The sequence below is a fragment of the Anastrepha obliqua genome, chromosome 4 (assembly GCF_027943255.1).
Source record: "Anastrepha obliqua isolate idAnaObli1 chromosome 4, idAnaObli1_1.0, whole genome shotgun sequence".
Taxonomy (NCBI): domain Eukaryota; kingdom Metazoa; phylum Arthropoda; class Insecta; order Diptera; family Tephritidae; genus Anastrepha; species Anastrepha obliqua.
Window position 1 is genome coordinate 123,231,872 of NC_072895.1, and position 144,179 is coordinate 123,376,050.

At 37.1% G+C, this 144,179-nt stretch overlaps 5 protein-coding genes across 5 annotated transcripts; 1 reads left to right on the forward strand and 4 right to left on the reverse strand.

Moving 5' to 3' along the window:
- The first annotated feature begins 20,378 nt into the window (after positions 1 to 20,378).
- On the forward strand, positions 20,379 to 85,562 carry LOC129245445 (metabotropic glutamate receptor 2). The gene is made up of 17 exons (XM_054883614.1): positions 20,379 to 20,716; positions 29,220 to 29,362; positions 37,157 to 37,327; positions 38,323 to 38,467; positions 58,364 to 58,506; positions 63,929 to 64,037; positions 64,236 to 64,404; positions 64,624 to 64,730; positions 66,766 to 66,915; positions 68,555 to 68,688; positions 69,980 to 70,170; positions 70,635 to 70,769; positions 71,821 to 71,983; positions 72,419 to 72,632; positions 73,269 to 73,420; positions 84,550 to 84,733; positions 85,065 to 85,562. The coding sequence occupies exons 1-17, from the start codon at positions 20,431 to 20,433 to the stop codon at positions 85,541 to 85,543; spliced, it is 3,075 nt and encodes a 1,024-aa protein (XP_054739589.1). The 5' UTR covers positions 20,379 to 20,430; the 3' UTR covers positions 85,544 to 85,562.
- Positions 85,563 to 88,621: 3,059 nt separating this feature from the next.
- On the reverse strand, positions 88,622 to 91,062 carry LOC129245446 (maltase A1-like). The gene is made up of 7 exons (XM_054883615.1): positions 90,527 to 91,062; positions 89,819 to 90,397; positions 89,656 to 89,763; positions 89,447 to 89,594; positions 89,168 to 89,366; positions 88,956 to 89,102; positions 88,622 to 88,865 (listed from the first exon to the last, which is right to left on the reverse strand). Exons 1-7 carry the CDS (start codon positions 90,899 to 90,901, stop codon positions 88,793 to 88,795), a joined length of 1,629 nt encoding a protein of 542 aa, XP_054739590.1. The 5' UTR covers positions 90,902 to 91,062; the 3' UTR covers positions 88,622 to 88,792.
- Positions 91,063 to 105,824: 14,762 nt separating this feature from the next.
- On the reverse strand, positions 105,825 to 108,585 carry LOC129245937 (maltase A3). The gene is made up of 6 exons (XM_054884386.1): positions 108,009 to 108,585; positions 107,220 to 107,813; positions 107,054 to 107,161; positions 106,545 to 106,888; positions 106,329 to 106,469; positions 105,825 to 106,264 (listed from the first exon to the last, which is right to left on the reverse strand). The coding sequence occupies exons 1-6, from the start codon at positions 108,534 to 108,536 to the stop codon at positions 106,198 to 106,200; spliced, it is 1,782 nt and encodes a 593-aa protein (XP_054740361.1). The 5' UTR covers positions 108,537 to 108,585; the 3' UTR covers positions 105,825 to 106,197.
- A 1,826-nt stretch (positions 108,586 to 110,411) lies between these two features.
- Positions 110,412 to 114,001, reverse strand: LOC129244716 (maltase A3-like). Its single transcript, XM_054882511.1, has 6 exons — positions 113,576 to 114,001; positions 112,119 to 112,579; positions 111,576 to 112,028; positions 111,062 to 111,513; positions 110,847 to 110,990; positions 110,412 to 110,733 (listed from the first exon to the last, which is right to left on the reverse strand). The coding sequence occupies exons 1-6, from the start codon at positions 113,811 to 113,813 to the stop codon at positions 110,607 to 110,609; spliced, it is 1,875 nt and encodes a 624-aa protein (XP_054738486.1). The 5' UTR covers positions 113,814 to 114,001; the 3' UTR covers positions 110,412 to 110,606.
- An 11,954-nt stretch (positions 114,002 to 125,955) lies between these two features.
- On the reverse strand, positions 125,956 to 127,967 carry LOC129245109 (maltase A2-like). The gene is made up of 6 exons (XM_054883099.1): positions 127,467 to 127,967; positions 127,040 to 127,389; positions 126,668 to 126,974; positions 126,290 to 126,603; positions 126,106 to 126,234; positions 125,956 to 126,040 (listed from the first exon to the last, which is right to left on the reverse strand). Exons 1-6 carry the CDS (start codon positions 127,965 to 127,967, stop codon positions 125,968 to 125,970), a joined length of 1,674 nt encoding a protein of 557 aa, XP_054739074.1. The 3' UTR covers positions 125,956 to 125,967.
- Between the last annotated feature and the right edge of the window lie 16,212 nt (positions 127,968 to 144,179).

Sequence of the window (144,179 nt, forward strand, 5' to 3'; positions counted from 1 at the left end):
GACCGAGTCAAAAAGTCACTACGGTTGAAAGGAAGTAATGGAAAAATCGAGACAGTTCTGATGGGTATAACGAAAGAAGTTTCAAAAATATTTCGAGAGCTGGATCAAACGCTGGCATAAGTGCGTTACAAATAAACTTGAATTTTCTGAATATATTGCGGAAACTTTTTTATCAAGCTGGTACTTCTTTGTTCCTCAAACTTAACTATAGACTTCTAGCGTTTCAATCACCAATGTAATTGGGTGATTTGTAAGAGAGACATAATTTGCACATGTTTAAATACATATATATGTATTTAAATACCCTCCCTAATCAAGTAAGTTAGAAGTGATTACCATGCGATTGGTCCGAAATTGGGGCTCACTGTAGTCAAGAAACTTCAAATGACTAGTAAGCAATGGCAAATCTCCGAGTGTATTTCTGCCATGAAAAAGTTCCTCATAATAAGCCATCGTCCTTTCGGAGTCGACATAAAACTGCAGGTCTCCCCATATACACGTGCACTATAGCTGGTATCTAAAAGTTTAATTCAAAGGCAAATTTTAACAGCTTTTGAAAATTATGCAGTTAGTAACTATTAAAAAGTTTGAAGTACATATAGTTTTCAAGGAAAAAAATCCTATACTTGCAAAAAGATATTTGTTTATAAAATTGCCACATTTTCTTTTAAAAGGTTAGATGGATTGTTTTCTCATATCTGATCTTTGAAAACTAAGAAAAAAATCAGAAATATTCATCTATATATATAAAAAGAAGTTACATTTCCTTGGTAATCTTATAACTCAAGAACGGGCTCACCTATCCAAACCAAATTTTTAGGCTTTGTTTGGACTATTCAATAAATGGTTTTTGTTTTAAAATTTTAAGAATCGGATACCAGGGTCTCGAGAAATAGGCCAAAACGTGAACCCGGGTAAGCCTAGGATGTGTTTGTACAATATGGGTAGCAAATGGAAGCTGTTAATGATTTCTATAGTATAGAGTATTTTTCATACCGTTCCGTGACTAGGGTCTCGAGATATAATCCAAAACGTAGACCCGGGTAACCCTAGGATGTGTTTGTACAATATGGGTAGCAAATGGAAGCTGTTAATGATTGCTATAGTATAGAGTATTTTTAATGCCCCTCCGTAACTAGGGTCTCGAGATATAGACCAAAACGTGGACCTGGATAACCTTAGGATGTGTTTGAACCACATGAGTATCCATTTCGGCAAAAATGTAAAGCACTTATGGATTTAATTGTGAAATTATATATATTTGGGGAGGTGCGTTGCCATATGTACTCCATCGAATGGCAGAAAAGGGGATTGCCGCACGCACATATACTAATTTGTCTGGTACATAAAATAACTCCGGATCAAATCGATAGCCTTATATCAGCTGAAATTCCTAACCACACTGCTGATCCTGAGTTATTCCAAGTTGTCGTTAAAAACATGATACATGGACCGTGCGGTGAACTAAATGTGAATTCACCATGTATGATTGATGAATGGTTCGCTATATTAGTAGCAATGAAGCTGTCTGGAGGATTATGTCGTTTCCAATGCACGAAAGACATCCTGCAGTTGTTCACTTGGCTGTGCATCTTGAGAATGGTCAACGTGTTTATTTTAATATAGCAAATTTGTTGGAAAGAGCAGCGCAACCCCCAGCAACTACGTTAACAGGTTTTTTCAAATTATGCGAAACTGATACATTTGCGATAACTTTGTTATATTCTGAAGTGCCTCAGTATTACACATGGAATGTGTCTTCGAAAAAATTTCAAAGACGTAAACAAGGAACACCAGTTCATGGACATCCTGGCATTTTCCAAACAGATGCAATTGGCAGAATATATACACTACATCCAACAATGTTGAGTGTTTTTATTTGAGATTGTTATTAGTTAACGTGAATGGCCCAAAATCATTTCAAGAATTGAGAACAGTCAACGGTCATTTGTGTGAAACATACCGTGAAGCATGCCAACTTTTGCGTTTGTTGGGGGATGATGCACATTGGGATTCAACACTTCATGATGCATCTATTTCGGCTCATCCTCAATAAATACGAATCCTGTTTGCCTTTATATTGTCAACATGTATGCCATCAAATCCACTTGAATTATGAAACAAATATAAACATAATATTGCAGAAGATATTTTAATTGGTATGCGTCATCATGCAAGAAATCCTGATTTGTTGATAACTTTGGAAATGTACAACGAAGCTTTGATAATAATTGAAGATATATGTCTACGGATTGCAAATAAAACATTAGTACAATTGGGTATGACCGCACCAAATCGTGACGTGCATGATCTGTTTGATCGTGAATTGCAACGTGAGCAGGAATTCAATTCTAATGATTTGCGTTTATTTGTACAATCGAATATAACCAAAACGAATATTCAGCAAAAACATGTATATGACACAATCATGCAAGCCATTTCCAATAATGCAGGTGGGTTATATTTCTTGGATGCACCTGGTGGTACAGGCAAAATGTTCGTTATATCACTGATTTTAGACACTATTCGATCGGAACAGAAAATTGCATTGGCACTTTTGCATCTTCGGGAATTGCTGCTACATTATAAGAAGGTGGTCGGACAGTACACTCTGCATTAAAATTGGCATTGAATGCACAGGTGATTGAAACTCCAATTTGCAAAAGTTCTGCGATTAACGTCAATTATTTTATGGGATGAGTGTACAATGGCGAATAAAAAATTACTAGAAGCATTTAATCGAACAATGCAAGATTTACGTGGTAACCAACAGCTTTTTGGTGGTGGTTTGATATTACTGTCAGGGGATTTTCGACAAACATTGCCTGTCATTCCTCGGTCAACTCCTGCTGATGAAATAAATGCCTGTTTGAAGTCATCAGTTCTTTAGAGATATGTACAAAAATTGACACTGAACATTAATATGCGTATTCACCTATAAAATGATCCAGCTGCCCATGAGTTTTCAAAACAATTGTTACAAATTGGTGATGGCAAAATACAAATCGACAGAACCAACGGATTGATTACTGTACCGAACAATTTTTGTACAATTACGAAATCGATAGATGAATTGATTGAATGTGTTTTTCCAAATATTCTTCAGAATTACCGAAATCATGATTGGTTGAGAGAATGCGCCATTTTAGCACCGACGAACATTCATATCAATGCCATTAATTTTCAAATTCAAGCAAAACTACTAGGTGTAGTCACGACATATAAATCAATTGACAGTGCTATGAATCAAGATGAGGCAATGAATTATCCAACTGAATTTTTAAATTCATTAGAACCGGCTGGTATGCCACCGCATTGCTTGAATCTGAAAGTGGGTTCTTTGATTATATTATTGCGAAATATTAATTCACCAAAACTGTGTAATGGCACCAGATTGGCAGTGAAAAATTTATTGTCAAATTTGATTGAAGCTACGATCTTAACTGGTAAATCAAAAGGAGAAGTTTGGTTAATACCGCGTATCCCTATGATTCCAACTGATATGCCATTGAATTCAAACGATTACAATATCCTGTGCGTTTATCATTTGCGATGTCCATCAACAAAGCTCAAGGGCAAACACTTAACGTTTGTGGTGTGAATTTGGAGGAATCATGTTTTTCACATGACTAACTTTATGTTGCCTGTTCCAGAGTCGGGACCCCCAGCCGTTTATTTATTCATGCTCAAAATGGAAAAACAAAAAATATTGTTTATCCAAATGTTTTGGATTAAATTTTAAAATAGCTAGCAAATAATTAAATATATATTCTTTTTTATAAATGAGTTTGATTTAATATTTCACTTTATACGTAGCGAAGTACGTACCGGGCCGCTAGTTTTTTAATAAAATACTTTTTCGAATATCAGCATTTGTACAAAACTGGATCTTAATAGTTCATGGCACGTGTCACGTGTCATGGGAAAATACAATAAAAGAAATCCTGTCTCATATTTTTACCCAAACCGGGCTAAGTTTGAGGATAAACTAACTAGCTAACTGGAATAATCCATACATATGTACGATAAAGTTATATACGAGTATGTGTGAAAGTATGTATTAAAAAAATCGGAAAATATTAAGTCCCACAAGATCTGAAAACCAAAAGTGAACTCAATGCAAAAAGCGTCGAGTAATTTTGTGGACCAAACTCTATACTAATATCATTGAAATGTATGGCCAAAGTATGCTGTATGCGTAAGTCAAATAAAGGTTGCAGAGAGCACTGTATCAGGTGCGAGTAACAAATTCCAAATAGAAGAATGCTCGCGTTGAACAATGAAAGTAAGGGCCAATCAGACAGCAGCAATAGACAGTGAGTGGCACTGAGTGCTACTAAGCATTAACAATAAAATAGATACCTACGTATAAGAGCTGAATTCTACCTACATTCACACACATACTGACGCACCATAGCAAAGCAAACAAATAAATAATAACACTAACAGAGTAGAAGACAGCAAGTTTCAAGGAAGCGAAACAGTTGCAAGCGTAGTCGGGATACAGTTGGTAATAAAGTAAGGAGGCCAAGAAAAAAACTGCCTACATAAAACAATAAAGTATGCGAAATAGAACACGAGTGCCGAATGTAAACAATGATGAAACATCACAATGTGAAACAGTAATCGTAAATTACAAAACAATAGCTTTAGTTGTAGAAGGTGCGCCAGCTGGTGACTACAACGAACGCGAAAACTATTTCTTAGTATGTGTTTTGTGCATGAAGTTGGTAAAAGTAAGAGTGGCGCGGAAGATTTTATACCTATGAGTGTACTTGTACACGATTTACAATGCATGCAGCTGATCCTACTTGCGCTAAACTACTATACTACCAGTTTGTTTTGCAGCAAAAGTGATTCGCCTTGTATCTGTTGTGAATGCCAACAACTTTTATTTTTGCCATGGAAATGTGCTACGAAATATTAGTTGTTAGCCACTTTATCAACTCCAAAACCGTAAATATACCAGTCAGCCTCTGCATCAGCTTAGCACTAGTTATCGAACTGGTTCATAATAGGCAAATAAATTCTAGTCCAATTCGTGCCTACGTTTACCAGTTTGGGATCAGTTAAAAATGTAAATAAATGTGGATAAAAAAGCGTTTATTTATTTATATTTTGCATACTATTTTACCGGCTATGGGTTACAGTATTACACAATTGTTTCTTATCTCTAAATTTTTTGTTAACTTAAACAGATTTTATTTACAAAAATTGCTTATTTATTCTTATTTTTTGTTTTTCAAGTAAAACCTACTAAATATTTATAACCTTAATAAGAATAATACCAACAATCGTAATACATGTACGAATAGTTTGCCTACATCTCTAACTGGGCATTTCGCAACTGGTCCAATTCTAACCATGCTCAAACTAGTATGACTTCTTCCATTAAATTCCATTTCATGGACTAAAATGATGGCTGAGTAGTTTGGATTTTCACTCCGCCTACATATATCCACATTCACATGCATACATGCCCCAAAACAGAGAGGAGGGCGAGTTGGCAGCCAGCAATGTGAAATGTCTTTGAGCGTGCACAACAGCAACAGCAATAAAAAATTAGCTTATGTGAAATCCTATATATCAAATTTCCTGTGGTTTACTTTATACCTTTATTGTGTTGCTCATACTTCTCCTTCCCACATCTTTTTCCATAATCATTCATATGTTGATTTCTGTTTCCGTTTTCCTTTTTTGTTGATTTTAACCACCGACCAAGTGTGTAAATATTCAATTAGTGTTGTTTGTTTTAGGTGTAGGAAAACACTTGTTTTCATAAATACATACAAATGCGTACGTGCGATCACGTACCCACATATACATACATATATTTACATACTTCGCCACATGCTAGGGATGCAAATCCGTTTGTACATGCATACGTGCCTCACAGCCCACAAATCCTTCAGCACTTGTCTGCTCGACTAAAGCCACTTGTGGTTTCATTTTATTTTAGTTACCCTCAACGATGTTTGCGCACTTGTTTGCGATGCTTACGGCAAAAGAAAATGAAAGTAACTAAAGCAATACGATTGTGTGGAATGAAAATGTTATTTAAAAAAAAATAAAAATTAAAATACGTAGCTGTCGGTAAAGCATATGGCGCCTTCACCTTTTCTAGGTAGCCACTTCTTTACCTCAATGTCTAGCTTGTGAAAAGCATTTGTAGAAATTTTTATTTTTTTGGTTTTTGCGGCTACTCTACCTGAAGAGGATAAGCGACTTGAACATTCAGTAATACGTAAAATATCAGCTCACTTGTTGCATTATGCTGAGCATCCGCTATTTGGGCGTTTAACAATGTTTAAGTCTATTTCAAGTGTCATACGGGAATTTGTATTTATTTTTAGATGGAGGTTTTTAGTAAGTTTTTACTATTGTGACACTAAAATAAATACCTCAAAAGAAATTGATGAGGAATTAATTGGTATCTCTCCTATGGATGAGAGTAAGCACTTTACTCATCCTTTATATTCTTGTTTCATTTGTAATGCTGTAGCATACGCACCGATGGGGATGCAAGCCGCCAATAAGGAAGGGTACGTTTGTGTCCATCTAAGTACTACTACTCCATGTGTTACGTATACGCCAAGTGGCACATTAAATTTAATATTATGATACTTACCCTTTCCTGGTGAGCATATGGGGTCGCACATTAGTATTCTGTTGAGTGATAAATGCCAACAATTCTTCAAAAGGAGAAAACTCTAATTCAGTGCTAATATTATTAATGACTGCACATATGGAGCAGTACACATATGCACTTACATGTATATAGGTATATGTATTTAGGTACTCCTTAATGAACTCAACTCTCTTAAAATACCCTTTTAATGCACTATTTCTCGCATTTCGTCAGCTAAATGCAATCTGGTCATTTGAAATCTGGTTTGAAATGAGCTAAATTATATATTTTATGATTTCTAAATAAAAATTGATTAACATGAATATGTATTTATTAGAGGTGCATATTGACGTGAAAAAATGAGTAGAATTAGTAATTTTTTTAGGACAGTAATTTCATTTATTTTATAAAGCTAACACTACGAACTCATTAAAATAATAGAAGATATGAATTAATTTAAATATTTTAAACTTATTTCACCAAATTTTTAAGAAAAGATACTATACATAAAGAATATAAATTTTGTACGAAGTTGTAGCCCATATTTGTGCAACCACTCTTTCCAATAAGGGATAGTAAATCCTCAGCATTTATTTGCAACACAACTGTAGTGTTACTTGTTACTTATGGGTATAGCAACCGGCCATTACACATTTCCTAAGTAGGTATCTGCGTGCGGCTTGCCAATCTGAATGTTCAGTCTATAGACGCTGCACACTGATTTCATGGAAACTAGTGCTGTCAGTTATCTGCCATTCTCTGGAAACCTTCATTTGGCTTAGACTGAGTTATTTCTGTAAATTGCAGCAGGCTACTAAAAGCAAAAAGAACGCACAGAGAAATAGAAGTGTATTTTATAAATAAAACGATATTCATAGAGATTACTGATTACAGATAGAAATTGTCTGCCCTCAGTAAATAAACACAATGACTATGAAAAATGTTCATTTTATCGATAATGGCATGGGAACATATCTTTCCCAAAGTATGGAAATTCGCTTTTTATTGTTTTTCAAACTATAAAACCCGGTCATACTTCGCTGCGGCTCAACACATTAGAAAAAAGCTACTTCTTCAGTTTACTGGCCAAAAACATACGCGGAAAAACGGCTTTTGTACATGCATACAAGTGTGGCTAAAAAAAGGAAATAAATAAATTAATGCCGCGGCTCCGCAATGTATAGGGCATCCTAGTGAATCACTTTTGAACGACATCCATTGAAATTTAGAGCAACTCTTTGCGCGTCTTCGAAAAAAAAGAGCAAATGATACTGGTGTGAGTGCAATTTACACTAAACAATGACTTTTTTGGAGTGTGAAGGCACCTGGTGAGTCTTCGTCGTCCTAAATCTGGTAAATTTGCTAATTTTGATAATGAATTTGGGAGCTACAGCATTTCTTGTAATCATATATATAATAATTCTGCAGTCAATGTCGATACTGGTTAAATACGTATGCTCGCAAAATTTAACCAATATGGCTGCTATCCGCTGTCAAAGCACCAGCTCTCTTATAGAAAAGCCCACAGCCACTTCGACCTTTACGCACTCTCTTTCCCATTCGTCATAGAGTATAACACATACTTATATAGGTATGTATATAGTTCGCACGCATACAAAATTTGGCTACCGTTTCCTCTCCTCATTGCTCCCCAAACACATTCTGCGCTCCACTGTTTCCTCCTGCACTTACATATAGTAGATGTGTACATATGTTTTGCCGCTGTTCATACATGTCACATCACTTGTTTCTCATTTGTATTGTCACATCTGCGTTTTTCTGCTTTTCTTATGCCGTCACCTTTCGTTGGTATATTATTATTCAACACCTTTATTTAAAATATCTCACAATATTTGTTTTGTTTTCTCCTCTACTCCATAAGTGAGTATTCATATGCTCCATTTTTACTATGGTGGTGAAAAAATAAATAAATAAACCATTTGCGCGCTGGTGTACGACGATTGACGTGTGAGGGCGGATAAACAAATTTTTTCCTTTTGAGTGACAGCTGCCGGTTCAGCTCGAATGGACTAATTTGTAATTTTTATGTGCGTAAGTTGTGTATTGTATACAAAATATGAATTGAAAGCGAAAAAGTAATTTCTTAAGCACAAACATTTACAAACACACATTAGCGATTCGGCTCAGATTATATAGCAGGGGCGGTGAGTCGTCAAAAATAATAAAAGGGAATTAGAGTGACATCTGCATTAACTTTTGCGGGTGTTAGAGCAGAAACCTTTTATATAAACGTTTTTTTTATTTTTCCCACGAAGCAAATAAGACTGGGATGTATTTGTCTGTCTGCTGTTACATTTGCAGTTCAGCCTATTTGCACCATTGCTGGCATGGGATGAGTGCTCACGTGGTTTAGTAATTTTATTTCCCTAGTTATTTGTGCTATTTAATCAATCAATTTTTAACGACACAAATAGTCGTATATAACACCAGCACATAAGATATAGTGACCGCCGTAGCCGAACTACCATTGGATATGATTGGCTTGAAATAAATAAAAGTAGCAGATAGGAAAATAGTTTATGTTTTAAATTTTGACAGTTTTATTTTCTTTTTGTTTTTGGTTTTTATGGACTCCAAGTTATGGATATGGGCATGCAAATGAACCAGTATTGAAAAAGGCTCCGTTTAAAATTAGAATTAGGAATTTTTTTCACGCAAATAAAATGACTGCCTATAGGCATGATAATGAAAATGTTTGATGTAAAAGAAAATGACACTAGTATCGGATGCAAAAAAATCTTGCTTTCGCAGCATCCTTGCACTTATTTCTTAGCAGTACCTGCAGAGGTAGAAGATTAAATATTATCAACCTTATGCATTTTATCATCAGCACAGCCGTAACTAGTCATTGTTAGGTTATTCACTCTATACCGCTGTACACTTCCGCTTCCTTCAATAAATGTTAACACAATGAGCAAATCAAAATTCACTATTAAAGCGAATCTCTTTCTCCTTGCGGCCTACCCAAGCGGGGATCCACTTGGACAAAAAGTCAAATTCGTCCATTGTACTGCTATACAGATGAAATACAGAAGCAGAACCCCGAATAGGTGGTAAAAGGAAAAAGGGACTTTGGGTTGGGATGCTGATCTCAGTCACAAATTTTGGACGAACTAGTAATTGTGTAGTGTACGGCTCAATTTAGTTTATTAAGTACTAACAGCGAAGATCCCTTAAGATATATTTTTATGATGCACAAAATTATATCGAAATTTTCAAATGACTATAAACTTACTTGAGAAAATGTCACTACAGATTTTACACAGAATAGATTTTTTACATCGAATGTTCCTATAACCTTGCGTATTTTAAAAGCACTTAAAGCAAAAAAAGATACATGAAATTAAATTTTTAACTAGATTTCAGCACAAGTGTTAAGATAAGCATTTAATGTTTATTGGTTTAACTAAAAATTGTATCATCAACTAATCCATTAACTATAGCCTTCTCAAAGATTCTTAAAAATATAAATTCTCCAGGAACTCAACACTTGCAGTGAACATTCTTCCATTTCAACTATAGTTACTAGCCAAGCTTCATCGAAAACACACACACCAGACTAAGAAAAAATAACATCAAGTAAGACTTCTTCTGGCTTCTTTGCATTCAAGCAAATAAAATATGTATGTATAAGTATGCGTTTGTCTGTCGGTCGAACGACAACTTTTTGCTCGATATTTTTCAGTTGCTTTTTCGATTCTGTGAGGTAGCAGTCGCTGCAATATTACGAGTAGATTCAAATATACGTACATATCTATACATATGTCATACATTCATGCATACATATAAAGACATGTTGTAAGCACGCAAGTGTCATATGTACATACATACACATGCATTGCAAAGCACTGCTCGAAAAACTTTTGTAACATTTCCATTTCTATTAGCATTTCAAGCCAAGCAACTCGGAAGTGTCAAGAAAACTTGATAAAAAACTAAAAATTTGTAGTGAAACTTTCTTTCGGTTGTATGCCTCTTCGCGCTTTATCTATGTTTTTCTGAACGAAACTGTTTGTAAAGTGGTTTTTCTGTTTTCCAGTTGAAGAACTTTCTCATGCATTTTTTGCAGTTTTTTGTAGCCCTTTTGCGTCACTAAATGCGCTTTGCAGTTCACTTTGTTTTAGGCAACCCTGCGTTGTTTCGTGTAGAAAAATGGGGTATAAAATAAATGGAATCTATTATTTGTCAACTCACTCGCGGCCAATTTATAACAACAGTACATTTCTAGCATTCTTGCACAGCTTTTCCGTGTAACATTTATAATTTCAAGCTAAATAAGAGAAGTGTTGGTTAACAGATTTTCAAATGTAAAACTAACACGTTGTTTCTGACAATTTGAAGCTCCCTATGAAAGAGGAAATAAAAATATATTACATATTTTAAGGAAAACTATTATTTTACTTGTTCCCAGGTACTTGTACAAAATCGGACCCAAATGGAGTTCTGAACAAATAGCCAAGAACAAGCAAACCATGCACCAAAACATGTATTTACCGACAGATAGATGAAGAAAAGAATAAGAAGTGATGTATATCTTAAAAGAACTTAGGAACCATTTGCTAATTTAGTTTCTCGATACTTGCACGCCCTTTGTATGCAGATCTTGTCTGAGAAGACTCCTACTGAAATTTTGCAAGGAGTTATTTCTTAAACCATCGAACAAAACGAGTTTAAAAAGCTTTCATTTTGAGAGAGTTAAAATGTTTTACAAAAATATTCCTCGTGAAATTCTACTACAATATGCACTGTTGCACTGTGCAAGAGTCAAGTATTGACATAATATCACTTGTCTATTCTAACGCGCTTTAACTACAGCCCCACATCGTATTTAAATGGACAGCTCTGGTTGAAACTATAATTGTAGCAAAGCGCACCTTCAAAACGAAGTTCACTCAATTTAGCGGGGCTAACAGAAAGTGGTGTGTTAACTAACAGTGGTAGCTATACTAGCAATCTAAATATTTTTTCCATCAAATAATTCCGGCGCAACCAAAACCGTTACTTTTCATACAAACTCGAGTATGTAACTAAAATTTGTAGAATTAGTAACACTTTGAATTGAAGCAAAGAACAATTCCGAGTCGATAAAGGCTAAGGCTGTACTGGTTTATTTAAAAAAAGAGAGAGAGGTACTACATTCGAAATTAAATTCACCCCAACAGGTGAGAGTCGCTAGTCTTTAGGGCATGTGCAGTGTACCGGCTGTACCAGTCCTGATGTTTTATTTTTACATGCCACCATTTTTATTTTTTGGAAAAAAAAATTCACAAATATAGAAGAATGTTTTTGAAAAACTTTAATACCACAATATCAAATAATGCTTAAAATATTTGGGGACACCACAGTTTGACGGATTGGAAGACACCTCAGCAGTGGGTTGGAAATGTCTCCTTAAATTCGCAACAGAAAACTCCATTCAGTATTGCTTTGGACCAAACCGCCTTATGCCTGACTGAAAGTCAAACAGTTCAACCTAACCTACCTGACAGTATCAAAAGCAATGAAAAAGAAATATCGCAAACAGTTTCATCCCAAATCTCAAATTCCTCCATGCACAGGTGTTTCTAGCTTTCAAAAAATATTTACAATTGACATTAGATATGGTTCCCTTTACCAAATGCCTTAATTCCGAAATGCCTTTCCTTACCGCGATACCGAGCAGCTGCAAAGCAATTACAAATAGACAATCCGCTAACTTGCGCTACACTTCATTAGTTTTGTGGTGTTGTCGGAGCCTTCGTGCGAATCCAAGAGGAATTCCATCAAACTTTCTAATTCTTTCTTTCACAATATTTGCTTAACGGTAAACTTAAATTAGTCGCAGTTCGCTGTAATCGAAGGTAAACCGCGAAGTTTACGTGATAACAAGCCTTCGTGGGTTTACTCATTATGCTGTTTTTGTTGTTGTTGTTAATGCTTTTTGTGTTGTCATTTTCGCACGCGCCGAATGAAAGTTAAACTAATCAGCGCTGCATTAGCTATACAATAATTCACGCAGTCTCATCTGAAAAAAAAATGTTCACGTGCTGCTCTGCTCTAGCCACTCAACCCCTTTTGCCTTCACTTCAGCTTTTGCAATTACGTAAATTATTTGCGTTTATCTTTTCAACTCAATCTCATGATAGGTCATTAAATAAATAACTGCACAACCCATCATGCCTTTGCCTCTGCTACTGCTTTTCATTATTCTTTTGTTTCTAACCTTTAACTTTCACATGTTCGGGAGATGTCTGCGTGGGTGAAATGCTTGTAGTAATCTACTTTCATTAGAACTTTCTTACTAAGCATGTAAAAGGTGTGTTTATATCTATCCCAGCAAACATATCCAAATCCCTCAGAACTTATGACCCCGTAAAGAGGCCTACGTAGATATGCAAGAAACATGAGACTCGTATGTGAAGCGTACATGACTCATCATATATGTTATGAGGCAAATTATGAGCCGTAAAGCACCCTCAAACATGAAGAGTTTTTTTTTTTTTTTTTGGTATTTTGGAGATAAGTTTTCGATACAAAATATTGTGAAATCCCAAGAAATTTTCAAAGGGTAGGTACAGATTTAAAAAATATTTCCTACAAAGTGTCTAACAGGAGACCAATAAAAGTCGTATAAGAGTCCAACAAGTACTGCTGAAGTCAAAAAAGAGTCACGTGCGTATATAAAATAAGTCGGAGACAACGTTTTACCTCCGGTGGCTATTCGTTGCAAAGAATTCAAGGCATCAAGTACTCGCAGTGCGAAAAGTTTATTTCAAAAAAGACACATTAAACACAAGCAATACATGGTTTTGACTTAGAACTTCAAATCAAATTAAAAGGGATCACTTCTTTACAGTCATGATGCACACTGCGTTGCTGCCATAACTAAAATTACATCAATATTGGAGAAGCTCTCTTGCCATATAATCATCATCATCGGGCAGCCTTATAGCTTGGGGCGAGCTTGAGCTTCGTTCACGATTTGTTTCGATGTATCTCAATCCACGGTAACAGTTCTCCAGTTTCTAACACCCAGTGTCCTCAGGTTCATTCGACTTAGACGTCCTCGTACTTTAGACTCTACAGATCTCCATTTTGAATACTTCGTAAAAAATTACAAATCCTGAAATTTTTGGCATTTAACCCCGGGATTTTGTACATCCTTAGTAAATGCCTTATCCGTGCTAAAACTCTTCAATGTACATTTACGACTCCAAATGTCTGCTGGGTTATGTTGTGTATTTGCCTCAAACTTTTTGGCATACAATTTATCATTTACTTGCTCTTGGTATATTATATTATTATCTCTTTCAACGGTACTTTGTGGACGTTAGCTATTCGACACCTTCATTAAGCTTTTCATTTTAGCGGCAAGTGTGAATAGACTGCGAAAACTCCAGCAAAGATGCTTAGTTTTGCGGACTAATGATTAAAATTTTACGTTTTCTTCGGTAAAATAATAAAATATCGTACCTCAACACATTGGCCCGTTTTCATTATTTAATGTTCTTTGCTGTTTTTGAAGTTTGAAGTTTGTAGAAAATCGAATTTATTTTTTATAATTTTTCCTCCAACGGTATTGCGTACTCTCGTCATATAAAAAATGCCCGAAATGTTTCCTTTAATGTAGAGAAAAATTACCGTAAGTTTTAAACCACCCCAAACCTGCTCTTTATTAAAGTTCTAAAACCTAAGGGGCTATAAAACTGTAACCCCATTTTTTTTTTAATTCGATTTTAAAATTGTTTATGAGAAATTTTTTTCGAGTTTTTGTTATTATTGTATTTTACAATATCTCGAGCTTCAATTAATATAGCTTTTGTTATAGAGTGAACTATATTTTTATAAAAAAAAATTATTTGAATTAAGAAATAAATAAATGTTGAAAAGTTGTCAAAATGTTGACAAATTTTCTTCGTGGGCTGTTTACTTTTATGGTTGAATTATGACTAAAAAATGGTGTGCATGAAAAATTGTCGCAATTTAGCTATAAGCCCATTTGCCCACTGCATGCCCCATTTTATAAATACTAAAGTTTAAATTTACAGCTCTCAATTTTTCACATGGAAAACAAGTTTATTGAGCTATTCTTGTATACTTATAAAGTAGATTTCGTTAAGCCACCAGAAAACAAAAGTTAGGTTAGGTTAGCCTGCTTGGCAATACGCCACGCATAGACCTTTTGGTCCCTAGCGATACCAAATGGAAACCGACCTCTATGAATATCGAAAATATACATCATTTAGGATGTCAGCGCTTTAGGCGAATCTAAGCAGAGCTGGGAAATCCGCTTCTGAGACGTCCTCCAGACCCTCAAACAATGGGGCTCTCAGGCATTTTAAACGCGTTTTTAATAATGCCGGACAGACGCGCTGAAGGTGTTCTAAAGTTTCCTCAACATCCTCTCTGCATTTCCTGCATTTGTCCGTGTTAGCAATCCCTATCTTGTACGCATGTGCAGCCAACAGATTATGACCTGTTAACATACTTATGACAGTTCTGCAGTCCTTTCGCGAGAGTGTAAGTACGAATTGAGTCAGTTTTTTGTTGTTAGTTCTACACATAACTTTTGCTGTTTTGCATGTGGTCAGATTAGTCCACCTAGCTTCCATTCGCTTTGTCGATTTCATTGTATATTGTATTTAGCGGTTTTTGTATGTCGTTCTCTTGTTCAAAAGGTAGTCTAACAGCACTTTTTGCTATCTCATCCGCTATTTCGTTCCCCATAATGCCTTTGTGACCAGGTACCCAATAGATGTGCAGCCTACTGTTTGCGGCTAGCCTTTCTATGGCCTCCCTGCTCCGTCGAACAATTTTGGACTTAATACAATATGAGCTTATTGCTTTTTTGCTGCTTTACTGTCCACGTATATATTAATTGTTCAGTTCTTTCTTGTTCTTGTGTAAGCTAGCTCCGCGGCTTTCCCCACAGTATAAACTTCCGCTTGGAAAATACTTCTGTAATCCGGCAGCTTGATAGGCTGCCTTATCCCTAGTTTTTAGCAGTAAATGCCCGTTTCCACTCCGCCTAAAGTTTAGAGCCATCGGTACAGGTGTGGAAAGTACTATGGCCAGGCTTCATGCCTTTGTGCCATCCCTCCAGAAAACATAAGCCTAATACAAATTTTAAAAATTACCGCACATAAACTACTTAAACAGCAACTCTAATATGCGCATAATTTACTTGCTAAATGAATATGCTTTTAAAAATGTTCCCACTTATTTCTGGGTATGCATTTTTTTGTTTGTTGCCGATATATTTATTGTATCCATCTTTCATCGCTTAATGCATTTGACCACTCTGTCTCCGTTTTTGTAGGGATGAGTTTGAGGGCGTTTTTATTTTCACTGAACTAAGCAAGTACTAATTTGTTTTGTTGACAAATTGCTTCGTGTGATATAATATTCTGCCAGATTGCCCACATTGCGCCATCGAAAAATTCTCGTTATACTATTTTCATGGGTTTTTATCTTCAGAGATTATTGTTATTTATTTTTTCCTTACGAAGTGCCGTAAATTGCCTACCCGTCTGATATATTGTTGCATTATTATGGACACAGTAATATAATATGACAAATTGTTGTAGACAAATATTATATTCCGTTTATTTTTCGTTGTGAAGACGAAGATAGCAAGAGGTTTGACTAGTCACTTCGCCCTTTGTAGCAATCATCTCAATTTGTATTATTATCCACCGTTCAGCCTTGTTAAAGCACTTAACTACTAGAGTACTGTTGGCATAACCTTAGGAATGATTTTCTCACCGAATGACAACTTTTTTAGTGACGTGGGTGAGAAAATATATTTTTGATCTAACAAAGGAACAGTTGGCGGTAGTGAGTGATTTATAGTCTGTGAGTTGTCTATAGAATAGACCAAGGCTGATTATTTGTACATTAGGATTGCCAAAAAAATTGTTTCTTGATGATACGCCATAAGTTTGCTCTATGGCCAAAAAATTCGAAGTTATTTTTTTATTTATTTTTATTTTATGTTTACCAATGTCACTAACGTTTTGAAAATTGCCACTGAATTCCCATATAGATAGTAGTCGAGTCCGTCTTCGCAACGGGCTCATCATTATAGGCCACTGATTTAATTCATATGTTGCATTAAAAAGTGGTGATATTGACTGCAGATGATTTGTTTGACGAATGGTTTGATGATTGAATTATTTTTTATCTCACTGGGGTTCACTTTCAGGACGATGTAATAACTGTGAAGGGATATTAAAAATTTGTTAAATTCTTTCAAGAGCCCGTGGCTTGGTCCACGGCTAAAATGGAGTATTTAATGTATTTAACACTCAACCATTATTCGCACTTATTCCATAAACGATTTTGGAAAGTTTAAATTTAATTTTTATTATTACCTGAGTGCTCATTTTTCGGCATTAATACAGGTTGATCGCTTTCATGAGGACCTATTTTAGAAAGTGATTATCGTCTAATGAACAGTAGATGTACCTACTTTAAATTATAAAGCAATTCTAAAACTCTTTGAATTAAAAACTAATTGGCAACCCCACACTAAACTTACATTAAAATTTGAATGAGAACAGTAATATTTCCTCAATCATAATTCATGTAACACTCACATCCTGATACTTAATTCTTCTATGCTACTAGCTTGGGTTAGGTAGTGATGGTTGTCCAGAGAGTGGGCCCACTTGGACGAAAATTTTGGTTCATCCTTTGTGATACCATTGCAAGAGGGGGAAAAAGAGGTGTAGGAAAAGGACGATAGGACGAAAGGGAAAGGGGTAGGGAGGGTTGAGTGGACTATGAACGGTGACTGGTCTGCGGTTGTGTTAACCTCTTTATGCTGCTGATGAAGTTCACCAGATCCAAATTATCTTTATATCGAGGAATTCTGATGCAACCAAGAGAGAGAGAGACCAGGCATTCCCTGATCAGTTTCGAATGCACCATAACAGAGCCTAGAGCCACCATATTACGCTAGTAAGTAGCCAGTCAGCTGCTTCTTTAATTGCGGCCACATCTGCTTGGAACACACTGCAGTGATCAGGTAGCCTGAATTCGAGTTTGATGGGGAGCTCTTTGAAGAAAACTCCTCCTCCAATCGTACCATCCAACTTCGAGCCATCCATGAACAGGTTAACCAGGCCCTGTCCCCAAGTGCTGCCCACGGTCCACTCCTCCCTTCATGGAATATGGGTGGAGAAAGTTCCGCTTGGACTAAGCGAAGGATGAACTCAAAGTTTCAGAGGTCTTTTAAGAACCTGGTTGGGTATATAATACTTATTGATCATAACCTCTTCACAGTTTTTGTATAGTTTCGAAAGTTGTCTTATTGAGCTTAATTGGATATTTGACCATATTTTCACCTTCAAACAGTCATGCATACATTTACTTGAATATCGTGCTGCAGTTCAGGTGAAAAAAGTCCAAGTCAACCGTAGTGGCAGTAAAGCAAAAACAACAAACACCAATATATTTTGTGTCCATTTTTGGCACCTAGAATGTTAAAGCCTAAAAACACAGATTTACAATTTAGGGTTATATAAATAAAATTTTATAATTTAGAGACTAAATAATTAGAAAAAAATAACAAATCATAAAAAATCCCTTAATAAAAAGAAACCGTGCTAATTTGTGATACTCAGAAATTATATTAAAGCGTTCAAATATTTAGAGAAATGTGCCAAAGACAGAAACTGGAATATATTAAGCATTCGCGACCAAAAATCAAAAACACTCCACAATAATACATAAAAGAAGCGCGAATTGAGAGTAAATTTAATGTTAATTGCACTTTCGATTATTGTAAAACTTAAGTGAAATTATTTAATAAATATAGCAGAGAATTTCCTTATCAACCACTACACACACATATCATCAGTTTCCATGGAGGCAAATACAATGCATTCTCCGCGACTACCGCGACACAAGCCAAGTACTGTTTCGTATACCGAAATAGAAACCAAAACGTTACGCAAGGAACATATCAAATTAAGTTGAATTTTCCAACACAACAACAAACACACCGAAGACATATCCCAATCAAATGAATTTGCTCTGCTAAACAACCCAAAGGCAGACCAACTAATTTCGCCACACATCAAATGAAAGCCAAAACCAAAACAGAAACATCGCAGGCACTGACAATGAAAATGACACCAAAATGCAAACCATTGTTGTACAGAATTTGGCTTCTCCTCTTTGCTGTTTTCGCCATGCTGTCGAGTAGTCACATCAATTACTCTTTAGCTGTAGTAACAGTGCAACTGAGTGGCCAGCAACAAAATATTGTTCAAAATATTGCACCAGCTGCAGGAGATGTGGCTGAGTTAATGAGACATGCAAAAGCAAACGATGGAAATGAGTTTAATGAGCAAGTCGTGGGCGATATCAATGAACAATGGGGGGCGGCAACAGAAGGAGAGTCGGAAATGCGTTGGAAGGCCGCAACAGCAAGACATTTCGAGATTGGAAATTATGCTGGCACGAAGATGAAAACACGAAAAGTGAAAACAGAGTCTATGCCCAAGGAAATTGTCAAAAGCACAGAAGTGCAGCGGGAAGAGAAGGGAGAAATTCCAATTAAAATTAAAAAAGTATATGAACAAAGTGCGACTGATTACTTGGATGAACGCGGCAATAAATGGCTAGCAGGGTCTCTGAAAATTGGCAGGACTCCTAAATATGCGGAGGAAGAGCAAAACGAGTCACATCTTTACAAACAACACAAAGCTCCGCATCATTTACGCCGGCAGCAAACTGAAAAACGCTCGCTGCATAACTCGCGACAGCATGAGCCCCGAAAACATCAGCATACGCACCTGCAGCGGCATCGTAATAGAGTGAAACATTTAAGGCAACAATTGAAAAGACAACAACACCAACACAAACAACATCGTAAAAATACAAAAAATTTAAGAAATATTTATACCGCAATGGATCTGCAATACTCGCGACCGCAACAACAGCGTTATGAATACAACCTCCAACAACAACAAGACGATGCCTCAAAAGCACCTAAACTCCTGCAGCAAATGGCACAATATCTTGGACAACCTGATGAAATGGAAATGAATAACACAAAGCGCGTTGCGAGTAGATTTCCTGCTTCACAGCTTGCTGCGCTCGATTGGCTCTATCCAAATGATGAACCCAGCAATGCCGATATGCCACTGTTGCATGCTGGTATTGTGAGCAAGCAATGGAATGAAATCGTAGCCAATTCATGGACAACGAATGATGAAGGCAGTGTGGGCCTTGCGCCTCCAAGTATGCAGCTCAATAATTACACCACCCAGGCTATGGCAACGATTCAACTCGCACAGACAGCAGAGCCAGCAGAGCTAACACAGGAAATAGACAGCTCTGCAGCAAACCAACTGCAAAAGACACTGGCAGAGCAACAGGCAAATCAACAACAACGTCAACATCATCATCACAAACATGCGGAATCACTAAGTAACCGGCTCAAGCAAAGAGCAACCACAGCAGCATCCTCCGAACTTAACACCCGATCGGTCACTGTGCTGCCCCTTGCGGCATCCGGTGCCGATGTACCGTTAATACCCACGTACGCTACACATAACTACGCTGATTCCCATAGGGGGCAAAGCTATGTAACCGACCTGGAGTTGCATGCAGCTCCGCGTTCGGGTCGCAATCGTGGCCGTCACGTTACATTGTCCACACCTCTACTGCCGCACAGCACATTACACAATACCTTCCTCATGGGCGGGACAGGTGCCGGTGGAGGTGGTGGCAAAGTATTTCGTTCGCTGCCCGATACCGAAGATTTCAATTATGAACAACATCTACACCGCATGTTGGCAGCACAACCGCAAAGGCATTGGCCAGTCAAACGTGAAGCTATAGTCGAAGGCGATGTGATACTTGGCGGTCTAATGATGGTGCACTCACGCGAGGACACCATTATGTGCGGACCCATAATGCCCCAGGGTGGCATACAGGCATTGGAGGCAATGCTTTATACCATCGATCGTATAAATGAGGCAAGCTTGTTGCCGAATATAACCTTAGGCGCGCACATTTTGGACGATTGTGACAAGGACTCGTATGGACTGGAGATGGCGGTGGACTTTATAAAAGGTAAGTTAATGATTTTTAAATAGTTTTATGGAAATATTTGCATTTTTGCATTGAAGAAGTAATTTAAAGTTAGAATTGACAATGAGAATATACTATTTTTTATTTATATAAATATAATTGCCCCTGAAATAACAGTATAGCTGTCTGCTAGTCCGCATTGAATTGATGCTTAACGACCCCACATCGTCGGCATTTTCGATGCGTTTAACTTTTTTAGGAGTAGGAAAGGCGCAAGCTGAGTTTTATAAGTTTGATGTAGCGTAAATTTATAAAATTAAAAAAAATAACTAAATAAAAAATTTAGTGCTACTAAAATAAATTTAATTTACAAAAAATAAGTATGTATTTACTGCTAATTTTTAATTAAAAGTCTGAGACTGCGCTTGACTAAATTCCTAATTTATTATTGTCTCTTTTTCGCCAGCTTCACAAAACAAGCACTTTTTAAGTGAAATTTTTTATATTATAAAATTCCGTCGAAAATTTGCCGCTTTTAAATTGCCTTTTTTGTTCAATAAGCTGCATATGGCGTTGTAAACTGATGTTGTTTTTATTCGCAGTTATGTCACTGATTTATTAAATTGCCGTATTCTTATCTGCTCTTACGGCCATGTCAATGAAATTCAGCGAATTGGAAAATTATATTATGTATTGAAGTGTATATGTCTATTGAATTACTTGTCTGCTGCCGGAGAGGTGGTGGTGCTGCAAACAAGAGACTAAGAAAATAAATTCCCTACATTAAATACAAATTGCCTGGTTGGAAAAACTTGAGTTCCAATCGCTCATTTTGCTTATTAAAAAGTTTGTATATTTGTGCAATCTGTGGAAACGCTCATCCTCCACAATGACATCTGTAGAAGCTGCGTTAATGGAATAAAACCAGAATCTGTAAATAATCTCCCCAGTTTTGACGACTCCAAATATATTTTTATACAGGACTAAGAAACTGTTTCCATGTTATATCAGGGGATTAGGTGTATACTTTGTTTAATCTTTATTTCCAATTTATTAAAATGTCAGTCGGAGATATGGAGAAAAAATGCGAGCCCAGATTAAAAGCGGTTGAGCTGAGTTCCCCGATGTTTTTCCAATACTTTACATTTTTCCACAAAACAAATTTTGTCAACGCTTCTTAACCTTTTTATCAAAGTTAACAGCTGTTGTTTTTGGCATTCAATAGCAAATGTCCGACTATATGTCTGCCAAAAACTTAAAAACACCTTAAAAAACCATCTGTCGTTCGTAGGCTGCATAAAACTATAAGTCAATCCATTTGTGGAAAACATCACAACGCACAACACATATCGGAAAAGTAGCTCGACCAAACACCAAATAAAGGGTGTAAGCGCCAATTAATTTAATAAAAATTGCTTCTTTTACCCTCTGCACAAAAAAATTCATACATCACGGTAGTCAAAACCTCCCTAATGTGAGCATAAACCAGCTGTTACCTGAAAGGAGATGTTAGGCGCTCTAAGACAGCGCTGCTGTAGCTTAAATTTTTAAATGTGTAATATCTACAGCCAAACGTTATATTCTTATTTTATTGAATATGAAAAATATATCAATATAAAAAATTATTATAAATTTAAAATTTTATGTGCCTCTCTACATCATTAATTAAAAAATAAACTTTAACTAATTCCACCCTTGAAGCCCACTGGAAACTTTACTAATTCTTCTCATGCTATTATTATTGTAAAAGCATACAAAATTCCATATACTTTTTTGAGGAATACTGCTGATGTGGGAAAGGGTCGCAACCTCTCCGCTTTACAATGCAGCAAATCACTGCAATTTGTAGCTCTCCTATTGGTTGAGCAAATATTTGATAGCTAAAGTGTCTGCATATTTAGTTTCTTTACGGTGATTCCACAAAATATGAAATCGAATATTTCTGCGAACATCATGCGAATATGTATAGTAGGTGTAGGCAAATGTATGTATGTTATGTGAAATATTTATAGAAATATGATGCCAGGACATGCTTATAAATATGTGCCGGTATGTGTAGCACATGACATGGCAAATAACTGATAACATCCACAGCATTTCATAAGCATCCATACATATTTGCCCACAAGCACATCAACAAAGAAATAAGGTGCGCATACATAAACGAAAAAGTGTGTGTGTGTATTTGAATGTATGTTTGTGAATTTATGCTATACTCATTGGCATTTCGCCATGATTGAGCTTATTTTATTATTGGCCTAACTAATAAGTGATGACAAGTCTGCGCACTTATTCAACACAACTGATCACCCACGCGCTTTTCTCTGCACGGGCTGCCGTTGCTGCTATGTTGTCTTCTACGAAAACGTATAAAGTTCGTTGGTGAAAGCTGAATCGCTGAATTCATTTATCGCCTTAGTTTATTGGCAACGAGAGTGAGAAATTGTCTCTATTGCGTTTTGTGTACATCGACTACGCAGTGGCCGTACAAGTTACTACTTTTTGTTTTTGTTACGCATAAACGGACGGTTTGTATGTAGTTTGCATGTTTCAGCCGCCTATATAGCATTTTCTCTATATTACAAATAAATTCCATTTTCAATATTTAAGTACACATGTCTCAACATACTCCAACAATGGAGGTGGCTTGTAATCATAGGCAATAGCCGTAGCATAAGCAGCAATATGCCCAAATGGAAATCGACAGCCAATTTAGCGATTTTCGAGTTCTAAGTACAAAAATGTAAATACAAAATTTCAAATTTTCACAATTTTTGTTCGTTTTGTATCCTTTTTTGCATATAACGAGAAAATGCATAGCAGCGTCAGGAAAAAAATTATCAAAAATTAACTAAAATTTTGATCCTTTTCAAACTTGCACTTCATGGCGCTAAAATTCAATGGGCTATCTAAGTTTTCGCTCTAAATTCTGAATGAAAAATTTGAAGTCTTGATGGAAATCTGTCGAATATTTATAAATCTTCTACAAAGGTCAAAATTTTGCTTTAAATGATATTTTTGTGGAATTAAAAATAAAAATAAAAAAAATATCGCGTGTACTTCTGCTAGGAGCTCCTCATATTTTTGGTGTGCCTCTCATGTTGTTATGAAATTAGCTAACTAAAGGGTTTTCCAATAAGACGTGTTATTTGGATATTCAAAGAAAAATTCAATTTTTTAACATAAATTATTGGATGTTTATTTCATTATAAAGAGGAAGGTATGCCGTGGTGTGGAAAATAACATCAGGCAAATGACCACCACGACCCCGCTTACAGGACAATATCCTTTTCATGAAATTTTCCACAACCGAATTGCAAAGTGGCTGCCGTATGTCCTCGAATTCCATCATTGAGGCCTTAAATCGACCGTGGGCTGTTGGCGTAGACCTTCTATTTCACGTGGCCCCAAAGAAAAAGTCACAAGGTGTTAAGTTACAAGATCTCGGTGGTCAATTGTGATGACCTCTTCGAGAGATAACACGGTCCGGAAACTTTTCTCGCAAAAGATCAATGGTTTCGTTACTTGTTTGGTACGTAGCACCATTGGAAAACCCTTTATTTATACAAGATTTATGTAAATTAAGTAAAAGCAAGGGAAGAAGAGTCATCACTGATCAAAATGTTCCGGTAGTTTGTTTGATGCTTGTAGGAAGTGCAAACTGAAATCTGCCTCTTCTTCACCTCAATAACATCTACAGAAATCGCTATGCAGTGGGCCATATCTACCTGTCTTATGATCTGTAGTTCTGTGCCTAGTTAATATTCCTGTAATGCATTTATTTTTGAACGTCTTAGTAAATTTCATCAAATCAGTAAGTGAATAGTGTACGCTGCAGGTGTCCACATTAGTTGACTTTCCGTTAGGAGCTGAAGTAATCTTCTCCTCAAGTTGTAAAAGTAGGAATTGAAGATTATCCTTAATGTCTTTTCATAATTTCAATTTAGTTTCAAAAGCTAGGAAGAAGAAAAATTGGTTGGATAATAACAGACAATTTACTTCTAGAAAGTTTCAGGTTTTCCTACTTTTTCTTCTCCATTGGGTCACAGCACCACGTCTTCTAGGTGGTAAGTTTTCCAGCTGACTATGTGTGTGCGCTTATCTCGTGTGCCTTGCTTCGAACAAAGTTATCACTGTACGCTTGCGTGTGTAGATAAAATAGCAAACCCATTATTCATTTCTGCATCCTTCCGCTGCTGTGCGTTTCTGCGGTCAACGTTTTCCCAAATGCCATACCCTAGTTTAAACTAAATATTTATTACACTGTGTATATAAGTGCAAGTGTGCGTGTGCAGTTATTGCGATTACTGTTGAGTTGCGTCTATGTACAGCAAATTGCTGAACTAGCTGATCCTTGCTGTGGGACCTTGTATAGTTAATTTACTTTTTATTGGCAACTGGGAGTTCGCTAGCTCACTCAGTGGCTTCTCTACCCATTTATTTCTGCAAAAGCACTGCTTTTGTTACGATTTTCATTTTTTTACCTAACTTCAGTTAACATAACCTGTAGCGTGTAGATTATTATTGTGGAGGTAAGTTGTTGTGGCCAAAACTCAAACTTTGTTTCATTAACTTAATTTTTTGTGTAAATTGTTTTACTAAGTTTTCTCGTTAGCTTTTTATTTTGTTATGTTTTCTTTTTGCATTGTGAGTTCCTGTTTCTTTGCGTTTATTTTTTTCTTTGCTTTTCTATTTTTTTATATCTCTTTACTTTTATTTATATCTATTTTTTCCATTTAATGTGAAATTAAGTTCGCCTAATGACCTCTGCACAATCACTGATACGCCATTTCAAACACATAAAAATGGGAGAGCAAATCAAGATTACACGAAAAAGGCAATCACGACAAGAATGAAGTAGCAAAGTTGGAGAAACAGTCCGCAAATAAGAAAAAGTTGCACTTTTATGTGTACTTAACCACTTAGAATATTTGAACACTCACGAGGTGGCCTACGTAATTCATAGCTTATCTTATTTACTTATTTTTCGTTACTTCGTTTTGGTTTTTAAAATTGCGGAAGAATTTAAATTTTTTCCCGAAATACCGAAATTATTTCATATGAGTTCAAGTGTTGGAAATATTTGTAATAAAAGCTTATTGCAAGAAATTGTTCCAAGTAATAGATTTTTTCTATACAACGCGCGTAAAAGTTTTGGTGTGCAACGTTGCGAATTCGAGAAAACGTGCTATCACTGGAAAAGTGATATTTTCGCCAGCTTGTCTTATTGAGCCATGGTGAAAAGACTTCAGATCAGACCAGACCAGTAACCGGCTCACAGCATATTTGCTGACGTCACCGGGGTCATGACAGTGTTTTGGTTACGAAAAACCTAACACACTGTCGGTGATATACGAAAAAAATTGAAACAATCTGCGCCTATGTTGCTTGGTTGCCGTCTAAATAATGGCAAATATTTTTATAAGGAGCTTTTTCATGGCAGAAATACACTCAGAGGTTTGCCATTGCCTGCCGAGGAGCGACCGCTATAGAAAAAACTTTTTCTTAATTTTGATGTTTCACCGAGATTCGAACCTACGTTCTCTCTTGATTCCGAAGGATAATCACGCTCCACCAATTCGGCTACGACGACCTGGTAATCTATTTTATCTTCTTATTCACTCCGCTAAGGAGCATATAGTTGCGACATGACTCTTCCATCGTACACGGTTCTGGGCTGTTGTTTTTGCACCGTCCCATGTGACCCCCTTCGGCAGCTGCGAGTTCGTGCAACATCGACCTACTTCAAGTAATCTTTGGCCGACCGCGGCCGCTGGTTCTTTGCGGGTTCCAATCCATTGCCATTCTCGTAATGCCATCTGATGGTATTCTGAGCGTGTGACCTATCCATCGCCACTTATTGCATTTGATTTGCCATAGTAAGGGTTCCTCAATCGTTTATCTCCACAGCGCGTCGTGTAACATAGCTCATTTTATTTATTTTCATTTTACTTTTACATATATACATATAGTCGTTGTTTTAGACATAAGATCCAGGAAAAATTTAATTTTCGTTTATTGTGAAAACCAGCTGAAGGCCTAGTACTTTTCAGCCTTATCAACCGCAAGCAAGTTTTTTTTTGTTTTTGACGTGATAACGTCTTATAATTCGATGAAGCCGGCTGCATGCTCCAAAAAATGCGTCGCTATCTTGCTCATGCGTCGTTACCTTGCTTGAACTTCAAGCGAGAGCGCGGAACGAACGACAAAGAGCAAAATCGGCTCCCGCATTCGGCAACATTCGACATCTGGCTCTCTCCTACTTGAGTGAGCATATATATGTATGTGTATACGCATATGTATGTATGTAAATTCACATATTTGTATTTGTATATGCCTTCTTCCTGTGTGCATGGTAAGGAACCATTTCTCTGTTGAGAATAGGACGACGATAGGAAAAGTAGGAAATGAAAGGGGGTGTTTCGAGTGTAGTGTGTCTTGAAAAAGTCAAATCGATGTTGTCTGATGAACGTCTGATGCACAATTGAAATTGAACATATCTTTCATGAATTTGATAAATGTTTCGTAATTTTTCACGTTTGATTAAATGTAACTTAATCAATTCCATTGCCATTCCATTTACCTCCTTCTCTATATCCATACAAAATATCTACCAAACAAATAAAATTAAAATTTTCAATTTCAATTCGACAAAAGTAAATGTCGCTGCTTTTTTACTGAAACTGAAACTAATAAAAAGCTGAAGTCTATTTACGGTGCACTTTATTAAACATCCATTGGCTACGTAAAGCGGTCGGCAGACCTGTATTTCCGCCGCGAAAAAAGCTCTTCATAAAAAGCCACCTCCTGTTTAGGCAGCGTATAACTGTAAGTCCCTTCCTTTGTTGAACACATCAAGACATATACTGACGAGACGCGATGGATGTAGGTGCAAATGTATGCAAAATATCAAACTAAAAAACATATTTCTCCACGTCCGGCAGGTATTTACAACTATATAAAATTGATTTTATGCGAGCACGACGTGCTCGTTATTACAGATGCAGGCACCAATATGTCAGAAATAAAAGTTTTGAAATACACAGCCCAAAGGCCACACAATATTCATGTTTCTCAGAAAGAGAATTTCACTGTAGACTTGAGAAACTATTCCCAATTTTCTAGAAATGCATTTCTTGCAGACTTTTTAAGCTATGCTACTCGTATACCAACCGCTAACTGATACAGCAAAATATATAAACACATATTTGTGCATCTATAAGTGTTTGGTATACACTTTCGCATAAAGATGAAGGGTACAGTCGACCATGGGAGGTCAGGCAAACAAATCTTCCTGCAATGCGAACACTATCAGCAAGTATAAGTACTAGATATGTGTAGGTGTGTGGCTATTGCTTTGAATAGATGAAAGAATACTCGTAAATGCATGACTTGTGACAATGGCAATGAATATTTCAACAATGGTCTGCGGTAGAAAGTAGAAACAGAAGCAAAAGCACAGTCGAGCAAGAATGTCATGCCAGTCCAATGAAATCTAGAGTGGCATTTTCAAACAAAATGTGTATTTTAGAGCAAAAATAGTCAAGCAATTTGAAGCTTGCAAGTAAAACTAGGTATGCATAACGGTATATTTTTCTTTCAAAATTACTCCATTTCACAACACACAGGTAAAGTAGCTGTACTGCTATGCATGGCATATTTTTGCTAACTTTTAGAAAATAATTTGAGTTGTTTTTAGTTAAAATACCTTGAATCTTTGTAGCATACTTTAGGGCGTATGCAAAACATCTGCTGAACTGAAACGGCAGGTTGGAATGGAAATTAATTATAACCATGTGGGGCAAGTATTTAGCAAATGTGGCTGATAGATGAAAGACTTTCTTGTTTTTTCTTTTTTAGCCAAAAAAATACTAATGGGAAATCAGTGCTGGTGCATATAAACGAATTTCTATTAGCAACATAATAAAAAAACAGGTCCTCAAACTCCATCTCCCACACACACTCACAAGAGATGTGGGCGCACACACACATGCAAGTATATCTATTATGTTTGCTATCACTGCAGATGTCAGCCAAGCCTGTGGTATATTAAAAAAAATCCACAGCATCGGGGAGTACTTTTAATTACATTTGAGGTTTCACACAAACAATTTGCTCGACACAATGTGCCTCTCATGCATACTTCTGCGCATCTGTGTAATGGAAAACTAAGCACTTTAGCTACAACAAAATAAGCCTGCTCGTATGGAAGTAGTTTTTTAAGTAATTTATGTGCATTCACACATACATAGATATGTGCAAATAAGGGTTTCTTTTCTGGACGGAGGGGGCAAGCCCAGTTCAAGGCCGTCTCATCTTAGTCTACTGAACGCTGCTCTGGAAGTACCTCCGTAAGAAATTAAAAAAAAAAAAACACTCGTGTGCAAACTAATTTGGGCAGCTGCAACTCTTCCACTCGTATGCATTTTCGACTAAGGCTTATTTGACATTTTCTAATTCTCTGCTGTAGGTAGTCACTTCGTATTTTAAGACTGTAGTATATTATTCGAAATTTCATTTTCGTGTTCTTGTTTTCTAATTACAGGATCCATTAGCAACATTGACGATGCGGAATATCATTGCAACAAAACGCAAGTACGGAAAGTTATATCGGGGGTGGTGGGAGCTGCCTCATCGGTCACGTCCATACAAGTGGCGAATTTGTTGCGTCTTTTTCGAATACCACAGGTGAGTAGATGCAGAAAAGCTTTGTAAAGTAAATTAAAGCATCAATAATAGTTAACTTTGGTTGCATATAAATAAAAAGAATAGGTTGCATAGAAATACGGCCTTAGTAAAAGTTGCAATCAAAAGACAAGTAGTTTCTAAAAGCATCTACAGAGCCCAGTCGGAACGTTTCGGTACTTCAAATTGATTGTTTTTTATTGTTTAGGCAAAGGGCTTTACTTCCACGCCACATTATAATGTGATAGCTATCCAATTCATATGAACGGTCTGTGGAATCAACAGGTTCGACTCATTTTGAACTGAAAGACTTCATCATCGTCATTATTTAGCGTTACAACACGGGATGGGTTTTAGCCTCCCTCCAGGCCTCTCTGTCCCTTGCTAGGTATTTCCAGTTGGTTACTTCGAGCATTCCATTAGTTATGGGTGACCTTCACATGTCGCTGTCATAGATTTGTGCTGCATTATTAGTTTTTGAGCACGCGTCCCTTCCATTTTTAGAACACGTTCAAACCACCTTTGCTTTTGCAGCTATCGTTGGTTCGTATTATGCAATCGTTTAGCCTGGAGCCATATATCTTTCTCTCAAAGACTCTGAAAGGGGTTCTTAAAGGGGTAGTGCATGCATAAAACATGAAGCTTTCAACTTCACACATCCTCTTCTAGAAAAATGGATTGGATATTCTAGAATCAGAAAATCTAAACTAATTCGCTAATTCATCATGCATATGATCCAATAGACAGAATTCATGAAGAAAAAAAGGTAAAAAAGAATTTAGTGCTTCTTGTATTTTTATGAAAACTTACAATTTAAGTTGTTTATGAAATACAGAGCATTTATCGTTAAAAAACAACGAGCTCTATCTATATACGTACAGGGCAGCGTTCGGTCTGAAATCGAGGCCAAAAAACCCAGAAATACATCAAAATATTAAGACCAATTCAGATAAAAGAGCTCAAATGAGCTTGACTGGCACTGCTGATCATCTTTTGGAAGCTTTTAAACAGACATTTACCTAATTTTTTTATTGGAATATTATACATTTTTAAATATAATACATTTCATTCAATTTTACTTAGTTGCCACTATCAAGTAATATACATATTTTTATTAATTAGAATGCGACAGTATTACCGGAAATACATAAATATACCGGATAACAGCTCACAGATATTTTCATCATATTCATGCACCATCAACCATAAAACTGGCAGCATCATGTGCCAGCAGCTACTTCTTCACAACTTCTTCCTTTTTCCCCGCCTTCCTTTCTTGTCAAGTCTGCAAATGCTTTAGGGAAATTAAAAAGTAGATTTGGCACTTGGAAGCACGAATATTTTAATTTTCGTTATGAGCAGCTGTCCATTTCTTATGATTGAAAACACGACACAACATTACAAGGAGTCCCCAAACCACAATAGGAATAAAATGTTTCAGATAAATAAATCAGAATTGTTTCCCCAAGTGGCAAGTTGACAAACAAAGCAAAACAATTAAAAAATAAAACTAAGAATGAGCAGCGAAATATTTGAAAGCGGTGAATAAGTAGCGAGAATTTGTTAAAACTTTGTGCAGCAGGGAACCACTACGAGCCACCAAAAACAACTTCAACACGATAAACTGATCGCATAAGAGAAATAAAAAATATGCGCTAAGTCATAAATATGCAATAAAGAATGAAGCCACAATACATGCATATGCATGTATGTATGTCAATGTCTACACTTTCAGTACCATTTTTTCACACCAGCTGCCCGACACACATTTCAGTGCATTGTATGCAGCTAAATTTTTCATTAATATCATATAAATACAATCCTTAGTGCCCTACATACATATACTCGTATACACACATACATACTTGGCCCTACATACTTACACTGTCTACCAGCCACCACCGCAGTATGAAGACGCTGTGGGATATAATAAAACTTTTGAATTTATTGCTCTCACATTGAGCGTAGCAAAATCTGATAAAAATGCTTACAATTGCATTAGTAACACACCCACACCAGCCCACACATACAAGTGCACATGCAGCACAAATGTTAACTGTCGTCAACATTGCTGTTACTGCTACTCGCTTTGTACTCTGTAGGTGGACTAGAGCTTGGAAGATGAGCTCTCATTTTTGAAGGCATAGTCTAACCCAGGTTTTGTTGGTTTTACTTCTGTGTATGTATGTGCGTTGACTAAATACGTGATATTTTAAGTGCTCTATGCGTTTTTTAATAATGTAGAAACCAGTGTCACTTGAATGCCTGAGGAAAACAGGTTTCTTTCGTTGTCACAAACTGCAATTTCTTGCGGTGACAGGTTATTCATTCAATTCTTGTAATCGCATTTATTACGAGTCTTTCCTGGCAAGAAAACAACTGATAATTGACTAGTCAGCAGTCAGTGGGAGTGTTCCTTTCTGTAGACATGATTGATTCCGCCAAGCACAACGTGCAAAAAATGACAATTTTATTTTCACTTTTATTTTTATCTTCATTTTTCTTTTTATTTCTGCACCATATGCTGAACTATTAGACTAATGCCAGATATGAGTCTTCTAATTTTTGGGAATGAGCAGAACGCAATTCGAGCTAAGTGGAAAAGAACTAACACAAATTTGTTTAGTAAACTTTTGACAAAACAAAAAATTAATGAATTAAGTTTTAAGTGCCTTAATGCATTTTAAGTTTTACTGCCGATAGTCATCAGCGAGACAAGAAAATGCAAAGCCAGTAAGAAAGAGCCGTCTCGAAATTCGGTTTACTATTTTTTACGAATTTAAGCTCATTTTCCAGCCTTTAAAATGAATTAATAACTTCCATATATAATATAGAGAAACGAAATTCTTTGGAAACGCCTACTAGATGGGATATTTTTCTGAGGAAGACATAATTGTGAAGGTCTCCCAAAACCTATGATCCGATACCGATTAGAAAAAGAGAAATGATAGCTAATGAATGAATTCGAAATGCCAAAGTAGTGTCGCCAATATTACGGATTATTTTAACGGAAAACTCGAACTGACACTCACAAAGAGCGGCGTGTGTGTTTTATATAATACGTTTATCTTGCCGATGCATTCGTTTCTTCGCACCCAGCTATACCTCTGTGTCCTGGGACCCAAATTAGCCGAATACGATGATACGTTCCTATTAGATTCAGTTTCTCGATACACTCAAGGGCCAGAGAGGGCCAGCTCACAGCGTGACAGAGCCTTGAGTATCGCTTGACTGTTGCGCTCATTCGCTCAATTTTTTATAAATATATTATAAAGACGCTTTTCTGCTTCAAAAAAGCTGCTGAATAGTATTAGTAATCGAATAAAATTCCAGATTAAATTCACTACTGTATAAACACTAATAAGTGGGCCCCTATTGCTGCAAGGTAGCTATTTTTTCAACTGGCAAATAGGATAGGCTAATTTCCAATTCTAATTTCTAATTAGCATAGCCTAGAAAGAACTATACTTTTGAATAAGTTCACTATTTGCTGCTGTTTGAGGGGGAAAATAAATATACTTTATATTACATAGCTTTTAGTATTAAAGTTAGATTCAGAAAGTGCTTGTATTAAACACTGAATTCTCTTCTCCTCTAACTCAATAACCCTAGTTGACCACAGATACCTACAAGCATTTCAAGAGTCACGTAATTTATTTAACATCACGCTGACATCTCAACCATTTGTATGAGCTGAAATATTTTTATTTCTATCGCTCGAGAGAGCAAAGCTTGCTAGTGGCGCATGCAAGCGTTAATCTCTCACATAGCCGCCTTCTGTCAAGTTGAAACCATTTGTTTTTTCGATGTTTGTGTAAGCAGAATACACTTTATTTGCTTGTGGGAAAGATTGTAGATATGTAGTTGTTAGAGTGGCCCAAAACAAACAAAAAATGGTTGCTCTTGATTTCACAAATGATATTCTACGCTTTACTTAAAAACAAACTACAAACGAGCTTCTTTTTTAAGTACCCTGAAAATTTACGTATTAACATTTTTCAAATTAATTTTGGCGGTTTTTAAATTCCCTATGAAATAAAGATAAAGTATTTTTTCCCTCAAAAAAACATACATTTTTGGACATTTGTGAAGGTAAACGAAAAGTGCAGATTGAATGTTACCGACTTATAAACATTTTATATAAAATTTACGATTTTTCTCACGAGAATTTAGTGGTAATTTTCAAAGCTGACGTGTAAATTGTGAATCATCTTTTTTTTTAATAAATTTATTAGCTATGGTACTTCTAAAAATGTACATACGTTCACAACATGGCTGCCACGTTTTGCTGCCTCATTACAATTTGTGAATTTGAAACGTGACTTCGCTTTTTTCATCCTTCCTGTTTCACTCCTCTTGAGAGCATAGGGTCTCTATGAGGTTTTTCAATCTGACCCGGTTTCAGGCAGCTATTTTGCAGTGGTGCGGAGTATTAATCTTCTCCAAGAGTTTTTTGGGCGATCTCGATTTCTACTTCCTTGCGGGTTCCATTCTAGCACCACCCTTGTTATGCTGTCAGTTGGCTTTCTTAATGAGTGGCCTATCTATGCCAATTTCCTTCTATTAATTTTGGATAAATCCCTCGATTACCCTTAGTAGCAACTTTTAGGGATAATCAGAATAACATCAAAATAGTATTTTTTCTTGTTACTGTAAACGAAAAAAAAACTTCTATGAGAATAAGATCTTAACAGGAGCGATAACTATTAACCAATTAAATTGAGCATTATTCCTAAAAGTCCTCCTGCCGAACGAGCATTTGCGGAAAATTATACTCAATGCTTATGCATTCTCACCATTAGCTTCTCTGCTTCCCCTACTATTTCTAAGCTCTCTAAGCTCCATCGCAATATTTAATTAACTCAGCGGCTAACGGCTCAATGGCATTATATTGTTAGCCGTTAAACGCGTGCACTTTATTAAAAGTCGTCCGCAAATGCTTAACGATCACAGCTGCATACTTACATGCCATACATACATAGAGTGTATTATTTATTTATAAGTATTAAATACTTTGCATTCGAACAATAAACTTCAATTATGACTTAATTGAATGCTTTTCGCGTGACTGCCACCGCAACGAAAAGAGCAAAAGTTGTGACAGAAAATCAATAGCAGTGCAGCAAAGCAAAACAACAAAAACAAACACATAATAAGAAAAATCAATTAAAGTAATTGTGGAATGTATGTATGAATATACACTCTTTGTTTAACCAGCGAAACTCGCGCTCACAATCAGTGTCACAGTTTTCTCGTAGCACATTGATGTTATCACGTAGTGTGTGTGAGAGGATGTTGGCAGTTAAAGCAATCACAAAAATTGTACACTCGATTAAGCAGCCGCTGTGAATGGAGTAGCGGCCAAAGTGTTGGCATTGAATTCCGGTAGGTGCTCCCTGAAATAATGATTATTAGAATTTTTACAGCAACACGAAATGTCGATTAGTAGTCAGCAGGGTTTAATCTGAATAGAAAACATACTTTAAAGCCAAACACAAAATAAGGGAGCACTTAATCACTTAATTTGAAGAAAATTATTAGAATATCCAGAATTTAGCGAACTTTATTGTATTTGACATGGGCCCTCATCGTGTAATGCCTCCAGTTCTGTGACCTCAAACCTATTCGTTTGCTTGTCTATCACACCTGAATCTTTACCTTAAGTCAGTAAATATATACCTACTTAGTATTTGTTGTCGCCTAAAACACTTAAAGCAGCATAAGTCTTCAGAAACTTTTGCTAGCCTTCACTCAAATTTTTTTATAATATTTGTTTTTTTATTTAAATAGTAAAATAAAATTTCCCGCAAGGCCAAGATTCTCTTCAATTTGATATCTGAACCTTGAACATCGTGAATTGAAGTCAAGACGCACGGCATCCAGGTCTACACAATAGGCAAAAAAACTGCAATACTTCAAATGTGGTCAATTAGGTCTATGTGTACTCTTAATAAAAGAAGAAGAAGAATGCACTATTAACACACCAAGGTAAAGGAACTTTTCGTACCGTGAAGCCTCTAATAAAATGTTTGTAGTTAATATTCATGAAAACTCCGCAAAGTAAGAAGAACAAACGGCATTACGAAGTGCCTTTTCGACGAGCTGTGCACACAACCGGCCTTTAATTGGACCTTTAAAGAAATATATGTCTGGCTTGAATGAGCATATACTTCGTTATAGTATTATAAAAACACCAGATAATCAGGCCGATAGCGCATCGACAAGTGACCTTACTACTGTAAAGTAACTATTTCATATAAATACATAAATAAATTTTTGATTTTTTCATTAGCGGCGTCCCGCATTTTCTCCATTTACCAAATGAGGCAAACAATTATCAAGAATTTAAACCAAAAATATTAATTTCAAATTAAATTAAAAGAGCTATAAAACTGCATTCCCGGAAAATGCTGCATAAAAAATGAGGAAATTTTATGGGAATTGGACGAATTTTTAAAAATGTTACTCACAGTTTGCATTTTTTGATTTTATAAAAAAATAAAAAATAAAAAAAAAAAATATTCAAATACATTTCCAAAAAAATGTAGTCAAAACATATGAATATGAATATGGCCTTATCACTCACTTTCTATCATAAGACAGCTTAGATACCTATATATAATGCAAGGTGGGGCATAATTAATCAGCCTTTTTTTAATAACTTTTTTACTAAATAAAAAAAATTAATTAGAGTAATGGAAATCTTCATTCTGACCTTTACGCGCATCATTTCTTATCTGTTTGCTACTGCAGCTGCCTATTTCACAAGTGTCAAATATGATTGACGTACGACGCCATTTACAAAAATTAAATAAATCTTCCGATAGGGTGACTAATTTTGGGACACCTTGTAGTCTGTGAAGATTAAAATTAAAGTAAAATTAAATTTTACATTGTTATAAGTAAATTAAGTAAATATTGATATTTATGTGGTAAATTCAATTTGAAGTTCAAATAGACTACTGATTCACTAATAAAAAAGTGTACAAAAATATGTTATCTTAATTTGAATTAAAACACAGTGTAAGGAAAATCACACTTTTCTCACTTTTGAATAGCAATAATGGTTTCACGCATATAATCACCAGAGAAGTTAAAGGAACAAAATTTCATTGCACTGTATCACCAACTTTCGACTAACACTAACTGATTTCCAGATGAGTAATAGTTGTTGGCTCGTAGTCATACATCAATCGCATCAAAAAATTCCCACAAAGAATATTCCAAAGGAAGTCGAATTACATGAGCTTAGAGACTAGTGTTCAAGTCTATTTCCATTATAATATTTGCAGCTTTTACAGAACAATAATCAAAAACCACTTTGATACCGCAGTATGGCATGTGATACGATTTTGCTGAAACCAAAAGCTTTCCATAACCTAATCCCGTCCTTTTGCAAAAAAAGCATATTTGCCTTAGTACAAAATGGACCGTAGGGGACTCTCACAGCTAACTTGAAGCATGAATTGGACTAAATAGGATATTTTTTATAAAAAAAGAGACACCTCTACTATACATTGCTGCAGTTGAGTCAAAGTTACTTATTTCCTTAACCAATGAGTGACATAAATGAGGGTCCGTTGCCCGTCGGTAATCACAAGCTGAAAACTTTTCTAACTCAACAGTAATTGTAGAATTAAGACTATATATAAGACTTTATGGCCGAATTTCTTCCTGTTGGGAAAAGGGTCTTACAAACGCACTGCATATAACTCTAACCTATCACCTAGCCAAAATCGAATTACTTCCACAATGATCTACAGCAATACTCTATTAATCACTTTTTCTTACCATCAGGTTTCGTTCTTCTCCACTAGTCCCGAGCTAAGCAACAAACAACGCTTCGAGTATTTTTCACGCACCATACCCTCAGACCACTATCAAGTCAAGGCAATGGTAGAGATTGTGAAGCGCATGGGCTGGAGTTATGTCTCCATCATTTACGAGGAGAGCAACTATGGCATTAAGGTAAGTGATTAATGAGCGAAAAAAGTCTATATATTATATAAAATATGTATTTACCGAAAATAAACAAACCAAGACTCAAGCAGTAACGCAATAAAAACAGAAACGCTTAGTGGTGGTGGCGTATACTTACCATGAGAACCTACAAACGCACAATTTTCAAAGTTTGTTAATTGCAATGGCTTATTTTATAAGTAACAAACATATTTGACGACTTTTAATTTCCGCCTTCGATAGAGTAAACTTTGCACATTTGGCATTCGTCATTTAGAATTTCATCAAAGTAAGTAATACAACGTCAAAGCGTTTTTCGCACGCAATGAGGTTTATTTCACTGTTTGCAAATGGAAACAGTGTTAACACCAGCCAAAAAGATTTTATTGCAAGTTCTTCCAAACTTTGCCTCTGTTGCATTAATTAAATCCGATAAGACAAGAGGTGACATGAACGCAACTGAAATGAAAATTGCAACACCCAGTTGCATTTTTACTGCGGCAAACTGGTTGGCGCGCTTATCCATTTCACTGGCCTAAGTTCGGTGTTGTATACCTAAAATAAATTCCCACTCTAAAAATTACTTGTATGGCTTTTTGCCTAACTCTTCCAAAGTAAACTATGTTGCGTTATACTCAAGTTGTTTTCGCAAATAGTAGCTACACCACTACAGCTGCCGCCCCTTTGCACTCACCTCCACTGAGAGTTATAACAACTGTTTGAGTATTCCTTGGGCAGGTTGTGACAAATTTTAATGAGTATTTTACTGTTTACACTGCACTTTTTCGCTTTACGTATGCCATGTGCCTTTTGTTACTGCCAGTAAGCGACAAAAGTTTTAAGAGTTAATCATAAAATCATCGTACGCCTGCACCTGCAATTTAGCATTTATATTTTGTGCCTGTGAACGACTGCATATTTTTATGCAATGCAGGCATAACTTTATATCGCAAATGCATTTTTTACTTTAAAGTTCTACTTACTACTCCATTTTCCCAATGCAGGCTTTCGAGGAGCTGGAAGAGCTATTGGCACGACATAACATTTGCATAGCTGTTAAGGAGAAACTTGTCAAGGACTCTGGTGTTGCTGAAGAGATCGCCTATGACAATATCGTTCAAAAGTTGCTAACAAAGCCACGTGCACGAGGTAGGTAACTGTAGCTATTTGCTAAAGTGGCTTGGCAAGAAAGTATGCAGGTGTCACTACTCTTACATACAAATGTAGGTTAAGCTGAATTTTTAATTCAGTAAGTGAAAAATACATTTAACTCAAAGGTAGAAAATTAAAAAAGTGCTTGAAGGGTCATATGTATGTGCCTATTGTGGCAAAACACGTCTAGTATAACCATCTTGGTTAAGGTGCTCTTCGTCTAGATGCTCTACCATATAATAGCTTTAATTGGGCAAAAGGGAGGAAGGAAATATTGCCAAAGTATATACCAGCGTCTTTCAAAACAAGCGCCTAGATATTTTTTAAAATAAATATGAAAAAATTTAGATATTTCCAGGTTTCACTATTTTTATTCAAAATACGGCTCTTAATAATAATATGAGAAAAATTACATCATTTTATGCCCACCAAAAGCCAATATTCATGTTAAATTCGCCAAACAGTTGATTCACGATTGCCTTATTGTTGAAAATGTCGGGATATGAATTGTCGACTCATTCGAACGATTATTTCCACCAAAAACATTACGAGTTTTCCCATCTGTTGTTCTTAAAGATCGGCCATTTTCACGATAAGTCTCAATAACTTACACGCATTGCTCCATCGCCTAAAATTGTACCTGGATACCTGACACTTTTGAAAGACGACGTAAAACAAAGTTCAGACTAGGAATTATTCACTTTTGACATCTAGACGACACTTTACTTTTGAATGGCCATTTCTAAGAGTTCAGAACTTAAATTTCTTTTGTTCAAGATTTTTCTGAGGTTTAAGTTAATCCATTGCCGGCTAAAGGAAAAGCGAAAACAAGTTTTCTGTAGAAGATAAAAACTAAAAAGGATGAAATTATTTTATTTTTTTACGTTTTTTGTAAAAATTATTAATTTTTTTTGTTTATGCCAATGGTTTTGCTTTGAATTTTAAGTGAAGCAATTATTGGTTTCATATAAAACGCGTTATCTCGTATGAAAATAGCAATTCTGATTTTATTTGTAAACATAAGCCCAAATAGATCCGTAGTGCCTGCTTACAAGTAGAAGCTTGAGAAAAAAACTGTAGGACTGTATTTCGACAGAAGATCTAAATAAAAAAAAGAGTTCCCATTTTACGAAAACATACAAATTATTTCAACAGAGTTTTCCGAACTTTCTGATAAAAAGTTAAAAAAAAAATTTTAATTTTTTTCCAAAACTTTTTTAAATTCTATGTCAAATTTGATCAAATTTTGACATTTTTAAATTGAGATTTTTTGCTTCTTTGTTTTCTCTTTAAATTGTAAGTCAGATAATTGTCGGTCATAGAGAAAACCAAATAAATGTTTTCCGATAAAAGGAAAATGCAATAATTTTTTGTAAAACACTTTTTTTAATGGTTATTCTTTGAATTGTAAGTCGAGATCTTGTCGGTCTATGGGAAAACAATATAAAATTTTAATGTGCGAGTTGTCGGATAAAGTTTAAGAAAGAAATAATTAATAATTTATTTGGTAAACATGTGTTTTAATCTTTATTTTCAAGAAAAACCTACTCAAAATATTTTCTATAGATTCCTAACTTTCAGATGAAAAATAAAAAAAGTGTTTTTTTCAAAAAATTTTTAGATTCTAATTTTTTTTGTGCAAGAGTTTTGTTTTGTTCTTTTGCATTGTAAGTCAAATAATTGTAGGTCTAAGACACAAAAAAATATTTTTTTCTTGAGAAGTTCTTCCAAACTTTCCGATAAAAATTTATAAAAAAAGTTAATAGTTCTGATTTGGTACATTTTTTGGGTTCAGTATACAACTTTTTCAAACTTATATTACAATTTTGATTTTTGTTAAAATTATTCTCAAACGAAAGCTAACTTTTCATGGAGAGGCAAAATTTCTTTTGATCACTATTCCACGACGTGATGCAATCAATCAACATAAATTTACAACACTTAACTTAGTTTTTCTACAAATGTTTAAAATTTTATTTTAAAATGTTTATCGAACAAACGGGAAAAATCTTTTGGGAAACATTTTCTTTGCTTTCTCTTAGAAGGACAGTTATTCAAATTCAAAGAATATAACAAGTGGCGCTAAAGTAATCCTCCTATCAGAAAATGCTATACATTTTGCGATTGGCCCCTAATGTCAGTTCTGTTTTGACATTTGTGTAGTAAACACATGGGAAATACACGTTAATAAACAATGTTACGCTACACTGCTCCAGAACGCGGAATATTGCTCACTATTTATTTGACCATTAATCGGTCGGTGACTTTGGCACAACGTGAATTTCGTCGCAGATTTCCTCGCCGTCCAACGCCTACTGGTGAAACACTGCGACGTTTAGCCGCTCGCCTCGAAGAGACTGACACAACACGAGATGCTGCCAGGCGTGGCAGACCTCGGAGTAGCCATTCTGTAGAGAATATTGCTGCTGAAGCGCCGCCGACATCGACCAGACGACGTGCCACGGAAATGGGTATCAGTCGACGGTCTTTACAGCGAATTTTGGTACAGGATTTGAAGATGTTTCCATACAAAGTCCAGACGGTGCATCAGCTGTTAGCTGCTGACCGCCAATCGCGTCTAACATACGCTCAAGCCATCCTTAATCACCACCAAGAGGAAGATGATTTTTCATCAAAAATAATCATGAGTGATGAGGCCCATTTCCATCTTATCGGGTACGTAAATAAGCAAAATTTACGCTCCTGGGGTACTGAAAATCCGCGTGTAACTCACGAAGAGCCATTACACCTGCTCAAAGTCACTGTATGGTGTGCTGTTTTCGCTGGAGGAGTCATCGGACCTTTTTTCTTCGAAGACGTCGAGGGCCAAACGGTTACTGTGAATGGTGAGCGCTACAGAGCAATGATCAACGAGTTCTTTTTGCCGCAACTTGATGAATTGGGATTGGAAAACATGTGGTTCCAACAGGACGGTGCAATGACACACACTGCACGTGCCACAACCGATATGCTGAAGGATGCATTTCCCGGGCGACTAATCTCCCGTTTTGGCGATTTGCACTGGCCAGCAAGATCGCCTGATTTGACCGCTCCAGATTTCTTTTTGTGGGGCTTTTTGAAGTCGCGGGTTTATGTCAACAAGCCTCAGACTCTTGCAGCTCTTAAAGACAATATACGTCAAGAATGTGAGGACCTATCGCCGGAAGTTTTGGCCAAAGTGATGGAAAATGCCATAAAAAGGGCTCAAATGCAATCAACTGTGGCGGCGGCAATTTACATGACATCATATTCTCGACTTGATGTAAAAAAAATTAAAAGACCAAATAAAAATAAACCACAAGAAGAATCAAAGTTTGTCATTTTTTTACTTACTTACTTTTGCGCCACCTTGTATATTTGTAAAAAAAATTTAGATCAATATTTCAAGTAATAAGTAATGCGTTTAAGGAAAATTTCGGAAATATCAGAATTTTAGTTTTTAAATGTGCCACATCAGCACTCATTAGCCACCAATTCCCTATTAATTTGAAAACAATCTATACAAAAGTTTGTTATTGTAGCAGCTGACGTATAAATTTTATAAAAAGTTAACAAATTACCTCATTCTTCTCATGATAATTAATGTTCATTAACAAAAATTAAATAAATAATTTACTCCTAAGCAGAACTTAAGCCTCCTCTGCAACCCACATATGCCATTAATAACACGATTTTAACTTTTTGCTGCCGACATTCTGCATTCCTTTCCATTCCTCGGGAGCTTACAGACAACTCGAAATACCAGAATGACACTGGTAATCTGTATAGGCTACATTTGTTAAATATTCAACGTTCATTCTTGCTTGTCCTCTGCCTAAAACTGAATTATTGCGCTAATTTGCGCTTTCCATCAAACTGACTTAACTAATTTCCCCAAATATGAAGGAAAACTTTTAAGCGATTTGTTAATTCGTCTTTTAACATATGGCACTTTTCCACTCATTCAGTCATTTAGTCAAGCGTTTATTCATTTGATTTACGCACCGCTGTAGAGCAGAATGTCCAAAGTTAACAAAAGCTGTTGTAAAGGACCAGCTGTTGGCTGTTGGCACTACATATGTACATGCATACATACATGCATCGAAGACGACTAACAAGATAAAGAGATCCATTTAAGCTGTCTTAGCAATCACAGTAGTTCGTAGGTTAGAGGCATACAACAACAAGCAAGAAGTTGGGCAGCAAATTGGGGCAGCCTCAGAAGGACGGTTAAAGAGGTAATGAGGGTGAAAATCTGCGTTGTGTCAGCGAGCAGGGAAGGTTTGGAGGGCGTTCCAAACACACTTTCAGTACCAAAGCTCAAATCAATTTCGTAACACTTCAAGCCGTGCGAGCAAATAGTGAGAAAATCAGCAAATGTTAGATGGTCGTAAAGGATGTATAAAAAAATGAGGCTGTTTTAAAGGAAGTTTGAGGAATCACTTAATATAGAATTTAATTCAACTAGATTTTCTCTTTTTAAATTGTTCAGAAAATATGAATTAAATAAAATTAAAACGAGTCAATCTTTGGCTAACGTAAAATCAAGTAGATTTTCGAGATTCCTTCAAATAGGTGCAATTGAGAATTGTTGTAGTTCACGCAAAGCCTACACTACACTAAACTAAGCTCACTCCATAATCAGCAGAAAATCACAAAAAAAGATTTTTGATGCATTCTATGAAATTTATGCAATTTTTATAGAACTCACAACATTAATTTTAAAATATTTTGTATTCACTTTTACTTCCATTTCAGGTATTTTAAGTCAAATAGCATAGCACAATAATTACAGCACTGATATTAGCAATTCGACGAACTCTCGTTAGTTCACCCAGTATTGATCAATCAGCAATTTGCAATATTTTTAAGTTAGAAACTAAAGCTTTTTCTTCTTAAAAGTTGCCTTGAAATCGCTTAACTGTTATTCCCATTTTATGCTCTTAAAGCTGCAAAGCTTACCAGTCAATTATAAATTGAATAGTTGCCAAAGGTTTAATTTATATACCAGTGCACTACCTAAGTAACTAAGCAAAGTTAGGCCAACCCAACACACACAACACTTTGTACACAACCTTAGTTCCCTGTGCATTTAGGTGCATTGAGAGGTTTGAAGGCTTTCATGACTGCCTCCTGAGAGTTGCGAACTTATATAGCACACACTCACTACCACCCTTGGCGTACTCTCACTCTGTTGCATAGGGTCCATGCCTTCCGAAAGCATTGCACATTCATGGTGTTCAATGGACTCTGCTAGCATAACAGCCACAAATTTAATGACTTGTCATCGTGGCAGCCACCAGCAGGCGGCGTATGAGCTTTGAATATTTAAATAAGCTACTACAATACTTTTTATGATAAATTCTCTGAAAGTGAATAAATACTCTAAAAGCACTAGCGTACATAAGTGCTTGAACGTGATTTAAATAGAACGAATAACCACGTGAGGCTTACGTACATTGAAATATTGCTCATACGACGTGGTGGGTGCAAATCGCTGCTTTTGCCAGTAGGTTAGGCTTGGTTTTAGTTGGAGATTGAGCATAAAAATAATACAAACAGGAATTTGTGATCATAAATTAGACTTTCTTCAACTATGGCAGGTATGAAAGAGCAGACATAAGAATACAATTTATATATATACACTTCCGGTCAAAAGTTTGGGTAATTGTAAAAAACTTTCAAATAATCGTTATTTTCTTCGTCAAATATTTTTTAATATTGTTATTTTACAGAAAGTAATTGTATTTAATATAAAATATGTTAACTTTTAAAGAAACCCGCAAGTATATGTTCATATTTTCGATTCCTCGAAATATCCGCCTTTTGCTCGTATTACAGCATCGCATATTCTGGGCTCCTTTCAATTAATTTACGCAAAGATTCTGCTGTTATTTGATTGAAGCAATTTTGCAGAAATGCCCAAAGTTGTTTTGTATGAGTATGTTGCAATTTTCTTACTTCTCTGTCCAACTCGTCCCACAGCAACTCGATCGGGTTACAATCCGGCGACTGAGGAGGCCATTCCATATATTTGAGTGGTTTTTGCTTTTCTTTGGCTGCAATGTAATCCTGGCAAATTTTTGAAGTGTGCTTAGGATCGTTATCCTGCTGGAAAACGAATCCGCTGCCCAAAAGTCTCTTCCCACACGGAAAAGCGTGCCGTGGAAGTATGTTGTGGTAGACTTTTTTGTCCATGATTCCCTCAATTTGTCCACTGACCCTCCACCATGCTTAACTGTGGGAACAACACATTGGTTCATCATGCGTTCACCGACAAAACGACAAACATATTGGCGGCGTCGTTTGTTGAAAATTTCAAATTTGGACTCGTCCGTGAACAAGACTTGAAACCATTCTTCAGTTGTCCACTCTTTATGTTTTTTAGCCCAATTAAGTCTCTTTACTTTATTTTGCCTTCGAAGTAAAGGTTTTTTGGCGGCGACGCACCCTTTTAGGCCGTAGTTTCTTAGTCGTCGCTGTACCGTCGAAACAGATACTGGAGCCTCGCGCGAGGATTTGAGTTGTTCGCGAATTTCAGGGGCTGTTAGAAAACTATTTTTTTTTTGCCTACAACCACATATGAACTTATCATCTCCTTTTGACGTAGTTTTAGGTCTCCCAGAACGACGACGACTCAGATTGCACCGAGTATCGCCCTTTCATTGTAACGTCCTCATGACAGCATTTTGAGAGACATTACATTTCGAAGCAATTTTTCGCGATGAATAGCCTTCTCCATGTACAATGACAGCTCGTGTTTCTACACTAAGCTCTGCTTTCCGACCCATTTTTCTACAAATAAAACAATAAATATGTAGTCTTATTTAAATTTTAATAATATAATTAGAAGATAATTTTTGTATAACGTCGACTTGTATGTTAGTTCTTGTAAAACAGTTATTTTTTGGAATACAAAAAATAGTTTTACTTACCATTTTGATAACAAAGATGACACCAACAATTAGAAGCGAGTTTTGCAGCAATAAGATGTTACGCGTAATAGGCACTAGACGCATTGACAGAATGCAGCAAGTCATAACACGTTCATGCTTGATCTACGCGTCTCCCACAGTCACTGTGTAAACAATAACATTCTCCTAAACTCAAACTAGTAGCAGAACGCACGTTTTTAAAAAACAACCACTAATAAGCCGACTTCATTGTGTAAAATTCCAAAATAATGTAAGTGAACCCAAACTTTTGACCGGTAGTGTATATCGGGGGTTTTTTTAAGAGCTTAAGAACTTAAAATGATAATGCAAAACAGAAATATTGTTGGAATTATTATATAATAATTTTTTTATTATAATCTGTTAGTTAGACGAATAGCATTTATTTTTTGAATATGATAATAGGCATATGTCCGCCAGGACTACGGGTTTCATGGTCCATTCGATAGGTGCTATTTTTGTATACTTTTTCCAATAACTCTAAATAATAAACTTAAATGAGCCCGATCAACAAAAATGTGGCGCAAACAATGCTCAGTTTGATTCAATTCTTGCACGAGTTGGATTATAATCACGTAAGCCAAGATGTAATATTTTCGTAGTCGAAGCACAAATACTGCAACACTTCGCTCTATGAAGCTCCCGAACAGATTTATTTATTTCTTTTTCAAAGTAAATTTCCACAATTTCGAAGCCTTGAAGGATTCATGATGACTTGCCAAACCTTACCGGACAGAAACATTAACACAATTTACCACTCTCAGCTGTCAATCGATAGTTATCATTCCGCTAAAAAACAGCCGATATATATGTATACCTACATTCCTATCATTCTGTTAAGTAGCAAAAGGCAGTCGGTTTCAATAACCGGTTATGATGTAAGATGAGGGGCTGCTTAGATCTCTGCATCCGGTCCTGGTACAAGGGCTGTCAGTTAACCTCCAGGCAGGCGATGGCAACAGCATTTCATCTGCGCACATATAAGGGTTGTTCCGCCTTTAGCGTTGAGTTAATGCTCGTAACTAAAGGCTTATTGAAGTGTCGATTTTAGTCGTTTTTATGACAGGCAACCATCATCGCGGGCAAAATACATAGTCTAATACCATCCGTAGCCGAATGGGTTGGCGCGTGACTACCATTCGGAATTCACAAAGAGAACGTAGGCTCGAATCTCAGTGAAACACCAAAATTAAGGAAAACATTTTTCTAATATCGGTCGCCCTCGGCAGGCAATGGCAAACCTCCGAGTGTATTTTTGTTAGGAAAAAGCTCCTCATAAGATAAAATATTTGCCATTCGGAGTCGGCTTGAAACTGTAGGTCCCTCTATTTGTGGAAAAACATCAAAGACGCACGCCACAAATAGGAAGAGGAGCTCGACCAAACACCCAAAAGGGGTGTATGTGCCAATTATATATATTATATATACGGTGGACCATGTAAAATTTGCTTTTTGAATAAAAAAAACTAATAATACTTTTTCAGAATTTTATTTTGAAGATTGAATATTGTCATTTATGAATGAAAAATAATATCATTCAAATGACTGCCATGACTGGCTTTACAGTAGGCCATTCGATCAACCCAATTTTTAAGCATATTTTCGATTGTTTGGGCTCCAATTTCATGAATGGCAACTTCGATTTGTGTTTTAAAGCATCAATCGTCTCTGGATGGTTCACATAGCATTTGTCCTTAACGGGTCCCCACAAAAAGTAGTCCAACGGGCTTAAATCACAGCTCCGAGGCGGCCAATTGATATCGGAATTCAAAAACGGTAGCCAAAAGTTCGAGTGTAACTTTGGCAGAGTGACAAGTTGCAGCGTCCTGTTGAAACCAAATGTCGTCCATGTCATCCTCTTCAATTTTTGGAAACAACTCGCTGAGCATGTCACGGTAACGCTCGCCATTTACTGTAACCGCGGCTCCTCGTTCATTTTCGAAAAAAATGGCCCAATGATGCCGCTAGACCAAAAACCGCACCAAACAGTGACTCGTTGTGGATGCATTTGCTTCTCTACAGTAACGTGTGGATTTTCTGAGCCCCAAATCCGACAATTTTTCTTATTGACGTAGACACCGATGTGAAAATCAGAAAAGAAGAAGAAGACTCACCACTTTGGAAATAGGTTTTCAATATTTCCCAATTTTGTTCAAGCGTATAGCGTCCCATTTCGTAAATGTCAAACCTTTAAGTAAATTATGAACACATTTGACATGTCATTTGTGTTACCATTCTCAAAAAAATAGGTGATTCAAAAAGCAAATGCTATATGGCCCCTCCTGGATATATATAACACCCTAACTCGCTGCGGTTGAGAATAAAATTTCTAATTTTATTATATTTATTTTGTGAGCCCAAGAGCTGGTCGACAAGGCACAGCCAATAATTCCTGAAAAAAATAAAAACAGTAGTTTAATATTTTGTTTTATGGTCAAACTCACCATCGGCTTTCAAAATAAAAATACGAAAAGTAAATATTTGTAACTCCTTTATATGCAACAGCTATGTATATGCAATTTTATACCACCGCCTTTGATTTCAGCTGATTTTTTTGTGAAGCTTTTCCATGGCTAAACTGCACTTAGCGGCTTGTCATGTCCTTTTGTTTGTCGTTTCATAGTACATCTGAACCCGTAGGCAACAGCAAACTCGTAGTCATGCAAAAATGCACTAAGCTAAATATGCACATATATAAATTACGTAATGATACATGCTTGCGTCTATAGCAACCCTAAGCATGTAGAAATGCTATACATATATTTCACATACTGCACATTTTCCACATGACGCAGTTACAAGGTTATGGCTGGTGAGTCAAGTGCCGGAAGCATTCTTTGAAAGCAAACCATTGGAATCACTTAATGCCAGCTGGCCAACTGACCAGTAGATTGAATAGAGAAAAATGAAAAATGAAAAACCGAAGATGGATGTTCCAAAGTGAGCAAAGAAAACTCAGCCACTCAGGAAAAAAATAACTTACTGCAGCTGAATTGTGTCCGAAGGATGCTGTTTCGCCAATACGCTGAGCCAAAAGAGTGAACGGTGGAACATGGCATGAGTTCATAGCAAGGCAGTTCGTGAGCGTATACATATAAATACTAGGTTGTACAATAATTTTTGCAGCTCGATAAGATAAACACAATTTTAAGGTGAAATACACTTTATTATTCAATGTAGTGTAGGCAATGGGATTCCAACTTATGAACTCGATCCCTGAAGTGAGAATCTGGAAGGACTGGAAAAAATAAGTACGCTATGTAAGGTGTCTTGATCTCAACTTTGATGAAAAACGCTTTCCACTGATGATTTTTTGTAGATTTGGAAACAAATGGAAATCGCTAGGGGCCAAATCTGGTGGGTACGGTGGATGTTTCAGCATTCGAACTTTAAATCATGGCTTTTAGCCATTGTCAAAATGCTCTTGTGACATTATGCGGGCATTGTCACGATAAAACATATTTGTTTTCTTTGTAAAGTGGATTTTTTTCCACGAATTTTTTCCTTCAGCTGGTCTAAAAGGTTTCAATAATATTCAGAATTTATTGTTTTACTAGTTTGCAAGTAATCCAGAAACAACCAATCCACTTTGTACTTTTAAAAGCACTCTAAATTTTGCTAAGAAAGTCCCATTCCCAATTAGCGAATGCGGCGCTTCCTGAAATCCAATACTTTTGCCAAAATATTGCTTACACTGCCCAATGAGATGCCTAGAGCTTCTACTAAATCTCTTTCACTCACTAGACGGTTTCCAATACGATACCCTGTATTTTTTCTCCCATTTCTGGTGATGCTGCTGTTTTTGGACGTCCTTGACATGGATGGATTTTTAGGCTTGTACGACCACGTTTAAATTCAGTAACCTATCTTTCTACTACCCCAATTGAAAACTGGGCAAAAAGTCCTCACACTTTTAACATTCGTTCAAAAATTTCCTTTGGCTCTAAACCTTCCAAAATTAAAAAGAAAACTACGATACTTGATTTTTTTCATTGTAAAAAATACTGTAATACGTCGATACTAAAAGGCTTGTAAACAAAGAATGAATTGACAGATTGAAATGAAGCTTCAGATGGGTTCCCATAAAGAGGGTGTCTATAATACAAAAAAAAAATGTAAGCTAGTAGCAAAACTTATCGAACCGCAAAACTTATTGAACAGCCTAGCTTAGATGCATTAAAAAATATTCGATTTTTTGTTTTTTTTATTTGATTCTTCATACCTATTATCGCCCTATTTGGTTGTGTGAGTAAATAAGTGAGTATTAATTTACCATGAGAGCATTTCACGGTAAAAGGTGTTTAGTAGAAACAGAGCCATGCATATGTATGTGTGTATGTGAAATTACAAATTCAAAACCTTCCGCATTTAATCTGTGCGTGATAAATTGCTTTCTATATTTTTTTCATATAGGTGTATGCGTGAGTGTTTGTGGGTGTATAAAAGCCTCAATTGTCTAGTACAGCCGAAAATCACAATTCGTGTCGAATCAAAATTTTGGCTGAATGCAAATTCTTAAATTGTTCTGTATGATAATTTTCATTGCTTTTTTTAATTTCCTTAGATTTGCTTACATGGTAAATGCAAGGCATTCATTGACCAAGTTCAATATTTTTGCTCCTATAGCTGTTAAAGATTCTCTGACTTACATGGAAAACATGTGCTTTTTGTTGTTTTTCCATACTCTCTTTTTGTATTTGCTTCTATTGTTCGAAAATCCTGCTTAGTTCCCTTATGTGAACGACAGAAATGTCTTATGGTACTCATCATCACTCTAGAAACCTCCACTGTTACCCACACAACCTAGTCCCATCCAACCCATACATAAGTAAAAATACAAATGAATCTGCAATTCTTACATTTCTCTCACTCTTTGTTACAACGATTTCTTCTTTTTTTCTTACCTATTCACCAAATTTTAAAATGAAAAAGGCAAAGCGAATTCAATAGAAATGCCAGAAAAATCGTGAAATGTGATTTATTACCGGTAATATATCTGCAATGCATTCAGTGAGCCAAATTGGTCGTTTGAATGACAAAAGCAAGACTTAGGGTGAAATGTTGGAGATGAAATTAAAAAAATTAAAAAGAAAATCTAAGGAAGTGGAAAAAAATTGCTTTTGCATTCGTGTAATGGAAATCGGTATGCAATGCTGGTGTAAAAAATTTAGTAATAAGAAAATGGAGAAAAAAGTAAAATCTGGTTTAAGGAAACCTTGGCCGTAAGTGATATTTTATGGTATAAGTGTACGAGTCGTTTTTAATTTCTACCTCCTCATTTTTCCATTTAGCTCTTTCGCTTTTATTCAGTCACTAAATAATTCTGTAGTTTTTAGAGCTCCATTGGCGCCATTAGCTTAAACTTATGCGGTACGTGCATCTGTTTGTAGGAAAACCACGTTTTTTATTCGAGCAATGAAGATAATATTGAATTCAAACTAATGACCATTGTTAAGTATAAATTTTATCACTGGAAATTTTATGAATATAAATATAATTGGCGTCCTAAGCCCCTCGCTGGTGTGTGGCCGAGCTTCTCCTCCTAATTGTAGTGTGCTTCTTGTTGTTTTTCCACAAATGGAGGCAAAATGCATGCGGAAGTTTACCATTGCCGGCCATGAAAAAGGTCCTCATTAAAAAGTATTTGCTGTTCGGAGTTCACTGTCAACTGTAGATTTCTCCATTTGGGCGCACGCCACAAATAGGAGGAGGACTTCGACCAAACACCTAACAGAAGGGTACGCGCCAACTATTTTTTTTTTATTTAAGTCAATATTTTACAATCACAGTGGCCACCAACATCGAAAACATAGTTTAGAAAAAAAAGCGTTTAAGGTTTTTGCCTCAGCTAACCTCATAACCTAAAATTCTACTTTTCCTTTCAATTCTAAGCTCAGTTAGAGCTAAGTCTGTGAAATACGTCGCACGCGGCTATATTTCCAATCATCTATCCGCTTCTATCGTATCTTCACAAAATCTGCTCAGCTTGCTTTTTAATCGAGAATTCATTTAGAAATCAGAGGTATAGCAACTTTAATATTTTGAGCAAATCATGGACTTCTAATGGTTTCATCTGGTTCAAGAAGCTTATACCAGATTACACCGTGCTCTTCTCAGAAGGCACCGAACATTCAGTGTGTACTAGACCAAGTTAATGGTATTGCTTTCTGTGTGATTGTTTTGAATGTCAATTTTTCCGATTTTTATTGTCCCGAAATTTTCGGGATCTTGTAATTAAATTCCCCGAATTCTGAGATTAGTCGCGGTGTTTTCATATGCATTATTTTACAGCAACTAAACTCAACAACACTTTAATCAATATAGTTCGAGAAACTTTCCTTTTTTTGAATATACCTTTTTATTGAAAGTGAAAACTACTTTATTAGTAACAAAATGAAAGACAAAAGCTAAACTTATATGCATTTAATAATAAAGGGTGGTTAAGTTTTAAGGACCGGTATTGATTTTGAATAAAATAAAATTCTTTTTCGAAGTTATTGCCATTTCTCTTTATTATGATAATATTGGTATGGCTCAATTACGTACAGAAGAAAATATTGCCCAAATGGCCGCCGCGGCCTCGGCGGCACACCTCCATCCGATGGTCCAAATTTTCTATCACGCTGAGACATAATTGAAGTTCTATGCCGTTAATGCGCCGAATGATCTCATCCTTTAGCTCTTTAATTGTTGCTGGCTTATCAATGTACACCTTTTCTTTCAAATAATCTTACAGAAAGAAGTCCAACGGTGTCAAATCACATGATCTTGGCGGCCAATTGACATCGCCGCGACGCGAGATTATTCGGCCATCAAATTTTTCACGCAAAAGAGCCATTGTTTCGTTAGCTGTGTGACAAGTTGCACCGTCCTGTTAAAACCACATATCGTTCACATCCATATCTTTCAATTCGGGCCATAAAAAGTTCGGTATCGTCACACGATAGCGAACACTATTCGCAGTAACTGCCTGACCGGCCTGATTTTGGAAAAAAATACGGCCCAATGATGCCACCGGCCCATAAACCGCACCAAACAGTCACTCTTTGTGGGTGCATTGGTTTTTCGACAATCAATCTTGGATTATCATTTGCCCAATTCTACTTATTGACGAATCCATTGAGGTGAAAATGTTCCTCATCACTGAAGATGATTTTCTTCGAAAATTGTTCATTCACTGTTGCCATTTCCTACCACCATTCTGATCATTAACGACGCTTGAAATGGTCAAAAGGCCTTAGTTCTTGAGTCAATAGCACCTTGTAAACGTGTAAATACAAGTCTTTATGCATAATGTTCATCAACGGCGAGCGAGAGAGGTGCAATTGTTGGGCATGGCGACGAGTTGAGGTGAACGGCTCTTCAACCACACTATCGCGAACAGCAGCAATATTTTCTGCAATGCGAGCATGCACTGGTGTTTTCACATCTCCTACAAACCCGGTTTGCTCAAACTTTTCCACAATTTTTCCGATTTTATGCACATTTGGACGATTAAATTGACCGAAAAAATCACGAAGTGCCCGATATGCATTTGATTTGAACGCCCGTATTCATAATAAACCTGAATAACTTTAAGGCGTTGCTCGATTGTGTATCTTTCCATGATTCAAATTGAGCAGAAAAAACTTGGCGTTTAGGTGTGGTTTATATTCAATATCGGCCCTTAAAATTTAACCACCCTTTAACCCACCATTTCAAGGTCCCGTACGAAATTACAAATCCCGACAATTATCGCAGTATTTGGGACTTAAAACAGATCAGCATCCTGGGATGGACATCCTTAGTGACTGGCCAGCGATAAGATTCAATATATTCTAGAAATGCCTCGTTAGTTTGCCCGAGTAGCATCATTTCGCGCGTGCTTTGCCGCGTATCGTAGGCTCGGTTGAAGGCGCAAAACTCCGCATATCATTTAGCAAAAAAAAATGTCTGAAACGCATATTGTTATCTAATATTTAATTTATTTATTTTGAGTTGATGCTTTTTCAGAACTCATAGGCATATTTACCATTAGTATATAAGCATATATCTAAGTAACACCATCAACATACACACATGTGTAAATACAAGCAGACACCTTAATCTTTAATATCCGAAGTGATTGACTTCTAATTGAAATATATGTCTGTTTGTATGTACACTGAGAAAGAAAATACAATTTCCAAAACCATTCAAAAGAGGTATTAAAAAACACACATTTTCGTTAGCTGCATTTAAATTCACTCGATTCTAGTAAAAACCTAATTTGTATTTTCCAGGCGCCATAATGGTTTTAATAATCAATACGGATCAGTACCAATTTTCCATTACTACAACCATTACGTCTCGTTATGGTCATTAGTCTGAGGCGGTGAAAATGGATTTTATTTTTATTATAATCTATTTGTCCTCATTTATTATTCCTTTCCTCACTCGCTCTTAATTTGCTGCCTCCACTTTCAAGTAATTTGAAATGCTTACGTTGTCGTTGTAGGTTGCAGTGAGGCTTTAGCCAGCAAAAGGTTGCTCGAGCTTACTCGTTTTGTATGTCTGATTATGTTAAGCAAACACAGCTCGGTAGAGGAATACAAAACTAGTCTAAAAAACTACTAGTTTACAACTAGAGTTTCCTTACTGAAATCGAACTAGTCCAAACATGACCAGTTAATTAATTAATTTACTTTTATTTAGATGTCTTGTAAATGAGTACAGACATATTCAATTATGTATGCCAATGCTTTTTCACCGTTTATGACTTCATTGCGTAATTGACAGTAGTGCCAGAGACACTTCAAAGTTAACGTGACTTGTTTAGCTGTGGAAACTTAAGCCTTAAACTTTTTCATTTTCGTCATTTTGATTGAAATGGCCAGTGAAATACTAAATAGAAGAGTTTCATATCCGCCATTGCATTATTTTGGAGTTTCACAAGGGTAGTAATTCAAGAGTTGCTGCCAAAAGCATTTCCGATGATTACCCAAGTGGCTTAAATCTTCATAAATGCTCAGAAAGACCAATAACTTTAGACGATGACGTATTAAGGACGAAAGTCAAAGCAAATGCGTGCCAGACAATCGAGGAGCTGTCAAATACACTTAACCGACCTTGGCCGACCATCCAAGAACATTTGCAAGAAATAAATAAAACAAACAGAACAGGTATTTGGATTCCACATAATCTGTCTGTGGAAAACAGAGCTAACCGATCCACGACATGCAACTTAATGCTTTAACGGTACAATACAGAACGGTTTCTTGACTGCTTGATGACTGTAGATGAAAAATTGCTCCTGCATGATAAACCAGAAAGCTAAAGTCATTGTCTCTCTCCGCATGAACTGTCACGAAGGACTACTAAGCCAGTTTTACATTCGAAAAAGTAAAAGTGTTTGGTTGGATATTCATGGAATAGTCGATTTGAAGTGCTTAAACTTGGAGAAGCTGCAGACCTTTATTGTGGACAATTAGATCGAGTAAATCTGTCACTAATTGAAAAGTTTCCAGCGATTATCAATAGAAGAGGGAGTATTTTGCAACACGTTAATGCAGACCGCACCGCGCAAGAGAAACGCTGGAAAAAATGAATGGATTGGACTGGGAGATACTGCCCCACCCATCATACTCGTCCGACATAGCGCCATTGGATTTCCATTTATTTCGTTCCCTACGAAATTTCTTAACAAACAAAAAATAAGAAAATTTGGTTGATACGCAAAATGCCATCTTCAGATATTTCACTCAAAAACCGATTGATTTTTGTCACTCCGGCATTGAAAATTTATACACTAGATAGCAAAAGTTCGTTGCCAACGGAGGAGATTACACCATTGACTAAAACGAAAAAATTGATTTATTTGGATTTACTGCAAAAAGGACAATGCCTGACTAGTTATGTCCGTGACTCATAGTGAATAGTCGGGAGGTAGTTTTTAATGCGCACGTTTGCTTACAGGGTTTATGATGCACACTTATACTTTGTTTTCCTTTTGCCCCTTTACTCTTTCGTTTTTACGTATTCTCTATACATGTTTCTTAATCTCAACCTTTCCATACTTACATATGTAGCTTACCACGTTGACTTTTTGCCGCTTGATGTTGATGTTGATTTATGTTTTAAATTTCCCCCTTTTTATTTCTTCTAAATTTTATTCTCGTGCTGCCCTTTTTGTCCTTTTCCATTGGCTGCATTCCATCACTTACACACTCTACCTTTTTTTGTATCATTTGGCTTGTCGGACAGGCATCAAACCAAAAAGTGACTGACGCAAAATGTTGAAAGTTTAATGAAGATTCACTGGCACGTGTGATTGATAATAATTACGTTATTTCGCGAGGTGTGCGCAACAGCAAATCTGCAGTATAGGAAAATACGAGTATACCACCTGCACATAATGTATTGATGGACGGCGAGTGAATATTTTTTTATTTTCTTCCTCAAACTGCAGTAAAGTGAAATAATGAAGAGTAAAGTTGAGTTTTTCGTTTTACTACATACAAAAAATACAACTAAAAAAGAGTGGTAACACAAATTTCTTAAAAGTTTTCATATGAACTTATTTTTAAATCACCCAAAAAACTTAGAAAGTTTTCCATACGCAAAATGTGCACTTAGCTCTCACACTATGCCTGCTAAAGTAGCAAGTTAGCAAGCGATTTAGAAAAATGTTTTAAATGCAATAAATTTCCTGCTTTTATTTCACCATTTCACACATTCACTTAATTTTCCTAACTTTGCAGAGCTATTTGTTGTTTCAAAGGGATGAAAAGTAGGCCACACTATGCACCAAAAACCAAAGCTGATAGCCATCAAGCCCATGTGTCACACACTTTTCATGTGCCATCAACACCTCTTTCCGAGTGGCCTACGCTCACGTATACTTGCACTACTTTTGCATTTCATGCATAATATATTTAACCTACTTTCTAGCTGCCTTAGCTTCAAGCCCAAAAGTCGCTTTGTTCAACTGCAAAGGATAAAGGAAAATTTTCTTTGCGCGCTTTCAGATTTCACACGAATATAACATTAGAAATTTTCTGTTCTTGGTTGGCCAAATTTAACGCTTCGTTAGTACTCGAATATCTTAGCATATTTAGCACAGCAGAATGTAACCAAGTGTAAATGTGCCTTTAAATATGTGAATTTCAAACAGAAAACAGCAACAGGCTGTCGGAAAAATAACCTTTATAACATAGCCATAAAAAGAAGTCAAATGCGTGCATGCTTTTGTTGTTGCTGCCAACTAGTTGGCTTCAACTCTAGAATAGTTCGCATGTAGTTTGTGGCTTAAAAAATACTTGAATTCCTTTTGTTTTTTTTTTTTTTGCTTCACATGGTTTGGCCTGTTTACTTTTTTTTAATTTTTATATAGAATCCAGACCAACGCTGGTCGCCTGCTCGTTTGTTCTTCCAGTCTTTTCTTCAAATTAGGGAACAAATAGTATTCCGAAGGGTCCGAGAGACTCAAGTCTGGAGAATAGGGGGGACGTGAAACGAATTTGAACCCTATTTTCATTAATATTGCGACCACAATTGCTGAGGCGTGCGCTGGTGAGTTATGGTGATAAAAAAGAAACAAGAAACATTTCCCTTATCTGGGTTCCTGGGCACAGGAATATAGAGGAAAATAAAATCGCCGATGAGCATGCCAGGAAAGGGTCGGCAAAACCGGTTTCAGTTGTCCCTCTCTCTGACATTTTGACCGTTGTTAAAGGGAAACTACACAATTTCTTTCTAAAAAAAAGCATAAGACAGATGGAGGTCCGTCTCATCGTGTGCTATTTCGAAAACACTTTGGCCTCAATACGATATAAACAGAAGGCTTAAGGTGATGGGAATCCCCCGCCATTCAATTTCCAAAATCATTGCGGTACTCACTGGTCACTGGGTGATCGGTACTCATGCGGAGAAGCTTGGAACTCCGTACAACCCCTATTGCAGAAGCTTTGGGGATCCTGCAGAGAAAGAGACTGTTGAGCACTTTCTCTGCAAATGTCCAGCTCTGGCGGCTAGGCGCTTGAGATTCCTTAGCGTGCCCTCTGGGGATGGCTTAAAGAAATTCTCTAGCCTAGATCCCTTTTCTCTCCTCCCCTACATCAACAGCACTGGATGGCTGTGGAAGGTTTTCTCTTCCCAAAACTTTTCTTTGCACAGGTAGTGGTCCACATTATGGTATCAAAATGGCACGTAAGTGCTACTTGCAGTGTACCTGGAGTACTCTTGCCATCTAACCAACCTATCTACCTTCCTATAGAAAAATGTGATTTTCTTAATTTAATATGGATATTGCGTACAGAAAGAAGGGAGTTGCATACAATAACTAAAATGAGATTAATAGGTTGAACTTCTATGCTCAGAAATGAATAAATGCAAATTTGAAGGCCTGAATATACTCCATCTCCGCACACTCGGATTTATGTTTAGCCAATCTCTGACACTTCAAAAATATGAATTAAAATCTAAGGCTATTAAATACAATAAAAACAACCGATGAACTTAACCAAAGTGTCTCAGGTGGATATATATTCTGCGGCAATAATACAAAGATAAAATAAAATAATAAAAATAAACAAATAAAAATATTCACTGGCACTGAGTTTGATTAGTAGAGCCCCACAAAAAGGTAGAAAGTACGTCTATTCCCATTTCACTTCCACTTCTGTCCCTATGGCGTCCTTAAAATTATTAGTTAAATTTATTTATTCATAAAATACGCACACAATCGCTTAAAAAGTAAAAGTTTGCATGGAAAAGGAAGAAAACATAGTAAAGAAAAACACTTGGCTTTCAGCCCCACCTGTCTCAACATTGATTAAAATTTGTTTTATTAATAAAAATAAACAAATTTTTAGAACATTACTCATTTAGCACTATTTTCTGCCTTAATGAAACCAATTAATAAACACCTACTGCATGTATAAGTATTCTATTTTCCATTTCCTCTTTACTCATACCGTTTTTCGACCTTTTTTACTTTTTCCAGGCGCCATTATATTCGGTTCAGATCAGGAAGTGCGTGAGGTGATGCGTGCTGTGCGACGCAATAATGCGACTGGCGCTTTTTCATGGATCGGTTCGGATGGTTGGAGTGCGCGCAATCTGGTCTCTGACGGCAATGAACCGGAGGTGAGTAATTGCATGGCGAGTGCGGAATGAAAGCATAAAATCATGAAATGTGTACTGTAGACCATACTGAGCAGAGCGTGTGTGTGTATGTTTTCATGCATGTATGTGTGCTTCGGAAGTGACCACTTATGATGGTATTTAACCAAAGGTACCGCGGGGTCAGCATAAATGCAAATTGTGGCTACACTGTGTGCCATTAGAAAAACAAACAATTCAACAATACAAAAATTCACAATTTCCATATTCGCTATGTGCTCGCATTGCATGCTCATGGGCGCATAAATGAGTGCTATTTGTATTTATTTGTATAAGGTTCTCTGTTGCTCTTATGTAAAGCAGCAAATGTAGCGAGTCTGTACCTAAAAATATGAGCTTGAATGGCGGCCCAATTGATTAATGAATTCACTTAGGCTGTGTCGGTGGGCGGTAGCGTGTAAGTGAGCTGGAAATTATAATTTGGGTGCAAAATATGTGCATATGTACACAATTATAAGTAGATAGCTATACGCAAAAAGGAGTGTAGCCAAAAGGAGTGCGGGGTAGAGGGAGCTGTAAGCGAGCTTAAAGATTCTAGAGCTGGCATTGTATTTGCCAAGCTTTTCTAGCGCATGACCATAAATTCTGAAGGCAATAAATAAATTTATGCACTTTGTCTATTTTTTTACTACGCTATTGAGCTGAACTTATTGAAAATAATAATTAAAATCTTTGTAATAAAAATATTATTGTTGTTTCTTGTTGATGAAAATCTCATATAACTTTTCATTGCCGAATCCTTCTTAAAATAATAAATAAATATTAAAAATGAAAACGTTAGACTTATCTATAAAAAATTTGTGGCGCTTTCAGAGGGTAATCAAAGCGTTTCTTCTGAGACAAGAAATAGCATTTTATAGCAAGTAATTTCCCGACCCAACATGTTTAAAGTTTTACGTTGATATAGGAATAGCTCCTGTAGCTGCTCCACCCTAACAATATCGGCAGCTAAATATTTTCAAAAATTTAATAGGAGCAACCCGATATTAAGTTTTTGTTTAAGCCAGAAAAACGACTTAATCGAAAATTCTAGAAATTCACAAAAATATCATATAGTGGTAATATTTTTGTTTTGCCTTAAGGGTGCTCCAGTACCTTAAGAACTAAACACTCAGAGAGAAAAAAATTTACTTTAAATTTGAAATTATTTTTTATACAAATATGGTTTACACTATAACAAAAACCATATGAACCAAAGGTTCAAACTTTGTTTAAAATTTCTAAAACTTCGGCAAATTCAACGAAATTTCGACCTTTTTATCCACTTTCGCTGCAACTTATATATAGATATATATTATATATATTAATATAATTGGCGCGTACACCCTTTTTTGGGTGTTTGGCCGAGCTCCTCCTCCTATTTGTGGTGTGCGTCTTGATGTTGTTCCACAAATGGAGGGACCTACAGTTTCAAGCCGACTCCGAACGGCACATATTTTTATGAGGAGCTTTTTCATGGCAGAAATACACTCGGAGGTTTGTCATTGCCTGCCGAGGGGCGACCGCTATTCGAAAAATGTTTTTCTTAATTTTGGTGTTTTCACCGAGATTCGAACCGACGTTCTCTCTGTGAATTCCGAGTGGTAGTCACGCATCAACCCATTCGCTGCAACTTAGTGCAGGCTTTACTTCCGCTTCGGAGAGCGGAATTGTGAAATAGGTTGAAGCCGTACAAAGCATATATAATATATATAATACTAGCGTACCCTCGCCCGCTTCGCTAGACGATAAATTCAATGATTTGCTGAAAGAGAATAAAATTAATACGAAACAAAGCAAATTCTTTGATACAATTTCATTCGAACTTTATTTTAACACTTTTTGGTAGACAACGTTTTTGGTTTTTTCATCTTTCGCGTGAATAATGACGATGGTTTGCCAACTCGTGAGCAAGCTACATACAATTGTCCATGAGAAAAAATTGGGTACTCTAAATTAATACCGCACATTTGTAGAGACTGTCCTTGCGCCTTATTAATTCTCATAGCGAAGGCAAGGCGAATAGGGAACTGCAAACGTTTGAAATCGAATGGTAAATCCGCCGGAATCAGTGGAATTCAGGGTATCAAAATGTCTTCTCCTTTGTACTTCCCTTTCAAAATTGTTGCTTCGATAACGTTACCCATTAGCTTCTTCACAGCGAGTCTGGTACCGTTGCAAAGTCGGGGCACATTACTATTGCGTAGCATAATAATCGGTGCTCCAATTTTTAATCGTAAATTATGAGGTGGTAAGCCTGCCAAATCGAGTGTGTTTAAGAATTCAGTTGGATAATTTACGACCTCATCTTGATCAGTAATAGTGTCCATTGACTTATACGCAACTATGTCACCAGGTATTTGATCTAAAATAGCTGAATTTATATCATTGACGTCCTTATTTTTCCCAGCTAAAATTGCTCTTTCGCTGAGTCAATCATGGTTTTTGTAATGTTGAACTATGTTTGGAAATACACTCTGTATCAATGCCTCTTTAGACTGTGCAAAAGTGCAGAAATTGTTAGGCAATGTTATCATTCCTGTTGTTTTTGAAAAAAGGTTTATTTTTTTCGGTTAAAAAGTTTTTTTTGAAGTTTTGAAAAACACTTCGCTCTAACAAATTTCTTCTCAGTTAATTGCTAAAAATTAAATATTTTGAAAAAATTATTTTTTTTAATTTAACGTTTTTGAGAAAATTTTGTTCTTGAAAAAATTTCATACTTTTGTAAAAGTTTAAATTGATTTGTTAAAAAAGGTTTTTTTCCGCTTTGAAAAACACCCCCTCGAAAAAATGTATTCTCTATTAATAGTGGAATATGAAATGCTTTGAAAACACCATTTTTTTTTTTAATTTTTTTTGGTTTTCAGAAAATTTTGTTTTGAAAAAATTTCATACCCTTGAAAAAGTTTTATTTTATTTTATTTGTTTAAAATTTTTGAAAAATTTTTTTTTTATAATTTTAGAAAAACACCTCTTTGAAGAAATTTCTTTTATCTTTTTGAGGAAAATTTGGTTTTGAAAAAATTTCATGCTTTCGAAATTTTTTTATTTTACTTTATTTCTTCAAAATTTTTGAAAACAATTTTTTTTATAATTTTCGAAAAACACCCCTTTGAAAAAATGTTTTCTATGTGTCATAGTGGTATTCCATTAACTTTTAGGATTAAAGTCAAATACTTACAAATATCTACGCTTTCACAAATAGCAACAATAAACAAATTTCCTCAAAACCAAAAAATTTACTTTTTTTCTAAAGAAATTCTAAACAAACAACGTAATAAATTTAGAATTTTGTGTTCACGAAAAAACAGTATTGTTTTTATTGTATTAACTGAAAACCAAAATGTTGCAAAAAATCAAAACAAAACTAAATTATTTTTTTGTGTTCATTTGGTCCATATGTTCCATAAAAAGTTGATATGGTAAATAATATGCAGGGTCTGATACACGCGAATTTCCATTGACCATTATAGTGACAAAATTATCGATCACCAATCCAACAGGATTTCAAAATCAGAGTTGGAATGAGTTGTTGTGTGGTGTACTTCTGAAAAAATGAGAAATAAACAAAATAAATCTAAAAATTCGAATTCTAACTTTATCTTGTGTATGTTCTTATTACCTTTGAATTTTTCCAATGAAGCACCATTCATTTTAAATTTTCCAAAAACTTTTTTTATCATTTCGCGTTTCTTTCCTTTTTCATTCGATTCCAACATTTGTTCATAGCCGAAAACATCGTTTGCAAACGCATTCATTTCCATATAGAATTGGTCAAAGAAAGCATTGCTCAATTGAATTAAAACATTGTTTTCATAAATACTTAGGACATTAATTAATGCACCTTGGTACATACCTAACGCAGATATTCATCGCGACCTTGACATCGATACTATTGATGAAACAATACAAAGCGCTAGCAGAAGACACATAAATAGACTATTAACGCATACAAATCCTATGATGAGAAGACTACCAAATAAAGAAAAATCTACCCAAAGTCGGCTTAACCGTCAAACACCAACAGATCTTGCAAAATCCTTGTAATCAATTGTCAACTAATCGTATATGTCATTGTTTGTTAACCACTTGTTTTTAAATAATATGTATATATTTCTTCTAAATGAGCTTGGGGGCATTGGCCCTTCAATATCACTCTCATTCCATCTTTTTGTAAATCAAATTACTTATTGTCTAACGACAGGTGTAATATTTTATGGAAGAAATAAAAAAACAAAAAAATTTTCATTCGAATCATTTGAACTTTCTGTATACAATAACGAAAAATTCAAAAAAAGTTGTACACATAAAATGAATGTCGATTCGAAACTTACTTTAATCTAAGAATCGAGCAAGTTTTGTTTTGTACAATATTTTGATTTTTTCTTTTTTTTATATGAAGAAAATATTTAAAAGAATTTGTTTTTGCTAAAAACCTTCCCCTAGTGGATCCCTATAATATGAAAAAAGAACGAATAAAATTGGCCTCGTATCGGCCCAAAAAAATGCATACAAACGAACATCATTTCATTTTTATATATATAGATTAAATATTGCGTAGTTTTGTAAAAAGTAAAATAAATCTTTTACCATTCATATTTATGTATAAAAAATTGTATGAAGAAATGAGATGAATTTATTACTGTGACCGCTGGCATTCTGTATTAAGAATTAGAGAAAAAATTAAGGCGAATCTTCATAATTTTTTCACAACACTATGCCGCGTGCCTTCAGGAAAGCCTTAATCGAAGCGAAGCTATGCAGCTTTCGCTTTCTTGATTGTCTCGCGAGCTCAAAAAAACAGGTTATCTTTTCTGCCAAAACTGTGGCCTAACCCCTTGAGTTAAATTTCAATATCTATGCACTTTTCTTACAAACCTTCCTATTAGCTAACTAGGTACATAAATTTTCACTTTCCCGCGGTCTCGCCATTTTCACATAACCTAACAAAGGCCACTCCTTTATCTTTTGTGTCATGCCTGCCTGGTTCATAGAACATTTACATAAATACTTTTATTATGTTTAAATATGATATGTCAAGGATAACATCATAAATTATGTCAAATTGTGGACAAACAGAACTCAACGGCACTGGTATCAGCTTTCAAATGCAACGCTTCAAATGACACTTTACAGACATGTGGGATTTATTTACATGCCAAAGTAATGTAATTCATTACAAGATAATTGATATTAATTGTGTATTAAAATTGGGATTGAATTTAAAATCGAAAAAAAAGTTAAGAAACAGTGAAGCAATTCATTATTTTGCCAATGCAAGGCAAAAAGACCAATTAAATGTTAATAAAGAAATAAAACAAAAACGTTGGAATAAAGTTAAAGAGATAAAGCATTTTTTATCTACATGAAATAAATATATAAATCTCATGCATCTACTTCTACACAGGTTGAGGGCACCTTGTCCGTGCAGCCGCAAGCAAATCCTGTAAAAGGGTTCGAAGAATACTTTCTCAACTTGACTGTGGAGAACAACCAACGCAATCCGTGGTTTGTCGGTGAGTGTCACGTGTGGTCACATATAATTTTTTACATACGTATAGATACAGTGCACTAAAATTTCACAGGCGACACTTTCACCTATAAATTATTACCAAATAATATCCAAATAATAAACCTTTAGACTCAGACCGAAAATTTCAGTCATCAAACTGCCATTAGCGGCTTAATTCACGTGCACTTACTTTTTCTTGCAGAATTCTGGGAAGACCACTTCCAATGTCGTTATCCGGGTAGCTTAAGCACACCTTACAATAACTACAATCGCACATGCACCACCAAGGAGCGATTGTCGAAAGATACGGACTTTGAGGACCAATTGCAGTTTGTAAGCGATGCAGTAATGGCATTTGCATATGCATTACGGTAAGTAGAAACGGTTGGAAGAGAGCGGAAGTTGTAACACAGGGGAAAAGTGCCAAAGTGTGTGTAAGATAAATGTTGCAGTGATTTTTTTCTTCTGGTATTTATATGCAACTTTTACGAAATCTGATTTATTACTAACTTTTGTATGTGTGCCTTGAAAACTTGGCTTGCTCGTTTCAAACGAATTCATTTATTATATTCCTTTTCCCATCCTTCCAGTGATATGCATCGTGATCTGTGTGGCGGTCAACCTTCGCTTTGTGATGCCATGAAACCAACAAAAGGCGCTGATTTACTTAAATACTTGCGCAAAGTGGAATTTCAGGGTAAGTAACAGGAAACTCGCCGTAGCTGTTGCGCTGGTCACGATTTCGGTACCCGCTGTAAGCATGAATTAACAAAAAAGCATTTAGAAAACGTATTTTCTATTAGCGCCCCCTCATCAGCAAGCCTTCGAGCGCTTTTCTGCCATTAAGAAAGCATCTCTTTAAAAACCGTTAGCCTTGCGGAAGCGCCATCGAACTGTAGGTCCAGCCTGCTACGTATTTTGTGGAACGAGAATAGGCTCTACCTTTGATATTACCGTAGGGACCTCAACATGTTTATGACATAGCAAAAACAATTTGCCCCAACACACACATGCCAACCGTATGTGTATTTAAGTGTGCGCACGCTAAGGCCGCTGTGAAGTTTTCAGTTTGCCGTTTTAGCTGCTAATGTAAGTTGGCTGATGGTTGGGTGTCAGTGGTGAGCGCGTAATGTGGCGCAATTCAAGGTGGTGGAAACAGCTGTTGCTGCTTTCACTGATGATTGTGCTGAGCTTTCATATTGTCATTGTCACGTCGAAGCATTCAAGTGTAAAATTGGCTTTGTTGCTTCGCTCACTTTTTACTCTGTACTCCACTCAGTGACGCAATTTGACGAACACAGCGCGGCGCGCATAGGAGGTAGCCACTAAACTTCCAGCGTCATGAGAACCACCAACACTGCCCCTGCAGCCACTGTTAACTCTCATTGCTGTATTGAAAATGAAACTCAATAAATTATTTTATAATCAGAAAAAAGAGAGCAAGAAAATGCATAAAGCAGTATTGCTTATCCGCTTGGAAAGGGTCCAAAAGCGTTAGACCGCTGCATAAGCTAAGATAAAATGTATTGCGATGAAGCTGAAAAGTAACAAAAACAAGCACTGAATAATGAAAATCGCGCAAAAAGCCAAAGTGTTGGTGTGTTTTGATTAGATTTGCGTTGGTTTCGCATATATATTTTTTTTTTTTTTGACGCGTGGCTTTGTGCTTGCCTTTTTCTGATGGCTTCCAGCTGATTGCCGGTTGTGCATGGCGCGGTTGCTGATAAAGAAAATTGGCAGTGATGAAAATAAATAGGCGCATTAAGTGTTAAAATACATATGAAGAGAGGGTTGCGAATTATGTACGCCAAGGAAAAAAGCACAGCCAGTGCGTAACGGAGAATGAAAAATTGCCGTCAAAACTTTTGGCAATGCTTTTAAACCAGTATAAGAGCGGTGCTGGTAATTTTATAACTGTTTGCGTGTGTACTTCTAAACTGGGTGTATGTATGTATATTAGGGTGCGCTATTAATACATTTTGCTTTTTTCTTAACGTAATTATAAAAAAGATTACGTTTTAAGACTTCTACCAAATATTGCGGAAAAGTATTTAAATTTAGGCAAGCAGGACCAATTTGAAAGTACCTGTAAAAATACAGTTTTTATTAATAATATTAGCTTTTAAAATATTTTTTTCTAAAAATCAGCGTATGTCATAAAAAATCTATAAAAATGTATAACAACTTTGTCAACGGAGTCCAAATAATGAAATTTTTGGGTGTCATAAATTTTAATATTTTTCCGAAATATTTTGCGTAAATACAATACTGATTTTTTTTTTTTTTGTTTAAAAAAGTATACACCCTAATGCACATACATATGTATGTGAAACCCGCATAAGTAAAGCAATCAGAGTGAATAGATTACAAGTTTGATTGATTCCTTAAACAAAAACACACAAAAATTGTTGAAATTTCGTTATGGAAATGATACACCAGCACAAATGTTGTCGTGCTTTGACGCATATTTTCCAAATAATATTAGCGAAAGCGAACTGATAACAATCAAAGAATAACCGAATAAGCAAAAAATGGTAAAAAACCGCAACAGCGATTGAAATATGCACTCGGATGCCACACTCAGTCTAATAACCACGAGGTATGAGCCTCTAAAATATGTAGCTACCACTTAAGCCACCACTGTTCCGCGAATTGTTTTGCAATATGGTGAAAAAGAAACCTGAAATAAATTTGACTTCTTCCCAATAAATTTCCAACTAATTTCTTTACAGGACTCAGCGGGGATCATTTTCGCTTCGACGCCAATGGTGACGGTCCTGCACGCTACAACATTATTCATTTCAAACAATCGGCGGCGGGCTTATACCATTGGATAAAAGTGGGTGAATACTATGAAGGCGAGCTGCGTCTGAATATGACAGGTACGTGTGTGTGTGCTTGTGTTAAAAAAATTAACAATTTTTGTCCTGCAAATAAAAATTTTTGTAAGCACCAGAAAAAATTTTAATTTATTTGAAATACTTTTTTTTTCATTTAATTTGAGATTGCCATACTCACCTTACAAACTGCAATAAAATACGCATAATACTATTATATATATGTAAATATATAAGTATAATAGTGGTATGGAAGTCAATCTGCTACTGAGCCTTAATCAGTTTGTTCCTCTTCTTCACAAACATTTGTTTGTATTGATAAATAATGCAAACGTACTCCTCATATATTTGGGGCCTAGATTAATTTTTTTTTACTTTCGTAAATTTAAAAATTCTTTACACTGAGTGAGTCATAGAGGAAGCCGTTTTTAAAGTGTTGAGCCCTGGTAATTCGTTTTCTTTTAGGAATTATAAATTTTAGTTCATCCTTTTTTACTTTCAAAATTTTTTAAGTATTCACCTATGGTTTTGGGACTCCATATGAAGATGAACTTAGCTGAAATTTTCTTGAAAATGATAATCCAATGCTCTTCCCGCCCAACCATGAAGTAATCGAAAAATTAGTGGTGCTGGAGTGTATGCTTCCAACTTTTTTCAAGAAATGGAGACTCGGATTTTAGGAAATGCGATTTATTCAGCTCTGCTCTACCCTAGACTTTCTCACAAATTTTGCCCAAATGTAATTTGTATAGATTTTGACAGCCATTTTCACTGCCCCGAAGTTACTGCTGTACCACGTAGCGACGCCTTTTATAAGCTTAGCTCTCCATCTGTCGTGTGTTTCGTTTCTCCAAAGGTCTTGCCTTAGCATTTCGTTTTTTATTTCGCACTCTGCAGATTTGCTATCGCTTTCTTCCATCCCTTCGTTCTTTAATGCCTACAACTTTTTACTTTCGAAGAGTAGTAAGTCAAATCGTTTATAGCGCTGGCCCTGATACTGTGTGGTAGGCAGACACAACTCTCAGAACTGCCGTTCATTGTACCGATGCTAGGAGCTGACACCGGAGATTGGCCTTTAGCGCATTTGCCCATAGATCAACTCAATAAAAGAAAAGGGAGAGCGTGGTAGCCACCATTAATTCCCGTTTGCATTGGGTTGATCCCGCTATGTTTTCCATCAGTCTACTGAGTAGGAATGCCATCTTAGCGGCTTTCTCTGCTGCGTGTTTTATTTGGGCCCAGAAAGCAGGAGTCGTCAAATGTATTCCAGAATGGCATAACTCAGTTACACATCATTAATGTTTAAAAACGATAGACTGACTTAACAATATCAAATTCTATTCTTTGTCCTCTTTATATGGTTTTATCATTTCCCACCTCTAATCATGTGGTATTTCCTTTGTTAGTGAGATCGCTTTCCATATCTTGCAACTTTCTTTATAACTGCATGTGTCAAGGTGCTCACTATTGTTATCCGTTTGTGAATTGCATTCCTTCCTACTCGTTATTGCAGCCGCATTTGTAAACTTAACTGCGGGATCCTGGCGCCCTTGTTTTCCATGTGAATATCTACCCACTTTTTAACACAATTGTCTCCTAACTTCCTTACTAAATTTACATTTTTTATATTCTTTTCAGTTTTTTTTTGTTGCTTATAATATGTGTATTTCTCTTCCTTTTGCAGAAGTACAATTTAAACTGTTGCATCCAAAGCCACCTGAATCTGTCTGCAGCTTACCCTGCGAGCGTGGTCAGGCCAAGAAGTATGTGGAGGGTGAAAGCTGCTGTTGGCATTGCTTCAATTGTTCAACCTATCAAGTAAGTGAAGGCAAATTTACGGTTGTCACTTGGCAAGTGACACATACATGTATACTGCACAAACATACTAACATTTCGCATACATATAGTACATTTCACCATGAATGAGTGTCAGCTGACGCAACCGTAGTACCATATTAAGTGAGAAGGGGCTGAGCGAGGAAAGCACTGCGTAGCGCAGATAAATTGAAAAGCTTTGTAGAGTAATTGATTTGCTTGTTTTATATCTGCAATGCTTTTACTACAGCGCTTTCATATAGTTATTTGGATGTGCCCCATGTGTGTGCTTGTATGAGCCAACTGCAACTGCAACTGTAACTAGAAAATTGGATTTTGATTTAGAAATTATGTTGCAGCAAATTGAATTCAATTCACTCATTGAGCGCAATTGAAGTAAAACGCGATTCTGCATAGACGCAGAAAGTAATAGCTGTGCAAATTATTTTTACTACCACATTAGAAATCTTGTTCAGTACTTAAATATTGCCGAACCCCACAGAAATACTCTTTGTTTTCTTACAACACACCGGCACGAGAGGCGCAGGCTGCATTACTTTTGTTTTAAAGCTGGGAAAGGCACGAGGTTTTTAAGCGTTGAGAGCGCAAAATGTTCAGCTTCAAACAAATGCATCAGCTGAATGAAAAGTTAGATAGTCAATCATTTATGGGATAGGATAGAATGGTTTCCTAGATGGTAAGGAGCGGGTCCGATATATAAAAAGGTATGGAGCGGTATTTAAAACAATTTCATAGTATTTGCCGAAGTCGAATTTGCCGCAGTGATTCCATTTTTGATTTTTTTGTTGATGGAAAAATCCTTTTTGTTTGTGGTGGAGCGATAATTAAAAAATTCCGGTGTATTTTTTGCCGTCGAGTCCGAACTTAAGGCAAAATTTACCAGAGTCACTCCATTTTTTTTTGTGTTTTTGGTATACCAACCATTTTTTTTTTGAGTTTTTTAGTAATTTTTTGAGAGTATCAAAAAAAATCGTGTAAGGAAACGATGATTTAGGAAACGGGTTAAGCGGATAATACACTATGCTTATGAGAGTAGCGCCTTAATATTATCGGCGCCTGTAAGTATGCAGAATGCAGCAAGTTGCCATTTCTTCTTCATTCGTCCAGTAACAAAAAAAAAGTTGTCTCTCTAAAAAAGTTGTTCAATAAATAATAGGTAATGGGAAATAGGCTTACTACCAATGGAGACGAACATCTATTAACTTTAGCTTCTTTTTTATTGCATATTCCATCATTTTTGCTGTTTTATTTTATTTTATTTTTTTTCATCTAGATACGGCACCCCATCGATGAAACTCAGTGCCTAACCTGCAAGTTGGGCACTTTGCCCGATGCAACCAAAAAATTCTGCCAAGCCATACCAGAAGTTTACTTGCGACCCGAATCCGCTTGGGCAATCGGTGCGATGGCATTCAGTGCCACCGGCATTTTGGTAACACTCTTTGTTGTTGGTGTTTTTGTGCGGTAAGTTGACCATTGAAATGGCTGATTACATTTATTTTCTTGTATGTGTACGGTGTCAATCGTCAGCTGTCGAATGTAGACGATTGATTGGTTTCATTTTACGTGCATACATACCGACATATGTTTCTCTTATTTTTCATTTTTGCTGACCAATTAGCGTACATACATTTTACAAGCACCAGAAATCTTTTTGTTTCATTTGTATGCTTTATTTTACCTAGGTTTTTCTAAGTCGAATATAAAACAAAGTTTATTAGAGCTCCAGTAAGAATTCAAGGCATTTAATGACGCTGTGGTTCCACAAGCGACGTCATAAAATATTGTGCCCTCTTCGTAAAATCGCTCACTATTTCAGTACTAGGATTATTCTTTATTAAATATTTTTTTAAATATTATATAATTCTTCCTTTCTATCTTGAATTCTTCTTATATTAAGATTTGTTTCCTTTTTGTTACTCCTGCAGCCACAATGATACACCTATCGTACGTGCCTCTGGCCGAGAACTCAGCTACATTTTACTCGCTGGAATATTAATGTGCTACGCCGTCACTTTTGCTTTGGTTCTAAAGCCAACAAATATAGTTTGCGCCATACAACGGTGAGTTATTATGAAGGGCAATTAAGTAAGTCTGAATATAATAAAGATAAGAGACCAGCAGGAAGGAAGAAGCGCAAAATATTGTTAGAGTAATAAAGAGCGGCAATTATTCTTAAAACTTTCATGGCGAAGAAAACTATGACTGAGAAGTGGTTGTGATGGTTGGCTTGGCTTTGTCAGGCTGCGGGTAGCTCTCCATGCGCTGCTTTCTTTATGCAGGCAAAACTGTAGACAACCTGTAATTTTTTTAATATTTATAATTTTTTTATGAACAGCAGCCATTAATATCCATTTGGCACTTTGATTTATAAAGGCATTTAGCAAAAACCTACGACGAGAAAATATTCAAATCCACTGGCGCTCGACAATTGTAAAAAATATTATATATAATATAATATTACAACGCCACTTTGTTTTCTTAATACAATAAATAGCACGGATAGTCTGTAGAGGCATATAGAGACATATAAGAACATATAGAGGTGGAGACCGAACCCGAGCTTGAACCAGAACCGAAGCCCCTTACAGAAAGAATGGACACGAAAAAAACTAGTAATTATGTTAACTCATCCCTTATAATTAGTACGCATATTCATAGTGTTTGTTGTTGTTATTAGTAAAATAACGAAATTTGTAGAATATTTAGAGTTTGTTTATCTCACATCGATTATTCAGTAAGAGGGGTTTGCATTCCTTCTTCGAGTTGCCGGTGGAAATATATATTATTTTGTAGCTGCTGAGCAGAGGAAGTGAAATCTGAGCCGTGTTTGTTCACACAAGCACTTTGGGGTGTGATAACTGCGTGAAAGTAGTTTCAGAAAAGGTGTACCTTTTAAATGAAAAAAGTGTAATTTCTGAGCTTTTAAAATAATCTCTTCGTATTATCTTAATATAAATATTAAATAATATTTTTACTTCAATATCCGTACTATTGGTATATTTTTTAAGAAGAAAGAAAATATATTTTCCTATAGCTTCAAAATTTTCTTACTTTTGTACGAAAATTCTACAAAAATCTCACAATTTGTCTACTTTTATTGTTTCTCCTTAGCTTCAGCGTTGGCTTCTGCTTCACGGTCGTATATGCAGCACTGCTCACCAAAACAAATCGCATAGCTCGTATCTTCAAAGCAGGCAAACAATCAGCAAAACGACCATCGTTTATAAGTCCCAAGTCGCAGTTGGTTATTTGCTCGTTCCTTATCTTCATACAAGTAAGTTGTGTAATAAAAATAAAAAAAAAAAACTTAAATAAAGCACAGCTAAGGCCCGCACGAAAACGTGCTGATGTTGAATAGCGAAAAACAAAAACAAATTATAAAAGAAAAATCGATGCAAAAGCGCAAATATATCAGAAAATGGTGAATAATGTAGCAAATGTTTTTAGAATGCTGCTATTGTATACTGAAATGCCATAAGTTGCATGCCACATGCAATCATTATGCTACGCAATACATTGTTTCATTTCGAAGAAAATTATTTGATATTATTCCTTAACCTTTTCAGTGATTTATAAAGCTTTGCGCCACTGGGAACATTGCAAGAAATTCCTAATTTTTTTAGCTAAACTAATATATTATCAGTGTTTTCCTCTTAAGCTTTTTTGTGGTACTGTAAAATTGTCATTATTTTATTCCCTTCCATTGCAGATTCTCATTAATGGCGTTTGGATGGTAATTGCACCGTCGCATGCGATGTACCATCATCCGACACGCGAGGATAATATGCTCGTTTGCGATTCTTACATCGATGCTTCCTACATGATTGCATTCTTCTATCCCATTCTTCTGATTGTAGTTTGCACAGTTTATGCGGTGCTGACGCGAAAAATCCCTGAAGCATTTAACGAATCCAAGCATATCGGTGAGTAGTGGCAAGGGTGCTGAATTATTTGAAGTGACTCCATTATACGTGCTTGTAGATATGTACGTGTCAAGTGCATTACAAACACAAAAACAAACAAAAAACAAAAAAAATGTGCAGCTGCTGAAGTGCTTTTCGAAAGTGCATCCATGAAAACCTCATTGCGTGGATTTTCAAATGTATTAGTGTGCATTAATTATTTCATATGAACTAAGTGCCCATTATATATTTATATTTATATATTTTTTGTTTATTTCTGTTTTATTTTGTTTTTTTTTCACACTACCACAACCTATTCAACTAATTGCAATTTGTGGCAGTCTACATACTTAAAATATCAATTCGCCACTTCTTATCACATTTCTCTTTATTCTCTTTTGTGTACGCTTCGTGGATTGCTGCTGCTGCGAAAACCAACTATGATTGCTCGTTTGCAACATTGGCTGCTCGTGGGTCCAACATGCAAATCAAAAATTCATGTGCTCGATTTTCGTCTTGAATTCTTTCTGCCTTTTTGTCTTCTCTTACATATCTTTCTCAAATCGCTTTCATTTCTTCCACTTTTGTTTTATTTCTTTTTTTTTGTGCTCCTTTGATCCCCTGGCTCTATTTCATTTAATTTCCACAATCGCACAGGATTCACTATGTACACGACCTGCGTCATCTGGCTGGCATTTGTGCCACTTTATTTCGGCACAGCCAATCACGTGCCGTTGAGGATAACTTCAATGTCGGTGACGATTAGCTTGTCGGCGAGTGTCACCGTTGCGTGTCTGTTCTCGCCGAAGGTAAGTGAAGAAAACCCCACATATGTACTCATATACACATGGCAAACGCTCCATAAACCAGAATCTCAGAGATTTAGTGAAGGCGATTGCAATTTCCTACGATCAGGTAGCAGAAGAGATCGGAAAAGCTAAACCTCGTACAAAAGATACGAAGTATTCGCAGACGACTCCTTCTCTTGGAATAACTGCACAGCATGAGACAAAGCGGACCCATGTACGAGCATCGGGTGAGGCATTACCAATAAAAGGACCGTCTAGGAAGGACATTGAAGTTCCTAAATCCATTGTCAATGTCTCACAAAATACAGCTTTGGCAAATATGGAGGGAAAAAAAAACAACGGAGGGCGCGTGGATAACGGTTAATAAACGACAGCGCACAAGGAGTAAACCTGCTCGACCCGATGCCATCATTGTCAGAAGCACGGGCGAATGTTCTTTCGCCGAGATTTTGAAGACAGTCAAAACTGAGGATTCTCTTAAAGGGATGAACGGGCTGATTCAAAAAATCCGCAAAACTGCGGTGGGCCTGGCTCTCTCAGGAAAGACGGAAGTTAAATCGTTAACAGAGGAATCACTTCTCGAGATTCATGATGTTGATGAAGTAACTACGCCCGAAGAGGTTCGCGTAGCACTAAACTCCCAGCACCTCAACCTCAACGTAGAGCCCTTGCAGATTCGCTCGATACGGAGGGCATATGGCGGTACGCAAACCTTCTGAGGCCGCCAAAAAGTTATTAGAAGTGAGTAAAATTCGCATTGGGTGGGTAGTTTGCCGTATTTGTCAGAAAACCCAACCTAGACGCTGCTTTAAATGCCAAGAACTCGGGCATATATCAAGAAGTTTCACCAGCGGAACCGATCTCCAAGGAGTGTGCTTTAAATGCGGAGGAGAAGGGCACGTAGCAAATATATGCACAAATACTCCAAATACTTATTATGTGAAAGAAGACGTACCAACCGCACTGATCATGCTACCGGAGGCAATAAATGGCCGGTATTTCAAGAAGCGCTTCAAAAGATAAAGCAGTTATGCGATTGCTACAACTCAATCTCAACCACTACGAAGCCGCATAAGATCTCTGGTCGCAAACAATTGCAGAAGTCAAGGTTGATGTAGCCATATTGAGCGAACCGTATAGAGAAAGGTCAGCCAACTGGACGCAAGACGCTTGTAAAAAGGCTGCAATATGGTCCTGCGGACGACATCCCTTACATCTAGAGAACGTAGTAAAAGAAAGAAGCTTTGTTTGCGGCAAGGTCTCAGATATATTTATATATAGCTACTACATACTTCCAAGCACCCCTTTAGACGAGTTTGAGGAGATAGTAGGGAAAATCGCCATGGATGCAATGTTGAGACAGCGATATATTATTGCAGGCGATTTCAATGCATGGTCTATGGAGTGGGGCTCACAGCGTACTAAACCAAAAGGCAGAACACTCCTTGAAGCATTTGCGTGGCTGGATATTGTTTTACTGAACAGCGGCGGGGAACATACCTTCTTCAGAAATGGCTTTGGTTCAATAATAGACATCACATTCGTCAGCGCTAACATCTGCAAAGGGGCTAAATGGAAGCTTAGATTCTGGTTTATTTAAAGAGATGTTGCCAACAAGCGAATATACGGGATGCGCGAATGACATTGCAACCAAAATTATGGGTGATATTCGTAGAGCCTGCGATGCGTCAATGTCTCGCAAGACGACAGCAAATAAACACGTTCCTGTTTACTGGTGGAACGAGAGTATTTATTCTTTCAGGAAAGAATGCATTAACGCTAGACGAAGCTTCCAACGGGCAAGAGGTAGACCTAACTTCCTAGAAGCCAGAGAAACGTATAAAGCTGCGCGACGTCAACTCAAGACAGCAATAAAGGAAAGCAAGCGTAAGAGCTTCCTTGAGCTCTGTGATGATGCTAAAAACAATCCTTGGGGGACAGCGTACAAGGTGGTGACGAAGAAGCTGAAGTCTGCTAAGGAATCCATACCAACATGCCCGATTTTCTGGAATGAAGTGGTAAACACACTTTTCTCCAAACAAAGGAAGCTACTCTTTCTTTAACCTCGAAGCCAATCGCACATCAGTTTCCAAGAATCTTAGCAGACGAGGTTCTTCAAGCAGTGAATAGAATCGAAAATAATAAGTCTGCTGGCCCAGACGGGGTGCCTAACCAAGTACTTGGCATTTACCCAGGCCACATCGAATATCGTACGCCTATTTAATACACGCCTCGCGGAGGGAACGTTCCCATCGATATGGAAGCGACAAAGGCTGGTTCTACTGCCCAAACCCGGCAAGCCTCCCATGCAACCATCTAGCTTAAGACCAATTTGCCTGCTCGACTCGGCAGGTAAAGTAGGTAAAGAGAAAGCAGGTAAAGAGAATAATCTACAACCGCCTCGAGAACGAGATCGATTCCGTCAGGGGAATATCGGACAATCAGTTTGGTTTCAGAAAAGGAAGGTCCACCGTTGACGCTGCGAATACCGCTAAAAAAATTGCACAACAGGCAATAAGTGGTACCCGATGGCTTAAAGGTGTCAAAGAGTACTGCTTAATAGTAACCTTGGATGTAAGAAATGCATTCAACACCGCAAACTGGGCCAAAATACTAGACGCACTGGACGGGATCGGAGTATCCTCTTACCTGCGAGCAACGATACGAAGCTACTTCGAAGGCCGAGTACTGGATTACGACACAGCAGTAAGCAGAAAGAGCTATAAGGTTTCAGGCGGGGTCTCTCAAGGTTCAGTCCTGGGACCACTGCTCTGGAACATCATTTACGATGGTGTTTTGCGTCTCAATATACCCAATGGTGCCAACATTATCGGATTTGTGGACGATATCGCAGTAGTTAATATATTACGGCGAAGAGACTGACCGACATCTGCGAAAAAGCAAATCGGACCATAGCGTCCGTTAACTCATGGCTGGTGCAAAACGGCCTTCAACTCGCCGAGCAAAAAACGGATTCCGTTCTCATATCGAGCCGAAAAAAAGTAGAAGTGGCAACTATACAAGTTGGCAATCACAGCATCACGACAGTATCAGAAGTTAAATATCTGGGAATAATGATAGACAGGAGGTTATCTTTTAAAACTCACCTGGAATATGCGACCAAAAAAGCATAAGTAACTGTAGCAGCCTTATAGCGAATAATGCTAAACGCCCGCGGCCCAAAACAACGGCGACGCCAACTCCCAGCTGGCGTGGTGAAGAACCAAATACTATACGGTGCCCCGGTACATGGCTACGCAACACCCTTCCTACTTACGCGGTGTAAAGGCGGCGTATGGACACATCGCTGCATTCCAGACTTGCGAAGCTGGATTGGAAGAAATCACGGAGAAGTGTATTTCTATCTGACGCAACTTTTAACCGGGCATGCATGCTACAAAGCATACCTCCATCGGTTCAAACATGAATCGGATCCCACTTGCGATCACTGTGGCGTAAACGCGACAGAAGACGTTCACCACGTATTCTTCGAATGTAAGCGTTTTTATGGATCTAGATCAAAGCTTCGGCGAATATTTGGAGGAAACTACGACCCAGATACATTCGTGTAATCGATGTTACAAAGCGGGGAAAAATGGACGGCAGCATGCGATGTCATAGCAGAGACTATGAAAAAACTAAGGACCCTCGAAAGAATACTACGAAGGACCGGCGACTAACTCGCCCTTCCCTGGCGGTTGTCCCGTGGGGTGCGGAGTTTCGACGAAACAACAGGCTTGTCCTGGTTTCAAAGGGCCACTTGAGGGTAGCGCGCTACCACAACGCCCATGAAAAAAACAAAAAAAAAACACAGGGATACCGGGAAGGTCGTCCTAAAATTTGAGGACATTATTTATCAGGTCATTTCTGATGAAATGTTATCCAAAACTTAACCACTTTCGAAATATTCGATTTTAGAGGGTATTTTAAAAAATATTATTATTTTTATATGTCCCCATGCTTTTAAATGTTAGTTCGAGACTCCGATTTTCTCCATTTTTCGGTTTTTAGTTGGCGGGTATGTATATTAATGAAAACCATCAATAAAATATGAACCAAGCTCGGACAGTTCCAAAATAGCTGCTTGATAATGCTTTGGAAATTATATTTCTCACTAAGTGATTCCAAGGACACATCACTAAAAGGCAAAGTTTTTTTGTGAAAGCTATTCTCAAATTTTATTTTAAACCCTAATAAGTATTTAGCTTATCAAAATTTAAAATATTCTAAGAGTAATGAAATTGATTTGACTCAGCAGGTAGCCCACCTAGCATACCGAAACATGCTTTCCAAACACTACTATATACTTTAATATCAGGCATAATTGAAATAATCGAGAAAGGCCGGGTGAATATTTTTTGCGGTCGGGAGACCATCTATGTATGCATGGTTCTCTGATTTAGTCTACAAATCGCATAGTGCATCTAGGACGGTGAAAGTAACCCCTTATATACTACACTTAGTTACATACTATATAAGTATGTATTTTATATTTAAAAAAAATCCAACTTAGTATTAAAAAAATTCGTGTGCAATTATTATATTTTTCTCAATTCACTTACAGTGCAATTGAAAATATTCTGTATGCTTACATATATGAAAAAATATGTTGCTTGCATTTCCAATTGACGAGAAAAGATAAACAGGAAACAAAATAATTGGAAATACATAAAATTAAATACATGGGAATTTACTAAAGCCACAATATATACATTAGGGCGGGTCAATTTGTATAGAACGATTTTTCCCTAGGTCGTTCCTAACAGATTCTGATTCTAACATAGCTCTAAAGTCTGTTTTGAGACCCCTAATTTTACAAGGCGCTATCCTTAATTAGTTCGAAACACAAGATGGAGTTATGGCAAGTAGGAAAATTATATCTCCTTCTGAAGATAAAAAAGGTCTGAAAGCCAAATATTTATAAATAGGTTATTAAATGTTAAAAAGAAAAGATTAGAAGAAAAATGGTGAAAAATATTTTTCTAAATATTGTAAATTTAATTGCTTTTCTACAACTTTTATTGTAGCTCTATTTACTATTAACAAATTTAATAAAACAAAATTATATAATATTAAAAAAAATCTAGTCCGAATTTACTAGAAATGATATCGAAAAAATAGGCCCGCCTTAATGTACATTTACTTGCATTTATTAAAAGGTGTTCGCATAAATTTATTTATTTTTTGTTTTGTTTTGTTTTGTGCAGAAATGACCTTTGACTAACTGCGGGCTTTTGCATTAATAAATTCAACTTAATTTATGCAAATAAAATTCACAATTTTGCCCAGAATAATAGGAAATACACGCATATATTTTATTGATGTACATTTCCAGCAGAAAATAATTGCAGAAAATAGATTTTATTAATTTTTGCGCATACTTACCAGCTTCACCTCACTTCATTAGCTCCGACGCAAGCAACAATAAAATTATATAAGTGAATGCACGAGCGACGTTTGAAAAGGCCGTGCAAAGTCAGATAATATACAAGGCACTACTGGCACGTATCGAGGTTATGTTTTGTTAGTACGAGTAGGTTCTCTTGGAAAACAAACACCAAGTTTCAACCAGATCGGCATATTTCTTTGTGTTCGGCATTCGATTGAATCGAGGAAGTCGAGTGATTTTCAAAAAATTTATTTTCCATCACGACAACGCACCTGCTTACGCCTCATCAGTTGAGGGTTGTTGGGTTCCAACTCGTTTCACACCCCTCTTGTTATTCAGACTTGGTTCCCATGGATCCCTTGGACTACTATTTGTTCGGAAGGGATCAACAAACTAGCCCAGCGTTGGACGAAGTGTATAAACCTAAAAGGAGACTATGTCGACAAATAAAAAAAAAGTTTACCCCAAACAATAAAGCAAATTGTTCTTATTTTTGCACGAGCTCGATTTCCACCTTGTTTCGACCACTCCGTGTTTCGTGATCACAGAATACATAAGCATAGAATTCCACCGCCAAGCATCGATCTATGTCACGAGGTCATGTAGGGTTGATTGGGATGGGCGTTCCAGACTCCTCAACATGATGGATATCAAGCTGATTGTTTTGAAGCTTTTTGCCAGCGCATAGTCCTAATTCCCGGACTTGTTTTTATAACTCCATTCATTAAACGCAATCTGTCTTAACTTAGCATTCAGTATTATTTATATTTATTGTTAAGGTTTAAGGCTGTGGGCATAAGAGGTCTCAGTGAAACTCGTTTGCATATAATTCAGATTTAAAATCCTTGTGGTAAATCAGTAGTTCGGTGCTATTTATTAAATTAGAAGCAGTAGGACTTGTATGCATAGCAAGCGGGTTGTCTTATTTAGGACTAATTTCGATTGTTTCATCGAATGCAGTTGGTGCTTTTAAATCTCGGTGCATTATTTCGTTGTAGACATGCAATGGTGCATTTGTGCATATGCGCCGTACTTCAGAGTGACACTGTTGAAGGATTTCTACGTTTTATTTCAAGGCGGAGCCCCATACTTGAACTCCAAGTCTGCATATGGACTTAAGTATAGATTTGTTGATCAAAATTTTGTTCTCCAGTGATAATGCAGACTTTTGAAGTAGCCAGTAAAGTGAGCGAAGCTTTAAACCCAGTTACTTAAGCTTCAGAAATATATGCGAAAGCGATATTAGTCTTCTATCACGGTATATTGCCGGATCAGCTTGAGGTATTTGGCAGTGATGTAAGGCAGTTTCTGGAGGGCATGAGTCTTCGCAGAGTATCTGTACTGATTTGGTTTGATTGGCTTTTATACGCCACTTGTTCAACCAGACACTAACTTTGTCGAGATTGTTCTGCAGTAGAGATGAAGCAATGGTCATTACAAACTTATCGCTCTCATATGTAGCCGTGTGCGTGCTTTTGGTCAAGGACCGGTTCCAGAACACTACCTTCCCCAGAACACTAAGGCTAGTAACTTCAGTGCTAGTTTTCACAAGAAAGGGTACATTGTAAGTGAGGTCGGGTAATTTTGAGCTTGTAAAACAGACCTGCATAACAGGTCTTTTTGCTGTATCTAAAGAGGCAGCATATTTTATTAAAGCCACGAAAAAAATAATTCATCAAGGCAAGAGGATCAGATACTTAGTTGTAAAATCATGTAAACTCACTAACGGTTTAGTATTTTTTTCTTTTTTCAATTTCTTCACATTGATTGTTCAAAAAATCGCCTACTTTTTTATTCCAAAATTAAAGTTGATAGCTGTTGTCAGACTGACAAGTATCACTCATAAAAGTGGGCATATACCAACCTACATACATATAATACACATATTTATATACGTATGTGTGCATGCATACCTGTATTTATTTTTTAAAAGCACAGGAAAATGGACAAACAATAAAACATAAATTCAATATCGTTTAACCAAAAGCATTTAGACATGTAATACATACGTATTTATGTACATATGTAGCGCCCATATGAGTATGTGCTGTGCACAGTGCAAATGCACAGTGGAGGTCAAAGTAATAGCAGCGTGGCCAAGTTTTAAATTTTCTATTTAATTTTTTTACAAAAATATAAGTTAAAGTAGTTCGTTCTAAGTCCAATTTAAAATATTCAACAAATTTTCATCAGAGCTTTAATTTTTTGGGTAGAATTTATCCAAAAATTTTAAGCACGCAGTTTTGTAGTGCATTAAATTTTCGGTAATACTGTGGAAGTATAAAGACTTATTTGTGGTAATTTTTTTTTTTTTTTACATTTGCTTATATAGGGAAAACTAAAAATTTTGTATGTGGATCTAAAGACCTATCTCCTGAACCTAACGTGTTGCAAAACTGTCATTCGAACTAAAAAAATTTAAATTTCGATGAAAACTTTTTGACTTTTCTAAATTTTGAACAAAGACTTTGCTATTGTAGTCCTCCGAACTGTATTTTTTTGTAAAATTAAAAAAAATGAATATGAAATAACAAAAATAGTCAAGGCTTTGCACTGCTGATATTTGTATCACCACTGTATGTGTACTTAGTACTTTTGTATGCATATGTATGTGTGCGTATAAAGTACCTATTACCTGTGTGAAAATTTGAGTTTAATTTAAAATCGTTAGAGAAGTCACACATTCGAAATGCGAAGCGAACGCGTGCAGACCAAAAATAAAAGCACACAAAGAAAAATATCAAAATGATGAAATCAATACTAAAAACTTAATTATTATGTCAATACGTTGACATATTGGAAATAGCAACTGACAATGGACTCCTGGTGAAGTCAGTTTTTAGCAAGACAAAAACAAAAAAATGAATTGTATATATTTTTACAACTTTAAAGAATATTCTTTAGTAAATTCGACGTATTCTAAGTAATGAATATAAATACGTCTTTGTGTGTGTCTACAAGGAATTTTCGGTTCGTCTCTAGTTCAATACCTTTAAGTGATAAAAAACGATTTTTGTTAAAGTGGCCGCCATAACTGCAAGTATGCAGAATGCCTAATGAATGCTGCAACATTATAAAGTTATGTGGATTTAAGGCAGCAAGTTTTATCTATGATTCTTCTAATATGATAAACAAATATTTTATAATAATTTTTCATTTGTAATAATTAGCCATTGGTACTTGATTTCCTGTAACTTCCCGAAATAAAGTTCACTCGCTTTCTCTGGGCTTTGCTCACTTGATGAAAAACATGCGTGTGAAAGCAAAAACAAAACAACCGAGCAAGACTTGTCATAAAACTTATATAACTCACTATTTTCAATGCTGCAAACTCCATTTCAAGAGAGCTGCTTCAACATTGCGAATTATCTTTTGTCGTTGCCCGTCTTGTTCCTACACATTGCGATTGCTAGTTTTTGACCTACAGTCAACAATAACATTGAGAAGAACGAGAACACAAACGGTATTGACAAAGCACAAGCATCACAAGTAACGAGTTGAAGCAACAAAAGTTGCCCTGTATGAACGCTGTCTTACTAATACTCATTAAGTGCTTCCCAGCAACCTATACAGGTTTATTAATACCAGTTGCTTCATTTACTCGCCACTTCCTAATGTTTGGCGAATCGAAGAAGCCTTTAATTAAATCCATAAATCCATCTATGAATTAAAAAAGAAAAGTGGAATTGTTAACTTAACCAGGAAAAAGTTATTACAGTTCGCCGGTAGTGCACTTATGCAGTCATCCTATATATATATATATATATATAATTGGCGCGTACCCCCTTTTTGGGTGTTTAGCCGAGCTCTTCCTCCTATTTGTGGTGTGCGTCTTTGATGTTGTTCCACAAATGGAGGGACCTACAGTTTCAAGCCGACTCCGAACGGCACATATTTTTATGAGGAGCTTTTTCATGGCAGAAATATTCAATTGCATGTTAAAGACTAAATACTTCTCACGACTATGGAAAATTGCTCAAATTACCGCCATACCCAAACCAGGAAAAGATGCCACCAAAACTGCCTCATATCGACCCATCAGCCTATTGCCAATCTTTCAAAAGTGTTTGAAAAAATATTGTTCGACCGACTAGAACCAATTTTGACAGCAAAAAAAGTGATACCAAGCCATCAATTCGGATTTAGACGGCAACACTCAACAGTCCAACAAATCCACAGGGTTACTAACAAAATACTTAACGATATGAATGACAAAAAATATTGTGTAGCTGTATACCTAGACATTGCTAAAGCTTTTGATAAAGTTTGGCATAAAGGACTTTTGCATAAGCTCAAACGAATCTTTCCACAAAACTACTTTGAACTTTTGAAGAGCTACATAACTGATCGAAAATTTTATATAAGATAGGAAGACGAATATTCCGATATTCTACCAATGACAGCTGGAGTACCGCAAGGCAGTGTATTAGGTCCTCTCTTATATCTAATATACACCGCAGATGTGCCAACTCCGACAACAGATAATACAATGATAGCAACGTTCGCGGATGATACTGTATTAATGGCATCAAACAATGACGAAAAACTGGCGACCTCTACACTTCAAAAATTAATAAACAATACAGTAAATTGGTTTGACGAATGGGGTATAGAAGTTAATAAAGACAAAACTATACAAGTTATATATACAAACAAAAAGACATCAAAATATAATCTAACCTTAAAAAACAACAAAATAAAAATCTGCCCAGCAGCAAAATATCCTGGAATAACTATTGACGAAAAACTACCATGGAAGCAAATTAAGTTGGCTAATCGGACGAGCATCAAAACTATCACTGTATAATAAGGTGACTATATACAAAACAATTATTACTCCTATCTGGAAATACGGAATAGAAATATGGGGAACGGCTAAAAACACAAATATTCAGCTCATACAGCGAACACAATCCAAAATATTACGAAATATAACAAATGCTGGTTGGTTTATTTCCAATGAAGCCATACATCGTGACTTAAACGTAGACACTATCCAAGAAACAATCACAAAATGTAGCACTAAGCATATACAGCGACTGTCAGTCCACCAAAACGAAGAAATGCGTAAAATAGCACCGGCAGAAAATATCAAACGAAGATTAAAGCGACACACACCGACTGATCTAACTATAAGATTTACAGTGTAATCACAAAAAACAATAATAATAATAACAGATTCTTCTTACATTGGTAAAAGAACATAATAGACCCTAATTGTACAAAAACTACATATTGTTAATATATAACAGACTGTAATAAATAAAGGGGAGATAAAAAAAAAAAATGGCAGAAATACACTCGGAGGTTTGCCATTGCCTGCCGAGGGGCGACCGCTATTCGAAAAATGTTTTTATTAATTTTGGATTCACCGAGATTCGAACCAACGTTCTCTCTGTGAATTCCGAATGGTAATCACGCACCAACCCATTCGGCTACGGCGACCGCCTATATGTGTCATAAATATTAGTTGGATTTCCGGAGGCGCCCTACACTCTGTAGATTACTCTTTTTATACAAGTTTTTATGTATGTAGTATTATAAACCTGGAGTTTTTCAGAAACTTTTCACAAATCTATATTTCTTGTAAAAAAAAATGTTTTCTTTAGGTGGTTAAAACCAAAAATTAAAATGTATTATAAAACCCTGTAAAATATGATTTAGCCACTCTCGCTCTCTCCAGCATAATAAAATGTCTCTATGCCTATTTTCTGATTGTTTTTTCGTATTTTCTTTTCAGCTCTATATAATACTCATACGACCCGAACGCAACGTGCGACAGAGCATGATGCCGCCACGCTATGGCAACATGCATCGCACGGCTGGCACGGGCCCGTCTTCCATGATGGCTGCAGCTGTGGTGACAGCTGCCACCTGTGCGCAAGAAGAGAAGATACAAAAGCATATCACACCAACGAATACAGGTGAAGTCAGTTTAAGTTATATATTGCGTTAAATAACTACAGCACAGAGAATTATTGACAAGTTTTGAAAATTCATTTGTTTCTTAGTTAATAATTCTTTCATAAACTACAGTAAATTCTCTTACACAAACCGAAGGCAAATTTAAACAAAATTCAAAAATTGTTTTTTGTGTAAATTTACACTATTCGAGCTTTTAAGAACATGTCGAGTATAAAATTTGCATTTAGGTGGCCTTAAGTTACCCTAAGCCGAAAAAGTAATTAACACTCCCAAACGCACACTTTTCTCTATTCTTCCTTTTTCACTCTACACACGCGCACACACATACAGAGCATAGCACTAAATCGAAACAGCTCTGCGAGATGGCAACGCAGACCATCACAATAACGAACATATTCGCTAATTTAGATAGCATCGCTTACAGTCAGATCCCTTTTGCGGATCAGTGTGTGCCAAATAGCAATAATCATCCACAACACCAACAACAGTCTATACCCCATCCGCTAGCCAGCGCAAGCGAAGCTGAGGTGGTGGCTAACAACAACAAAATTAATCAGCAGCAACATGGCAACCCTTGTACGCTGCATGCGACTTATGTGACTGCAGTAGCTGATTCAGCAACAATACCTGTGACAACGACGACCACAAAAACATCACCACCGCCATTGCATGTGCTCAGCAACCATGTAATGCTGCAGCAACATGTTGCGCAACACAATTGCTGTGGCGACGAAAGCACCACTGACAGCAGCCATATGCTGTCAGACAGCGAGCACGGCAAACCACAGCCAGCCACCACAAATTTATAGCTAAGCGAGCACCAAATCAAGGTTATTACCGCCGCCGCTCCAGAAGCAGCAAAGTGTGCCGAGCAGCCTAGTGTGACAGCAACATTGCAAGCACAAATAGGCTATGAGGAACAAAAGTCAGTCGGCTGTTATAGTTGCGGTGATGGCGCACTAACCAAATGCGGTGAAAGTAAAAAGCACAACAACAACAACGATAGCAATAATGCTGCCAGCCAACCGCACGTGGTTACCAACAACAGCAGTGGTAAAAATTGTACAGCAGAGTCAATGGTCAACACCGCAACCACCAGCACTACCAACAATAGCAGCAGCAACAGCAATGGCCATACAAACGGCGGTGACAGCAGCAGTGCGAATAATAGTAAAAAGCGCTGTGCAATACCAGTATGAGAGTGAGAGCATATGCCCAAGTCGTGCAGAGGTAAGAGCACAATAAGTGGCTGAGATTTTGATAAAAATGCTGCTACAGAATTTTCATGAATATTGAAGGGTGTTTCGATTTTTGTTTTTTTTTTGTGTGCATAAAAAGAATATTTTAAGTACCTAAGACTTGTTTTGAATGAATTGACAACTGACTGCTTAATTTTTAAGTTTAAAGTATAGTTAGCGGCGTTCAGCCACATATAGGCGTAGGTAAGGGGCGCTAAGGGTAATTAAAACAAAAGAACAAAAAACAGAAAACAAATGTTAGCTAACAAATTTGCAAAAAAAAATATTTTTAGCAGTTTCAATGAAATTAAAATGAATTTAGTTAGTTAAGTAAAACCATCAAGAAACTCAACTTAGGAAAACAATTAAATTGATAGGATAAATTAGTATACCAACTTACATTTTACAATACCTAAGGAACTATAAGTTATGGAATATGGATATGTCTTTATACGTAAAGATTTGGATACTGGCATGAATTTCTAATGAAAATGGGCAGGCGGGTTAATGAAAAATTGATTTCCCGTAGTACGAAATAAGTTATTTGTGTTTTACCTATTAAAAGCTCTTAACATTGTATTAGCTGATCTCTGCTCCGTACCTTCGTGCGCATAATTACTCACTGCAGGCATTAGCCAAAAATGATTTGTTCACATCGAGGGCGGGTTTCTCAGAGAATCTAATAAAAATCCTTTTTGCAATTTCAAAATAATCTTTATCCGAATTAATTTCAAATAAAATTTGAAAAATGTCCATACTTTCAAAAGAATCTGCTAGTTCTCACCGGGGCAGCACATTGCCGTCTAGCGACTTCCTTCCATCTCATTGCAAGAGATTATGACCTTAAAGCAACTACTTCCCATATACAGAAGTACTTACATGCATGCACATATATTTTTCTCACTATAAACGCCATCTATGGCGGGTGCCATAAACTCACAAATTTCTTTAACCATCAAACAAGACCTTTATTAATAAGTTGTTAGTTAATATTGCGCTAAAAATGTGATATCATTTAGACAAAAATTAACAAAAAACTCGTAAGTATTGAATTAAATGTGTATAAAAAAAAATATTCACACGTAAGTTTAAGTGTTTGCATACTTTTGTAGGTCTGTTGTGAGCAAAAATTAAACGAGGTTTGTATGAAAATTAAGGCGGTTTAGTATTAAGATTATAGTCAACGATTTTGTTACAAAAGGGATAGCAATTAGCATAAGTAGTAAGTAGATTTTATAAGCAGTTCGAAAGGCATGTACAATAAGGAAAACTAAAAGGCAAAAAAAAGCTCGAAAAACTGGAAAAAAATTATCCCTTCTGCAACCTAATCAAACACTCCATTGCAGAGAAAAGAGAATTTACAAATGTATATAGTTATAAAGAAATATTTCTCGTATACGCATTTATGTATGTGCGTATACTTGTACATGCAATGGTGAGCAACTAAATTTATTATGTTGTTTGAGCCCAACGACGTAATGAATTTATTTGCAAAATTTTTTTTTTTATGAGTGCTGAATGAGCTTTCACGTGTGTAAGTTCGCTGGAGCGAGTCGGTAGCTTCAAAGATTTACTTGAAAGCTTTTCATTTTTTTTCTAACGCAGACTTCAATTTATATAAAGAAAGAAATAAACTAACTATATTTAAAAAATAATTTAAATATATTATAGTAAAATAAAAACTAGTAAATAAACAAATTTAGCGCATTCGCTAATAAATACTATTCAAATAAAAGGGAGCCGCTTGCGAATGTGGTTTTATGGAAGGTTGCTTATTTGTTAGGTATTACAGTTAAATTAATTACAAGTACTTAAAAATGTTAAATACAGCAAAAAATAAATTGTAAATTATTGCGTATGTAAAACTGTATCAACAAATTTTGTAAAAAAGTTTTTAAAATTTAAGGCAGAAATGCAAAAATTAAAATAATCAAATAAGTAATTTAGTTATGGCCAATTAAATGTTGACAGACCTAATAACTTGAAACTTAAAACTTAAAAAATCATTACACACAGTTGAATGTTTCTTTGCAAATATGTTTAGATGTATGTATGTAAATAAATAATACATTTAAAATATGATTTATAGGAAATACATAAATATGTAAGAAAATAAGTACCTAAAGTTTATGCATAAAAACTATATATATTTGTATGTATAAATTATCCGTGCGTGGCTATCATTCGTTTTGTGCTGGGTTCTACGCCCGCTGTGTGCATACCCATCAAATGATAGAAAATCTATTTACTATTTACTAGCGCCCACCACTCGGCAGTCAATGGTAAGCCTCTGAGTGCGTTTCCCCCATTAAAAAGCTGCTCATAAAAAACGAGCTGCCCTTCGGCGGCGGCATCAGCGTACGTCCTTGCTTTTCATGGACTGCATCGAGACGCGCACAGACACTCTGGCGAAGCAACACGGCCAAACGGAATGTATGCACCAAATATATATACATATGTGTGAACATGTATATGTAAATTGTTTAAAGTTATTCAGTTAAGAAAATATTAGTTAATGAATAGAAATAAATTTGTCTACATAAAATAAGTAAGCATGAAATGATTAGTACATGGCATATGGCAGAAGAAAAAATTGAGTTAATATTCTGAATAAATAATTAAAAAAAAGTTAATATTTTTTCCATATTATTTTTTGAACATACGAGTGCAACAAAACAGAAGAGTTGGGCTTAGTTTCCGATTTATATATAACATATATTTCTGACTGTTTTTAATAGAACTTTAAAATTTTCAAAGCAACGAAGGCATAGTTTTTATTTTTAAAATCGTTAGGGGTCATAAAATTCGAAAATGTTAGCTTCACTTGGGGCGTCCTCTCAAGACCACCGCCTCACCAACTGCCAGCGATAACTTTTTCACGTTGATATCAGCGCTAAAAGTAGTAATCAAAAATCATGAGATTTAATCTCAAATGCAAGAAAACTATCTCAGTAAGAAATCGCCGCCCCAAACCCATACGCACCCGATAGCCTTTGTCGAATCCAAGTTGCGTATCTTCAAGGTCATTGTGCTGGGTAGAAACGCATCGAAATCGTTTTGCACATCAACTGTTTTAGCCTCGTTGCCGAAATTAGCAATATACACAATCGTCTCCTCACCTTTTAGGGAGCTGAGAAAGAGAAAAATTGCAACAATACACAAAAAGAACGTTATAAATTTCAAGTCGCCCTATACCGTTCTAAGACAAAAATATCGTCATTGATCGCTTTGTATTTGTGCATGCCATTTTGCAGCGTTTTCGACGTTTTGCGCAATTCCACCAAGGATTTGTAGATCGCCAAATGCGAGTTGGCATTGGCATTTTCCACCTCAACATTGAGCGTTTGATAGTCTGGTGCAAGGGGAAGCCATGTTTTCGCCGCATCAGAGAAGCCTTGTAAAGAAGCAGAAGACAAATTAACATAATTTAGGTACACGTAAGCGCCTGGTGGGATATGCTTCCACGACCCTCACCTGCGTTAGTGCCTGCACTCCACTGGAATGGCGTACGTGATGGATCACGCGTGAATTTCTCATAAATATCAGCATTTGAGTTGCACGCCGCGGGATCGACAGTATCTTCCCATGAGATCACACCGTCAATCATGCCCAATTCTTCACCCTAAGATTGATAATTATTGTAAATTAACTTAGCAAGACAACCAGTCATATAACACACTCACCTGATATGTCACACTCGCACCGGGCAGTGTCATAACCAGCATATTCATAGCGTCTGTGCGTTGAGTGCCATAGCGACTGGCCGCACGGCGTTGGTCGTGATTGCCGATCTGTAAACAATGAGTAGACAAACAAGCACAAACTCTCTACCTCTGCCGTACTTACCACCCAATTGGCTGTTCGTCCCGCCGGCATATTCTTCAGCCACAAATCGATCGTCTGTTCAACCAGCGGCGCTGATATATTTGATTTCAATCCAGTAATCAAATTGAAGTTGAATGGCAAATGCGCACCATCTACAGATTTATTGCCATACATTTGCATCGTGTAGGCAGGCGGTGCGTAAGTCTCGATTAGTAGCACACGCGTTTCACCACCATGAATACGCTGATAGTCATCCATCACTTGTCGCCACTGGTACACCATATCGATTGTCTCTGGTCGATTTTCGACGAGATCCATCTTGAGATAGGCGCGATCGTCTTTGTCGTCAGTTAAGCCGCTTACCTCTTCGTCGGGATATTGCCCATTCTCGTCAGGTTCAACTTCGAAGAGCACAGGTACTGCATCGCAACGAAAGCCTCCCACTCCCTGATCAAGCCAAAAGCGTAGAATGCGTTTCATTTGCTCCACTACAGTCGGATTGCGATAATTTAGATCTGCTTGTTGTACGGCGAATTGATGCAGGTAATATTGTTGGCGTTCCTCACGCCATTCCCATGCAGAGCCGCGGAAACCTTGAAGCTGCAGATGAATACAAGATGAGAATTAGTTGCAAAGATCATAAAAGTCGTTTATGGAAATATCCCAGTTAAAAATCTCGACATTCCTTAATTTATCACTACCTTTTCGTAGCTTTATTTGCACACTCACCCAATTACTTGGCGGTATACGCTTTCCCTCCGCATCCAACTTGCCATCGGACCAAACATAATAATCCTCATAGCCGCGTTCACGTTTCACCGATTTCTTGAACCACTCACTCTCATTACTCGAGTGATTGGGTACAAAATCCAAGATGATCTTAAGTCCCAATGAATTCGCCTTTGCAATTAATGCACGGAAATCTTCCATCGTACCGTATTCCTCTTGTATTTCATAGAAATCCGAAATATCATAGCCAAAGTCTACCATCGGCGACTTGAATATTGGTGACAACCAAGCAGCAGTCACGCCAATGTCCTGCAAGTACTCCAAACGTGAGGTGATACCGTTTAAATCACCAATACCATCGCCATCTGAATCCATAAACGAACGTGGGTAGATCTGGTAGAATTGCGCTGTCTGCCACCAATCTTTCCGTTGCTCCAATTCGGTCTGTTGTTGGCAGGCCAAGCAAAAGCGTTGACCGCAGAGGATCAAAAGCGCCACAGGGGCCACGAAGAACTGTAGGAACCCCCTTGTTTTCATTGTTAGTGTAATACTGCGGCAAATGGCAGCAACGGGGGACTTTTATAGCATTACGGCGGCTGATTTTCGCGAATTTGTCAGGTAAGTATATAAGTATGTAAATACCTTTGAATTGGCATAGCGCACAACTATAAAATATCAGCGTATCAGATAACATGCATTTGCTCGGAAGTGTTATTTTCGATAACAATCAAGTGTTTATTAAATGCTATTCAAACACAATGGGAAATACTCTGGCGCTTAAGTGCTGCGAACTGTTGAGCAGCACTCGAGTTGAGGTTGTAATGTAAGTAATTCTATTTACTAAAATAGGCAATATATAGTTCGATGTATCAGGGCTGGAAAAAAGTCAAGGAAGCGCACAAATAAAGGTTAGTATTATCTAAAAAAAAATGCAAATAACCGGAAAATTTTTTGTAAAAACCTCCGCTGATTATTTTTTTGGCTTTAAAAATTAGAACAAAAAAAATACCTGTTTAAGCCATATAAGAATGTGAGCTCAGCAATTTTTTCCACATATCTTGCTGAAAAATTAGGTCAAGATTGTTTCAAAAATTATAGCAGTACCACTTCATTTCCCATTACAGGCAGAGATCAACAATTTTTTTCCGCCAATTAGCTTTTTTTTAATATGAGTGTATGTATTATGTGACTCTGATTAAAATGCCACTTCTCAATAAAAGTAAAAACTCAAATGGACCCCCAACCGCCAAAACATCGTGAGCGATAAAAAAGTAAATAATTCAGTAGGCGGGGTATGTTTGTTATCAATTTATCGATATTTTATCGAGTTGTATTAAAAACTGAAAATCAAATATTGTGTCGCTTACGCCTCTTTAGCGGTTAAACATTCATATGAAGCCGCCAGTAGTCTGATATAAAATTTTATGAATTTGCGCTGAACTCAGGACAGCTAGAAAATTCGAAGAAATAGCGACAAGGGAGTGCCTTCTTGCTCTCTCGAAAGCAAACCACTGACAGAGATAGAGCTTCGCGCCTTTATTTCTTCATAAACAGCTGCGGATGTTTGTTGGCAAACTCATTGTACTGGCATGCGGCAAATTGATTATTTGGCAGTATCTGCCGAACGAGAGTGTTAGAATCCTGCCCTACAAGTGGCTGCCGCGGACCATCTTTTCTGCATCCGCTCGAGAGAATTAACTTTAAGTCTCTTCGCTCTGATAAGAAGTTAGCGGTACGCCTGAGTTAGGAGAGATATCAACATCAAGGCACTCGTGAAGTTACTATTCTCGCCAATTCATTCCTTAACACGTTGAGCCCGGCATCGATATTACTGTACTTTCCATTTGGCCGGCAACGAGCGAGCAATCGGGAATATTCAGACTGGAGACTGGAGCGATTAGTTAGAAACGAATTGCAGCAGACAAAAGTACACTTTGAAAATATATTCTGTTTAGAGTGTTTCAATAAACTTCATTAAAATTACTATACATTTATTTTTTAACTATCGGTCTTAGTTCATTGTCGGTCCCTAGGGACCGACGCCGGCCAAACGGAAAGTTCACTGTCGGTCCCTAGGGACCGACGCCGGCCAAACGGAAAGTTCACTGTCGGTCCCTAGGGACCGACGCCGGGCTCAACGAGTTAATCAGCATGTCTCAATGGTCATACTACGTAATGTCTGCACTGGATGGCTGTACTCGCTGAGTGCTTCAACGGCCGCGTTACCATCGGAGTAGAAGCATTTATATGTAAAAATGGCACTAATTGTGGCATGCGGCTTTTTTTCCACAATTGCAGAAACCTACAGTTTTACGCAGTTCCGAATCACTGAATTGACTGCGGAGGAACAACTTCTAATAAAAAAACACTTTTTCTATCATTTGAAAATTCTACTTTTTTTTGGAAATTCAATTTACTTTCTAACCACTAAGCGCAAAGCCTTTGTTGGGAGAGAACTGGAAAGTGGAAATTGAATTTTAACGCAAATGACAATAATGGCTTAAATAATTAATCGCTTACGCCGTTATAAACAAACGCATTTCTATATTAGGTTGGGTCAATTTGTATGGCACAATTTTTCTCCAGTTTGTTATTCTACATGGATTAAGGCCGTTAGTCAATTGCGAGACCTCGAATTGGGAATTTTTGGCAATTTTAAAAGAAGCTTTCTTTAACTAGTATGAAAATTCAGAAGGAATTTTTTGGCAAGGAAGATAGAAAGTAGAAAAATAGACCCCCTGTTGAAAGTAAAAGGATCTGAAGCCAAAATACTTGAAAATCCGTTGTAAATTGTAAAAAAAAAATAATTATTAGAAAAAAATATTTAAAAATTAAACTTTGAACTTTTTTAAAATTTAATACATTTTGGTTTTTTTTGCAAATTTTACAAGTTGTACGTATGAAAAAGAATTACATGCAGCCACTTTTTCTATTACAATATTAAAAAATTACTTATAATTTGCTTTCCGTCGCCATAATGGGGTTCTTTAAACAAAAATAGATGCCAAAAGTAAGTTATTCGAACCAAAAGTCCACAGGTACAAGTTTGTATAAAAAAAGTCTCTAAATTAACTTCGGTATAATTAAAGACATCTTCTTATTAAATTTGGGAGGCTCCAAAGTCATTTTCGAGCTGTACTTTAGTGGAATCCAATTGAGTTAGTATCCAAACCGGCTTGGAACGCCATCGAAAAAGATTTACTCGCCCTAATGTACATCTATGTATGTATGCATGTGTGAAGGGATGAGTCTTTCAGTTTTAAGTGAACAATAGCCAGAGTTTGAAAGAGAATCACGAATGGAATTGCGAAAAGGCAACCATAAAGCGAAGAAAAAAAATGAAAATGTGAAAATTAAGCCGTAGGCATTCAAACAAACGTGTGAGTATAGGAAATAAAAAGATAAAGGAAAAACTGAGACAATAACACAAAATAGCACGCTGACACAAACACGTGCGCATACATACTAACTTACGCATTATGGCATTGAAAGGAAGCAGAATAAGTGGAACGCAGAATGAAGTAAACGCAGACTTGACATACATGCCCTCTAGGGAAACCCTACGGGAAAAAGTTGGTGCAAATCCAGTTACATTTTAGCAATGGGGAACCACTTCGCTAAATGCTTGAGTGGAGTTTAACAAACTCGCAGCGGAAAAGTGCACGTAAACTATCATCCTTCTCACAAATAGAGTCTAAAGTGTATTTTTTTTATTATGTCTCATTTGAATTTTGAATCAATTGTGAACAATGTAATGCTGTACAATGCAAAACAAAAAAAATCCAAAGTTCCGAAAATGAATTCTGGAAAGAGAAGAAAAAGAAAATTTCGGAAACATTTTAACCCTCCAGCTCCTAAATATATGGGTACTTTTGTCTATTTTGTGAGAGATGCTTATAAGAGAGGGATAGAGCGGCTAAAGTGTATCACGCAGAGATTAGCCATAAAATTCTAATATAATTATTCTAATACACCATAGTCCAAAATTCAACTTAAACGCTCAAAATAACTCAAAACGAAAAAAGGGTTGACTTCATTAAAGTGCATTGAGAAATTGCTTTCAATATTTTTGCATTGTATTTACGCACATATACTTACACATATACCAGTTTATTACACACACCACCATACACATACTAAACGTATTTACTTTACGCAAAATGCAAGTCTACAGGAAATGCAGCCAGCTTCCGGTGCTTCGCCCACATGCATTCGCATAGCATACCTTCACTTATTCTAGTATGTGTGTATGCATCTCTCATGCATGCATACACCTGTTCGCTACTAAATTTAGATGCTCTATTTAAGCTGTATGCTACGGAATTCTAATTGTCAGCAGCCACAAACTATTTTATTTTTCAGTTCTGATATTGCTTTGGGATCCCGAGTTGATTGGGTTAGCTTTGCTAATGCCGTTAAAACAGCTGCATATGTATATGTATGCCAAAAGTTCATTCTTATTTTCCGTTAACTTCTGCAATTATTGACTACTTTTCATTTCATTGCACTTTTGCCAAGGGAGTAATATAAACATTCCGAAAGGCGGGATGTTCAGGTGGTCTAAGCTTAGGAAAACATTTGTATGCTTAGCCTTGCCAAAAATTCTGTGACAAATTTTACAAGCATACGGCGAGAACAAATTCGCAAAACAATTTCCATTATTTTAGCTTTTGTTTGTATGCATTGTCTACTCATAAATCATACTCAGTCTCGTGACAAATTTCACTTGTTAGCAATGGAATGGGGAGCTAAATGAAATCGAATTGCAATGATGACATAACATAGGTGCCGAAATTAATATTTCGACAGTTTGTTTACCGTACGATAAATCGATTTTTCACAAAAAAAGAAGTAGTCGTTCTCGTGTGGTTCGAACCAGTGTAGCCATAAAAGCCGTTGGAGAAAGAATTCGCGGAAAAAAATCATGTCCAGGGAAATTAATGTAATGGCCAGATCCATGCCAAGACTAATTAGAGATTACCTCCACATGAAAGCCTTCGCTCACACAACTGTTCATCTTTTGACAACGCGCTTGAAGAAAATTAGGCTCAACAGATGCAGTGCGAAAATGTTCACTGTTGAAGAAGTTTTTAATAAGCAAAACGACAAAATCTATGCTAAGACGCAAGATGTGTTGTTCCAAGGGTTCAGAGTGGCCATCATCCAGCCTCCATAATGGTTTTGCGGGTAGTGCCTCTTAAAGGCGTTACATCTCTCCATTTCTGCGAAAAAAGGCTTGAGACCGGGGTAAAAGTGTACAAAGAGGATGTCTTGGAAGGCGTGGTGAAGCAGTGGAGCAGTGGAGCAGAACTCTCTTCAATGGAGAGCGTTGGATCTTCCAACAAGATTCCGCTCCAGCCCGTGAGGCAAAAACCACCCAGCAATTGCTAAAAAACAAAATTAATGGGTTCATAGCCGCAGAAGATTTTCCGTCTCGAAGTCCAGATCTGAATCCATTTGACAATATTGTCAGAATTGGAGAACGTGGCCTGTCGAAGACCTCACTGGAATTTGGAGAGTCTCACACAATCTTTGGCTGCTCGAACCACGACGTCACTAACCAGGTGCGTGCTGCAATAGCTGAATGTCCTAATCGTTTGAGGGCTTACGTTGAGAGATAACGGTGACCATTTCGAAGGAAAATTTAAATTTTTTTTATTATTTACATGATTAAGTAAAACTAACTTCATTAAAGCATACGATTATCATAATTATCATATCTATAACGGACTTAAGTTGTAACAGAACTTATGGCAGGGCTAGATACATACAGTTTATTAGGGGTTATTGGCTCTTTGGGTGTTGTTGGGGTCTTTTGATGATAACAAGTCTCTGATATATAAGATATTGACGGATTTCAGTCGAGCAACTCCTGAAAATGGTGAGACATCTGGTGACTTCTACCTACTAATGGCCGCCGTAGCCCAATGGGTTGTTGTGTGACTTCTATTTTGGAGTGCACAGGTTCGAATCTTGGTGCATGAAACATCAAATTGATAGAAAGGTATTTCTAATTGCAGTCGCCCCTCGATAAGCAATGGTAAGCCTCCGAGTGTATTTCTGCCATGAAGAATATCCTCATAAAAACCATTTGCCGTTCGGAGTCGGCTTAAAACTGTAGGTCCGTCGGTTGTGGAACAACATCAAAACGCATAGGAGAAAGACCTCGGACAAACACCTTACAAAAGTGTACGCGCCAATTATTTATTATTTTTTTAATTTTATTTTATTTTAACGCGTGGCACGCGCGTTAAAAATAAAGTTAACTTATGTTTTGCCTATTTTTTCTATAATGTTTGCCGCCCTATTTTCAGCTCCACTTGACATTCTGTGGGAATCACCAAGTACTTTTAGACGCTCATGCACACACGGCCCAGAAATCCATGCGCACGTAGAAAGAGCGTGAAAATTAACAATTCGCACACAAACAGTCACACAACAGGCATTCAACGCAATGATTGTTGTGAAATGAAAACAAAGTGAAACCTCAGCAAGCGTAAAAATGCGGTGACAGTTAGGACGCAGCACGTCACCCCTTATCCGCTGTTTGCGATCGCGCGCATACCTACGTGCGTTGGGTACTTATTGGATTGTCATAGGCGCAGTGGGGCAGCTGCTAGCACACAGCCACCTGCCATAAGCCAACAGCTAAGGACACACAGCGACAAAAGAGATATTCGAGCAAAAAAAAGCGCACATGCAATTCATTGTGGCTGGTAGTTTTTCGCGTTTGCCCATGAAAGGCTTTGTACTATATATCTAAAACTTATGTGCTTTTTGCTTCTTCTTAGTCCCATTTGTTGCTTTCATCTAATTTTGCTCCTGCCTGATTTTGTATTTTTTGGTCATTTCTTTGCTTTCTATTTTATTTTCTAATTTCATTTTTGTAATTTGTTTCTGGCACTATTTGTGTTGCTTTGAATACCAAAAAAGCTGCACTTGTGCTCACAAAAAAAGCAGTGGGACATATGGCAAAGCTTTTACTATTTATTTCGCTTTTATTTATTTTTTATGTAAAAATAAAACTCAGAAGCTATATGACTTAAAGTTTCAAACTTTCTACAAAATTTTACCAGATTCAACATATTTCCAGCAAAATTTCAAACTTTTTAGTCAGTTTTTAGAAAAATTCTGCATATGCAGTTTTACAGCCCATTGAATTTCGGAATACAACGATTACAAAAAAAAAAAATACAAACTTATACCCAAATTTGATGCGCCACAAGCAGCATACCTGAACATTTCGATGAAAATTTGTTTATTTTTTTTTAATTTTTACGAAGTTTGGAACTTTAAGTTCCGTGACTTTTTTATGGTATGAACCATATTTTTACAAAAAAACAAAAAACAAAATCAATAATTTTGTTTCATTTTGTACAAAGATTGCGACTTTGAGTCATATGACTTTTTTATGGTGTGAACCAAACAAAAAAAATCAATAAATGTGAAAACCTTGCTACATGCCGCGCTGCTATTATTGTGTGCATAGGTGTATGTATGAAAATACAACATTTTGCTGCACTTGACTTCAATTCACTTTTAGACACCAACAAATAAGCTTGAAATCATAAAATCTCTTTCACGTCCTTAATTTGTTAATTACTAACTTAATTCCTGCCACTCGCATTGGCTTCTACATAAAAAAATCTTTTCCACGAGTATATTATAAATGCGAAGTTTCTTTTGATTAGAAGTTTATATAGATTTGAAATAGATTTTTAAGCAAAATAAAGTTGAAGAACTTCGTGAATATATAGCACAGGCGCATATAACTACATACAAAAAAGCGTACATATGTATGTCTTCTGCAATTGAAATACAAAAAACAAAAAATATAGAGAAAGTAAAAGTAATTTGATTAAATTTGAATAGCTTTGGTATTCGCTCTTGCCAACTAGGCAGTCTATTGACGAGCTTACTTCAGCGCACGTGCACACTCCACAAATGCTGGCCGAAGACGTTGAATCTCCACCAAACGCAATTTAGCTTTAATAAAAGTGCAAAATGACAAAATTTGTAAAACTTAGTGAACATTTCTGAGATGGCAAGCAATATAGAATGGCATTCACTCACTGGACATTCACTCGTGCATACTTACATATACTTAATAATACTAATATCGAGTTCAAAGATGGGTCCCTGTTTATAGGATAACATCAAGGCACCTCTTACTTTCACAAGCTTAACATGAGGATTCCAGATATCAATGAGCGCCACTAAAGCTACAATGGATTATGTGATCCGTATAATATAGCGCTTTTCTATAAAGGCGAATAAAGCAGTCTGTATGTGGGGGTATCGGTCAGTAAGGAGTTAATGCCTTAAATATGCGACTTCGAAAAAAGTTTAGGAAAAAGTATATAAGGGTCAACTCCCAAGACTTTGGTGCCCAAGAAGAAGAGATAGGGGGCAAAAAATTAAATCGGTGCAAGCTGCATAATTTATTTTGGATATTTGATAATAAAAAGGCAGAAATGTGGTACTAAATCATTGGTAATTAAGTAAATGATGTGTTTCTAGCGTTACCATTTGAAAAATGTATTACTTTCATCATCTTTATATATAAAAATGAATGTTTGTCTGTATGTCCTCGATGAACCCAAAAACTACTGCTCCGATTATTATAAAATTTTGGGATATATATGTATTTTTCCACGGAGAAGGTTTTGTAGAATATGCTCATAGATGTAACTCGCCACCAGATGGTTTAGAATGAATTGAGTATTTGTGTACTGATTTTTCTTTCAAGTTATTTTTCTTAAATTTATTTTAGTTGTTGGCGTAGCAACACGCGCTGGGTACAGCTAGTTATAAATATTTAAAAGTATTTTGAAAATTGCACCGATTTCAAATCGTACCTTCTTCGGAACATGTCTGCATTGGTTAGAGGCCAAGCAAAGTGCGAGTGCTATAGCCGAACACAATTTACTCAAACATTTCGTGATAAAAATTTAATTTTCCAAATATTTTCTACAATTTGGTGTCTCATATCCTCAGTGCATTTCCGGACCCTGCCAAAGGCAGTCGCGCGCAACTCACTTAATCACCTCAGATACATTACGCCGTACTTCAGGTTCTCGATGTGGATCTCAGGTTTTTTCATTTCTTCAGTTGTAATAATAGATGAATGGCCTAAAGATTCACAGCTTCACAACAGGACTATTTAAGTAGTCGTTTGCAAAGCTTTTTGTTCGGTAGTTTAGTGTGCCAAAAATGGCTTAAAGGTATTAAAATCAGCACGTTTTTCATGAAAAGGAGCATCTAAATATCTACATACACATACATACATATATACCTACAAACACTCTCCCAAGGTGGCTTTGTCTGCCGTTACGTGACGGTCGAAACAAAAAGAAAAGAAAATCTCATCAAATTGGCCGAGAAGCCAATTATATAGACAACAAGTGATTGTCATGTAGTCTATAAGAGAAAAGAATTCACATCTCAAAGTCAGCTAAAAATTAGCTTCAAATACGAGCCGAAACTACAGCATGAGAAAATTCATAAAAAAGGAAGAAAAAATCCACGAAAAGTTTGCAAAAAAAAATTAATTATTCAACGAAACGCAGTGGCCACCTAGTGACAGGCAAACACGAATGGCTGGAGAGTGAGGCGACTTGTGACTTAATTTTCTTTGGACTACACTTTCGTTGAATAAGTTTGTATTAGCATCACGTGAGAATTAATATTAAGCTCTTTCATGTACAAAAAGTGGAAGGGGATGGTGCAACTCGTCCAAAGAATGCTGATAAAACATTGCAGTGATGGCAAGGCGTTAAAATGAAGACAACCAACACGTCGCTTGACAGACAGTAAACAGGCAGTCACATAACTCCGCAGACAGTTGTTGGACGTGTAAACAGATACTCACACTCGCACATACTGAAACATACGCATTTTACTACCCCTTTGCACTGGTACTTCATATTACAGCGACGCTGCTAAAAATTTAACGTATAACAGACTACTGACTGAGTTGATTTCAAATCTTGAACTCTGCATAAGTTCGCAAAGGGCCAGCGACGCCAAATTCAACGCAAACTTCGAAGTGACTTCGGCGCTTTTTACGCCGAGCATAAAGAATTAGATACACGTAGTAGACATTTAGCAAAACTTCGATTGACATTAGCCGTCGATTTAATTTTCTTTTTCTCATTTTTTTCTGGTGTTCTAACTTTTTATGTTTTCAGACATCAAAGCTCAAAAAACTAATTACTTATTCAACCCGAAACTGTTGGTACGCAAATGAGCCGCAAATATACTTTTATGCGGTTATCTCCGACACTCACTTTGATTCGCTTGACTCTATACCTGTTATCACAAATACATACAAAGCGTCTAACACCTTTCTTGAATGTGTGCCATTTACCACACACAAAAGCTTTTTTAATTCCTTTACTTTTCCTAATCATTGCCCGCGCACTCTACGCTTCACCTGCAGTCTCTTACGTTTTGTTAAAAATTATTTGGTTTCATTGATTTTTTTGTTTTTGTTTCGTGTATTTTTTCTTCATTGTTATTTCACGCAACTCACATGAACACGTAAAGACTTCAAAGCGTGAAGAGAAGAAAACTCTTCGACACATTTACGTAAGTATGAGTTTTTAATTTTCTAATATCATTTCACTTTTCGCACTTTGAAGTGGATTTTTGGATACGTTGAATTATGAAAGCTAATGTATTTTCGGAAAAGCCGCATAGAGCTACGTAATTGCATGTGTGTTACTACATAGGGTGACTAAATAAGAACTGCAAAAAAAAACGTTAAATAAAATAAACACGTTGTGAGTTATGAAGTTGATTTTCGCTTTCTTGCCATTATGTATGGAATAGTACATCATTCAAACGGCCACCCCGGATTTACTGGCAGTACTTCATCGACCAACTTTTTATGGCTCGGCCTAATATGTGCAGCATTATTCCGTCAATAGTGTCTCGAATGGTGGCCTCGAGAGCATCGAAAATGGTTGGCTTGCTAGCATAGACTACGACTACTTGGCATAGCTTCTTATCCAACTAGCGAACAGACTGACACAAATTCTCTCGAAGATCAGTGGTAACTCTTGAAAAATGATTTTGTTGAAACCAGCCAGCGAGTATTGAGTAAGCAAAGAAAGAAATACGAGAGAGAAGAAATGGATATCAGATGAAAAGTGGCGCAAATCGAGGAGCGTAGGGAGGCGAAGATCGCCATAAACGGAGCCGACACGCGACATGCCACGAAATTAACAAGTCTGTGGAACTTCTATGCAAAAGAGACAAGCGTAGTTTCATTAACTACAACACTGAAGTTGCGAAATAAGCTGCTGCTACTGGGAATATCAAGCCTAAATGCCAATTAAAGATATGAAGAGGAACCTCCCCACCGATGCCACAGATCAGCTTATTCGGTGGTATAAACACTTTCAGAAAATTTGCAATATCCGCGACTGTGATCACGAGCACCTAGAGTTCAGCAGCGCAAAAAATAAACGAATAAGCCATTTTAGTTCCTCTCCACCAACAATGGACGAAATAGTTCTAGCAATTAAGGCTATGAAATCCGGAAAATCAGCTGGTGCTGACACTATTTCGGCATAGATACTTAACGCTGATCCTGATCTCCCGTTTTCTGGTCCCACTATTCAACTCCATATGGGAATTAGAGAAGATGACAGAAGACTGAGGGCAAGCAGCTTTAGTAAAAATGCCACAGAAAAGTACTGCTATGGAGTGTAACAACTTCTTCTTCTTAATTGGCGCGATAACCGCTTACGCGATTTTGCTCGAGTTTAACAAAGCGCGCCGTCGTTTCTTTCTCATGCTAACCGGCGCCAGTTGGACACACCAAGTAAGGCGAAATCCTTCTCCACCTGACCTTTCGAACGTAGAGGAGGCCTTCCCTTTCCTCTGCTACCACCAGCTGGTACCGCATCAAATACTTTCAGAGCCGGAGCGTTTGTATCCATTCGGACGACATGACCCAGCCAGCGTAGCCGCTGGATCTTTATGCACTGCACTTGGTCTATGGCGTTTCAAAGTACTTAGTTGCCATTGATACTCAAGGGTGCTGCATATCACTGACATCCAATGGCATTTAAGTAGCTTCAGTCTAACAAACAGCCGAACCGTCTGTCGAATTCATCGCACTTTCGATATTTATGACTAAGAAATAGGAAAGGGCAACTGACAGCAGCAGTTTCAAACAAGACTACTTAATTTAACCAGAAAGAGTCCGAAAACATTTACTGTGTGCGATATCGTATCTGCTGATTGTGATATGAACTCTGTAAATTTTATCCTCTTTTTTAATCAAATATCGCTTCTGTCTCATGCAAAATATTAAGGGCATCAGAAAAAGTAAGGCTGTGAAAAAAGTTCTGAGCATCATTGATAAAATCCCATATTTACTTTCGCTTGCCATTAAAAAGGCAACATTTGTCTACACCTGCGATTGTGCCACTGTTTTCCCATATATTAGAGTAAATTAAAAATTTGTCAAAAGAACAGATTTTACCGTAACCGCGCAAGCTACCTGTCTCAACATGTCCAAAAAATATTTACTACTAATTTTCACTACGCAGCCACAGCAAAACCGAATGCCACGTGAGCTCGCGTGCTATCAGAAAATATTGGTGCACAGCCATCTAAGAATGTGTGTTCATAAGAAAATGTCGATTGCAGTAGTGTTTATGGGAGCTGATGAAGAAGACGTTGATATTTTTGCAAGTGGCCAAAAGCTCTCTACAGTTTGAACATAAAAATGAAAAATGAGCACAAAAAACTTTACTTTCATCTTTTTGACGCGAGAATTTTATTTTTACAGTTTACGTTTTTCACGTGGCACAACAAACATATCATATGTAGGTGTGCAGGTACAGAGCAGCAAAGCACAGCACTCACACGCTTGGGATGCCGAATATTATAATGTAAACGTGTGAAAAACATAGTATGCATATAGGCGCCACAATATATAATCGGCTTACGGTGTGAGAGTACACAAATATATTATTTGAGTTCATATGCGCGTACGATAATGGTTATGCATGTAAGTTAGTGCGGGTAAATTTTTTTGGGAACATTTTTCTACATGAAGTGTATGGCTTTAAAAGTATTTAATAGAAAATTCGAAATAAAATGATTTCAGTCGATTTGGAGCTCCAAAAACATTCGTAATAACTACTTTTTTAATACCAAATTTCATTGAAATCCGTTAGAAATAGAGCAAATCCATGAGGGTATTGCTTTATAAACAACTCCCAGTTATTTATTCTCTTAACAAGAAATAAAAATATTAGGTGAAGTAAGATGTCCATTTCTCCTAGAAGTCTTTCCTGGGTCACAACTCACGAAGTCTGCATTGCAGCAGGTCATACTATACATCAATTTAACTATGGCATTACCTTTCAAAAAACGTGTATCACTGCGCTCAAAAATAAAGGTAAGAAAGAAAAAATGTAATGCATTCTTCAGTACTACTATGACCAAGTTGAAAAGGCAGAAGCAGGAGCAGTTGACTAAAGAAATTTGAACTATATTTATGAACTCTGTACAGTATCGAATCCCTTAACAAAAAAAAAAACGATGGTGCCAACGACTTTTGTTTTTTGTAATATGGCTATCGAAGATGCGACTCTCGTAGTCCAATCATCGCATCGGACTGGCTAAAGATTATCCAGCAAGCTATTTGCACAAGCCTCAGCTCAAAAGAATGCAAATGCGTGGTGGACCAAATTGCGATTGTTTACTAAAACAGGAAGAGCACCCGAAAAAGAGTTTGAACAAATCGTGCTCAGTCTGCATATAAGGTAACGATCACCTTGCTCGTATTGGCGGTCACGAAATATTTGTATTTGGTTGAACTTCTCTATTCGATTACTTAGATTAAAAAAAGTTCAAGAATTTCTTAACAAAACTTGCAACACAACTACAGATTTAATACATCTATGGTTCGTTTTCGCCGTTCATTATCATCATCATTCGCTCAGGTCACAGTTACGAGTTAAATAAAGAGTTCCGAAATACTGCTTTATACGGAAGAAAACTCTCAATATAGAATTGAGTATAAAAATACATAACCAGATGCCCCAAGGCTTACCAAATATTCCTATATACCAAATTTCCATATAAATTTTTATCACAATGCTTGCGATTGGCATCTATTTTGAGAATTTCTCTCGGTATGTTTTCCAAATTTATTATGATTTTTTTAAGGTTCTACAAAATGACAAATAATTGTGATAACCAAAACCATACAGAAATAAAATCAACCTAATTGTTGGATTTTAAAGACTTCTGCAACTTTCGATACGTTTCACAACAGCTTTGGCATCCCATATCTCAAAACCTATAAGTTTTCTACAAAAAGGATATTTTCTCAGTCTCATAAGACCCATGCTAATCCATGTATGAATTTTGAATTTTATCTGTGCCACATCGTCCAAAGTCCAATGAATTGTTTTGGTTCGCTCTTCCTACTTTTTAACTTGCACCTCAGACTCGGCTTCACAAGTCCTTCCTTAAGATGGGCCAATTCTTTTTCCAGCTGAAACACACGTTAATCCGTTTATGATCTAAATCAAAATTCGTTCAAATAAAACTACACTTACACGATTTTAACCAATATTTTCTTGGCATTTTGTCTTTTGTAGCAAGAACAAACATAACGCTTGTACTATGCACTATGTAGGCCATCATATGAGTAACACTACTTCGAGAATTTCAAGGACTTCACATCAGATTTTTTACGCAATCATTAGAGATAAATTTTAAAATAAAAAACATGTGCTCACCCTAATGTGCAACTTAATAAGTGTGTATTCACCCAAGCTGTACGAGCGACATTGTGCTTTCGAATATGAGTACATTCATATTTTGCAAATAATAATAAATGATTCCGGCTTTTTTGTGCTTGCGCCACGAAGCTGGAATTTTTCAGTTATCAATCACACTTTATGATTTTTGACAAAGTTAGTGCGCAAGCAGCGAAACTTTGTTCATGTTGTTGTGTCAAAATTCCAACAATTTTTTTGCGCTACAAATATTTTGCGTATCCATAAGTATATAAAGGCGTTCTTTGCCTTTGCAAAAAATATTTAAACACGTGGCTGATTTTTAAATATGCAGCGGGAAGTGGGCGACAGGTTAGGAACTTTTTGGCGCATACCTTAAAATTCATTAAATTGAAAACACAAAAGTGTGATAAGATTTGACCACTTCGAATGTATTTTATTGCCTTGAAACATGGATTGGCCCATGAATATGCACTTAAATAAATTCCCAATTTATTGCAATGAAAATTTGAAAATGCAAAATGATATCGGTAATTGTCAGCAACTATGCAGCAGTCAATTTTAGATGTATTTTTTTTTTACTTTTTTCTATATTAAAAATATACATTGCAGCGAGTAATGCGAATAAAAAAATATTTATACATTCATGCGTACATACACATAATAATACATTTTTTAAGTTATTTTACCTTAGCAACTACAACATAAGGTAAAGTGTATGCCATTTAATCGATATTTTCGAAGCAAAACTGGCATTGCGTTAAGAGAGTTTGAAATTCAAATCCCTTCTTATTAGATAAGCAACTAAAAAAGTATACTTTTTCTTGAAAATAATTAACATAATTCATTATAAAATTAATATTACAAAATTCAAATTCTTCCGCCGACTCATGTTCAAGTTTACTCTGATTCCACTACAATCGCCTCATATGCTTTCAGCAGAATATTATCAGCACTGATGACATCGCTGGAAAGAAATTATGATTTCTATTCATCCATATTCGCACTCACTTCATTTTCCACTAACTTACCCTTCTTTTGCCGTTGAAATCATATTGGATATGATAGTCTTAAAATTGCCGCTGACCTTCAGCTCTCTGGTCACATCCACCGTGGCATCGGAGTTAAGCACATTGGCCAACAAAAGATATGTCTTTTCATTTTTCAAAGAACTGAGTGTAAACAAAACATATTTTTTATAAAATTTTCTATAAATACTGCAAGTTTTCGCTCTCACGCTCTCTTACCGCTTAATGGCCAAAATATTATCCCCAAAAGCACTGTAACGCACATCGCCCAGCTGCAGGGTTTTGGTCTTTCGCAATGCCACCAATTGATTGTAAATTGTCAAATGACTCTTCGTAGCCGCCTTCTCAGTCTGCACATTTACGGTCACATAGTTCGGATTGATTGGCAGCCAAGTGGTGCTGTTGGTCGAGAAGCCAGCATTTTCAGCATTGCTCCATTGGAAAGGTGTGCGCGCTGGATCACGAGTGAATTGCTCATAAATCTCTGAATTTGAATTGCAAGCTGCTGGGTCGCGGCTGTCTTCCCAAGAGATATCCAAATCCGTCATGCCAATCTCTTCGCCCTATGAGCGTGTAACAAACATGTGTTAGAGAGAGAGAGAGAGAGAGAGAGAATTTTATGCTCAGCGCATATTATAAGATTGCGCTGCTCTGATCACTATATTTACTCTACAGAACTAGATATTGCTCTCTTTAAAGCACTCAACCTTCAACTGCACTTTACTCACCATGTACGTGATGCTAACGCCCGGTAGGAACATCTGCAGCATATTCATTGTGTCGATACGCTGCTCTCCGTAACGACTGCCTACACGTCGCTGATCATGATTGCCCATCTACATAAATGGCAATTTATTTTAATAGTAAACGCAAATTTCGCCACCGACTACTCACCACCCAATTAGCTGTGTGTTCGGCTGGCATATTGTCCAACCAACTGCTTATGATCTTCACAAAACCTGACGCCGGCAGCTGTGTATTATTCTTATCACCATTGCCACCAACGATGAATTGAAAATTGAAAGGCATCTGTGCGCCTTCGACCGTTCGATTGCCATAGAATTTCATTACATAATCCAGTGGTGACCAAGCCTCGGTGAGCAACACACGCGTGTCGCCACCATGTATGCGTTGGTAGTCCTCCAGTAGCTGACGCCACTGATACACCATGTCCAGTGTTTCAGGCTGATCCTGTGTGTAGATATGCAAGAGGTAGCTAGAATCGTCAGGATCGTCTGTGTAACCACTTTTGGGCTCATCGGGATAACGGCCAGTTGCATCGGGCAAGACCTCAAAACACCAGGGTACGGCATCAATGCGGAAACCGGCTACGCCACGATCCAACCAATATTTGAGCACGCGCTTCATTTGTGCCACCACAGTGGGGTTGCGGTAATTCAAATCAGGTTGCTTAACTGCGAATTGGTGGAGGTAATATTGTTGGCGTTGCTCATTCCACTCCCAAGCAGAGCCACGAAAGCCTTGGAGCTAAAAAAGAAAAATGAGATAAAATTTAAATTATTTAATAAAAAAATATAGCTACAGAATTAATTGTGTCAGGCGACAGCAGAAAGTCTCAGCACAATCTTGTGAAAGCAGAACCAGGACAATCGCTCACTGACATAGCATTCCACTATTTCTTCTCTGTTCATTCAAACCCTCCAAAGGTCTCAATTAACTCACCCAATTGCTCGGCGGCAATCGATTTCCTGCATCATCCACATAGCCATCGTGCCACATGTAGTAGTCCTCATAGCCCTTCTCACGTCGCACAGATTTCTTGAACCATTCATTCTCATCACTTGAATGATTTGGCACGAAATCTAATATCACCTTCAAGTCGCGCTTATTTGCCTCCTGTATAAGATTATCGAAATCGTCTAGTGTACCGTACTCTGGTTGAATATCGAAAAAATCCGCAATATCATAGCCAAAATCCGCCATGGGCGATGTGTAGATGGGCGACAGCCAAACTGCAGTGACCCCCAGCTCCTTCAGATAATCCAGTTGCGATGTTATGCCCGGCAAGTCACCGATACCATCTCCATTGGAGTCCTTGAACGAACGAGGATAGATTTGATAGAATTGAGCCGACTGCCACCAATCGCGTGTAGTCGTGGTCCTAGCAGTCTGACCGATCACGCCATCGCACGCCAAAGTGGGCTGTTGGGAAGCGGCCAGCAGCAATAGTAACGTTATTATTTTGCTCATTGTAGAAGGAAAAGCGTTTATGACACGGCACTGAGAACGACCTAAATAAGACTGCTCGAGCAGTGTAGAGGAGGTGCTTATTTAGAGACTTTCATTGCAATTTGAATGACAATATCTAACGATCTCATCGAATGTCTCATTATCAGCCTCGGCATGCTCTTGTTATTATCTCATCACTCTTCGTGTGGTGCACTTTTTCAAATTTTTCCCAAGTTGTTGGTAAACAATGGCTTCAATTCGTCTGAGGGGGGATCATTTCAAGTGATTTAATTACTCGTTTCCGTTTCAAGTGGTCACAGTTGGTACTCGAGCATTGCAGGTGAGCCGCCAATGCTTGAAAACAAATACTTGATATGACGTTGATAGATATAGTTAAGCGAGAATTTTTGTTTTCTGCAAGATGTGGTTAGTACAAATAGCGAGAAAAAAATGTTGTTGAGATTGGGAGCAATTCACAATCGCAGGTACTTAGATATTTGCTCAATGTTCCCGGCTTTTCCATTACTTCCCCTTGAAATGCAAGCAGTATTTAGGTTATCAAAAACTGCGAAGCTCAACCAGGTGTAGTGCCGCAGTACCTATGAAAATCGTCTTGCCGAAGCACAAGTACCTCATCTGACCGAAGACATACAGTGAGTGCCAGAAAAAGTAAACAAATACTCGTATTTTACTTAGTTGTGCGTGACTACCATTTGGAAGTGCACAGGTTTGAATCTCCGACTATGAAATATCAAATTACAGAAAAAGTTTTTCGAAAGCTGTCACCTCTCGACAGACAATGGTAAGCCTCCGAATGTATTTTTGCTACGAAAAGCCTCCTCTCTTCGTTTGTAGAAAGCATCAAGACGAACACCACGGGAGGAGGATCTCGGCCAAACAACCAAAAAAGAGTCAAAAAGCGCCAATCTTAAAACTTGAGTTAGTTTTTAAATCTAATTAAATCTAATTGAAATGAGTTAATCCTTTTTGGTGCTGTCCGCAGTTATTCAAATAATAAAACTGAACTTGTTGACTTCTAGAATCTAACAGATTTATTCGCATTATAATTTCTCTTTCTGGTCATTACAAAAATTACTTAAAAGTATTGACTTTTTTCTAGGAGCTTAAATCATATGAACCGTAGCAGCTGAAACTGTGGGTTTAATATCGTTGTTGCTATATTTGCTTTGATCATGGTTGTGGCTACTGTTGTTGTGACTGTATTGATTTTGTCAACCGAACACCAGCAGCTAAGTCCAAAAACTGCAAGTGTTGCTCTGGTAAGTGCGTCAGCTTTTTCGTTGCCACTGACACACTGACACACCAGTGTGGCCTGACACCCGTATAACTGTACATATATTCCACTTACCCTTACCGTTTTTAATTCGTACACCTGGATTTCTTCTCAAATACACCCTGTTGCACATTTTAAGCACACCACTAAGTTTTATAAAAATACATCAAAAATCACATAACGAAAAATTTCAAACTTTGTGCAAAATTGATGAAAGTTTATCAAAATGTTTCATAAGTTCATCAAAACTTTCAACTTTTTAAAAATAATTTTATATATGACCTCGCGCTGGATCTTCGAGTTTACCCAAGCAGACTGAGCAAATGTTCATAAATTAACAATTTATTGAAAATGTATGTATGTATGTATATGTAAGTTATTTTAACATTTAGAAAGCCTTATATTAATCAGACAGCTAATGGATACATACATATATGTAAGTGTGTACATATCTACATCATTTTCATAATATTTACACCATTTTCTTTCTTTTAATTAATGTGTCATGCCATACTGGTCAAATTTTTAAATAAACAAATCTAAATTAATTTTAATTATTATATAATATTGGGGAAGAAAAATAAAAGACTTTTTGGTTTTCTTTGAAAAATTGTTACTTTATTTCAGTAGGTTTTTCTATACAACAAATACATAGAGGCGTATAAAAAGAAGAGAGTGTAACATTTTCAACCACGTCGTAAGTTAAAGTTTAAAAAGACATATGTTTTCAGTCCATTAAAATATCAGTACAAAAGTAAACAATTTAAAGCGAATCACACATTACAAATAACTTAGATCTATTCTTGGCCATTCTTTGGCATATAATAAGCATAATAGCCCACTGTAGTGGTCAATTTGGTGGATGAACGCAATACAACAGCTTCTTTGGGCGACAATTTAATTTCCGAGGATTTTACGGCATCTCTGTAATGTCAAGCGTTGAGAGTTAGAACCAAGAAAGCAAATAGTTTCCAAATAATTTTCCAAAACATTTGACAACAGAAATAATTTTCATATTTATTATTATGAGTATTTACCCCTCTTTCGCCTTGCTTTTGCTGGTCACGATAGCATATTCAAATTCATCCGGCATATTGCCAAAAACGTTTTTCAAATCCACCTCTTCTGCCGAATCGTGCAGATTCATCAGCAACACATAAGTGTTATCATTCAACAACATGCTAACGAGGAAAAGTTGATTTGAAAAAAAATTATATGTACATATGTAAGTCCTCATATCCAATCCGCTTACCGCTTTACACCCAACACGTTATTGTTCACCGCTTTCACTTCAACACTGCCGTGACGCAGGGTCGATCCATTTCGCAGCGCATGCAACTGCTTGTAAATATTTAAATGGCTCAGCGGTTCATCGCGTTCTCGTTGGACATTCACCGTTCTGTAGTTGTCCGCCAATGGAAGCCAAGTTTTCGAAGATGTGCTGAAACCAGCATTCTTGTCATCACTCCACTGGAAAGGCGTGCGTTCAGGATCACGGGAGAATTTTTCATAGATGTCGGGATTGGTGTGACAAGCTGAGGGGTCCACTGTATCATTCCATGAAATCCACACGTCTGTCATACCAATCTCCTCGCCATAATAAGATATGCTCACACCGGGCAGCATGTTCGTCAGCATGTTCATCATGTCAATGCGATCGGCGCCAAGACGCGAGCCGACACGATTCTGATCATGGTTTCCTATCTTTAAACGAACTAACGAATTTAACAAGCAAACTCAGGTGATTTCCGTCATTGTAAACTTACCACCCAATTGGCCGTGCGTCCTTGCGGCATGCTTTTCAACCAAGTGTTTATCGTCTCTGCAAAGTGAAAGGCATCCGAGTCATTCGTGAGCCAACTGATCATGAAAAAGTTAAATGGCATCTGTGCGCCCTCTGCTGTGCCGTTGCCATAGTACTTCATCACCACATCAATGGGTGAGTAAGCCTCGGTTAGCATCACACGTTCATCGCCGCCATTCTCCCTTTGAAATTCATCCAACACGCGTCGCCATTCGTAAACCAAATCGATAGTCTCCGGTTGATCCACTGTGTAGATATGCTTGACATAATTGTAATCATCTGGATCAATGACCCAATCGTTACGAGGCTCATCAGGCCAATCACCTTTTGCATCGGGTGCAATTTCGAATGCAAACGGCACTGCATCAATACGGAAACCGGCGACACCACGACGCAGCCAAAACCGCAAGACATCCTGTAAGACATTTTTAAATTAATTTTATTGTATTTTATTGCACATATACATACGTATACATATACATATGTACTTATATTACATACTTACACTCATTTCTGCGCGCACTTTTGGGTTGCGATAATTCAAGTCGGGCTGTTTACTCAGAAACTGATGCAGATAATATTCTTTTCGTGTTTCATGCCACTGCCATGCCGAGCCGCGAAACACACTCACCCAATTCGTTGGCGGATGGAGTGTTCCATTCACCATGCGTCCAGGATGCCAAACATAAAAGTCTTTGAACTCTTTATCGCCAGCTGCAGATTTTTTGAACCATTCGTGCTCGTCGCTTGAATGATTTGGAACGAAATCCAAAATAATCTTCACGCCAACTTCGCGAGATCTAGCAATAAGGGCATCGAAGTTGTCAAGAGTGCCAAACCTTGGATCGATATTGGTAAAATTAGCCACGTCATAACCGAAATCGGCCATAGGCGAAGTGAAGATAGGCGATATCCATGTCGCAGTGATGCCAATTTCCTTCAGATAAGGAAGCTGTTGGGCAATGCCTACAAAAAGAATATAGATAAATTGTTGATTCTTCATTCATTAAACTCAAGAGCGTAGACAGAGGGGACGACATAGCTGCCGCGCGCCCCCTTCACATGTAACAACACGTATTTGAATTTCCAAAGCCTTTGCAAATATTTTAGTTAATAACTTTGACATTTATTACCGATATCAAATTTGTGCAGGCAAAAATAGATATTCTCATTGATCTTCAGCGATGTGATGGGGGTATCATATAAAGAGTTTACAATAATTTATTTATAAAAAAGATGCCTCTGAGTTAGCAGAAAATTCTTCCATTGAAAAACAAAAAAAAAAAAACCTTTCACAACTGTTTCTCTATATTATCTGCGAGATTAATATTCGACTGCTTGATATCATCGTTAAGTGGCAGGTTTTCGTAGCAAAATAATGGTGAATTTTCCTTGGCTACGTTGCATCCGAAACTCGTTGCAAAGATGATTTTGATGATGCAAAACCAAAACTGGTGATACCGAAGCTTTTTAAACGCAAACAAGGGCAATGCCATGAACTACAGCTACAATGCAACGTTTATTCAGCACTCTAAGAAGAGGAAAAAAGACTTGGTTGAGAACTACTTTGACTGAATTTTGCTTTAATGGTAAATAAAATCATCTTGAAAGATAACTACTATAAAATATTGTTGCTTTCCAGGCTAACCTATATATGCGTATTATAAGATACAATATTATTTTCGATGAATTCACAAAAAATATAAGCCCTGTTTTTTATTTTTGCTTTATATTTTATATCTCTTTAAATAAATTGGAATATTCAGAAAAATCTGGGTGACCCCCCTTTGTGATTAGCTGGCTACGCCCTTGATAAAACTTCTAGTTTAATAATTAAGTTTTCACAAACCGCAAAAATGCTAAGAAAATTGTTACCAACAATTCTAAACATTTTTCGACTTGTATTCTATATATGTACGTATGTATGTACATAGATAGGTATGTATGCACGTATAAATTTACCCTTCAAATCGCCTACGCCATCGCCATCGCTATCTTTAAATGACCTTGGATAGATTTGATAGAAGGTCGCCGATTGCCACCACTTTTGGGCTGCATTCAGTTGTTTCAAAGTCAGATGGTTATCCCACCCGATAAAATCGTAATTTGCATGATAATTTGGAAAGCCGCCAGAATTTACACCAGCGAATTCACTACAAATTGACACAAACAAAAATAACAATATGCGCCGAAGCTGCATTTTTGCTATCTATCCGTTCTTATATGTATGTATATGGAGTTGTTTTCCAGTAATAATATTGAAAATCCAATTCACTTTGTTTTTACAACGAATCTCCCTTATATTTGCATGATCAACTCTCACTGTGATGACTCACACACCATTTAATGCTAACGCAACGATTAACCAAGGCAAACTGATGTAGCGGTACGGCAGAAGTTAATATTCAAATGAGCGCACTTTAGTAAATAGGATGAAGAGCAAGAGTATAACTTTGCTGTACTCGTGATGAATACAAAGCATAAGTTGTGTACAGTGTTGCCATTTTGGTGATTTTGGAGCTAGATTTAGCTCTTTTTTTTTAAATTGCTCCAAAAATTTGGATTTAGCTCCTAGCTCTTTTTTTAGCTCTTTTTAAAATGAAATAGTTCTTTTTAGCTACAAATATTTTAAATATTTAAACAAAATAATTTACTACTCTTTGTACTTAAATTAATTCGACGTGTTTTTTTGTTGCCGTGTGGTAACTCCTGTAGCCATGAACGATTTCTATGTTCTATAATCGATTAGTTTCAAAAGTATCATACCTAATACTATTGGCGCATTTTCACTTAAAAACGCGCAATGGAGAGGTAAGCCTTTTTTTATTTTTCTAATTAATAATACTTTAAGATCACTTTTTACTTATGCAGATTTATAAGCAAAAGACTGCCGACTGCCGCCAATGAGGGTTCTGACCATGAATGCTTGGCAAAGCAAATAAGGTAAAATGTTTGTTATTTTGTTTAATATAAAAATAACCTCTTTAATGCTTATAGGAAGTACGAGCAAAAACCAAACAAAAATCATAAAAGATGATCTCTTAAAGTTGATGAGAAATGATATATACGACTGCAACAATAATGATGATATTGTAGAAGATTTTTGTGGTAATGAAGAATTTGATATATTTTGATATATTTAAATTGATATGTTATATCGTTACACTTTATTTAAAAAAAAAGTAAGAAATGTATTTTTTTCATTGTTTTCCATACATAAATGTGTTCCTAATGAATTCTTTAAAGTACAAGATTTATTTAATGTGATGTTTAATAGACTATTTTTTTTTTGTTTCTGCTTTTGCAAATAAATAAATATATGAACTTTTTCATATATTGTTATTACTGAATTGTTTAAAAATAATTTTAATTTTTGTAAAAAAATGAAATATGTGAATATATAAATGTGAAATATAATAAAAGTCACTGAAAAAATTTTAGCTCTTTTATTAGCTCCAAAAAAAAATTTTTGGCTCTTTTTAGCTCTTTTTTTTGACAAATTTAGCTCCAACAGCAAATTTTTTCTGGCAACACTGGTTGTGTATTAACACATACATATTTATATTGTGTTTTTGCGTTTCTCTCTCCCTCTCTCTTTCTTTCTATATTCTTCTCTCTCTCTCTCTCTTCTGTTTGTGTTTGTTTTTAGATTAACCGTCGTTTTTCGGGAGAACTCTTATTTGTGGTTTTTGTGGACTATACCCCTTGTTGATTAAACAACAAACCGCAACGCAGTAGGAGGCAATGTAAAATTAAATATATGTATGTGCATTAGGGTGGTTCGAATTCCAACAAATTTTTCGAATCAAATTCTAATAGTGCGGAAAAGTTGCTATGGATTAACACAAGTATTTTGGTAAAAAAAAAATTGAAATCGGTTAATATCTTCTGTTCGCGCAACTCACTTAAAGTTTTGAAAATTTTGTCGAAAATAGTGCATTTTCTGAACTTTTTGAAATTAAGATTTAATTGTTATTTTTTATTAATATTTTGTTACTTATGCTGTCAGATTGTTAGTTTTTTCATAATAATTAACTTTATGTTGTTTGAGACAATTATTTTTTAAGATCCAGTGGAGGTGAAAGAGTGAGACTGTGACTCTTGTACGCGATATTCAAAAGTCAAATAATATTGACTTTTACTGGCACTTTTTACGTATTATTACCAAGCTATATCACTTTCTTTAATTGTTATTCAGTAGTTGTAGTATATTTACTTTTGCTTAAAATGAGTGAAAAAACAAAAAAACCCCGGTTTCATATTTCTCGGAAAGATCATGTTTGTCCAATATTTGGCGCTCCTAAGGATTTTTCTTTAAGAAATCTGCCCTCTTATGCTGACGTTATTCTTTGTTGTTTTGAACAAAGATACGTAATGTCATCATCAACAGAATTACCTTCACAGAAAATTGCTTTTTCAGAAACAGCGAATGTGGTAGCTCAGAAAATTAAGATGCTTTATATGACAGCATCTATCCCTACAGTTTCTCAAACCAGGGTTGAACAAATGATCACTGCATATCATGCAAAATATTGGAAAAAAAGAAAGTCTTACAAAAGAGATAAAGAAAATCCTAAGTTTCAGAAAGCTCATGAAATATACAAGACCGAAGCAGAGAACATTTTTGACATTTCTTCATGCAAATGTCAAATGTCAAATGACTGTAACTGCGGTAAACCTTTGTCATTATGTATTTGTTCAAACCCTATTTCTATTGACTGTGGATGTGAAAAAGATCGTAAAATTCCTGTCATAGAACGTAAATTTCTTTTCGATCAAAGAACTGCCAGAGTCGGAAAGATTGGTTCTATAGATGTACTTGAAACTGCAAAACTTACTCGTCGAGCTAAAAGAAATGAAAAAACGAAAAATAAAATGACATCCTCTAGTACTTACACTTCTTCTGTTGACAATGCCAAAAGTTTTTCAGATGATTTGGATGACAACATTGAAGAGTTCGTTGAGAATCGTTCGCCTGAAGTACAAGAACATGTCAAAGATCCAACATTCGCTCTCAGCCCATCAACATCATACCTTCAAAAGCCTTCTACCTCACAAATGCGCATTAATCTTCCTGAAACTGCAGTAATTAGTGACCGATTTGGTGTTTCGGAAAGAGCAACCGCTGCAATTGCGACGTCAGTTCTGAAAGACCTACAAATCGTTACTGATACAGACTTGACTTTTGTTATAGATAAAAATAAAATCAGAAGGGAGAAATCTAAAATCAGAAAAGCCTTGCAACAGGAACCTAAAACTATGTCCGAAGCCCTTATTTTGATGGGAGAAAAGATGAGACCTTATACCAGGAGGAAGTAGGCTCCAAGCGTTATCGCAAAACACGCAAGGAAGAACATGTCTCTATTATAATGGAACCTGGTTCTCAATATATAACTCATGTAACGCCTATTTCTGGTACAAGCAAAGATATCACTGAAAGTATGATATCTCACTTAAAAGAAATGGAATTTGATTTTAGTGAACTTCTCCTAGTTGGTTGTGATGGCACAGCAACTAATACAGGCTGGAGAGGTGGTATTATTAGGCGTATTGAATTATACTTGAACAGACCAATTCAGTGGAATATATGCTTGCTTCATGCAAATGAATTACCTTTGCGACACGTATTTCAACATTTTGATGGAAAAACAAGTGGACCGAATTCATTTTCAGGTACAATCGGAAAACAACTTCAGGGCGTTGAACACTTGCCTGTTGTTAATTTCAATAAAATTGAGTGTGATTTAGTACAAGTCACATGCAGAGACAATTTGAGTAAAGATCAAAAATATCTTTACGACATTGGGCAAGCTATTCATTTAGGTAATTGTTCATCTGATCTGTCTCTGCGAGATCCAGGAAAACTATCCCACGCGCGTTGGCTCACTCTAGGAAACAGAACGTTGGGATTATACATATCAAGTGAAGACCCTTCTGAAAACTTAGTTCACATAGTTACATTTATAATGAAAGTGTATTTACCTATGTGGTTTCAAATAAAACTGAACGATTCAATTGCAGATGGTGCGAGACATGTCTTCACTATGATTAAAAATTCTCGGTACTTACCAGAACATCTTCTGAGAGTAGTTGATCCTGTGATACAACACAATGCTTATTTCGCGCATCCTGAAAATTTGCTTTTATCTATGGTCACAGATGAAAATCGGAATGTACGTAAGATTGGGGTACAAAGGATTTTAAAAGCCAGAGAGACAACTTCTACTGCGAAGAATTCGGTGCGCTCATTCATTTTGCCAAAACTGAACTTTAATGCCACTAATTACTATGAAATGATCGACTGGTCTTCTACAATACTATCACCTCCTCCAGTACTAAGAAATGTCTTAAATGCAGATCTGTTATCTTCCATTGATAACCAACCATCTATCTCTCAATGGAACTTGTCAAGCTTTCCATGCCACACTCAAGCGAACTGTTAAGCTTGTCACTGAAGCGTCGAACAAGGTATGTGGTTATCAAAATAGGGATGGTCACATACGGTCAACTTTATTTTCTCGTTCTAGTTTGCCTAAATTTGATCACAAATCCCAGTTTGTAATTAACGCATAAAGAGAGTTCACTGTACAAATCTTCACGATCGTACATTTTTTTAATGATAGTAGCAAACAAAAAATTTAAAAAACAAAAAAAAAAATATTTAAAAAAACAAAAAAACATAAAATATTAAAAAAAAAACAAAAAAAAATTATAAAATATAAAAAAAAAACAAAAAAAACATAAAATATTAAAAAAAACAAAAAAAAATTATAAAATATAAAAAAAAAACAAAAAAAAAGTGGGATCAGATTTTTCACCACGTCCTCGTCGTTGATCCTGGGGAAAGCTAAGCGTGAAAAGCCCTATAGAATGCATGAATAAACTGTTTAAATACAAACTAATCCTTATAAATAATTAAATTTAAACATAATAATAAGTAAAACTTTGGAAAACGACATTTAAAACATAATTCTAAAAAAATTAGGAAATATGCATTTTCGACAAAATTTTCAAAACTTTAAATGAGTTGCGCGAACAGAAGATATTGACCGATTTCAATTTTTTTTTACCAAAATACTTGTGTTACTCCATAGCAACTTTTCCGCACTATTAGAATTTGATTTGAAAAATTTGTTGGAATTCGAACCACCCTAATGTGCATATGTACGCACACTTACATTTTTTGTTATTGTGGGAATGCTCTATTGATAACGCGGGTATTCGTTTCTTTTACGGCTTCACTGTTTACTACCAGTGTGCACTCTCATTTTATTTTTTATGTGGTTGAATTGACAAAAAGGTAGTAGAATCTAAGTAGATTAAATAAAATAAATTACATATGCACATATATATGTACATATAAAAATGATAGGGATTTAGTTTTTGTTAATTTTGATTATTTTTATACTAGCGCACTCGTGTCCAAAGGTATTATAATTTTGTTTACATCACGGTTATATGGAATAACACGAAAGAACAGAGATAGATATAGACATGTACATACTGTGCGTATATACCAAAAAGCTCCAAATGTTGGGAAGAGTCGAGTTATATGCAAATTGTTTTTTGTTAATATTGTTTACAATATGTAATCAGGGGTTAACGGTTCTGTATAACATTTCTTCTTGTACTTTGCCTCTTGAGTAAAGAAATGAGTTTTGAGCTAGGAAAAAACTTGTTGGTGATAGCAACAAATTTCGCTGAAAAAGTTTTCGATTTGCACGAAAACACCTCTTCTGTCGAGTCTGAAAAAAAGGACGGATGAAACAAAAATAAATATGTATGATTGGACCTGACGGAAAACAATATGTTGGACGACCCACGAGTACAGAATTCATTCTCAGAGACACGAAAAAAGAGTAAACAATACCTAATCCGGTTACGCACCCAATTACTTGGCTCACTACGCTCGCCTGTTTGCGGATCGATTTATTTATTTATTTGGTAACTTTACTTACATAATTAAATTACATAAATAAACTGTAAAACTAGGCAACTAACAACTGTGGTCCTCGGCCTAATATAGATTGATCAGATAACTATTAAAGTTGTTTAAATTGAATAATAAATGCCACATCTTTTTAAGAGCAATATGGTATTGGTAATGTTTTCTGAGGTAACATTTTTTAACAATTTGGGAAAACATATTTGATTGAATAATTGTAGTTGCATACTCTTAATATAGCTACAGTTGTAAACTAAATGTTCGAAAGTTAGTGCGCTGGTTAGACAAAGTTGACATGTTGGCGGTGGTATTTTCTCCATAATATGTTTGTATGTTAGTCGCGTATGGCAGAGCCTTAAGCGTGTATATTTTATAAGTTCATTTCTGGAAAAATTATATGGATACTTAATGGCTAATCCTTCTTCGTTGAAACTTTTGTACCCGTCAATGTATCTGCTCCATTTATCTCTATTTATTTGTGAGTAGTGGTATTTTACTGACCTTATGATGTCATTTTTGTTAATAGTTTTTTGAGTGATGATAGGTGCTGTTGTAGCAAATTTTGCGGCGTCGTCAGCTAGTTCATTTCCACGGATGCCAACATGACTTGGAATCAACATTATTCTTATCTTAGTAGGGTATTGGATTAATGCATTTCTGATCTTTTGAATAGTCTCGTTTTTGTGTTGAATGTGAAGCAGTGCTTTTACGGCAGCTAATGAGTCAGAGCAAATCTGATGTTTCCCTTGCATTATTTTACACGTATTAACGGCTCCTAGCAATGCTTGAGTCTCAGCGGTAAAGATAGAGCTGTTTTCATCAAGACGAAAGAGTTTTTCAAGTCGGAGGTCGCTACTAATAATTGAAAACGAGGTAGCGTGCTCCGTTTTTGAACCGTCTGTATAAATTAGATTCCAGTTTTGCAGTCTGAATTTGGAAACCACTTCCTTAAACGTTGTTATAAAGACTTGTGGATTCGTTGTTGATTTTGGTAGTTGCATTAGGTCCGTGACTATAGAGTTTGTACTGAAATGCCAAGGGGGTTTTTGAGGCGAGTATAGTTTGTATGCCCTAATATTAATGCCAATATTATACCCTTTTTAATGATAGCACATATTGCTGGGGGAAATCGTAGGTATCGTTTCCTTGTGGCCAATTGATTTATATTAGTGACCAACTGCTTATCCGTGTACAAAATAACTTTTGGGATTTGTTTAGATGTGATCTCTTCGTATCTACTGATGATATCTGGGATGCCAGTCTCGGCATATATATTTTTTATAGGTGTAATGCGAAAAGCTCCTATGATGTGTCTTGCTGCGGCATTGTAAACACCCTTGAGTTTATTGAGTTGTCTTTCCGAAGTGTTGCCGTATATAGCGAGACCATAATCAGCATTGCATTCTCTCTTAAAAATTGCATTCGCTTTTTTGTATGCTATTCTGTTAACTACTGTTGGTTGTTTCTTAAACTCTCTCCAAGCTGAAGTTTTTAGGTTGCGCAAGTTGGATAAATCCTCACTCCACCAGTGTGTAGTGTGTTTGCTAAACTGTTTTGTAGCACGTGGTATCAATTCATTTGCTGCTACAGTAATAAGCCTATGGAACACCGCTGCAGTTTTATTTATATTAGAGGATACTAAAAATTGTTCACGAAGAGTCTCGAGTTTAGTTTGGAACTTGGCCCAGTCTGCTTGGTCGGTGTTAAAACGTGTAAGTTTGTTAATCACTCTGTTTGAGTTATAGGTATCTCCCATCTTAGAAAGTTCAATAAAGATTGGGAAGTGATCACTACCGTGGAGGTGTGAGTCAATTTCCCAAGTGAAGAAAGGGCGAAGATGTGCGGTAACCAAAGACAGATCTATTTGAGTGAAAGTTGACCTAGTCGAAAAGTGGGTTGGAGATCCATCGTTTAGCGTACACATATTTGAATTTAATAGAAAGTTTTCTGCGACAGTTCCTCTTCTATCTGTTTGAGGCGATCCCCACAATTTGCTATGAGCGTTAAAATCACCTAAAATCATTGTGCCACACTGGTTATTATCGCAAAACACACGTAAATCACTAAATGGTATATTTTCCCCAGGAGTTATATAGATAGAACAAATTGCAAATGCAATTTCGGCTTTTATTATTGCAGTCACCGCGCACATATTCGGGTTTGATGGTAGAAACTTATGTTGTAGCGATTTCTTTACAAATAAGGCAGTACCACCTTTTTCATTTGCTTGCGTTGGCGTGTTACATAAAGAATATGCTTAATTATTTAAGTTAATTGAATGAGTAGTTAGGTGTGTTTCTTAGAGAGCAAAGATGTCGGGAGAATATTTATTGATTACTAGTTGAAGCTCATGTAGATTATTATAGTAACCTTTCAGATTCCACTGCAGAATCTTTAGGACCATAAGAGGGATAGAGAGAAAAATAAGTCTCATCAAGTATATATTAACTATATGTATATACTTGAGACAGACTTATGACGGGCTCAGGACAGAAGCAACAACCATCAATAGCCGTAGCTAGTGCTACTTGTCGCTCCCGCCCTGAGCCCGTCACATCAGCTTTTTACTCCATCGACATATCCAAATTAGGAGGGATATTGCCAAGGTTGGGAGGGGTGTTATATTGTAAGTATTGTTGTATGACTGAAGAGTCGGATTGCTTTGAGAAAGAATAAAATTTGTCATTAGTGGTACAATTGTTGTTGTTTATTTTATTTGTTGTTGATATTTTTGTAGAAATTGTTGTTGAGTTTTTGTTAGTGTTTTCGTTTTCTTTTGTGTGATTTCCGTGAGTGGGAAATGAGTGAATTGTCTCATTATTCGAATTAGGTGCGTTATTGGATTGGTTGTTTCCAATAGTTTTTGATTGAGAAGAGAGACGTTTTTTTCTCAGTTCTGTAGCTTTTTCAAGTGCTTCTGTTGGAATGTCGTAAACTTTGGCTTGGGATTTGACTTTTTCTATAACTGTTTTGTATGTACATTTTGTTATGGTTTTTATTTTAATTGTTTCTGCTCTTGCTTGTATAACGGGGCAGTTTCTGTTGTTGGCTCTATGAGCATGACTGCAGTTAATGCATTTAACCTCTTTGCACGTGGTAGGCTCGTGAACATTTGCGCTGAATACCTCGCACTTTTCATCGCTTCTACAATATTTTTTGGTATGCCCTAATTTGAAGCAGTTCTTGCATTGGATAGGTGCTTGTATATATGGTTCGACCTTACAGATCAGAAAACCAATTTTTATTTCCTTAGGAATTTCATATTTCTGGAATGAGATGATGTGCAGTGAGGTGTTCACAAGCTCCCCATCAACAAATTTTTTAATCTTTTGACAGTCTGTTGCTGCTTGATCTCTAAGGCCTTCTACAATTTCTTTATCGGATAGGTGCCTTCGTGAAGGTGCAAAAATGACACCTTTGACAGTGTTTAAGGTTGGATGTAATTCTGATATTATCGAACAGACGTTAGCTAAGTTTTTTGCTTTAAGGAATTTATTTGTTTGCATGTCGTTTTTCGTAAGCACTAACAAATTCCCGTCACGAGTAAAGGAGATTTGTTGTGGCGGTTCAGCACAAATATTTTCAAGTGCTTTCGACACAAGAAATATATTGAAATTGTTAATTGGCTTTTCCGGCACTGTACTTTTAATTATTACAAATTTTGGGCACTCCACTTTAAATTGGGGGGTTTTATGACCTAATAGTGTGAAAGAAGTAGAGCTGTTCATATTCACTTCACTTTTTTCCCGTTTCTGATTAGGAGATTTCCGAGCGCTGTCTCCTGGATCAAGCAGCTCGTAGTAGTTCCCTCCAGAGGAGGACGCCATCTTACACCAAAGAAAAACACGTGTAGGTTAAGTATTACGAGAATACAGAAAGAAGATAACAACAGTTAATCTGTTAATGCGAAAGCGATCGACAATGACTGTTCTCAATGAGCACAGTTTATCGACTGTGTTTCCGGATCGATTTTACCGTCTTCCCATATATAAAAATCATCATAACCATCTTCACGACGAATCGACTTCTGGAACCACAAAATCCAATATCATCTTTAGACCCAATTTATGCGCCTTTGCATTCATTGCATCAAAATCCTCCATTGTACCAAACAGTTCAGCAACTTTGGTAAAATTAGCTACATCATAACCCATATCTGCCATCGGTGATTCGAAGATAGGCGAAAGCCATGCAGCAGTCACACCTATTTCTTTAAGAAATTCCAAGCGAGATGTAATGCCATTCAAGTCACCTATACCATCACCGTCACTGTCCATAAACGATCGAGGATAGATCTGATAGAGTGTGGCCGACTCCCACCAGTCGACGGTGGTGATCGCAGAAGCGCTAAAAGCATAGAAAACCACAAATGTAAACAATCGTAATGTATCCTACGCCCTGGCGATAAGTACTAACAGACTACTGTTGGCCAAACTTATATTTATACCTCCAGATATATCAAGATTAGAACATTTATTGCCCGATTAGGGAAATTAAATATTATATGAATGCATAACGGAAATCCCAAAGCACTTCACATCAATTCTGTACAATATTCGTCAATTGAAGTATAAGTGTGTGGAGCGATTTTTATCGCCAGTGTGCAAATTGGTTTACCAATTTTGTAGGTAAGCATACCGAGTTATGTTATCCCAACGTAGCACTTCGACAAAAATATGTATGTATATGCAAATGTTCATTAGCCTGAGAAAAAGAAATCCCTCGTTTTCTAGGTTGATGGTTATAATGTTCGATATCTCGTAAAGTATCGATCAAACAAGTTAAAGTTTATGCTCGTTGTCAAGGTAACATTCTACACAAAAAAAATTGTATTGGTTATTTTGTGTTTTCCATTGAGAGTTACAGGGTGTTAGCCATAGAAGTAAACAAAGAGAAAATGCGGTACATTATAGAGTTTTTTATAAAGGCGACAATGCAAGACAGGCCGTTGAAATTATGAATTGTGTTTATGATGCCGGTACTGGATCAACTAATTACGCGCAATTTTGGTTTCTTCGATTACGTTCAAGCATTTTTGATGTTAAAGGAGAACCTCGCAAAAAGCATGCTCATTGTCGAAAATGTCGATAAAATCACAAAAATAATCGAAGTTTACCGACATGTTCGTAGTCGTAGCATCGCCCAGGAGCTAAAGATCGATCTCGAAACAGTTTTAAGCCATTTGCGCAAAAATAATGTATGATATTTCCCTAAACTTATGCATATCGCACCCTAAATACAAAAGGGTCACAACTCAAAATTTTCCACACTCGAGCTTGACTTGTTTACAGTAGCACAGAAAACAAACTATGTGACATATCACGCTGAAATTTGCCATGTAAGCTTATAACAGTCCTACCAAAAAACAAAAAATTTATTTTTGCCATATGTCATCTGCGGACCGTTTTATTGATACCGTCTCGTTCATATTTGAGCAGAAGTACATTTTGAGTTGTGACCCTTTTGTATTTAGGGTGCGATATATTGACATTTGTACCTGTATTGGAATTCGGTAAATTAAGCGTACCGAAAATGCCAACTTGGCTTCAGAAGAGTCCAGGGATCCATTAGTGAGTGGTTGAAGCTCACTCCCAGTTACCACCGCTGATGACAGTTTACTATGACAAATTTTTAGAAACGATTTTCGTTCACATAATAGGAAGTAATTAATAATCTGGTAATTTTTTTTCGTTTTTTGAGTGAAATCATTCCAACAAAGTACTTTTGACACACTCAGCTAGGCGAAACTTAGGCTTTGAAGATCTTTATCGGGTTGACATTGACGCCATTGACGCACAGCAGATAAGATAGCTACCATTCACCAGGACTCGTGAATTTAGAAGACATATCTACCCTACGTGCTTACATATATACGGGCACACACCATGATAAAAATTCACGATTACCCAAATATAATAGAATGGCAAATATTTCTAAATAATACGAAATATTCCGATGTTGCTATTAAGATTTCTTAGAATTTTTGTTGCCGTCAAGATAATCGCTACTAAGAACTCACACACAGAACAATAGAGTTCCGACCACCATTGTTGGCGCGTAAATAGGATACCGAATAAGTGTTCACTTCGATGGTTAAAACCGATCATTTAAATCAAATTATTGGGTGAGTCCACTTACATTTTTGTTACTTACGATTTTTGATAACAAGGCGGCCACTGCGCATGAATTTTGCCTCGAAATTTAATTTCAAAAACGGGTATTTTTCGCAAATCCATAGTTTTCGTAGAAGATTTGAAATATTTTTGCATTTCCATAATAAGATTTTATTTCACTATAAAGTAATTAAATTATTCTAACAAATACTGGTTACCCAACTTATACTAAAAACAATTGCGAAAAGTTTGAACAGTCAGTTGGCAGTGCTGGCCATCATACACACAAATGTACTTTATGCAGTCCACCGCAGTATTACCGCTTCATATGGCATCAAATAAATTCGTTGGCTTAAATCGACCTTGTCGCTGAAATGTAAAAACAAAACAACATTTTGTAACTTTTCAAAAATGCCAACGCTCGCAACACTTACCCATATTTGTGAGGTGAATAGGAAGTGAGCAACACGTACTCCATAGTCTTGTTCGTCAAACCATCTAGATATTCTATCTGACTACCGAAGTTAGCTAGTAAACGGTACTCCTCACGACCGACGGCAGTTCTGAAAACGTCATTTCAATCAATTGTGAAATATAAACATCTCCACTTCAACTAACCTCACAACTTGAAAGACCTGCTCCTTCAAAGCTCCATACGAAAATCCACCAACTTCTTTGAACGCCTTGAATGCTTCCGTTTGTTTCAAACTGGTCATTCCCTTGTATATGTTCAAGGTGCTACGTGCCACGCCTCGCTGAGTCTGTACATTGAGATATGAGTAGTTAGGATTGACGGGTAGCCAGGTGGAGTTTCCGGTGCTAAATCCAGCATTCTTTGAAGTGTCCCATTGCATTGGAGTACGCTCTGGGTCCCGGAACTCACAACTTATTGTGCAGTCGATGTCTGTATCAGTCATGCCGATCTCATCTCCCTACATTAGAAATAAAATTGGCCACTCGTGACAGGGATTTCCTTAAGTGATTACTAGCACTTACGTAATAAGTAACAGATGTGCCGGGCAATGCATGCCCTAACATCGTCATCAAATCTGTCCTAGTTGTTCCTATGCGTGTGGCTGGGCGACTGTTGTCATGATTCCCTATTACCCAATTGGCTACCTTATGATTCGTCCACATTATATCCATCCATTCTTTGGCGTATTCTTCAACAGTCTGCGCAGTGGAACTTTCTCTTAAGTCAATAAAGTTGAAATTCATTGGCAGTTGAGAACCATTGTAGGTGCCATTGCTGACATAAGTGCTCAAAATCTCAGTAGTGGTATAAGCTTCGGCAATTTGTGGTCTATGGAGAAATGCAATTGATTAATTTATACAAAACTATTAATCTATTGTTTATATATGCCTCACAATGTGTCACCGCCGTGTTTTTGTTGGTATTCATCTAAAAACTCACGCCATTCGTATAATAATTCCAAACTTTCTGGTTGATTCTGCATATAAGGGTTTCCTCGGCCGGACGCCTGATCCGCATCTGGATATGAACCATTTTCATAACGAAATTCAACGAAAAATGGTACTGCATCAATGCGGAAAGCATCCACTCCACGATCAAGCCAAAATTCCAACACCTCGATGAGATGTTCACGCACTATAGGATTGGTGAGATTTAAATCCGGTTGTTTGGCTAGAAACTGATGTAAGTAATACTGTTGGCGTTCTTCAACCCAAGTCCATGCAGAACCACCAAAGACTGATTCCTGTAAGAAGAAATAAAGAGTAATGTTTGGTAAAAGGAAAAATAGCAAACGATAACTAATCTATAGTAGTAACTCACCCAATTACTTGGCTCACTACGCTCGCCCGTTTCTGGATCGATTTTACCATCATGCCATACATAGAAATCTTCGTAACCTTCTTCACGACGTACCGATTTCTGGAACCACTCACACTCATCACTTGAGTGATTTGGAACAAAATCCAATATCATCTTTATACCCAATTTATGCGCCTTTGCAATCATTGCATCAAAATCCTCCATTGTACCAAACAGTTCAGCAACTTTGGTAAAATTAGCTACATCATAACCCATATCTGCCATCGGTGATTCGAAGATAGGCGATAGCCATGCAGCCGTCACACCTATTTCCTTAAGAAATTCCAAGCGAGATGTAATGCCATTCAAATCACCTATGCCATCACCGTCACTGTCCATAAACGATCGAGGATAGATCTGATAGAGTGTGGCCGACTCCCACCAGTCGACTGTGGTGTTCGCAGAAGCGCTAAGAGCACAGAAAACCATAAACGTAAACAAACGTAACGTATCGGAAGCCATGACGGTAAGTACTAACGGACTACTGTTGGCCAAACTTATATTTATACCTCCAGATATATCAAGATTAGAACATTTGTTGCCAGAATAGGGAAATTAAATATTATGACTAAATAGCGAAAATTCCAAAACACTTCACTTTCTGAACTATATTCGTCCGTGTGCGGAGTGATTGTTATCACCACTGAGCATATTGTGCTATAAACTTTGTGAGTAAACATACCTATTTTACCCCTGGACAGCACTTCGCTAAAAATATGTAGATATGTTCAGTGACCCTCGATTTGTATGATAAATGGTTGATTTGATTTGATTTGATTTGATTTGAAAGTTTTAGGAAGTTGAGAGTTTGCAACCAACTATAAAGCTAAAAGTGTTTACATATATTGACATTTGTACCTATATTCGGTATATTGAAAATGCCAACATGGCTTCAGAAGACTCGAGGGATCTATTAGTGAGTGATTGATGCGTTCCCAATTTCCACGCTACTAGGCTAAATTTTCTAAGACTTTAAATTTGCATTGCTGGGAGTGAAAACATCTTTAGATACCATATTTGGCACTTCACCACATCCTGAAAATCTCACTTGTTTATTTGCAGAAGGAATTATCGATCAAAATGTATCCAATTATCTATGTACGGTGGCAACGAGTTTGTGGCTCACTGTTAATGGTATGGATATTAAAAATATTTTAGACTATACGACCTGGCCCACAACCAATGAAACAATAATTTTTTGCTAACAAAAGTCTCCAAGTCTCTCCCGAACATTATAGATCCATCTCAAAGCTAGAGTTTACTTCAATAAACCAGAAACAACAGCAACTTTAAATATCAGAAATTTAGAATACAAACGTCATCTATTACCATGACGCTGGTCTTCAACACCATCACACAGAGACTTCAACCTTCGTTAACAAATGCATCCGCATCATCTGTAGATTATTCTGACGGAAGACCATCCGCAACGATGCAGTGTACAGAGCAACAATGAGGAGCACATCCTATGGCAAATCAAATGCAGAAAGTGGCGTTGGATAGCATTACTAGAATGGTACTGGAAGGGAACCCGCAGAGGAGCAGAGGTCGCGGTGGCAACTTGGCGAAGGTCGATGTTGCACGAACCAGCAGATGTTAACAAACAAAACAGCCCAGAAACGTGTACGACGGAGGAGTCTTGTCGAGGCCCTATGCTCCCGAGCGGAGGGAGCAAGGAATCATATGAATTAATAAAGAGAATTTATAGCAGTGACGTCACTATAATTTGTTCCGAGCTCGTTACAATTCACGCAATAATTTTCGCCTTTTCAAACGATGCGGTCTTTATACTATCTATAGTGGCAAATCTCTGTTCTTTTATAAATATTTTTAGTTTTGGGAACTGGAAAAAGTCGAAAAGTACAGTACACTCGGGGTTGAGGGAACTAATTCGGACAAGGGCTATTCCCCTCAACCCAGACTTTCCCTTCAATTGAGATTGAAATTATGCACGTACAGAAGTGGGCGGATTATAAATATTTTATTAATACTGTTGTATGTAAGGTAGAGGTACATAGTTTGTGCAGTGAGTGTATTTATTTCATATAATAAAAACATATTATTTAAAGAAGTCCAATATAGTACTTTGTTTTTCTTAGCTTCCAGTGATTTGTTCACTCCAATATCCCTGATATTGTTAAGAAAAATGATGTGTTCGAGCGAGTTGGTATTGTGTTCGGTCCAATGGATTGCTTTGTCAAAAATTTTAATGGCTTCAGCTGCCTCTATTGTACACTTGTCGCCGTTTATTTCGTCATGCTCATCCTCATCCTCACCAGATGCCTCAACAGATTGATTACCATCATCGATAACGTCCTCAGTACCATTAACGCAATTGTCATCTATTCCTGTCCATATTCTTAGTTCGTTGACACTTAAGTTTGACTGAAATAAAAAAAATTATGGCATGTTAAGTGCACTTGTAACTGTAATGATTGTGTGTTTTACCTGTGGAAATGAGTAATTCTTCAAATTCGGAATGTTGTTGTGCAACTATCTGCTGTCTTAAATCACTGGGAGGCACATCATCCTCGATACACTCATCATTGTCTATCGGATGTTTATAGTTAAGTAATGGACACCAGCATTTTTTAATACCGTCGGCATCGACTTTTTGCCATGCTTGGGTCAAAAGGCAAATGGCATCTTTCAAAGTAATTTTTTTTTTTTAAGTCGGCGATTTCGTCTTTACCAATAGCTGAGTTTAATAAATTTGTTCTATAGTGCAACTTGAGTAACCTTATTATATTCTGGTCCATCGGCTGGAGAAGGGGTGTTACATTTGGTGGCATATATAAAACGAAAATTGAACCACATTCTATTTTTAATAACTCTTGTTTTGGATGGCACGGTGCATTATCTAAGATCAAAACAGCTTTGACTGGTAGACCCTCGTGTATTTGGAATGTGGTAACCTAAAAGACAAAAAAAATTTATTTAGTTCAATTTATTATTTACCTATGTTATGATTTAATAATTTAATTTACCTCTGGTTCAAAGGAATTGTGGAACCATTCTTCGAAAATGTCCGCAGTCATTCATGCTCTTTTTGAGCACCTGTAGTTCAACGGAAGCTGAAAATTTCTGAATGGTCGTGGTTTTTTGGCTTGACCTATTACTAATGGCTTTAATTTGTGTTTGCCAGTTGCATTAGTGCACACTAAAACTGTGACTCGCGCCTTTTCACTTTTTGTTCCGCACGCATTTTTTTCATTTGAGCTAACGTATGTTTTGTCTGGCAGTAATTTCCAAAATAATCCAGTTTCGTCAGCATTGTAAACCAGGTTTTCATCCAACTGTAAATCATTTTTTAGTCGCCAAAATTTTGCCTTGAATGCTGGCACAGCTTCTTGATCAGAAGACAGTTTTTCGCCGCAAATTTTCAACAATCTATTGTAATTCCAAATCTAGCCTTGAATCCATTTAGCCAGCCCGAACTTGCGTTAAAGCCACTTCCGTTTCCATAAATTTTTCCATTCAGTTCTTTAGCTTTTTCTTTAATAAGGTTTCCAGATATTTGAATATATTATATATGGACTTCTTTGAGTGATGAACCATTTATATAGCTTGGTTTCCATATTAGCAAACTCACCCTTCTTCAGAGATTTCCGTTTAACGGACTTCCGTTGCACGCTGTCGATGCTTTTAAAATCTTTCTTTTTCTTTGATAAGCCAATTTTAATGTAAAGCCTTTATCGAGCTTTTGTATAACTTCAGATTTTGTTTTGAGGGGTAAAAACCTTTTTGCTTTCATAGTTAACTAGCAAAAGTAAATGTATCTTTTTATCACTATCTCATTTCGCACAATTTCTTCAACGCACTGAACCGAACTAAATAGCTTTACACTGGACAATGTACACAATATACATATATTATATGTATATACCAATCATAAACGCATTCTAACATAACTGTAAAATGACTGAAATTGCATAAAAATTTTGAAGTTCCTTCTACTCGGTACTTATTAGATTGAAGGTTCCCTCTATAGAGTACTCAATGAAAGAATTTTTGTGGTCCCCTCAACCGAGTAGTTCCCTCAATCGGGGGTTCCCTCAACCGCGAGTCTACTGTATTAGTTTTGACCAAATTTCATGTTTGTATTAAATACTTAAGAATTGGAAACCCAAAATTCCAAACAATAGTAATTTTTCATATGGCACCTCGGTATGAGCCAAACAGGAGATTAAAAAAATGTATCCCATAGACTAAAAATATACTTCAAATAAAAATCTGGGTATTTCCTATATATTTCGATTAAAACATTTCAATATTCAATTCGATTCTTACCTCTACATAAACGCAATACTAATTCAATATAAAACAAGTAATTCATGCTAAATTCGGTTCGGCCCGAGCTTCATTCACATACCCTTTAGTAAAAAAGTGAAGCCACGACCTTCTCCACCTGCAGAAGAGACCTTTCTCTTTCTATGGTACCACCAGCTGGTACCCCATCGAATACTTTCAGAGTCGGAGCGTTTGTATCAGTAAGGGAGTTTTAAAAGGAGCAAAAGTCGCAGAAATTGCGAGGAGTAGCCAAATTTAGTTAATTTCTGAAAAGTTGAAGCCAAGTCGGATAATGGTAACACTGAACATGAGAGCAGCGCTATTGTTGTACTGCCGATACCGATGTACAACGTAAACCGACGTTCACAATGAGTCCAACTTGGTTAAGCCTGGCTTTTCTATGCTCTTTCAAGCCTTTATTGAAAAGATAACGGTGCATTTTAATTGGCTCAATTAATTTCTGTTTCATTTATTGTTTGTATTTAATTTGATATAATAAAAAACACCACCCATAAAATTGCCGCGTTACAAAATTGTTTTTCTTTAAGCAGTTGCTATTTGCGCCGCTCTTGCCCCCCGGTAAACGTACACTAGAAACTTGGCAGGTTTTTTGTTTTCCGTTTATTTAGCAATCAGTGAAATTAGTTGCCGCAACGGGCTCATTATAACGGGCCTATAACGGGTATCAGCTAGCACGATCTATCTTATTGCATAAAGGTGCCATGGAAATGAAAACTCATAAAGGCACACCATGTCTGCGCTAATTTTCCTTAATATAATTAAAGAATCTTTCTGTCTACAGGAAAATAAATCTATACTAATATTATAAAGAGGAAAACTTTGTTTGTTTGTTTGTAACGAATAGGCTCAAAAACTACTGGACCGATTTTAAAAATTCTTTCACTATTCGAAAACTACATTATCCAAGAGTAACATGGATTACATTTTATTTTGGAAAAAAATAGGGTTCCGTAAGATATTTGGATTTTTCGGACACAAACTGAAAAAAATCTTATATGTAAAATAAAGTCAACTTTTTGAGTGTGTTCGCTAACCGGCCGTGTCTGCACCGAATTAAACCAAACTTACACACATTGTTAAGAAGGTATTGAAGATGGTTTCCGTATAGTTTGGATACCTATTGGTGGATAGGGCTCGAGATATACATAGGTCAAAACGTGGACCCGGATAACCTTCGGATGTGTATGTACAATATGGGTATCAAATTGAAGCTGTTGGTGAATGCTTTAGTACAGAGTATTTTTCATGCCGCTCCGTGACTGGGGTCTCGAGATATAGGTCAAAACGTGGACCCGGGTAACCTTTGGTTGTGTATAAACAATATGGGTATCAAATGAAAGCTGTTGATAAGTGCTTTAATACGGGGTAATTTTCATACCTATTGATGACTAGGGTCTCGAAATATATGCCAAAACGTGGACCCGCCGTGTCTTTGCACCGAATTAAACCAAACTTACACACATTGTTAAGGAGGTATTGAAGATGGTTTCCGTATAGTTTGGATAGCTACTGGTAGATAGGGTCTCGAGATATAGGTCAAAACGTGGACCCGGGTAACCTTCGGATGTGTATGTACAATATGGGTATCAAATGGAAGCTGTTGGTGAATGCTTTAGTTCAGAGTATTTTTCATGCCGCTCCGTGACTAGGGTCTCGAGATAGAGACCAAAACGTGGAGCCTAGAATGTGTTTGTACAATATGGATATCAAATTGAAGCTGTTGGTGAATGCCTTAGTTCAGAGTATTTTTCATGCCGCTACGTGACTGAGGTCTCGAGATATAGATCAAAACGTGGACCCGGGTAACCTTTGGTTGTGTATGTACAATATGGGTATCAAATGAAAGCTGTTGATAAGTGCTTTAATACGGGGTAATTTTCATACCTATTGATGACTAGGGTCTCGAAATATATGCCAAAACGTGGACCCGCCGTGTCTTTGAACCGAACTAAACCAAACTTACACACATTGTTAAGTAGGTATTGAAGATGATTTCCGTATAGTTTGAATACCTATTGGTAGATAGGGTCTCGAGATATAGGTCAAAACGTGGACCCGGGTAACCTTCGGACGTGTATGTACAATATGGGTATCAAATGGAAGCTGTTGGTGAATGCTTTAGTTCAGAGTATTTTTCATGCCGCTCCGTGACTGGGGTCTCGAGATATAGGTCAAAACGTGGACCCGGGTAACCTTTGGTTGTGTATGTACAATATGGGTATCAAATAAAAGCTGTTGATAAGTGCTTTAATACGGGGTAATTTTCATACCTATTGATGATTAGGGTCTCGAAATATATGCCAAAACGTGGACACGCCGTGCCTTTGCACCGAATTAAACCAAACTTACGCACATTGTTAAGTAAGTATTGAAAATGGGTTTCGTAAAGTTTGGTTGTAATTCGGAGCAGTGGCGACGGGTACAGCGTTCTTTTGCGCCAGCCATAATGTCGTTTACTTTTTTAACGCTTGGGGCGGAACTGAACTGTCAAATTGACAGTGTGAGTTACAATGTGTCAATATTTCTTTCTGATTTGGATGCCATAAGGAAAAAACGTAAGTGCAACATGTAAAAATTGTTTGTGAATTTTTTTGGAGTGGATTTTGGAACAGTGAATAATTTCTTACGAAATTTGAGAATTTAATGGGAAATCCGAATGAAATTATGTGTTCGTGGAAAAAAAATTTTTTTTCGTTTTTTTTTTTTTGAAAAATATAAGGATAATGGTTAAAAAAGCTCCAATGCTTAATAAAACATATAAATTGAAACGAAAAATTCATGGATGATCAGGAAAAAAGACGATCGTTTATTCATATGCGTTGATTTGAAATTTAAAAACAATCTTCTTTTTACCTGATTTTCAATTTATATTTTATATTTACTCAAAAACAAATAGAAAAACAAAAAATATTGTTTATGCCAAAGCGCTTGAATAAAGAATAAAGAAATAAATAATATGAAAACCATATATTTTCTGTTCTAAACCATATCTATTATATTTTAGTGTGCCCAGCGAAGGGGGCCGGGTTTGCTAGTCTCATATAAAATGGTAAGTGATAAAACATTATTGTGCGAAGATGTGTAAAGCTGGCCACATACAGGGTACAATTCCCAGCTATTTGTTGCAGTTGGGAGAAAATCCATCATGTGTGACCAAATGCTGGCAAAAACTGAACATTTTCATTTACCTGGGATTCGTTGCTTGTTTGTGAATTTTCTCATTTTTTTTACTGACCGTCGTCGAGACAAAAGTAAGCGAACAAATTACAAGTATTAAAACAAAAATGTTATACTTCCCTGGAGTACTCATTTTCATATTTCCTGACAACTTAATATGAAAATGATTGTTCCTATTTTGCGACCATTCTTCCATCTAAATTTTCTTTTTCTCCTTTTTATTCTTAATGCACATGTAGATAACCGCAAGAACAATTTGGTCCACTTCTTTGTTTCGCATGTTAACAGTACGACGATCACCACGAAATGATGCCTTATGGGCTTGTGTACAGTGTATGTGCAAATCGCTGGGATTTGTGCCCTGTTTGTGGCCAGCTTAAGCAAACTGATCAATGGCAGCTTATACTCAAGTGGAGAGTAAAATATGCGTACGCATACAACCGGAGCAAGAGAGAGCAGCGTTGACTATGCGGTGCTGCCATACATTTCGCTGATAACCGTAACCAGGTAACCGCGACACTTGTGGAAGTAATTTACGTACAGTGCCGGACAAAAAAGAAGGAACCCCTAAAAATGTGTATTTATTTGGATTTATTTATAAGGAATTATTTAACAAAACGTGTGATGGAACTTGCTTCATACAAGTATTACCTTACATTTTTTCGTATTTTATTAGAAATCAGAACTGGTATGCGATATACGATATTTTAATTTTCTAAAAAAAATGTTTTTAAAAGTAAACGAGAAACAATTAAACATTCCTTTTGTTTTTCCAATACGTACGAACATTTGGATATCGATAGGCTGGCATGAAGAACATGATGTCAATAAATTGTTGAAGTTTAGATCAATCTATTACTAACCGCGTTTCGACATCTTTTTCACGAGCATATAAATTCATTTACTCGGCCAAAGCAAAACACGAAAAAACATATATCAAGTTTTCAAACAAGTGAGGGATTCCTAACCCCCCGAACATTCAGAAACTCATCTGTCAAAACATATTTGAAGCAATCAAAAGGCATCTTCCTTGTGGCCTTGGAACACGAGCTCATCCGCCTGTAGATGCAAGTGCTTCTTCTTCCAAGTAATTGATTTGAGATTGGATGAACTATTTATTAATACATTTGCATTACCAAAAAAAACACTATTCGTTGGAACAGCAGCTCTGCCATTCTCAAAACTAAGCTCAGGGGGAGGTTCTGGTTTGCTTGATTAATACCAAAGAGCAAGAGAAGCACCGGATGGAGTCGAATCAATTGGGTCGGAAGCCGCTGCAGTTTTTTCCTCTGACGGAAGAGTTGCAGTTGAAGTTGCATGTGCTTAAAATCTTCCAGGATACTCAAATGTATTGCACTAATTAATGCATCTGTCGAGTTGACACACTCTTTATAAAAAATTGAGTCATTTTATCTTTCAGAGCGATTTTAATTCACTCAATTTACTTAAATGCCAGTAAATTTTTCATCTTTCAATAAATATTTTAAATTTCCTACTTACTACTACTTCTTTTAGCTCTAACTGATGAAATTACTTACTATTTTTTTTTTTTATAAAAATTAGTCCTTCAATAAATTTATTTATTCAACAAAAAATAATTTAAACTATTCTTATAAATGCTGGTAATACTATACTAAAATTACGTTAGAAAATTCTTTTTAACAATCAACTGAAACTTCCGATTCACATTCACGCAACCCACCGCGGCATTACCGCTTCATGAGGCATCAAATAAATTCCTTTGCTTAAATCGACCTTCTCACTGAAATGTTTGTTTCAAACTGGTCATTCCCTTGTATATGTTCAAGGTGCTACGTGCCACGCCTCTCTGAATCTGTACAGTCGTTAGGATTGACGGGTAGCCAAGTGGATATTCCAGTGCTAAAGCCAGCATTCTTTGAAGTGTCCCATTGCATTGGAGTACGCTCTGGGTCCCGGAAGTCACAAACTCTTTTTGTGCAGTTGATCAGTCATCCCGAATTCATCTCCTTTAATTAGAAATAAAAATGACCACTCGTGACAAGGATTTCCTCAAGTAATTGTTAGCACTTACGTAATAAGTAACAGATGTGCCGGGCAATGCATGCATATTAATAATATTATTATTATTATATTTGTATTTTGTTATGTTTACTGATATATAAAAACAAGATAATTTTCAAATGAAGATATTAATTATTAATAAAAACAAAAATTCCCACAGCAATATTACAAAAAGTATAATTCTTAACTGGTTTCGTTATATTTGAAACTCGAATAAGCCAAGTATAGATTTTTTGTTGTTGTATAAATAACAAGACTTCATAGTTATTTGTAAATAATTCTAAATTATCTCAATTTATTCATTTATTTTCAAGAAGTGTAAGTATATTTGAGTTCAGAAAAAAGAACCAAAAGGGCACTTGGCACTAAATCATGCTTCTTGGCGTTCTAATTTTCAAAACACTCTGAATGCAGTGCTTAAAACACGAAGGTGGCAACTACAGTGCCACGCTAGTTCGCGCTCTCTACACAGAGCATTGAGAGTTTCATATCAGATTATCTTTACATACTGAATGCTCTCGCCTTATCACCTGATGTATGGTCGTGTAAAAATAAAAACTCCTTATCTGCTACGTCCAGGGGACTGCCCACAACGACTTAGACTAACTAATTATGACATTTCATTATAAAATTGAATTACACTACTACACCAACACCAACAACTGAAGCGTTATACTCTCCTTATCTACATGCTATACTGTTACAAAACTGTAGGGACATGTGTGTTTGTGTGTACATTGAAAAGATTGTCATAGGAATGGTTATAGATGATGTAGGGAATTTAACAGAATATTTCAAGATCATTTCTAAAAACTTGATTTGTTAACACGACTGTTAAAAGACTTTCATTTATACGCAGGGGTTTTTCATGAATTTTTTATTTATTTATTTTTTTTTTTTTTTTTGTCGGGACAACTAGCAAGTGCAGCACTCAGACATTAATTGAGTCCATTGTACTACACTTGGATTCCCTTTTAATTTTCTTTAAATCTACCCGATCTCCGAAGAAATCTGAGTAGATCTTGTGGTGCCAAGGAGCCAAGATGGTCGCTTCTTAACACATCAGTGCCAAAGACCTCAAACCTGATTCGGGCGAAGGCGGGGCAGACACACAGGAAGTGGTCCGCCGTCTCATCCTCCTCTTCACAAGCTGGGCAGAGTACACTGTCTGAGATGCCCAACCTTTCCATGTGCTTTGCCCACAGAAAGTGGCCCGTCATTAGTCCAACCAGCCGTCTGCACTCCCCTCTGCTTAATGACAGAAGGGTTTGCGCCAGTTGATCGGACATGACAGGTAACATCAGTTTTGTCCATCTGCAGCCTCTCTCAGCCTGCCAAGCTCGCTTGTGGGTAGTAGTTACCCATTTGCTAACCGTGGCCGTGATGGCCGCAGAGGGGAGTGGCAAAGCGGGCTCTGGGCCAAAGAAGTTGGCTTCAGAGCCCATCTTAGCTAAGGAGTCAGAGGTCTCGTTACCCGCGATACCCACGTGTCCCGGGACCCATGTTAGCATCAGGCTGTTATGTCTGCCGACATAGTTCAGCCTGGATTTACAGGACTTCACTACCCCTGATGTGGTTTGAGGGCTGTATAAGGCCATAAGCGCTGCTTGGCTGTCGCTGCAGACACATATAGATCTGCCTCTCCATCGTTTTTCCACAACAAAGTTCATCGCTTCTTGAATTGCATACACCTCCGCTTGAAACACAGATGCATGCATTCCAAGACCAAAGTGCAGTTTTGTCCCGCTGGATTCCACGTAGACCCCAGAGCCGGAGCCATGCTCGGTCCTGGAGCCATCCGTAAAAATGCGAAAACAGTGTTTGCCGGGCTCATTTTCTGAGTCTCCCCACAACTGAGCCTCTGGTAGCACTCTCTCTTCAAGTACGACTCTTGATGGCATTGAGTCAAGGGGCATGGAGAGAATCGTTGGATCGATGTCCATGCCTTCTCTGTGCTCAAATGCCGGACAAGGGCCGTACCAGTTCCCACTGTGTTTCAGTCTGCAGATGGCCTTCAGGGCCTCTCCTCGGATGAAAGCATCAAGTGGTGGTAAACCAATCAGAGCATCTAGTGCCGGGCCTGAAGTAGTCGGAAAAGCTCCGGTGCAACAGATGGCCACAGTGCGTTGTAGTCTCGATAAGGTCCTCCTGACTCCCACTAGGGATAGTCTACTCATCCAGACCACTGATGCATAGGTGATAATAGGTCTTATCATAGCTGTGTAGATCCATAGGACCTTGCTAGGAGAGAGACCCCACGTTTTCCCAAAGACACCTTTGCACTGCCAGAAAGCTGTCAGCGCTTTGGATGCCTTTGTCTCAACGTGTGATTTCCATAGGAGCTTACTATCGAGGATTACTCCTAGATATTTAATTTCCTTGGATAGCTGGATTGTGACTCCTTTTAGCTTTGGCAGAACGATTCCGTCAAGCTTCCTCCTTCTGGTAAAGAGGACAATACCAGTCTTGGCGGGATTTGCCGACAGCCCGTTCGCACAGCACCAAGTGTCAATCCGATCCAGAGTTTTCTGCACTTTCCTGCAGATGTTCATAAGCGAAGAGCCTGTTACTAAACAAGCAACGTCGTCCGCATATGCTTGTGCGTAGACTCCCGAATCGTTTAAGGTGGTGAGTAGAGGATCGATTACCATGCACCAGAGTAACGGAGACAGCACACCGCCTTGGGGGCAGCCTCTGTTAACCCCAGATGACACCAGCAGATCTTCCTCTGCTCGCACCGAAACGATTCTTTGGGCCAGCATCGAACGAATCCAATTTACTAGCACCCGGTCTACGCCGTGCCTACTAGCAGAGTTACACATACTATCAAAAGTGGCATTATCAAACGCCCCCTCTATGTCTAAAAAGATACCCATAGCGTAGTCCCTCCTGTCGATGGCCAGCTCTATCCTAGCAACAAGGTTTTGCAGTCCCGACTCGCAGGATTTTCCACTCTGATAGGCATGCTGAAATAGAGACAGAGGGTGAGCCTTCAGCGACTTCTGACGTATGTGCAGTTCCACCAGTCGTTCGAGACTTTTCAGCATGAAAGAGGTCATGCTGATTGGTCTAAAGCTTTTGGGGCTGGTGTCGTCGTCTTTTCCAACCTTTGGGATGAAAGCGACCCTCACCATCCTCCAAGAGCGTGGTATGTAAGCCAGTGCCAGGCATGCCGAGAAGATTTTCTTCAGGGCTGCTGTCACGAACTCTGCACCCTCCTTCAGCATGGCAGGAAATATGCCATCTGGTCCGGGCGACTTGTAGTCGCCAAAAGATTTGATGGCAAATCGAATGGCGGCCTCATTCACCACAGATCTGGCAACGAACCAGTCATGCCGAGAAGGTGTAGCAGCTCTGACAACTGCCTCTATCAATAAGGGCTGTTGCCGACTGATGCTTATCTGATTACCAGGGAAGTGAGACTCCATCAGCAAGCTGAGTGTCTCACTTTTCCGCTCCGTGAAGGAGCCATCAGATTTCCTAAGTGACCCCAGCTTTGCCGTTGGGTCCCTTTTCAGGATCCTAACCAACTTCGCCGTGTCACTCAGAGATTCAATACCGCTGCAGAATTCCCTATATGAGGCTTTTTTCGATTCCCGAATAAGCCTCTTGTAGTTCTTCTGAACATCACGGTATCGCTCCCAGTCCTCTGCAAGGTTAGTCTTGAGGGCCCGGTTTAGGAGTTTTCTCGACTCACGCCTCAACATCTGGAGCTCTTGGTTCCACCACGGAACGGGAGTCCGGCTCGGGAGAGGTCGAGTTGGACAGGCTGACTCAAAACAGTCGGTTAGGGCAGCGTTGAGTTTCTCAACAGCCGCCTCAATGGCCTGTTCTTTTCGAAGTCTTGGTGGCGCAACGTCAAGGTCCCGCAACGCCTCCCTAAACTTCTGCCAGTCTGTTTTTCTTGGGTTTCTAGAGGGCAATGGCATTTGTGCCTCCTCGCCACACTGAAACTCAATGTACCTGTGGTCCGAGCATGAATCTTCGGCAAGGACTCTCCAGTTCTTGATTGACCACCCAAGTTTTGAGTTTGATAGGGTTAGATCAATCACCTCCTGTCTTCTAGACGTTACAAACGTTGGCTGTGAGCCCTTGTTTTGTATGTCGTAGACAGGTCTGGATCCGGAATCCAGCAGATGGCCTTCCTGAGGGGTACACTCTCCTCGCTGTAGACAGCGAAGCGAGTGGTCCCCATGGGGGGCACGTTATTGACCACGGTCCTGATCCACTCGAAGTTGGCCAGAGACGCGCACGTCACCTTTATGGTGCCGTCCTTTGTCTCATAGCCCTTCGCGTTGGCTTCCGGACCGGAGGCAATAACCCGACGCATCAGCTGGCTTTTGCAGTGTTTGATTTCTGCATCCGTCAGCTGATGGTCAGGCCCCAGTTTTCCAATCACAGCCACAGGTCGTGGGCCGGCAGCCTTCTCGCTGTAGGATGGCTTGGCCGCACCCTTGGATGTGCTTGGGCGAAGGTCCAGCTCCCGATCCTCCACTGACGAAGATTTCGCCGGGCAGATAGCTGTGCTGGACTTTTTGTCGAGGCGCCGATAGAGACGTGGCTCAGCAGAACCTTTTCCCGCCACATTGACTGGCGCCAAGACCGCGCTCGTACCTTGGGGGGTCGTGGCTCGGCCATTGGCGGCAACCGCAGGGCAGGGAGGTGTGCTACTTTCAGCCGCCGTCCTTCTCCGCTTGCCTCGAGAGCGAGACAACTTGGGAGTGCCTGTGCCCACCGAAGACCCGGTAGCTTCCGTGGGTGTCACTTCCGCTGACCGAGGTCGTTTGGAAGACACAGACGCAGAAGGGCCGGCAGAGCCACATGAGGATTTCTCCCGCATGAGCTCAGCCCGCCGCTTTCTTCTCTTCCTCCTTGCCGCGCTCTTCGATTTCCCTGCTTCTTTGGGAGGTCGTGCAGCCACCGAAGAGACCTCACAACTCAGGCCCTCAGAAGCAGGGAAAAGTTTTTCAGACTCTGAAGGAGAGGAGATTGCGATAGCAACCCCCGTCTCCTCCAGGATGCGCTCTCGCTCGTAGAGCTGAGAGACTTGGGTAATGGTTGGGGCCTCCAGAATCCATGCCCCTGCCACCGAAGCGGGTGGATTGCCACTTGTGTGGATTCCACCTGGAGTAGTTAATCCATCGTTTTCCATTACCTTTTCGGTTTTTGTTCAGGACTCCTCCCTAGCCAGTTTGGTTCCCGGATGGCACCCTGATTCTATGCCAACTTTGAGTCATCACACGAGTGTTGAACCCACCCCATCAGGGAAGGCCACTCTTGTGATGCCAGGGCTCCCTATCCACCACCTGGGACGCGCCCGATGGGAGATCAGGCAACTCCACACGGGTTTTTCATGAATACGACATGGCCTATTTTTTCTTGCAATGTCATGCGCGAGATATCGTTGGCTGGCATCGAAATATTTTTAAAAATCCTATCTATCGATTTCGACTCAGAATTAAAACATATATACAATATGGGGTACATGAAATATATGAAAAAGTATGGCGCGTTGATTGAGGTACGTCGATGATTATGTTAATAGGATGATTTGCCAGCACTACAAGTGGAAGGCGGACGTGTCAACAGAGTGCATTCAGTTGTACGGGGTGGAGGACAACTTGAGAGTAAAACTAATTAGCTTTATTTTGAATAAAATTTACTGAAACTTCATTTACCCAACTTATTATATATTGATAAAATATAACCTATCCGTGTCTGGAAACGATTGCTTGCCCGAATCAAATACTCCTTATTCATATTGATCATTACGGTACTAATAACAGTCTTCAGAGAAGAAATGGTCATATAAAGATGCCTAATGGTTTCACGCTCGCCTGCAGCCCATACCTAGTAATCCAGGAGATTACGTTCTGAGCAGTTAGATAGCCATAAGTTCAGAGTTACATATGTAGACATGGAAGTTTTAAGCCGCAAATCTTGTGCCGCTATAGCTTTGTATGAGGGAGCAGAGTCTCGCTGAAAAATGGACTGCCACTACGCACAAAATCAATCCAAGCTTCCATTACTCTTTCTAGAACCTCGATATATGCAGCAGAATTCTCCCGAAATCCTTGAGTAATGAAGTTTGGTGGCATGGTAACAGGAACCTCTGCAGGATTGGAACATAGCCATTTGCCATTTTTGTGGTTGGTCTTTTGGTCTTGGTCAAAATTTTTTCATCCGAAAGAGAAAAACAAAACATCTCAGACGCCTTAATTTTCTTTACAAGGCGTTTTGATCGCTGGCTTCGTGTTTGCTCTGACATAAACTGTCTTCTACGCATAACGTAGTTCTCATTAATCCAAGGCCTCTGAATTTGGATACTCTTTCTATGGGTTCACCTTGCATCGATAAAGTTAAATTATTGTAAATATTTTTCTACACTCAGCCATGCATTTAGTGTTTGTGGCGTTGATTTTGAGGCCGTATTTATTGCTGTCTGCTTTCACTAACCTTGTCTAAAAGGCTAGAGTCGTGGCATCAGCATAGCTGATGTTGTTGATAATCACAGCATTTGAAGTGATTCCTGAAAAATTGCTTCAGAGTAAATATTGAATAAAAGGTGTGACAATACGGCGCGTATTTACGCCTGTCTAACATCTATCAATATTTCAAATTCGTTTGCATCTCATCTCATCTAACCTCTGCGGTTTGGATCCAATATAGATTTCTTATACAGCGCAACTCCTTTTCCTCGATGTCAAGTGATTGTAACTACTAAACCCAAATTGTATAGAATGACTTTTTTTGTGTAACGGTATCTTCGGTATTGCTGGATTTCTCATTTCTCTAAACAACTAGTTGCCGCAGATTGTCCAAAGTTATCAACTGATATTAAATCTTCATTTAAATTGAAAAAAAGTTATAACTACAAACACAGTAAGTCCAAGACCTTCCGCGGCATCATTTTCCGATCTTTTTCGTAGTTTACTTATTTACACTCTGCACTCAAAAGTAACAGATTTAATAAACCTTTGTTAGATGTGACGCACTACATTTTCCTGTTATGATTGAGTCTGAAAATCTTTATGTCAGTAGGCAAAGCGCTTAGTCAATATAAATTGAACATTTGCTCATTTTTAAAATCAAAGCAAAACCATTTTTCTTAATATTTTTAAATATGGTTACTAAGGGTTTTTT

Bases quoted from the DNA above. Each gene is read 5' to 3' on its own strand.
- LOC129244716 (XM_054882511.1), bottom strand. From the start codon at position 113,813: ATGCAGCTTCGGCGCATATTGTTATTTTTGTTTGTGTCAATTTGTAGT. The intron at 112,029-112,118 runs GTAAGTATGTAA...AATGTCTTACAG, and splicing joins AAGTGCGCGCAGAAATGAGT to GATGTCTTGCGGTTTTGGCT. The intron at 110,991-111,061 runs GTAAGCGGATTG...TTTCCTCGTTAG, and splicing joins AACGTGTTGGGTGTAAAGCG to CATGTTGTTGAATGATAACA.
- LOC129245445 (XM_054883614.1), top strand. From the start codon at position 20,431: ATGTTGGCAGCACAACCGCAAAGGCATTGGCCAGTCAAACGTGAAGCT. The intron at 64,731-66,765 runs GTAAGTAACAGG...ATTTCTTTACAG, and splicing joins GCGCAAAGTGGAATTTCAGG to GACTCAGCGGGGATCATTTT. The intron at 71,984-72,418 runs GTAAGTTGTGTA...CTTCCATTGCAG, and splicing joins CGTTCCTTATCTTCATACAA to ATTCTCATTAATGGCGTTTG.
- LOC129245937 (XM_054884386.1), bottom strand. From the start codon at position 108,536: ATGAGCAAAATAATAACGTTACTATTGCTGCTGGCCGCTTCCCAACAG. The intron at 106,889-107,053 runs GTGAGTAAAGTG...ACACGCTCATAG, and splicing joins GCGTTAGCATCACGTACATG to GGCGAAGAGATTGGCATGAC. The intron at 106,265-106,328 runs GTAAGTTAGTGG...ATTTCTTTCCAG, and splicing joins ATTTCAACGGCAAAAGAAGG to CGATGTCATCAGTGCTGATA.
- LOC129245446 (XM_054883615.1), bottom strand. From the start codon at position 90,901: ATGGATTCAGATGGCGATGGTATTGGTGATTTAAACGGTATCACCTCA. The intron at 89,764-89,818 runs GTAAGTACGGCA...CATTGTTTACAG, and splicing joins GACGAACAGCCAATTGGGTG to ATCGGCAATCACGACCAACG. The intron at 89,103-89,167 runs GTATAGGGCGAC...TCTCTTTCTCAG, and splicing joins GATATTTTTGTCTTAGAACG to CTCCCTAAAAGGTGAGGAGA.
- LOC129245109 (XM_054883099.1), bottom strand. From the start codon at position 127,967: ATGGCTTCCGATACGTTACGTTTGTTTACGTTTATGGTTTTCTGTGCT. The intron at 126,604-126,667 runs GTAAGTGCTAGT...TTTCTAATGTAG, and splicing joins GCACATCTGTTACTTATTAC to GGAGATGAGATCGGCATGAC. The intron at 126,235-126,289 runs GTTAGTTGAAGT...TGACGTTTTCAG, and splicing joins CAGGTCTTTCAAGTTGTGAG to AACTGCCGTCGGTCGTGAGG.